General features: G+C 39.4%; 4 protein-coding genes across 8 annotated transcripts; 1 reads left to right on the forward strand and 3 right to left on the reverse strand.

Annotated features, from left to right (window-relative positions):
- Nucleotides 1-6,803: 6,803 nt before the first annotated feature.
- stk32a (serine/threonine kinase 32A) lies at nucleotides 6,804-48,065 on the forward strand. The gene is made up of 13 exons (XM_066717010.1): nucleotides 6,804-7,090; nucleotides 8,528-8,736; nucleotides 11,362-11,417; nucleotides 12,188-12,339; nucleotides 19,678-19,851; nucleotides 31,157-31,194; nucleotides 34,824-34,913; nucleotides 37,128-37,231; nucleotides 37,788-37,904; nucleotides 38,320-38,445; nucleotides 38,925-39,053; nucleotides 45,147-45,211; nucleotides 46,837-48,065. Exons 2-13 carry the CDS (start codon nucleotides 8,685-8,687, stop codon nucleotides 46,979-46,981), a joined length of 1,248 nt encoding a protein of 415 aa, XP_066573107.1. The 5' UTR covers nucleotides 6,804-7,090; nucleotides 8,528-8,684; the 3' UTR covers nucleotides 46,982-48,065.
- A 6,647-nt stretch (nucleotides 48,066-54,712) lies between these two features.
- dpysl3 (dihydropyrimidinase like 3) lies at nucleotides 54,713-84,822 on the reverse strand. 4 transcript variants are annotated; one of them, XM_066717013.1, is made up of 14 exons: nucleotides 84,435-84,822; nucleotides 69,839-69,927; nucleotides 69,198-69,382; nucleotides 68,134-68,298; nucleotides 66,899-66,960; nucleotides 66,372-66,452; nucleotides 65,986-66,054; nucleotides 65,621-65,741; nucleotides 65,046-65,202; nucleotides 64,473-64,614; nucleotides 63,753-63,923; nucleotides 61,197-61,376; nucleotides 58,872-59,034; nucleotides 54,713-57,181 (listed from the first exon to the last, which is right to left on the reverse strand). In XM_066717013.1, exons 1-14 carry the CDS (start codon nucleotides 84,783-84,785, stop codon nucleotides 57,090-57,092), a joined length of 2,028 nt encoding a protein of 675 aa, XP_066573110.1. In that variant the 5' UTR covers nucleotides 84,786-84,822; the 3' UTR covers nucleotides 54,713-57,089. The 4 variants fall into 4 exon arrangements, with proteins under 4 accessions (XP_066573110.1, XP_066573108.1, XP_066573112.1 ...); XM_066717011.1 differs by having other exon boundaries at nucleotides 58,854-59,034; nucleotides 84,435-84,815; XM_066717015.1 differs by lacking the exon at nucleotides 84,435-84,822 and adding an exon at nucleotides 76,764-76,995.
- Nucleotides 84,823-92,251: 7,429 nt separating this feature from the next.
- jakmip2 (janus kinase and microtubule interacting protein 2) lies at nucleotides 92,252-122,906 on the reverse strand. Its single transcript, XM_066717016.1, has 22 exons — nucleotides 122,759-122,906; nucleotides 107,603-107,858; nucleotides 106,926-107,423; nucleotides 106,065-106,274; nucleotides 104,415-104,513; nucleotides 103,721-103,867; nucleotides 103,413-103,553; nucleotides 103,042-103,098; nucleotides 102,075-102,197; nucleotides 101,612-101,740; nucleotides 101,111-101,194; nucleotides 100,303-100,365; nucleotides 100,084-100,182; nucleotides 99,175-99,276; nucleotides 98,870-98,923; nucleotides 98,559-98,624; nucleotides 98,201-98,269; nucleotides 97,654-97,731; nucleotides 97,156-97,359; nucleotides 96,636-96,701; nucleotides 96,039-96,113; nucleotides 92,252-95,728 (listed from the first exon to the last, which is right to left on the reverse strand). The coding sequence occupies exons 2-21, from the start codon at nucleotides 107,729-107,731 to the stop codon at nucleotides 96,063-96,065; spliced, it is 2,469 nt and encodes an 822-aa protein (XP_066573113.1). The 5' UTR covers nucleotides 107,732-107,858; nucleotides 122,759-122,906; the 3' UTR covers nucleotides 92,252-95,728; nucleotides 96,039-96,062.
- Nucleotides 122,907-127,962: 5,056 nt separating this feature from the next.
- LOC136763197 (sideroflexin-1) lies at nucleotides 127,963-138,687 on the reverse strand. 2 transcript variants are annotated; one of them, XM_066717017.1, is made up of 11 exons: nucleotides 138,610-138,687; nucleotides 131,289-131,458; nucleotides 130,985-131,155; nucleotides 130,758-130,856; nucleotides 130,501-130,576; nucleotides 130,096-130,181; nucleotides 129,687-129,814; nucleotides 129,033-129,082; nucleotides 128,778-128,827; nucleotides 128,336-128,383; nucleotides 127,963-128,197 (listed from the first exon to the last, which is right to left on the reverse strand). In XM_066717017.1, the coding sequence occupies exons 2-11, from the start codon at nucleotides 131,450-131,452 to the stop codon at nucleotides 128,101-128,103; spliced, it is 969 nt and encodes a 322-aa protein (XP_066573114.1). In that variant the 5' UTR covers nucleotides 131,453-131,458; nucleotides 138,610-138,687; the 3' UTR covers nucleotides 127,963-128,100. The 2 variants fall into 2 exon arrangements, with proteins under 2 accessions (XP_066573114.1, XP_066573115.1); XM_066717018.1 differs by lacking the exon at nucleotides 138,610-138,687 and adding an exon at nucleotides 138,475-138,595.
- Nucleotides 138,688-144,179: the final 5,492 nt, after the last annotated feature.

Below are 144,179 nucleotides of genomic sequence, written 5' to 3' on the forward strand. Positions count from 1 at the left end.
GGGAAATGATTGTAATCATGAGCCTAGGCACAATCTGGATGTAGGGTATATTGCAGCTACAGTTATCCAATGCATTCACCCATCTACATTAGGAATGTGTTTTTAAGCACACCTGTAGAAAAAGTAAATCAAATAGCTAGTTTAGGTATGTATTTTCCGGAAGGATATGCTACATTGTGTAACTTTAGAACAGTAGGCAAATATGCTTTTAATTGCTGGCCAGCAGTGGGTGCATATCTGTATCTGGGACCACTTGCCCGTGTTTAGCAAAGTTGGGGCCACTTGGCTCTGCTGTTCGCTGCTCTGTCTATGTCTATGGTAGTGGCCTGGTCCTCTCCCTTCTGTTGTGCTTACCTCTGTTCATTGCTCAGGGCTGCCTCTGCTCTGTAAATGATTTACCACCACACCCAACACGCTTCATAAAATCATTATACATAATGCAATAGTTAATTTTCCTCTGCCCTGCATCTAGCAACAATTATTGCCATCTGTCTAAATAGTCTGTCAGTCTCGCACTGAGAATACTGTTAATCTGATATTAATGTTAAAATTAATATACATTTCACAGTACCAACAGATTGATCGATGTTATTATTGGTGAGATTTAAATCAGTTAAAAAAATTTTTTTATAAAATACTATCAAAGTATTACTGAAATTACCATTATCTTATGTTACTTGGAGTACTACTGAATTCAAGGAGAATATAATAAAGTGCCATTTAGAATGTGTGGCTTATTTAATCATGACAAATTAAATTACTGGCAAATCACACAGTGAAATACAAATGTATTGAAGGAGAGAACATTAACAAATATGATTAACAATTAATTGTGCATTAGGCTGACATCAACTTTCTAAAATAATGTTAATACATACCCACACACACATACATGCAGAAGAAGCCATGGAAACTGGGGAAAAAATCCATCTGCATAAGCTTAAACAGCATATTATTATTATTATTATTATTATTATTATTATTATTATTATTATTATTATTATTATTATTTCTTGGCAGACGCCCTTATGCAGGGCGACTTACAACATAAGTGCAAACAAAGTGCAAAAATACAGAGAAGTACAAGGCATCAATTACAAATTCAATCTGGCTAAAACAGCAATTCAAAATATATGTTACAAATTCCAATTTACAATTTACACAAGTACAGTAAGTGACTTCCTACATCCTGGACGGTGAAAGCTAAGTGCTGTCAAGATGTAGGGTTACAGACAAGGGCTACGGGAAAGGGAGCAAGGAGGATTTTAAGTATTTTACTTTATTTTTGTGACCACTGTGGACAGTGACCATGTGGGTCCTGACTGCAATACTATGCATGAGCTGGTCTTGTGTAATCTGGAGCTCCTTGCCCAGCAGTCTATCCCAGCTGTGATTTTCTCTGTGTTTGTCTTCTGAAGGACAGAGGAGCTCACCCTGCTATCCTGCTTAATCAGCAACTTGGGTTCTGTCTCCAGGAGAGCCAGCAGAATAAAAAATGCATTAGCTTTCAGCAGCGGTGTGCTTTGACATCTTAACTAAATTGTTGCTTTTTTTTTAAATGTGAGACTTCAATCCCTGAAGAACATAATTGTATTTAAAAGGGGAAAATTGGATACTTAAGAATGTAATGATTGCTTCTTTATTGTGTTTACTGAGGAGATGGCATGACAAAGTGACATTCTTATCTTTTTGCCCAGCATGTAGTATCAATGAGATACTGTGCCCAGCTTGGATTGTATTTTTGTGATTTACGGCACCATTTTCAGGAACTAAAGATACTATCAGACCCATTTGTTTTGGATTGATTCATTGGAGCTTTCTAAAATAACTTCACATGATTTTTTTTCATATAGGGTTTATTAAAAAGCATGTCACAATACAAATATCACATGATACATCAGCAAAATTCCACTCAAATTTATTTTATACATTTCAATATATACAACTTGACAAAGAACTAAAACAAATAGACATGTAACTTATTAGCAATATAGATACTCCATATCAACATAATTGATTAGTTGAGCATAAGCTGTATATAGACACTAGGATTTATACTGACAGTTAAGCCTTAGTCTCTAATTCCACACAGTTATCGGTATTGATTATCAAGTCCTGTTAAAACAGATGGAGGGAGAGGGAGAGCACATAGTATTAGTCCTGTTGCAAACACTCACCTCAGAATAGGTGTCCCAGAAATAATTGGTTCTGAGTAAACAGATTTCTTTTTTCAAAATTGTTCTGTGGGAGATTAAAGAAAATTAATGACTTTTTGTAGGCAACATTTCTCCTTTGCTGTCATGACACATGTTCTGACACAGTTCTCGTGCTTTATTACCATCTTTAAGAATTACTAGTTCAATGCACCGCAAAGATGCCTGTAAGACAAGAAGTGTTCTCAAGAGCTCACACTTAAATGAAAACATCTGTAAAACCTAAAAACATTTTTGGAAATAAAGGAAAACCCATGTCTTGCAAATGTGTAGAGAAATTGTATATTGTTATAGTTATATAATGTGGATTCTCCTTAGCTTAAAATAAACATATTATTATTATTATTATTATTATTATTATTATTATTATTATTATTATTATTATTATAGAGAAAAAAAAAACGAAAAAAAAAAACAAAGGGGTATGAAAAAAACACAGAAAGTGTTTAGCCTTAAGGACATCCTTTGAGTTCTTTATGATTTCCCTTTATTATTATTGCATTGTAGTGTTCTATGTGCCGTGCAGTTATTTCCACTGAATGAGCAGCTTCTAGTGTAAATGAAACACCCGCGCCTACCCCGGGACATGAAGAGATACAGCTGGCAGAGAGGATCTGTTGCCGAACCTTCCTTCTTGTTAACAAGTCACGCAAGCTCACGAGCAAAGTCAGGTATGTGCGCATTGCTGGCATAGCACAGGAGAGAAACACAGAGAAAGAGAGAGAATATATTATATAGGAGTCCTCTCAGATAAAGGTATCAGCAACATGTATTATTATTATTATTGTTATTGCTATTATTATTATTATTATTATTATTATTATTATTATTAAAAGTAGTAGCAGTGGTAGTTAGTAGTAAGTTGGTAGGTAGTAAATTGGGTACTTACATGCACATCAATGTATAGATCTGGTAGAGCTGCAGTACACTGCTGTTACAAAAAGGAAAATGTTTATCAAATGTATGTACAAATGATTGGCAGAGATTACATGTTCAATATTTGTGTATTTTAAATATTGACTGGTAGCTCATATGGATATGGATCGCCTATCTCAGATGTAACACTTTGGTGTAACACCTTGGTGGATAAGAAAGAAGAACTGCCAAACAGGGTAATAGAATTGCAACAAGGCCATGACTGATACTGTTAAGTCTGGTCTGAGGAAAGGCACATTTGTATATTAATTAAATCATGCCCATCCAGTAAATGCTTGGGATTTGTGACTCACTGACAAGAAATGCTCCACATGCTTTTTTCATTTGGCTTTCATAAACATCTTATATTGCTAAATTGGTTGGACTGATGCAAGATGGCAATGCTGCAGTAGCTTACCAGAGCCCTTGTCTCATGGGTATTCAATACCATGCCTGCATTTCAGACTATGGTTACTGTCTGCTTGAAGCGGTAACAAAATAATAATCTTTGGAGCCATTTATGCTAGACTTTCTCATGGTTGTTTGGTGTTGTTTTCTTGTTTGAGTGTTTTTATAATCTTTGGAATTGTATGGGGTGGTTACAAACATGCCAGCTTTCAATTGTTGCTACAGTGTATGGAACTTGCCTTTTGAAAAGGCTGACTGAATGGAAGAGGAAGAGGAATCCGTTTACGGTTGATAAAAATAAAACAAACAAATAAAATATGTTCCAATCGAGGAAACAATTAACTAATTTCATTACTGACCAAATATCAATAATGTCCACCAAAAGTTTTTTTAGCAGTTCCAAGCCCCATAAAACAACATAATGTGAACACAGGTATCCTGCTGCTTATTATATCCAGGCACTGTCACCCTGCTGGAAGATGAAGTTACGAATAGCCATGACTTACCAGGCTGACCAGAGAGGTAACAGTGTGTGAATAGTAACATGGTCAATACTACTGAGCTACCAAGCCCCATATATACAGTGTTTTTGGGGGCAGTCAGTTATATGTTCCAGGAGTAATCAATAGTCCATTTAAACAGCCTTGAACTGTAAGCAGGTTTACAAAGAACACATAAGCAAAACTGATAAAGTGGAGTCAGGTAAAAGGTGATGTTTTGCCTTAAGTGCAATATCTCTCACTCTCTTTTTATTTTAAAGTGTTTGCACTTTTCCAAGTACTTCACGTGTATAGCCAAAGCTCATTACACTGAAAACTGTTTTCTTTTTAATCAAGTGAACAGATCCATTTTCAGTTTTAGTTGTAAATGTATTTTAGCATATCTTTGGAATATATTACATTTATTTAATGTGATCTGTACATAATGTTTGAGTTTCAAATTCTACCTCTCTCATCTTAGGGAAACAATTTACTTTTTGTGTGTATAATAACCAGATACAAAACACCCTGGAAATTGTAGAAAAGTTGAAAATGGCAATGGTAGAATCATTTGGATAGGTGGCAAAACATGGGTAAGTCAGTTTTAAGCAACCACACTTAATTTGTTTGCTAAATATCACTGGTTCCTGTCCAATGGAAAACACCCCCAAAACTAAATATAACCCCTTTAGTCAACCATTATTTCATTCAATGTCTAATGTGTACCTCTGCATAGATCATAAACAGAACTGCAGTATTTCATTGTGATCAACTAGTATTCCACTAGATGGCACTAGTTTTGTTTGTTTGTTTGTTTGAATTGTTTTTATAGTGTCATGTTATCCCTTTTAGTCATGCACAGAATACACAGTACACATCTCTGCATTTGGTTTGGGAATATATGTATATCTGAAGCAATTAATCCTAACAAATACGCCTAATTTTTCCTTTTGAAATGCTTCTCATGCATGATTATCTACCATTGAAAAACAGAACCCAAAAATAAAATAAAAGCAGTGTATATATATATATATATATACACACAGCTATGGAAAAAATTTAGAGACCACTGCAAAAATATCTGTTTCTCTGGTTTTATTATTTATAGGTATGTGTACCTAAACATTTCTCCCAAATTCCAAATAAAAATATGAATGGAATGGAATGGCTGCCTACATGTAAAGATGCTGATTTAAGAAAAAATTGCAGTTGTCTCTTAATTTTTTCCAGAGCTGTGTATATATATATAGAAATGTTTAGCTTCTGTATATATCTTATTATAGCTTAATAACTTATCAGTTAACATGAATACATATACAACTAAAGAAACTATCAATATTGTGTCAATAGACTCAGGGAGGGGCTTTTGAGGGCTGTTTGTTTCAATTCACAACACACACTTCCTGTTGCATTGAGGTCTGGAGATCGTATGATTGTGTTGCTTTGGGTCATCATCTGCCAGAAATGTATCGATCTCTTGCTAAGTAGAGATGTGTTTTTGAGAAGGGCACAATGACTGCCAGGACAGTTATTTTGGACATCAGTGCAGTGCCAGCAGGGATGGAAATGTATGGCGAGGAAACTTCTGTCAATTGGTTTACAGCAGTCACCTACACCCTTTGTAATGGATGATATTTTGAATAACCTTTCTCAGATATATAGCTGTGGTCCCATATACTTTTGGGATACAGTGCATATTTATACAAAAAAACATGCAGGTTAAGCATTTTCACAGGAATACAATTATGCTAATATGCTTTTAGAAAGCTTTGCTGTAGTATCCAGGACTTAAGTCATGTAGTATAATGCTCTTTAATCTATTTTATTTTAAGAGATAGACAGATAGTCTGATTGGAAAAAAAGTTATGTGTGGGTGGTGTGTGTGTCTGTTGGGGGGTGGGGGGGTATTTGAACTTATTGGAGTGCACACAGTTTTGCAGATAGATATCATACAGCTGAGGTTTACTGTATTTATCAGTTCATTCCCACAGGAGAGAAGCTGGAATTAGATCCAGGGATTGGGTGGAAAGCAGGCGGGGGGGGGGTGGGGGGGGAATTTCCTGCTGAGCTTCTTAAAGCAGTCAGGCCTGACCTCTCTGGAGTGATGGATAGGAGTAGAGTCATTTTGGCAGCTCCCACCTCAGTCAGGGAAAAGAAAATGATGCACTGTAAGCACAACTGAAGCTGGCATGATACAGTATTCAGGTACAACTGCCATGTGACCTTGACCTGCACAATTAAGAGCCGCAATGTAATCCTTAATGGATGCACTTGATGGCCAGCCATGCTTCTTCTCCAGATCTATTAAACACAGCCTGTCTTCCAATGCATTGTCATTATTCAGCAGTCCTACAATACATTTAAAGCTTTCGGTCTTTTGATTTAAACTTTTTAGGACTTTAATGTACCAATCTGTGTCACTTGGACTTCATCTGCATGCATTATGGATATACACTTATATTACTGAACGTTTCGCTGTTCTGAGATTCCTGCAAGCACCATTTCTGCTGTTTTGACACACTGGGTTTTAAAAAGACTTGAATAGTTGATTACAATTCCACTAATGGAACTATATAGTTCATACTGGGAAAGACTGTATCTCTGTTGCTTTTTGATGGACAACAGAGTGAAAACGCACACCTTTGGCAGGGCAGCACAGTGAAAACGATTTCATTGGCAACCCCCCCCCCCTCAAACACACACACACACACACACCACACACACACCAACCTCAGATCCCAGTATATGAGTACAACAGTAAGATATTGCTTTAACAGTGCTGAAGCCCTGCTGCATGGGACGCTATTGAGCGGAGACGTCAGCCGCTGAGCTCCACAGACGCATTCATTTCCACTTCTGAGTAGCCAGCATCGTCCTAAAGTGGAGAACTTACACTTCACTTGGGCAACAGTGACCGGCCAGACGTGCTCTCTGCCGGCGTGCTCACCCACTCTCGCCGGGGCTGGGCTCCCGTGCCCGGGATGCGCCTGTGACTGGCAGAGCTCAGCAGCGTCCCTCTCCGCTGCGCCCACTTTTTTTCCCCCCCGTCGGAGTCGTCCTTTCTGTGATTGTAAGGTATGTCTAACTCAATTTCACCATGTCATTGAGACAATATCCCCTTTTTTCTGTCTCTAATGGGTCTGACTGTTCTCTGCAAAGCAGCATTTTAGGCTAAGAGAGCGGCAGTCTGCGGCGCACTGGACACAATCAGCTGAACTCTGAAGTTAAGCAGTTTATTGCCAGGCGTTACATTTATCCAAGCGCAAGGTGGATGAATGCAGTACGGATTTAGCCTTTATTGTCATTTTTGTGTTTGTAATGTGAGATTGACGTTTTACATAAAGTTGATTGCGATACTGTTTGGCCAATGGGGTACAGCTGTGACAGGTCAGTATATTGTAATCGTATGTATGTAAAAAATAAAATACAAAAATATATGCATGTGGAATTACACGTTGAATCATGTATAGTATTCCGTGCATTGTAGTATAAGAGCCATGCATGTGCCTATGAATTAAATCTAAATCGTATAATGTTTATTAGCAGGAATAGCCCACTGCATACTAAGTAGCCTATATTATCGTTAAGCATGGCTAACCTCAATGTGATCTTGAGAAGTATGTACATAGTAGTAGAGGATCTGAAATAATACACAGAGCATAAATATATAAACTTGTAACAAGGAAACAAGCAAGACCACATTACAATCAATGAGCAAACACGTATTACTGACATTGGCTGACATTTCTGGGCTGTTTGATCATTTTGATGAGTTTGTTGAACCATTTCAATAAATAATTTGAGCCGTGTTGTGTTATTGCATTTATTTTAGAATAGCAAACTGTAAATCAACACTGGGTTGGAGGTTCCTGTCATTTCCTTAGATTTCATTTTCTTTGTAGACAAACACACTACCAAACAAATCAGAAACACTTCTGAGTAATTAATCATTTCTCTGCAGTGTTCTTTAAGGGGCAGGGATGGAAAGTTTTGAATGTGCATGCAGGAAGAAAGGCAAAAAGATTAATTGTGATCTGTGACAAATTGTTAAAAAAAATGACAACAACAACAAAACTACTAACATAATGCACCCAAAGAGACAGCCTCCTAAAATGCTTGTGCAACAGAACAAACAAAACAAAATGTTTGGGCGGAGGGGGGAGGGGACTGTGGGTTCAGAAGCATTTAGTAAGGGATTTTCACTTGCTAGGCTACACAGAAAATTGTAGGGTTGTGTGTATGTAGGCTTACAGCCCTAAGTATTGGCATACCAAACAATCACTCATTGAGGAAGTACATTAAATACTGTTTTTTAACTGTACTTATTTCTTAAAGATTATTGGACATTCTCATATGCTAGTGTTAGTTAAAACATTTTAGTCAATTAACTATTTTGAGACTGAGAATGCCAGTGCTTGTCCACAACTGTATGTGTGCATGTTCTTAACATACGGAGATTAATATCATTTATGTTTCTGCAATAAGATTCTAACAGGCTTTCTACTTTAACAGGCTTTCAAGTTGGATATCAAGTAACTGGATCTTCGGAAGGCTGCAGCAGCCTGTCGTATGAAAACACTTGACTTTAGCCCAGCTTCAGTTTAACGTAATATGTTCTCCTGGTGCCAGAGATGATTTGACTGAGCAGAGAGATCTGAAAAACATCAAAATGGGTGTCAGTCAGTCCAGCAAAGCTCCAGTAATTGACGATACTGAAGAGGGTAAGAATGCATGTTCTTTATATTATGCTGTCTGAGAGAAGTAGATCTCATTCTGGACTTTTTTGTGAGGTTGTATTGAGGATTATGTTTCTGATCCTCTTTGTTTTCCGATTTGACATTGAGCAGCAGCTTCATGCAAGTAGTGCCAAAGTAGTGTGTTTTGTTTTTAGAAGAGATGTTCTTTAAATTCCTCAAGCGGAAGGGCTATTTTTATTTTTAGGTGAATTTCATAACTTCTGTGCATCTTTCTGAGACCACAAGAAAGGAAGGCTTACTTTAAAAGATATTGCAGTACTTATGTAGGTAGGTGCAATATTTGTGCAAAATCTTGGCAGTATCTTAGTTTTGCCCTTCGTTTGTCCTTTGGGAAGTATTACCTTACATATTACAGTCAGTCAAATAAAGTACACAAGATTTTAGTCATCATGACACAGTCTCTCAAGTTTAAAAAAGAAAACATTCCCTTTTCATAGTCATTACCTTATGCAGTATCTTAATAATAAATTGTCTGTCATCAGACCATGTTTAACTTTGGACCGCATTAACAGAGGGATTTGATGTTCCTAGAATTCCTCTATTTTAAGACAAAGGCGTGCATACTAAATCAAGCTTTTGATGCCCTCTATCATGCTGGGCCCAAGGCAGTCAACTTTTGGAAAAGCTGCAACGTGTCATCCCTGTAAATGAATGTTCAGAGGTAAAAGCGCTGTACAGCTGAGACAAAGAAACATTCTCTGTGGATTTTTTTTTTTTTTTTTTTTTTTTTTAATGGACGCATAATTCTTTAAGTTGGAGAAATAAAAAGCTCATCACTTTTTCCAAACCCAGGCTTTGGAATGGTCTCTTTTTCAGCCTGTTAAGGGATGGATGCTGTACTTTGTCTGTGTATGAGAGAGAAGTACAGAAACATTGATGCAGTAGTGGAAATGGCTCCCTGCTCTCTACTCTATACAGAGAGTCTTATAATCTTAATAAACATACACTCCACACATCACTAACTACCTAAAGCTTTTTTCTTTTAGCTGTGCATTTAATACTTAGCGAAGACATTACAAATTACAGTTATTCAATGCAGGAAGATTGTATTTTATGTGTGTGATATTTCTATAGTGTCACTATAGGACCCCAATCTGTAGGCCCTCAGATTTATATTCCAGCTGTTTGTAAAATGCAATGAACTGGATTCCCTCTTATTTCTTTTCAGTCAGCTAGGTTCCCTCAAACAAGCTATGGTCATGAACCATTGTCAAAAATAATAAGCAAGACTGTTACTTGCCAAAATAAGTTTATGATATTTTATGCAGTCTTAAAATGAGTTTCTGTAAACAATTACATAAATAGCAACCCTGGAAGAGGCTAGGACAGATGAGTAACAGAGCATATCATTACCTGTCAGTTCCAATTAATCTCATTCGAAGTAAGGAGAGTTCTGTTCTTATCATAGATGCGAGTCTGTATAAAATGAGGACTAGGGCAAGTCAGCTATACAGTACCCTTGATCGGGTGTTCACTGTCTGAAGGAGAAGAAAATATAGAAGTCACAGCCCAAGTGACACTGCATTTAGTTGCTCACAGGGTTGGAACGGCCTGTAAATGGAGCCCACTGATGGTCAATCTGTTTTCATATTGGATGGCTGATCCTGTAAGGCAAGGAAATTGACCAATAAAGAATAAGAAAAGGACCCAAGAGAAATTGGGGGCATTTGGGTCTTCAAAAAGATGAGAATTTTGTTTCCATTTCACTATCCTATAACTGTATTCATATATTCTATCTATAGGATGTATTTGTTTCCCAGAACTTTGCATGAAGGATTTACACCCCAGTGTGTAGGATATAAGCATTTAAGGTGGACTATTTCTCTATCCAGGGTCATGTCTGGACTTTTCTTCCACTTGATAGGCTGTTATGTTTTTTTTGAAAATTATATTTAGGAGACAGGAATAATGGAACCTGAACATAGATGGATTTGCAACTCTTTACATACAGAAAGCATGTCGTGTGTCAGCTGTCTTTTAAATTAGGACTGACCTTCCCATCCTGTTTGATGTAACCCCGTTGAATAGCCACACTTTAGACATATGTTTATCTACATATATGAATTATGCATTGTGAATAATTTCCATAATGCAAGTTACAGTTGTAAGTCATGACGACTGAAATTAAAATAATACATAATTTATATATGCTTTGAGTGTAGGTTTGGGCCTTGTTTTGTTTTGTCAAGATTCACACTCAGTACACATGCAGTACAATGAGACTTTACTATCATAAATAAGGACTCTTTAAAATACTGTTTCATTTTCTGGATTGGGAATTCTTGCATTCAATATAAACAGACTACATCTGTGGTACGTATTGTACAGAATGCATTTATTTCTCTCACTGTAATGCAAAATTCTCATTGTGTCTATTAGTTGGCAATATGCAGTGCGATGCTGGGAACAGTCTGTATTTGGCCTGATTATAATATATAGACTTTCACAATGGAAATAAATTACTGTACTAAATTGTTTGTGCATTTTGCATCCTTTTGAATAGTTGCAATAGTGTATCTCACACGTGGACCTGGGTTACTTCAAAACTTCATTTATAGAAATGTAACTCAGTTTCTCTCTTTTTCACAGTCAACTTTGACCATTTTCAGATATTGAGAGCAATTGGAAAAGGCAGTTTTGGAAAGGTAAGGACAATTCTTAGCGTTATTCATATGTATTAGTTATATATGTACAAAATGCATGAAAGAAGACACCACGAGACACATTTACATCATATTTGAAATGTTAAAAAAAGATTAAACCTTTGTTCAAAAAAGAAACAGGATTGAAGTACATTTTAAGATTAGCTCTCATTGCTTAGCTGACCTGCAGACAGCTCTATTAGCACAAGTAACGGAGGGATAATTAACCAATTATCCTCCTGTATCACCAGGCCTCACCTATAACATTTTGCTAAGAGCTGATTCTTTCTTAATTAATCATTTACTTAATGGTGACAGACTGGAAAAATTAAAATGTGTGTCTTACTCAACATATGATTAGCTTATTTAAGTCTGAATTACATTAATATTTTAGAAAAAGTAAATGTTTCTGCAGTTTACAGGTTATTGTCTTTTCCAAGAAAAAGATTTTCTAAAGCTTATTGTCTTTACCAACTAAAACTACATGTTGCATAGCAACCAGGAGCCTGTGTTATATCAAGTAGCCTTATCTAAACCCCCAAGGTATCATAAGAACAAGAATGGCGCTCACAGAGGAAGTCGTAAGATCAAATCCTCGGTGTATAAATATTCAGCCCACGAATATATGCCCTAGTCTGTTGACATTGGAAAACAATACGAAAACAGTACTTTCTGAGCACCATAAACAAACCTACTTTTCAGTCCTGGCAGATAAAATATGTGACCTGCGAATCAATCAAATATTTTTTCACTGAAATCCATTGTTTCCACAGGTCTGCATCGTACAGAAAAAAGACACAAAGAAAATGTATGCCATGAAGTATATGAACAAATTGAAATGTGTGGAGCGCAACGAAGTCAGAAACGTCTTCAAAGAACTGCAGATAATGCAGAATTTGGAGCACCCCTTCTTGGTGAACTTTTGGTAAGCATTTACAAGTTTGCATTCTGTATGTTTGTATTAAGTGGACAATTGCTGAAAAAAATTGTCACATAGTTAGAAATCAACTTAATATATCTGTAAGTAATTAATTTAAACCTTTTCAACAATCACAGCTCTTCACCTTATTGCAGTTTGCTGAGACTAGTAGTGCGTCACATTACTGCCTTTTGTCATAAGCTTAAGTAGAAAGACAAAAACACTGACATTTCTTACTGAAAAAAGGCTAAAAAATACAAGTAATTATCAGCTGATGCTGTACCTGAAAGAGAGCCTATTTGCTGCTAGAAGAAGCATGTTGACTGTAGAGTGTCAAACGAGTAGCAGCAAATAACCCAAAGTTTCTGAACTAGACCAACTTTCATAGCCAGAAACCTACACAACAGAGCAATATCTTAGCGCTTGAAGCTACTGGGGAATATCAGCAACTGTAAGAGCCGATTATCTAACTTTGCCCTCTGCTGAAATGAAATGCCAGGGGCAGCATGACCCCAATAACGTGGTATTCTGCCCTGCAACCTATCTTGGATATCTATCTCTCTGGTGTTTTTGTTTTAATTATAATACTTGCATTCTCTGTTCAAGTTCCCTTTCAAATATCATGAGTATTTAATTCAAATCAACATGGCTTTCCTTAACAGGTATCAAAATATTAATATATATATTTTTAACTAATCTGCCTACAGTTTACTTCTCATTCTGGTTGGAGAGCAGTCCGTCTCACAGAGTGTGCTGGCAAGGGACTTTCTCAATTACTGAATTGATTTGAATGATTTAATTAAGTTTGGGAGAATAATCAGCAAAGCGTCCACGGCAGCACTGTGTCCAAAGAAGGACTGCAGAGCATAGGCAACCCATGTGGGCTCAGGAAGGGTCTGGCCATGTAGTAAATGACCCGTGTGCAGAGAAATTCAATAAAACCTTTAAAGTTAATGTTTTTGGCAGCAGCTTGACATTCTGAGCTAACTGCAGCTTCCTAAGAGATGTGCTGTAGTCAGCTGGCTGCTGTAGTCAAATGATTATGACAGCCGAAATAAAAAAGCTCAAGGTCAGAGATGGGAACAGAGCAAACTGACCCACTGAAGGGAAAAGACAGTTGCAAGTCCTCAGCGCCTCTCCTTTTTTCCACAGGCGCTGCTGTAATGGTCAGCCTTTGGTCACTTAAAGTCACAGTTGGGTGTTTTTGGCTGTCTAAATATAGCTGTAGCTAAAGTGGGGCAGTATAAATTTAGGCAATCAGTTGAAAATGTTGCTACTGGATTGACTTCACAGAGGCAAAGCCCAGGTAGCATTAGTGGGCTGGACCCCAGGAGGCTCTCTCCACGCCTCTAATAGAGCTCATGCCTGCGTGTACCTTCCCCTGTCCGTCGGCTGTACTGTGTACAGGGGACTCCGGCTGGCGTGGGATCTCTTCAGATTGCTCACATGCTGCGACAAGGGGAGCAGGCGATTTGAACTGAATTACTCGGTGGCACTACAGCTCAGCAGTAATGCACTCAGCAACAGCCTGAATTTTTCCTGAAACTGACAAATTACGTCTTGTAATTTGGGCTCCTTGTGATGCTACAACAGCTTTTCACTTTGATGTCATTATGTGTACACCTGTATGTTTTAGGCATGTGGCACGTTTATTACGGCTCTCCAGTATGTGCCTCTTAAAACAGTTTCAATTAAATTCAATGATTAATGGAAGGCAAAGTACTTTGCTGCTCAGTCAGATATGGAAAATGAACAGACGAAGGGGGCATCCAATAGAAATAAGAAGCCGGAAAGATGGAAAGTATAATAATCTTAGACAACAATTGAGAAGAGGTGGCCTTGCATTTGCAGGACATGTAACGTTTGGTACTTCTCCCTTATTCTCCCGCTCTCCTTTATTGCTTGTAATGATATAACCTTGGCTGCAGTGACAGCGATTCTCTGGAGATCACTTTATTAAAACACATTCCCTACACACAGGTGTTTGGCTTGTGTATCTGTAGGATAGTTTGTATTTTGGCAATAAATTCAATAGACTGACAGCTGTGTAGTTAGTTTGGTGCGGCTTCTGAAGTATTCTAGGAAGTGAGCAGGACTCCAGTTTATATAGCGCATGGGAAAAATCAGCTGTGTAGATGCTGGCATTGAAACGTCTTTTCCATTGTCACCTGTAATTTAGTTTTATTTCTGGCTATTGCTGATGTGGTGGTTGTTGAATTCCCCTTCTATTTTTACTTTGGCCAAATGAATATCTGAAACAAACTTAATTTCAGAATTACGTTTCAAAATGTATCAGTTAAATATGTTAGGACATATGTTAGGAAATATGTTCCTCTGCCTACCTACTCCTGTGGAAAGGAAAGGCATTATATTAACTGAAATAAGTTCAGTTCAATCGGTGAAGAATATTATTTCTACGGCCGCAAACCTATATTCTCACTTTGGGAAGACACACATAAAAGTGCAACCACGTATCTTTAAACTTGCATGCATGTCTCAAGAGTTGGCTTGCTGGCTACTGGTATGTTTCATGTACACATGCAGAGTTCAGTAAACTTAAATTATCAGTGCGGCAGGTTTATGTGTCAGTGCACTGCTAAGGATGGTGCTGTGCAGGATTGCAAGCAATGCACCTTGGGCCTCCATCTGACCAGGGTGAATCCGTTCTTGAGCACCGCAAAAAACAGCCAGAGCTGATGCTTCAAGACATTACCTGTTGACAGATGAAACTTTCAATCATTTGCCAATTGAAAATTGTTTTGACATATCAACTTTGAGTGACTAAAGGCTGTCCATTCGGTGAATCAAGATTTTTTTCTTTGCTCGCCTTTCTTGTTTTTACTTAAGTTTTCTGTTTTATAAAGCCACGGTTATAGTGTGTCACATCACAGTGAACTGAACGGTGCAAAGTGGCGCTTCATCACAGAAAGAATAGGCAAAGCTTACAGTTTATTAACCTAATTGCATCAGGTTATGCTGACCTGGATACATTTGGAATGTACAAGAAGCAGCGTGAGGGACTGGAAACACACTGAAAACACTGATCTGAAATGATGAGTGGTTTGTGGTACTTTTCAGATATTTCTCAGGCACTGTTGCAAAAGCTTTAAAAAATTCAAATGAAAGTAATTTTTAAAGTGCTGGATGATGACAGATAGGCTATGGTATGTAGTTTTCTGTGACGAGTGTTTTGCAAAGTTAATCAGCTGGTGATTACAGGGTAAAGTTTATTCCCCTGGAGGAACAGTGAAGAGAGATGGGAGATTATGGGACATATGCCTGATTTCCCTAGTCACGCAGTGCAAGGCACACAGCATTAATTGCCCTCACAAGCTGGATAACAAAAAAAAAACATCAACAACTGCTTATTTCAATTTCTGATTTTGCACAGAGGGAAACAAAAACAGATTTCTGTCCCTCCCCCACCCAACCTTCTCCACAGCCGTAAGAATTCGAGACCTAGGGAGAACATAAAATCATATGCACTGTAAAATTAAAGTAAAGGGATATGGTTTGAAAATCAATGTGTATCAATTTGACTCATTTGTAAGCTTATTTTAAAAGTTTAGTAATTTGAAACATGTTTACTCTTGTTTTTAAAAATATTTTAGTGCAGTGTTTATTGTGGTTGACTGAGGTGGAAACATTTTTTTCTGCTTTGTGTTTAGAACTCAAATGACCTGCAGCATGTAACACGCCACAGATGTGCCCAAGTTATTTTAGTCTAATTGTAACTGGATATTATTGACAGAGGCAGCAAACAGACGTGCCCAGTGTGAGATCATAACCCTACCGTACTTTTAAAAGGTCGATATTAAACTTGATGTCCAAACGTTTGGAAGTTTTGGTACATTTGTTATGTTTGTTTAGATCCTAGAGTTTTTGGTTTCGTCTGCTTTCCTGTCTAACCTAGTCTGCTGTGGGGGAAGCGATAAAACATGTATACTACTGTATAAAACGGATGTATAAAAAGCAGATTTTCTAGTAGATTAAACTTTCTCTTGTAAAGATTCCATATGGAGTGCTGGTTTCCTGCAGAAACTGCCATTGCCTCTTGAAACACCCAGAACAGCTTGATCCCTTCATGAATACTGTATTTATGGAACAGGGTTACAGTCCAGGTTAAAATACATAAATGAATACATGAATGTGTGCTCAGTTGGTTTACTTCAGCACACAGAAAGCATCTATCCTTCCTTCAGGGGCATCACAATTAAAAGACCTTTTCCTCTTAAATGTTTCTGACAGCTCATATAGGCTTGAACTTTACAAACTCTGCAAGGCAAAGGGTATATAAGACTCAAGTGCTGTCTGTGTATACAAAATAAACCTTGTATTGTGATAGGGCAAGAAGTCGAGGTATCATATAGAACATATGAAGTATTATTTATCCTTCTTCTTGAACATGTTTTACTTCTAGTGAAAGAAACAGCCCTGCACCCAAATGGGAAGGAGCCATATTCAGTAATATTCTGTGTCACTCCGACACAAAATTTTGCAGTGCCATTCTGCTACTGCTGGTGGAAAACAAGTTCAGTGAGAGATCATGTGAAGGTTTGCATGTATCTCTTTCATCCTCCAACTTGTTGACAATCAAGCATCACGGCCTCTCAGCAACACATTAGATATCTAGACACACTGGAGTCTACTCAATCGATCTACTATAATAAAGTAGCACCTCTGTTTAGTCAGGCCTTTGTGAGCTGTGGTTATCAAGAACAACCTTGTGTCTTTGCTTTAGTCTGTTTGTCCAGTTTCTGCTTCTAAAAATACTTGGTGAAAATAGTACCATTGAAGTAATAGTAACATTTACAGTGGGGGAAAAAAGTATTTGATCCCCTGCTGATTTTGTACGTTTGCCCACTGACAAAGAAATGATCAGTCTATAATTTTAATGGTAGCTGTATTTTAACAGTGAGAGACAGAATAACAACAAAAAAATCCAGAAAAATGCATTTCAAAAAAGTTATACATTGATTTGCATGTTAATGAGGGAAATAAGTATTTGACCCCTTCGACTTAGTACTTGGTGGCAAAACCCTTGTTGGCAATCACAGAGGTCAGACGTTTCTTGTAGTTGGCCACAAGGTTTGCACACATCTCAGGAGGGATTTTGTCTCACTCCTCTTTGCAGATCCTCTCCAAGTCATTAAGGTTTCGAGGCTGACGTTTGGCAACTCGAACCTTCAGCTCCCTCCACAGATTTTCTATGGGATTAAGGTCTGGAGACTGGCTAGGCCACTCCAGGACCTTAATGTGCTTCTTCTTGAGCCACTCCTTTGTTGCCTTGGCTGTGTGTTTTGGGTCATTGTCATGCTGGAATACCCATCCACGACCCATTTTCAATGCCCTGGCTGAGGGAAGGAGGTTCTCACCCAAGATTTGATGGTACATGGCCCCGTCCATCGTCCCTTTGATGCGGTGCAGTTGTCCTGTCCCCTTAGCAGAAAAACACCCCCAAAGCATAATGTTTCCACCTCCATGTTTGACGGTGGGGATGGTGTTCTTGGGGTCATTCTTCCTCCTCCAAACACGCCGAGTTGAGTTGATGCCAAAGAGCTTGATTTTGGTCTCATCTGAGACCACTTTCACCCAGTTCTCCTCTGAATCATTCAGATGTTCACTGGCAAACTTCAGACGGGCCTGTACATGTGCTTTCTTGAGCAGGGGGACCTTGCGGGCGCTGCAGGATTTCAGTCCTTCACGGCGTAGTGTGTTACCAATTGTTTTCTTGGTGACTATGGTCCCAGCTGCCTTGAGATCATTAACAAGATCCTCCCGTGTAGTTCTGGGCTGATTCCTCACCGTTCTCATGATCATTGAAACTCCACGAGGTGAGATCTTGCATGGAGTCCCAGACTAAGGGAGACTGACAGTTATTTTGTGTTTCTTCCATTTGCAAATAATCGCACCAACTGTTGTCACCTTCTCACCAAGCTGCTTGGCGATGGTCTTGTAGCCCATTCCAGCCTTGTGTAGGTCTACAATCTTGTCCCTGACATCCTTGGACAGCTCTTTGGTCTGGGCCATGGTGGAGAGTTTGGAATCTGATTGATTGATTGCTTCTGTGGACAGAAGTGGAAGAGAGTGCTCCTAATCTCAGCTCATTACCTGTATAAAAGACACCTGGGAGCCAGAAATCTTGCTGATTGATAGGGGATCAAATACTTATTTCCCTCATTAACATGCAAATCAATGTATAACTTTTTTGAAATGCGTTTTTCTGGATTTTGTTGTTGTTATTCTGTCTCTCACTGTTAAAATACACCTACCATTAAAATTATATACTGATCATTTCTTTGTCAGTGGGCAAACGTACAAAATCAGCAGGGGATCAAATACTTTTTTCCCTCACTGTAATTTAACTCCTAGCTTAATTCGGCAATGGAATAGAATATTGTGTTAAAAAAATCTGCGTCAATTATTATTGATGCACAAAGTGACTGAAAATCATCCTTGACTAACCAGGTAACTGTTAGAAAAAAGAGTGCTCTGATATGTTTAGAACTGATACACTAAAATCAATCAAAATTTCTGAGTTTTCAATTAAGCATCAAATGCAAAGCCTGCTGATAATGCCCCTGCAATTGTCTTGTGTTTCTTTGATACATTGAGAACCCAAGGACTTGCAAGCTCAGTTATTCAGTTGCGTGCAGGACTGACAAACTGTCTTTCGATAGACAGTAGTGTTGAGGATAAGCAGGCTCCTAGGTTTGATTCTAATGAATGAGTTTGAGGTAGGCTGCGGGCTGATTAATTTTCTAGATGTAATGAGATTCGCTGCAGGCCTGCTTTAATCTGTCTGGAGAAATCAGCCTTTAAAGATATGTGTGCATCTTACCGCGCTCCAAGACCAAACAGAGCTTTTCAGATCTAATATTGAGTTTTTTGGTTTGTTTATTTAAAGTCAGTTTGATCGCATTCAACCTGGTGTTCAAGCCTCATTAAAGTTAAGAGCCTAAAATACTACTTTATATTTGTTAATTTTTAGTTCATACTCGGGTGGTGGGTGATGTGGTCTGACTCTCAGTAAATTAAGATCCATTTCCCCAGAAGTATTATCATAATTGACCCTTAAACTGAGCTTGGACCCTCCTTTCAGGCAGCCTGTGGGGAACTGTGTCAGGTGAATGGGATTAAAAAGCGTGCGCAGGTGGGCGGGGTCGAAAGCAGCATGCCCCCTCAAATGCTTGGGTGGTGTGTGTTTGATGACCTACTAGATGTGATTCTTGGATTGCTCACTAGCTACCAAAGGAACACGAATGGCCCTCCTTTCATCCTTTCTTAAGTTATATTCTTACATATCAATGTCTATCTAAGGTCCCGGCTTGTTGCTCGTTTCAGGTACTCCTTCCAGGATGAGGAGGACATGTTCATGGTGGTGGATCTTCTGCTGGGGGGTGACCTGCGGTATCACCTGCAGCAGAACGTACACTTCTCCGAGAGCACTGTCAAGCTGTACGTCTGTGAGGTGGCCCTGGCCCTGGGCTACCTACGGAGTAAACACATCATTCACAGGTGAGCCCCGCAGCATAGCACAGATGGTTTGAGAGCATATCTTTGGCTGGGGGGGTGGGTTAGATAAAACAAACAAACTTTGATTTGCATTAACATTGCATCATCCTGGTTACCTGTGGTGAGGACAGTGGTTATTCAGGATGAAAGTGGGAAACTCCAGCAGACCACAATATGTGCACTAGGTTGTGATTTCCAATGCTGAGGTTGATCAGCAATGCCTGGGTGTGTTTTCTTTTGGCAAGTAGACGTGGACACCTGGACCTTTTCAACGTCAGGGGAAAAAATGCCATTAAAAAGTTAAAATAATAAATTAGATTTTTTGATGTGTAGGGCAGTCTTATTTATCTACTGTTTAATATATTCTTCCCATCACTTGTGAATCACGACTTCATTGCAATTCTTATTTTCTTTTTTTTAAATGCAACTCAGTTCCGTCTAGACACCAAACAGCAACATTATGCAAACTAAAGAATTACAGTGTCTAAATTTAACCTAATCTATATGTAAATTAAAACTAATTACTGTATTTAGAAATGGCAAATGCACTTTAATTATGCCTTTATTAAGCCATGGAAATTATGAATATAATGACAGAATTGAGTTAATGCCGAGCATCCTCCTGCAATATTTCTTATAGCAGGGATCCATCAATTCTGCAGGTTTGCTCTCTGACCCAAAGAAGTTTGTGTACCACCCAGGCACTGTAATAATGATGGGCTTTAGAGCAAATGCTAATGGATTCTGTATACGGCCCACCATGAATCTTGCCTAAATTTATAGCACATTTTAAGACCTTCGACTCCTCCGCAATCAGGATAATTTGTCTGCATCTTCAGCATTGAGTCACATCATTGTTTACCAGTATGAATTAACTTGGCTCTTGCGTATGTGGGCTTGAGGACTGTCTTGGTAAGCAGTCATTCAGAGTTAGTAGCATAAGTCGGTGGTTTAATGTTTTGCTAAATTTGACACTATAAATAGGGGCTACTTCTTAGGGCTCAGAGTGAATAAGCAAGAAGAATACACTTTTTTTTAGAATATGCAAATTTGCATTATACCAGCTCACCAAAATGAGAAACATTAATCAGGAATTGTGGGTCTAGATGTGTTCATCATAAACTACACAAGATGATGTCATGTACTGCAGATGATGAATACACATAGAATACTAAGTCCACTTTGGGGCATGGATGAGAAAGGACAAACACACAGGAGTCCTTACTTTCTGTCTCTGGTGTTTGCTTCACTGGCTCCGATTATTATCCCATTAGGAACAGCTGATGATTCTGGAAGATATTTTTTAAGATACTTCACTATCCATAAAATAGAAAAACCTCAAATATTTTATTTTAATTAATTAAAGCCAACAAGAAATGGATTGAGATGTACAGACTGCAAACACAGCGTTTGGGGCGGCGCTTCAGTGCAGCACAAAGCAGGCGTTTGATCTCTCTGCCTGTGTTTCGTGCCAGTTAAGGTAATAGATTTTCTGTGGTGAAAACCCATTATTTGTGTAGGCTCAGTGTGATGCAGCTGGCTTACAGCAACATAAAGACAAAAGTCACAGCTGCATGCCAATTAGAAAGGGAGATTCCGCCCCCCCCCCCAGAGGTAAACAACATAGACACATTAACAGTGTTTTAATAACTGAACATTAGCAGTCATCTATCTTAAATAATGAGCCTTCTTTTGTATATTTAATTTTTGCATTACTTTTGTTTTTTCCAGTGATAATATATGAAGCAAAGAAGTGACAATTTACTAAACCCCTTTTTAAAGAAAATTTAATTTATTTTACTGTATTTCTTTCAGACTAGAACTGAATTATTAAGTATAAGGTATGTTAAAGGCATTTTTTTCTATAGATTTTTTAAGTGTATTGCTTTCAATCAGGGGTTCTTAACTGAAAGACACGGCTTATTTATTTGTTTATAAACGACGCGTTTGTAAACGTGTCCTTCCCGCTCGGCAACTGCGAAATGGTGATGGGGGCGAGATTACCGCGGATCGCTACAGGGGGTGCAGACATGCAAAAAGGTTAAGAACCACTGCTTTAAATAATATTGCATCACAGATCATTTTATAGAGGCAGACATTGCAGAAGGATTGTATCATTCTGCTTGTGTTGTTGAGTTGTTGTCTTTGTACCTCTAGGGAATAAGAGCAGGTGAAAGCCTCAGTTTTCCACATTTAATAAAACTCAGTGACACCGGGGTGTTTTAGCTTTTTGCTGAAAAAGAAATCTTTAAGTGGTACCCTGTCTTACTCTGGTACCCTGTCTCACTCTGGTATGCTGTCTCACTCCAGTGATTTTGAAATTAAATTGTAAAATCATTAAAATATAAAATGTAAGCAAAACTGAAACGCAACACTCCCTTTGCATAGATAGATGGCATAGCTTTTCAGCTTTTTTTTGTGATGTCCAGTAATTTAAAGACATAATTATTCAAATCAATTGCTTAATTTTCACAGAGTCCTAGAACAGAACAGAAAATACCTAACCTGAAAACTATGATCTTACAATATTGAAAACCATAATAATAAAATAATTAAAAATAAATCAACTAAATCTACCCTTTTCCTTAGGTATGAATTAGACCTGTTTTTCTTTTTTTCAACCTCAGGTGTGTAAGGTGTGGCTCTTTTCCAATTTTGTTTCTCTCACAGGTATCCAAGTTTGCTTTCACAACTTGGCCAATCAGCACATACACAAAGCTGTCACGTGTGGTGTAAGAGTTTTCCTCTGGCTGTTGTTGAACATTTATCCTGTTTATATTTACAGATTTTTTTTAAACAGTTTTTTAAAAATAAGTAAAACACACAAAAAAAGGCTGTCATGTGATTATGATTATGTAAAATCATAAGAAAATGAGAACTGGGGGCCCCCCTTTGTCCTGCTTGGGGCTCTAAGCGATGGGTTGGTCTGCTTATGCCTAGCGGCTCACTCCTCTGAAAATCAGAAGAAGTGCATGCCTATGCTGAAACATTTCAGTGTTGTGAATTAACTCTGTACTGGGCACGCACGTCTCTAAAAATCTTGGCATCAGGACTTCATTTTGCATCATCACGTCGATTTCAGTTTACGCTTATTCTACAACAGCGTAATGCTTACATTTTGTATTTATTCATTTTTTTAATCTTAAATGATGGGGTGACTCAACTTATTAAGCAAAAGAAAGCTTTAGTCATTGCATTAAGTACATTAAAAATGCATAGAACACATCCTTTTAAGGGAGAAGTCTATAGTAATCACTCCTGTTACTCAAGAAAAGATTGGCTTGATTAATACTTGGGCAATTAGCTGATAACCGAGGATAATTTTTATAATAGATAATTGACGCTAACCACTTAGAAACAGCACAGTCTCAAAGGATAAAAGGTGAAGAGAGCCTCAATTTTTTTTCTTTTCAGATGTTTTGGTGTCTAGTGTAAGCCAGTGAAAAGATAAGATAAAGTTAATGCTCAATTCCTTTGATCTTGTATGTAACCTGCCACCAAATAAAACAATATGAAGTGCCAGTGAGCTCAGTTTTATCCTGCCATTAAGATATCGATGAGAGCAGTGGTTCTCAAACCTGTCCTGGAGTACCACCTGTCCTGCTGGTTTTTGTTCCAACGGAGCTCTCAATTACTTAATTGAACCCTTAATTTAAGTAATTTGATTACATTTGACTCTTTAAATTGTGTAACTGATAACAAGTTGGCTCCTTAATAATTTCCTTAAAAGTTATTAAAAGGCTCTGATTTAGGAAATTATTCGTTCAATTAAGGGTGTTATGGCATGGGCATGCAATATAGAGTTGGTCAGCCATACAATGTCACCGGCAGGTTTTCTCTGGAAGGGGAGTCAGAGCAATCTGTGGATCAGTCCTCTGTATATATATACAGTTTGTTGCATATGGGGCTGCGTAGCCGCAGACCAGTCAGGGTGCCCATGCTGACTCCTGTCCACTGCTGAAAGTGCCTACAATGGGCACGTGAGCATCAGAACTGGACCACGTAGCAATGGAAGAAGGTGGCCTGGTCTGATGAATCACGTTTTCTTTTACATCACGTGGATGGCCGGGTGCGTGTGGTCACTTACCTGGAGAACACATGGCACCAGGATGCACTATGGGAAGAAGGCAAGCTGGCGGAGGCAGTGTGATGCTTTGGGCAATGTTCTGCTGGGAAACCTTGGGTTCTGCCATTCATGTGGATGTTACTTTTACACGTACCATCTACCTAAGCATTGTTTCAGACCATGAACACCCTTTCATGGAAACGGTATTCCCTGATGGCATTGGCCTCTTTCAGCAGGATAATGCGCCCTGCCACAAAGCAAAAATGGTTTAGGAATGGTTTGAGGAACACAACAACGAGTTTAAGGTGTTGACTTGGACTCCAAATTCCCCAGATCTCAATCCAATCGAGCATCTGTGGGATGTGCTGGACAAACAAGTCCGATCCTTGGAGGCCCCACCTCGCAACTTACAGGACTTAAAGAATCTGCTAATAACGTCTTGGTGCCAGATACCACAGCACACCTTCAGAGGTCTAGTGGAGTCCATGCCTCGATGGGTCAGGGCTGTTTTGGCAGCAAAAGGGGGACCTACACAATATCAGGCAGGTGGTCATAATGTTATGGCTGATCGGTGTATGTCTGCCAAGGGAACTGGTTCCCTTGTATTTATTGATGATGTGGCTGCTGACAAAAGCAGCAGGATGAATTCTGATGTGTTTAGGGCTACATTATCTGCTCAGATTCAGCCAAATGCTTAAAAACTCATTGGAGTGCCTGAAGCATACTGTGAAAGCAACCCAAGACTTTTTTTAGGTGAAGAAGTGGAATGTTCAGCAATGGCCAAGTCAATCACCTGACCTGAATCCAACTGAGCAGCATTTCACTTGCTGAAGGCAAAACTGAAGGCAAAACATCCCAAAAACAAGCAGGAACTAAAGACAGCTGCAGTGCAGGCCTGGCAGAGCATCACCAGGGAAGAAACCCAGCATCTGGTGATGTCTATGGGTTCCAGACTTCAGGCAGTCATTGACTGCAAATTAAATGCAACCACGTATTGAAACTCGCAATTTAATTCATGATTATGTTAGTTTGTCCAAATACTTTTGAGCCCCTAAAATTGGGGGGACCACATATAAAAATGGGTGTAATTCCTACACTGTTCCCCCTCAAATTAAATATGAAAGTCTACACTTAAATAACATCTTGATTGTTTCTTTTAAATCCATTGTGGTGGCGTGCAGAGCCAAAATGATGACAATTGTATCACTGTCCAAATATTTATCTTTTTTTTTCATGTTCACTCCTTGCACAAGATTAATACATAGAGCTTTTGTGCTGGCCATACCAAGACAAAGCTTTCCTCTTTGGGTTGCAATCAGATCAAATAAAAAATATGGAACAAAGAGGCACTGCAGGGGGAAAAGAAAAAAGATTCATCTACAAAAATATTTGCATTCTTTGAATGACATGCATCTAATTTGAGAACTATGGAGGGCTTTATTATTATAACATCAATAAATGAATGGGATTTCATTTTTATATCATATATAATTCACATGGGGGTTATGTCAAAATGACAATGTGTACTTTAGGCTTGGCACCATATTTATTACTGTGGTGTCTTTTGAAGCCAGCTGTAATTGCCCCCTCAGGTAGCTAAATTGAAACTGATGGCTTAAAGCACCGATTTTTAAGGCACAGCCTCTTTCATGTGTAGCAAGTCTTAGTATTTCAATAATATATCAGCCATAATTGTGATTCTAGCGAATGCACCTTTAGAGATGTTTGTTCAAAGACCTTCCACCAGGAAATTCCAAGTGAAGTGATGATAAACTGAAAGATCTTTAGTCTTGTGATCAGCATTGTCTGATTTTAATTAATCCCAGAATTAGTTGCTGAGGGAATTCAATAGCGCAAAGGCTAGACCAGCAGAAAAGAGATATAGAAACTTTTTATTTTGCATAATGTTTTCAAACTTAAATTTAACACTTTACAAGAAATGTCTTTTCACAAATAATTGGAAATGATATGACTTGTGTGGATCATGACATGAATATAAGCCTACTTCACATGCGTTCTATATAAACTCTGTATTACATGTATAATTTAATAGCAACTAAGGCCACTATTATTATTATTATTATTATTATTATTATTATTATTATTATTATTATTATTAACATTACTACTGTACTACCACTGTAAATTCAGTTTTTACCCACACTACAGGTGCATCAGAATTTAGACACACTTCCACACAAGAGAATAAAGTCACTTCACTTTCACATCCACCACACTGTGTATGTCCACAGGATAACTGCGAGGCACGGCAGTAAGGAAGTCACGGCTTTGACAAAATCATTACTCGGAGGTGTCTTATCATCAGGACAGGTGCACAGCAGCGCTCGGGTTTAATCTAACCTGTACCTGGAGGCACACAAAAACTCCATTGTGTCCCTTGGAGGCATTCTCATCTGACCTGCAGCCACTTTTCCACTGCGGTGCCAGGACGATTTGGTTACACAAACCATGTCTCAGTTACGGGTCTCATTCTAATAAGTGATGTAATTAGGCCATTAGATCCAGGTAATAAGTTGTTAGACCAGTCGAGCACGATAAAGCCAGGCAGATCAGTTTCACCGTTTTTCTCTCCCCTCTCCAGAATCTGTAATTGGTTGGGGGGAGGATTTTTTATTTTGTATTGAAGAGACAACAGCAGTTTTATGGATGTGGTCTGCTCTGGAGTGAAAGCAAGGCCTCGGCCCTAGTCCTGCCTCTCTCAGCATTAAAAACATCAACAAGTCTTCAGTTGGGGATATATGCTGCTGCCAGATTGCATTCCCTGTGCTTACTCCCCAGAGAAATATGGTCTGATCCTATAGACTACAGTTACCATATTGCAAGGTTTTTATTTTCTGGGAATGCTGTCTTCTCCAAAGAATCTAATTCTATATCTTCATCTGTATCTATCTATATATTATATGCACCTACTACAAATAACAAAGATATATCTTTAAAAAAATCCAAGTCCAAGAGTCCAAGAAATCAGGTTCAATGTTTTTCAGAAGCTTCTAAATGAAAAACTGTAAGTGTTTACAGTTCACTGCCCATTCTTCGTATAAATAATAATCATTTCGTAGCAGACTGACCGTATTTATTTATACTGCTGATAGCCTGTGTGGGCTTTCTAATGAAGAATGAGTCCTGGAGCAAAGATATCATTACAGAAAATATCATGCTAACTTCAGGGCACAGATACAGGCAGGATAAACATTTATCTGTAATACAGTGTACTGAACAAGTCCTTCATAATATTACTTCCACAAAAGTGTAGCCTACTTGTTAACATCTATTTAGTATGGAACTGCATTATAAAGGTTATGCAGATAAATTAATAAACATGCATGTGTTCTGTGGTTTCAATACTGATGTACTTTGAAACAACTGCAGAGTACGCTGCTGACAAAGACTGGATTGGTGGTGATGTCAGACTCATTAAGCACAAAGTGTACAAGCACATATCTTAACACAGCACTACATAAATCAGGCACGATTTAGTCTGTTTTGGGACTGAGACAGATATTTCTAATTGAGGGGAAATAACATTTACATTTGCTAATTAATTTGAGGTGCTGAGCGTGTGCCAGCTGTGCCCTCTGCAAGGTAGAACTGTCAGATTTTTAAAGCCTAATATTTATAATTTATAGCAGAAAAACATATAAATTGAGAGAACAAAAGGTGAATATTTACTCCTGGTTTGTCAGCAAAGGCACAGGGAACCTAAGTATGACTGGGCTTGGGAAATCAATGTAAAATGCTGAAGGTAAAAAGCATCAGAGTAATGAAGTAGACAGTGAGACACCGAGTAAAATAAACCACTTTTTTTAAGGACCTGTGCTTCAAGAGATCAAGAAAATAAGCTAATGGATTTGAGCAGGAATCTGAACTTTAGGTTCAGACTTAATACACATAGGAGTTTATCTGATGAATGTGGGTTATTTCTTATTTATTTTTTATATGGTCCTTCAAGTTTCAAGGGTAATTGCTACTTAGAGAGACTGTAGGGAATCTTTGAAATGTTTTCTGTGTTTAGCTGTGGATGAGTCATAGGAGGAAATTCTGGTTTCAGTCAATCTATGATCAATTTGTTCTGTAACTTTAATTACAATATTATTTGATGTATTATTATAATTATGTTAATTGGGTATTTCATTTTCAGGGACAACCAAGAATGTGTTAGGGTCATTTGAATTGACTTAACCAAATGTTTTGGTTAAGCCTAACATGAAATCCATGCATTAAGTAGTAGTCACTGTGGTCAAACATTGATTCATCATTTCTAAGTATCAAAGATTGTGTTACATTTCACCAGCTGCTGCTTTATCAAATGCACTTTCCATTTCTAATGACAAAGATGAAGTTATTGGACACTGCATTTTAATCAGTCCAAAAGTGTTAATGATGTGGTGTGAGAGGAAAGCTTGAGCAGTTGTTATGGCCTGGGTGAATTGCAAATCATATTGGCTGGGTGACAACAAGGGCGCCTACAGTAAAAATAACCATTATGTTACCTCAAGAGGAAGTCCATCATGTGTGCATTTCCTTGCCCCTGCTGCTCCCAAACTGTTTAAATGTGATCATGCCCTTTAAAAAAAAACATGTTTTCACATATACCTCCTCAGAATGAAATGTCAGCTAATTAAATGCAACAACTCTGACCTTTTTCACCTACCTTCTTTTACCCCTACTCTGGTAGTGACATGCTCTGGGCTCAGCGAGGGGTTGAGCCCATTTCACGCGTCAGTCTCCGACAGGTTAATGATCCCGATCCCTTCCCCATTTGTCATGATGCAGCTAATAAAGCAAAATAATGTTTTATAAAATAATGTTTCAAATTCTGTGTTTATGGGACAGTTTCAGCAGTGACTTGAAAGGGATTGAGAAATGTAGTATGCATACCTCCTCCCTTTCTGCATCACTCTCTGGTTTCTGCTGTATTCTGTCCAGGGCTGGGCAAATGTAGGGAGCATTTGAATTAGCAAAAGTCAGGACGCAGAGAGAGAGGGAGAGAGGGAGAAAGCGAGACAGAGGTGCACTGCATATTCAATGGCAATGCACATTTTAACAAATAAAGGTCAAGCTCAGTGCACAGGGCTGCGTCTCTGTTTCTTGCTGTGAACACACTCTAGTGCGTGTCCTGACATGTCTGAATGAAGTCCCTTTCCCCTTGGAGTTTCATTTCATGCTGACTGCTCACTCACCTCTGCTTAGCACACTCTTGCTGTTGCAGAATCCAGCAGTACAGAAGAGACTTTCAAGTGTTAAGTCTTAACAGAAGAGGGTGAGATGCCTCTGAATGAAGGACAGAGCTTGCCTGCCCTTGACTGTTGGCTAATGCAATGTTTTTCTAATAGGGTTGTGTTATAAATCGAAAAATCACACTTCGTATTCCCTAGAAGTGGTTCCCTGCCTATAAATGGAAAGAACGCGGTGTCTGAGGAAATGTTTTACCCCCCACCCCCTTGTTGGGAGTATATAGTGCATTTGGATCTGCCTGCCAACCAAAAAGGACTGCAGAAATGGAATGGACAGAGTGGACCCTCAGGTGAATGTACTTAGGACTGACTGCAAAAGAAGCAGCAGCAGCCACTCTTGGGAGAACAGGGCACTAGGAGAGTCAAATTCACCATGCCAATATACTGTGCTGCAGGAAAGAAGAAGGGAAAAATAAATGAAGAAGATTTAATAGTGCTCAGATCAATTTCTCTCTGAACTGTCAGCCCCCATTAAGTGCACACACTTTTGTTTACAGCACGGATCGCTAATTATGGCTGTTCTCTTGCCAGGAGTGAATAACAGATCAGTAGAAACCTTCAAATCCTGTTGCATTCAGCCTGTCCCCATAAACACACACATACACACACCTCTGTATTACTTAGTGGGGATTATGAGTCTTCACAAACCAAATGGAGAATTTACCCCTGTGAAATGTTGTAGACATACATACATACATACAAGCAAGATGCCTGTGATTAAGATGATTACACTAACATATGCAAAATGATCATTAACACCTGCTGTTCTTTTTATGATGATAACACACAATGTTAATTTTATACAAATACAAATATTTTGGTAAAAAACTATTTTGTAGAAACAATCAATTACTACAACAGGGTTTCAAAAGAAAAACGGTAACACTTTACATTAAGTGTACGTAATTACTGTGTATTTACACAGTAATTACTTGTTACAGTGTAAATACAGTGTACATAGTCATAATTACATTGGTAGTTACCAAGTAAATACACAGTAATAAGGGACACTAAATGTAAAGTGTTACCCTAGCACAGTAAAAACATTGTAACCATGCACAATTACAGTATAAATTGGCATAATTACACTGGTAGTTACCAAATAATTACAGTGTAAATACACAGAAATTAGGGACACTTAATGTAAACTGTTACCAGAAAAAGAATATGGTGTGTGTGTGTGGGCCGGGGGGGGGGGGAGGGGGGGGTGCTGTTATTGTGACACTGAGCTGGGTTTAATAGTTTCTTAATACTGCAGTTATAATACTGTTGTGAAACATGTCTTTTACCAGTCCAAAGCTATTAGTCGGTCTTTGAAAATGTATGATTAATGGCCTACAAAATGTTGTTCAAATGACATTGTGCCTGTATATGTATAGCTATACATATACCTATACATATACAGCGATGTGGTTGAAGCAAAAATAGACTGGATAGGATCCTAGGATCACTTAGTTATTAATGGACACCAAACGAACATGATGGGTAGAATGACCTCCTCTCGTTTGTAAACTTTCTTATATATCATTACTTTGTGTTGCTCAATAGATTTCATGAAAGCAAAATTGAATAAAACAGTGAGAGGGGCTCCCATCTACTGTTATCGAAGATTAATTTGCCATCCTATCCACAGTTGGCACACTCAGAAAGGTTAATGGTTTTGGTTGCCAGAGGAGTAATTAGCCCGTGTAGCACTAACTTCATTTTTCAGGGAAACACAATAATCCCACTCTGGAGAACTGACTGAAAAGCAAACTTTTTTATCTGCACATTGGAACCCAATTACAGCCCTCATAAAGCAGGGTGATAATCTCAAACTTCATTTCTTTTCGCCTCTTATCACCATCTTGTAATAGTGAATTATTTTGACATGAGATAACCGAGCATTAGTGTAGCTTTGGTTCCCATTCCAGACGACAGTATTCAATTGACTGCAACACACTAATCAGATTTATCCAATTCTGTTTTTTTCTGCATTTCCTTTCAGAGACATAAAGCCAGACAACATTCTGCTTGATGAACATGGTAAGTGTTCCCCTGCAGATATTACGTTTTGCATGTTGTGATTTTTGCAGCAAAGCAATTGCAGTCATATTGTAAAGCAGCAACCTCCTTTGAATTCTTCTTATTGTTCGCCTTTAAAGTATGGACTAAAACTATTTAATCCCCACAATGTAATACACTTGCTTTGTGTAAACTTGCTACATACAGGATACCACCATTGGCCATTTTGTCTGCTCTGAGTTTTAGAAACCAGTTCCTGGTGCAATAGCATTCTGTGCTGGAGATATGCATCTTGCTGGGTTTTGTAACAATTATGACCACAGAGTGCATGCTGTCAACCAGGGAAGATGAGCATTTAATGTTCTGTCAGGAACCTGCAGATGTTGTCAAGGGAACAAAAGAATATCTGTCACCGCACAATATCAAATGTGGTAATCCTCCTTCAGCATGCAAATTACTCTTCCAAAGCTGTGAACTGTATGTCTCCAAACCACTGATTTAAATTACAAATAATCACTCCCCCAAAGTTTATCTGTCTGCATTCGCTGAGAGCTGAGTATGTGTGGCAGCAGGGTGGTGGAACATGAATTAGGAGGGATTTGTGGTCCACAAAGGTTTAGACCTCACTTAGGAACCTCCTCAAGCCTGCGGACTATTTTACAATTTTTCACTTTCAGTTAAGTCCTTAACTTCTGCCCTGATCTAGAAGTTTTTATTTGTATCATTCAAATGCACCCGCTACTGCCACTTAGCTCCCCATCTCTGCTATAGATATGCAGTACACACATCACACGTGTTCTGTTTCCACAGTAAAAAGGCTAAACTGCTTAAGCAGCATGCTTAATTGAAAATAAATTTAGACTAATCCCCCCCAGGCCGAAATATGTAGTGGCACTGTACAATGATTTTTAATAACCTCAATTTACATTGAAAACTGCACAAGTGGATGTACATAATTTGTTTAAAGAACTGCTGTAGGGAGTGATTTTCCCCATGATGAAAGCCAAACAAGTCAATTTTACAGGCGTTCTTCGTGCGAAAACTCTTCTGAAGATAGATATTTATTGTGTCAAATGGTTCAGTGACGTTAAGGACCTGGCAGCTTTGAAAATGTGTGTGTGTGTACTTTTCTGCTTAATGGCGCATAAGGTTCATAGAAGATTGAGACAAATGAAGAGCAGACCGTGTGAAGAAATAATAGTCAGTACCGGAGTAATTCATGGTTACTGAAGGTGTTCTCCACACTTTCCGGTTTTATGGCAACCCATACTTATTCACACTAAAAGATTAATTTAAAATGTAATGGATTTAAAGAGACTTTTAATTTTAATGGGGGATATTCATTCCAAAATGGACTCTCTTCACACATTGTATTACTAGAAAAGTGACGTAAAGCATAGCACAACCAGGCATTGTGACAGATTAAAATATGAACGTGTGAAGTGGGAAGAAACGGAAATGAGGCCCCTTCATGTTAAACTAGCTTGATCACAGTGCCAACAGGAAAACTGCATCCGCAATGTGTACGCACACTCATTCTTTGTTTTCTCTGCCTTGCCCCAGCTCACCCCTGCAAAACGTCAAACTTTACAGTGTCTTTGTGTAAATAAATGCTTTGCTCTTTGGAGAGACTGCTTTATATTCAGAACATGGCGCTAACTGAGAATTGATCAGGGACAACCACTTCAATGAGTTTTGCCTCCACAGCAAAAATTACTATGGGAAGCATTCACCATATAGAGCATTGGTAATAAAGTAGGCCAGTTTTATCCCCGTATCTTTAAGGCCACGGTACACCAAGGTGAACGAGTGACCTTGGAGAGGTTAGAGGGCTATTCCCAGGAGACTGTGCTACCATGTTGAATGCATTTGCTTACCTTGTGGCCACTGTGGAGGTGCATGTTAATGAGTGAAATAAGTATTTGACCCCTTCGACTTAGTACTTGGTGGCAAAACCCTTGTTGGCAATCACAGAGGTCAGACGTTTCTTGTAGTTGGCCACCAGGTTTACACACATCTCAGGAGGGATTTTGTCCCACTCCTCTTTGCAGATCCTCTGCAAGTCATTAAGGTTTCGAGGCTGACGTTTGGCAACTCGAACCTTCAGCTCCCTCCACAGACTTTCTATGGGATTAAGGTCTGGAGACTGGCTAGGCCACTCCAGGACCTTAATGTGCTTCTTCTTGAGCCACTCCTTTGTTGCCTTGGCTGTGTGTTTTGGGTCATTGTCATGCTGGAATACCCATCCACGACCCATTTTCAATGCCCTGGCTGAGGGAAGGAGGTTCTCACCCAAGATTTGACGGTACATGGCCCTGTCCATCATCCCTTTGATGCGGTGCAGTTGTCCTGTCCCCTTAGCAGAAAAACACCCCCAAAGCATAATGTTTCCACCTCCATGTTTGACGGTGGGGATGGTGTTCTTGGGGTCATTCCTCCTCCTCCAAACACGGCGAGTTGAGTTGATGCCAAAGAGCTCGATTTTGGTCTCATCTGACCACAACACTTTCACCCAGTTCTCCTCTGAATCATTCAGATGTTCATTGGCAAACTTCAGACGGGCCTGTACATGTGCTTTCTTGAGCAGGGGGACCTTGCGGGCGCTGCAGGATTTCAGTCCTTCACAGCGTAGTGTGTTACCAATCGTTTTCTTGGTGACTATGGTCCCAGCTGCCTTGAGATCATTAACAAGATCCTCCCGTGTAGTTCTGGGCTGATTCCTCACCGTTCTCATGATCATTGAAACTCCACAAGGTGAGATCTTGCATGGAGCCCCAGACCGAGGGAGACTGACAGTTATTTTGTGTTTCTTCCATTTGCAAATAATCACACCAACTGTTGTCACCTTCTCACCAAGCTGCTTGGCGATGGTCTTGTAGCCCATTCCAGCCTTGTGTAGGTCTACAATCTTGTCCCTGACATCCTTGGACAGCTCTTTGGTCTTGGCCATGGTGGAGAGTTTGGAATCTGATTGATTGATAACTTCTGTGGACAGGTGTCTTTTATACAGGTAACGAGCTGAGATTAGGAGCACTGCCTTTAAGAGAGTGCTCCTAATCTCAGCTCGTTACCTGTATAAAAGACACCTGGGAGCCAGAAATCTTGCTGATTGATAGGGGACCAAATACTTATTTCCCTCATTAACATGCAAATCAATTTATAACTTTTTTGAAATGCGTTTTTCTGGATTTTTTTGTTGTTATTCTGTCTCTCACTGTTAAAATACACCTACCATTAAAATTATAGACTGATCATTTCTTTGTCAGTGGGCAAACGTACAAAATCAGCAGGGGATCAAATACTTTTTTCCCTCACTGTATATACATATATGGTAACTCTTTACAATAATGGGCACCAATTCATAATGAATTAATGAATTAATAACACGTCTCATGCACTTCCATTAAGTTCTGATGTTGATCACATGCATAAACTCTAAGCCCGAACCTAGTCTGAAACACAAAAGTCAGATTTTGTAAATAGTTTCCCTTAGGGTTAAGTGGAGTTACAAGAGACTTTGCATGTGTTCATAAACCTGTGTAAACGCTTTCATAATTCATCCAGTTCTATAAAGTATTGTACACCACAGAGGATCAGTACAATTTGATCATCTGCAGATAAAAAATATGTTGTTCTGCTTGCTCCATCAGGCCATGTACACCTCACAGACTTCAATATTGCTGCAATTGTGAAGGAGGACATGAGGGCTACTTCAATCGCAGGGACAAAACCCTACATGGGTAGGTACTGTATTGGCCTGTTGCAGAACAGAACAGACTGTATATGGAACTGCTATATACACTCACCTAAAGGATTATTAGGAACACCTGTTCAATTTCTCATTAATGCAATTATCTAACCAACCAATCACATGGCAGTTGCTTCAATGCATTTAGGGGTGTGGTCCTGGTCAAGACAATCTCCTGAACTCCAAACTGAATGTCTGAATGGGAAAGAAAGGTGATTTAAGCAATTTTGAGCGTGGCATGGTTGTTGGTGCCAGACGGGCCGGTCTGAGTATTTCACAATCTGCTCAGTTACTGGGATTTTCACGCACAACCATTTCTAGGGTTTACAAAGAATGGTGTGAAAAGGGAAAAACATCCAGTATGCGGCAGTCCTGTGGGCGAAAATGCCTTGTTGATGCTAGAGGTCAGAGGAGAATGGGCCGACTGATTCAAGCTGATAGAAGAGCAACTTTGACTGAAATAACCACTCGTTACAACCGAGGTATGCAGCAAAGCATTTGTGAAGCCACAACACGTACAACCTTGAGGCGGATGGGCTACAACAGCAGAAGACCCCACCGGGTACCACTCATCTCCACTACAAATAGGAAAAAGAGGCTACAATTTGCACAAGCTCACCAAAATTGGACAGTTGAAGACTGGAAAAATGTTGCCTGGTCTGATGAGTCTCGATTTCTGTTGAGACATTCAGATGGTAGAGTCAGAATTTGGCGTAAACAGAATGAGAACATGGATCCATCATGCCTTGTTACCACTGTGCAGGCTGGTGGTGGTGGTGTAATGGTGTGGGGGATGTTTTCTTGGCACACTTTAGGCCCCTTAGTGCCAATTGGGCATCGTTTAAATGCCACGGCCTACCTGAGCATTGTTTCTGACCATGTCCATCCCTTTATGACCACCATGTACCCATCCTCTGATGGCTACTTCCAGCAGGATAATGCACCATGTCACAAAGGTCGAATCATTTCAAATTGGTTTCTTGAACATGACAATGAGTTCACTGTACTAAACTGGCCCCCACAGTCACCAGATCTCAACCCAATAGAGCATCTTTGGGATGTGGTGGAACGGGAGCTTCGTGCCCTGGATGTGCATCCCACAAATCTCCATCAACTGCAAGATGCTATCCTATCAATATGGGCCAACATTTCTAAAGAATGCTTTCAGCACCTTGTTGAATCAATGCCATGTAGAATTAAGGCAGTTCTGAAGGCGAAAGGGGGTCAAACACAGTATTAGTATGGTGTTCCTAATAATCCTTTAGGTGAGTGTAATTATCACTTATGTTTTTTTTTATTATTATTATAAAGGGAAAATAAATGGTTATGCTAAATCTTCTTCATTGCGAAACAGATTAGCAAAATAATGTCTTCCAAAGACAAGAGAAGAAGAAATCTTAATTAGGAAAATAAACGACAGGCTATTGGGCATGATATCATTTCCAAATTGACAAAAAGTTTTTGAAAATTACTCTGCTGCTTACTTTACAAAGATTTACAAAACAGCACAGACTTCTAATGTTTGAGTGGTTTGGAGTCAGGTATCCTACTCCACTGTCCTTGCAAGTGTGCTTTATTTCATCCTCAGGTATTGATTTTTCCTGATGTAATCCCTATTTTCTCAAATTGGTGAATAAGGCTGCTGTGTGTTATTATACTGCAGATAATGTATTAGGTCTACTTATAAATCTGAGGAATCAAATACAACTTAATCTAATTAGTTTTGGGTTTAAATTTCAAGCAGGTCACCCCCGACAGGAAACACGTCTGCTAGGACATGATTAAGTAAGATGACTGATACATTTTTTTAGTGCGGGTGACAGTGCAAAAGCAACAGTGAAACAATGAGGTTAAGGTTAAGTTTGTGTTAGCATTGGTTCACTGAGCCAAGACTGCAGAGGCGTAAAAAGGCCAGATGTAATGTAATCGAATTCTGAATGAACACAGATATTCTTCAGGTATATTAAATGAGACGACTGAATTACAAAATATATATTTTAAAATAAAATAATGATTCACTGTTGAACGGACGGATCCTAATCTCATTTAAGTACTTAGTAAGGTTTTGATTTGAATGTATGTTTTACTCGAGTTACTTAACTGTGGGCTCAAGTCACTGTATTGCCCATTAACGCCTCATAAACTTGTGGCAGCTTCATTCATGTTCTTTCTCCGACATACTAATGGGCTTGCCCTGTTGTTTCAGCCCCCGAGCTGTTTCAGCCCTTCGTGGGAACACACCCAGGGTACTCCTTCGCAGTGGACTGGTGGTCTTTGGGAATCACTGCATATGAGCTCCTGAGGGGACAGGTACTGTGGGCCACTTATGGATGTTCATTTCTCTTGAATGAAACAGAGTCCGCTTTGAGGAAAAACACCTATTTGAATGGGGGAAAAAAACAAGTAACAGTCCGCAGCCTCCAGTGTGTTAGTATTCATTGGAAATGTCAGGAGGAGACTCCTGCGAGGCACTGTGCCCCTTGCTTTACCTGTCTCTGAGCAGTGGTGGGGTCAGGACATCAGCAGGCATCTCTTCAGGGGACCCGCAGCTCAGGCCTGGCACTAAGGTATCGCTCTCCCAGGCAATCATATCAAAGGGAACTAGACTTGCGTCCTGTGCCATTAGACATCCATCACTGTCAAGGCTGGGCGGTGTGTGCCATCCAGACGGTGTGACAGAAGTTTGCCAGTGACGGTACAGTACCTACTGTGCAATCCTGACAAACACTGCTACCCTGCCAACAAGAAGGCATTCTTTTCTTATTCTTCCTCTGTATTGATTGATATCTAATTAATATGTTCAGGTCATTTAGACTAGAGATTTCCTATTATTCATCATCTGATGATTTGCATGTGTCTTTACCAGAGACCATACATCATGAGATCCAGCACACCTGCAAATGAGATCCTACAGGCCTTTCACAGCCACAATATCAACTACCCAGCAGCATGGTCTGAAGAGATCAAGTCTCTCCTGAGAAAGGTAAGTCGACTATGGTTACAGCTAGATGTCAGGTATTACGAGTTTTTCATATGCCACCGAGCAGCTGTAAGACGATAGTTAAGTTGACAGCATATGGAAGACCCTAGACCACATAATATCCCACTCAACACTTTATCAAATAAACAATGTGAGGTTTGTAAAACTGTGTGTAATCTTACTATACAGAGAGGAGCATGTTCTTTGCTTCTGCTGCTGTTGCTTAGGACCTGCTGTGTCTTATTGGGTTACAGTTACAGATATTTTAATCAATAAGCCATGCTTTTCACACAGTGTGAAGTGTTAAAATCCCATGTAATTTTACTACATTAATTTCTTTAATCTTTTATTGATTTAGTTATTTATTTGACATTGCTCTTTCCTAACAATTAACCGTTCTGTGTTTGGTTTCCCTCAGTTGCTGTGCATCGAGGCAGAGAACAGGATCTCTTGTCTGTCAGAGCTGCAGGACTTGGCCTACCTATGTGATGTGAATTGGGACGCAGTGCTACAGAAAGCAATACCTCCAGGGTTCCTTCCCAATGTGAGTTACACCCCCATTCTCACAGCATGGGAAGCTGCTGTTACAGACTGTGTTACCTGCGCCAGTAATATGCTGAGATCCCAGGCAGGAATAACTCCCCCATCAAAACTGACTTATGTATCAGCTCATGTGTTTCTTACTTCACCAAGGGTTGTTGTGCATGAACAGGACAGCTCAAAACAGCTGTAGAAGTAGTCCAAAGCTTGGGATTTGAAGCAAATACCATGAAGGTCAGTCAATCCTCACTAGGTACAAACTCCAGGGGGCATTAATTATAGTCACCCTTAATTTACTGCAAACTCTAGCGGCTATAATTCACTTAAGAGTCGTGTAGTTCTAGCTGCTAGTTCTCTAATAGCCGACATACTATTCCAGTTACAAGGATTTCCTAGGGCACATACAGTACAAAAGTAAATGCAGCATGGTGTTCAGAGCAGCACTTTACCGCATCTGTTCGCCGGGCTTTTGTGCTCCCCCAGAAACGGCGACTGAACTGCGACCCAACGTTTGAGCTGGAGGAAATGATTCTGGAGTCCAAGCCACTCCACAAGAAGAAGAAGCGACTGGCGAGGAAAATGAAGGAAAACAGTACGGACAGCTCCCCTCAGGTAAAACTGGCCCTGCCATTGCAGCCTATCTATAAAACATGATATAGTGCTGGTACTTTTGTTTGAAACTACCAGGATTTTAATTGAACACCACAGATTTAATATGTGTGTTACAGCATATGCTTCTGAAGGAATTTATTATAATGGGAATGTCAACTTGACTTATTTTAATAGTAAATGTACAGACGCTGGTACAACATAATGGATTTCAATGATAAGTTTTGAGTGCTTATTAGGCCTGATTGCAGCTCAAAGTGAATCTGTAGGTAAGATCTTTTAAAAAGTGAACTGTGCAATCATTGTGCTTGTTTTGCCACCAACACTCACACATCAGTCTTGTCCAAGAGATGTTTATGCCAGCAAAACGGCAAAGGTTAATTTGATATCACACCAAGAAAGCCTGATCAGGATAAAAAGCATGCCTTGTATTAAAGGAGAGAGCAGGAGAAGCTGGCATCAGTGATTTGATTAAGGCAGTTTTCAGTTGTGGTTATTTGTCAAAGGGACTCCTTCGGCTGTCATTTACTGGAGTCTGGTAGACTAACACACAGCACCAGGGAGACCATGAGACTTTATTTACTGGGTGGTTTACCGGCCCATTCAACGCACATTGACTCCTCTAACAAAAAAGGAAATTCGGTTTAATTTAGCAGACGCAATCTTTAAAATGCAGGTGCATCTGCAGGAAATTAGAATGCAGTTATGATCTAATACAAGATGCTATTAGGGGTGCTGATTTAACAGTTAACATCAGTGTTTCGGCAGTATAGTACTTCATACGTGTATGTAGAGAATCATGGTGTAACTTTGAATGCCTTTCTCTCCTGTGCAGGATGCACCAAAATTGTATTTATATATATATACATATGGAAAGGAATATGAATATTCATGTTAACTCATAGCTAGATTATGGTAGATTAATGTGATGCTCTCCAATGCTACAAACTGAAATAATATTAATATTTACATAGATAGAACAGTACCAAAACTTTCACATCCTACCCAAAAATTGATGGCAAGACCTAGAAAAATCTATGCAGCTTTTAACTGTTCAGAGTAATAGCTTACAGTTATATTCCTTTTTCACATCCATAACATCTAGAAATAAAGTATTTAGTAATCTGTTAATTAATTTCTGCTGTGTCTAATCATTGGGTTTTAATTACATCTCTGTAATTGTATGGTTCCAGTCACTTGCTTTAATAAGATCTCTGCTCATACTGTACACACTGACCCCCCCTGGTGGTCACATCTCTGTATATCCCAGCAAGTAATTTGTTCTACTTAAAACACTACGTAATTACTTAATAATTAAGTAGTATATGCCATTAGAAATGAATGCATATAGTTGCTAATTGCTTTACAGTATTGGAACCATATTCCATAGTTTATTTTTTAATGAGTATCAATAAATATAGTAGCCCATTAACCATATCAGGTACTATCCACCAGTGGCGCCAATTTGGCAAAACCTTGGGGGGGGGGCAAAGTTTAAAGATTTTCGTCTATCAGAATTAAAAACAGGAAATAGGACATCCCCACTCTGATTTCTGAGCTCGCAATGTAGCTGAAACAATGTAGTTTGTTTCCGCAATTGAAAAATTGCCTGAGAGCTTGATACATTGTAATGAATTAAGCACTAAATTAAATGTTTAGTTAAACAAATGCTACGAACAGCAGTTTTGTATTGATCTGGTTGGCATTTCTATTAATTGAAAAAATGTCAAGGTGCCATAATAATGTTTATTGTTGATATGAAGTTTTTAGGAGTGATTATCTGGTATAAAATGTAGTTCCACATCTGGGCTTTTCCTTTGTCCGGCTTTTACCCAGCCCCCTATTATATTTAACACCAAAAGCAATTACCTTATTGGGAATGATCGTGACCTTCGTACACAAAGCACCTGTTGGCTACATCAACACTTCACACACGAACTACAGAATGGCAACAAGAAAATCCCAACACACCCCACAAACACAGATGCTCAATAAAACAAGCAATAATCAATTCCATACTCACAAGTAAAATGCACAAGCAACAATTTCTGTGACATCATAACAAAGCTCAGTCCCATCCCCCCACCCCATTTGGCGATCCCAGTAAACTACCACCTGATCTGATTATTATTATTATTATTATTATTATTAGCCACCTCTCTGCCTGAATTGTTTATTAAGCATACTGCATTTTTGCCAGATTGGAGAAACGTTAAAGACTTTTTTCTATAGTCCTACCGACAAAGGTATTAGGAGTGTAGTGAGTCAGTGAAGTTGGATAGAGTGAGAGATAGACATTGAGTTAGTAATATAGCATTTATATTTTAGTTATCTATTATTATTAGGGCTGGGTATCAGCACGAATTTGATGCGATTTCGATTCAAAAGGTGCCGATTCGATTCGATTTAGATTACAATTCGATTTAATTTGAGAATAGTGATAATTACAATACCAATATTGCTTGTAAGAGAGATTCTCTGAGAATGAATGCTATGAACTGCACAGGGAACCCTCTAACTTATATAACATGGCTGATTACTAAAGATAAATGGTAAACATTGACGACCAGGCCCAAAACATTACATTTAATTGCTTTTTATTTAACAAATATAAATAACCAAAATAAATTGATTGTTTTTACAAAAAATAAATAGGGCCTAATCAAAATTAAAAAGTACCACAAAATAATGGAAAATTTACCAAACCAAGGCTCTGAGTTTTTTGTAATCTAATTAATAATAATAAAAAAATGTCACCACACGTATTAACTACACATACATACACACACACACACCTTAAATTTAGCAATTATCACTCAAGTCAACCATGTCTGGTTTGTTTTTTCCTGTGGGTTTTCTGGGGATTCTCTGTCCAGGTTTTGGGAGAGAATGTATCTCATTCTGTGCAGCTTTTCATTAAGCCCGAGATCTATATTACACAAACGGAGATGCTGTAATTTCTAGTGTCAGTTTTGCATTAACTCAATATTTATTTTTAAAGGAATTCTGATTAATTTAGGATTAGTGGAAAAGGGTTTCGGTTTCAGATGATCTCAGGTAGGGCTGGCTGGGCGATATGACCTAAAAATTATATCTCAATATTTTTAGAATGTTTGGGCGATGCACGAATATATATATATATATATATATATATATATATATTTCTTTTTTTCTTTTCTTTTTTCTGAACAAGCTACAGAATAAGACCAAGACATTATGATTCAAACAAGTCTTTCATTAAATCATTAATGTAATCATTAAATATGCACAATTAACAAATACCAATTGCCAGACTGTCATGGTAAATATGATTTTTGTTTTACATGACTTTACATTAATACATTAAATTAAAATAACAATGAACAAAATAACAAATGCTTGCTGTCAAGTACATTTTGACGAAATACACGCAAGCCTGCAGAATAGACTTCATGAAGCCCGCAGAATGCAACCCATTACAGTGCATGTGTTGCGTGATTATTATTAAGCTACTTGTGTTGTTGTTGTTATTAATGTGATATGCACACACACACACACACACACACTATTATTTACTATCACATAACAATGGCAACAAGACAATTACATTTACCACATCCATGTTTATAGTTTATCTGTTCTTAATAGATTTCTTCACTACGGTCGAGTTTCGATTTGAAATTCTGCTCACCGGATAATAGTGTTTTTATTATAATACCAAAAAAAAGGTTGTACCACTTCACCATTATTTTTCCCTTACATATGTTTGGCCAGGGGGGAACCCTGTATATAAATTCGTATTCACTTCTGTTTTTAGTTTCTAATTCAAACATTTCATTACAACTAGGTGACTATTATTTCGTTCATTCGCTTCCATTGCTTTTAAAAAATCTTAATGTGTAACATTCAAGATCATAATTCCACGAACCCGTCTAATTGTATAATAAATAAAATAAAAGCATTTGCATCTCCTTATTAAGGACCTCAAAACAACTAATTTACTAATATCAGCACAAATTATTTGATAGTAACACACCACCGACACACATTTGCTACCTCCTCTTAAGAATGAAAAATGAATGTTAATTGTCTTCTGCAAGTGATTGGCCACAAAGATTGACAAGCATTTCCTGCAAAGTGATTGTCTGCATAAAAAAATGAGTTACTCCTCCCACATTCCATGCTTTCTGGGTCTGCAGCTATACATGCACTAGCATAAAAATGACAAAAACTCGATACTTGCGATATAAGCATTTTGATTTCGCCCAAAATAATACATTGACTATATCGCAAAAACTCGATATATCGCCAAGCCCTACTATCAATGCTACCGAGCAATGAACCTGTCAGCTGTCTGTGTGCCATTCAGTGGGGAGTAGAACAAAGACTGCTTCCAGTCACAGTGCAGGAGAGATTGAACATGACTTGTAACTAATGGGCTCGCTTAAGAGTTTAATTTAAAAAACACAAAGTTGTCTTAAAATACATTTGAAGGCTGAGTGAGAGAAGTGAGGGTAAGTGAGAAGACACATCTCTCTCTAGTCCTTATCAAGCAGGTCTTGACAGCTTCTTTGCAACTATAGTCCCCTTTATTGGAAATTCTCCAATGTGCATTATACAGAGATATGAGCAACACTCTGTTAGCAAGGGCTTGGCATCTTTCAGAGACAGTTTTTTAAATTACAGGTTCATAGTCAGATTGTCTATATCTCTAACATCTCTCCCAACATTGGAATCCATCATTTTCTAAATCCTTTTCAATCCCCCCAGTTGAAGATTGTCAGTAATAAACAATTCAGCACCAGGAACTAGAAGGATTTTTCTTCCATTCTTTTTTCTTTTCTTTTTTAACAGCTTAGCACCCCCCACCCCCCCTTGCATGCAAGTTTCTCGAGTCCTAGACAATACTAGGATCCCCCTGAGACAACAGTACTAGCAGCACACAATTTTGTCACATTAACAGTGTGAAAAGCACTGACTGACACAGACAGGAAGCAGAAAACTTATTTGGTTATTAGCAGATTGGCACAGATTTGGAGGTTTATTGCCAGCCTAGGGATTTGAATGTACTGGATCTTTTTTTGAAAAATAGAGAATGCCCCAATGCAATGTAATGTGCTTGGGCACCCGAGAGCATGTCACTACAAGACTAGAATTTCATTACCCACGCCGCTGGGAGTTTTTGCATTTGTTGATCGATTAATTGTCATGCTGTAAAACTTTTGCCAACCATTAAGGAACTGTTTGACATCTTTCCCTTTCTCTTTAACCTATATTTATTGGAAGATCAAAGAGTGATATCAGGCAGATGCTTGGCTTTTTAAAGATTTTAATTATATTTCTTTATCCTCCTTTTCAAGAGCTTATTCTTATATATGTATTATGGAACATGCCTCCCTCTATCAGTAAAGGATTGCATCAGGGGTCAAATGCTGTACCGTGGGTGGATTTATGTTTAATGGCACTGTCACCAGGGGTGTATATGGCAGACCTGGGTCAAATACCATTACATATTTATATTTCTGTATTTTTATTTACTTCTAATACTGTTTCAATTTTCTATTTTCTTAAATTAGGAGAATTTAATTAATTTAAAAAATTTAAAAACGCTGCTCACTGTCAGATTAACAGTTTGAAACCCTCATGTTTTTATAATGTAATAATGCAACATTTTCATTCCAGTGATTTATCGATGTGAATGACTATCTGAATATTTTCATTAAAACATTATAAGGCCTATTATTGTGCAGGTTTGTTATTCACAGTTGAGCTACTGTGTGTACTGCTGGAAAAATATCTACCTTCACACATAACACAAATGTGGCCAAAACATGACAGAGAAGGTAGAGACGTTTTCAACTCAACATTTACTTTCAATTGGAGTCTTGATGTGTTGGTAATTTTTGTTGTTGTGCTGAGTTTGTTGTGAATATCACAGAATATCAAATGCTTGTGGAAATACATGCAAATACTTTTTAAAAGTATTTAATATACATTCAACTAGTAATTTATATTTTTTTAAATAAGATTTAGGAGGATTATTTGAAGTAATTGGAAATACAGAAAATACGTATTTGACATCATGTATTCTCATGTTTGTTCTTTTTACCACGGTAGAATGGGCAGCTACAGCAACGCCTGGAATCCGTTCAAAGAGATTTCATTGTCTTCAACAGAGAAAAGTAAGTCACCCCTTTCTGAGTTTAGCAACAACTGACCCTCTCCTTAAAAGTACTGTTACCATATCTATAATGATAAGTCAGACCTAAGATCCAGTCTATTGTGTCCGCCCAAGCCAGCAATTACACAAGGCATATACATGACAGGAAGATCATTAAATCAGCCTCTATCCAAAATAACACCCTACGCAAGACCTTTTCCTCAGAGTGCTTCACACGAACTCTGACCTCTGCAGAAATGTAACTGAAAGACAGGCATCCTGGCACTGAAATCATCCACAGCCCCGGAGCAGAGCAGCTGGACCATGGACTCAAAACAGCCACATTTCATGTGGAGACAATCTGCACAGTCCAAACAAGCAAAACCCCTGGCTGTTACAAACAGCTTTACACATGAGGCTTAACTCTGTAACCGGTGTTATCCATTACAGACCACACCGGGTCTCTGAAGAGCCCAGGTCATGCCTGACACTATTTTTGCACTTTTCTCAGGAGAGACAGGGTAGACAGAACCCAGGGATGGAGTGTGAGAAATCAACCTAAATTTGACACCTGCCGTAGAAAGTGTTTCTGCCAAAAAAGCAAAACAACAAGCCTTTCAGTGTGTGACATGAGATGCAAATCAGATATTAATAGCAATCCTTGTATTGAAATGCCATATATAATGTTCTGTATTTCTAGCATGCCATAGCAAACCTGTCACAGTGCATATTTCAGTAATGAATGCCACCGTCCTAGATCGTTTAAATATTAATACTGACCTTGCAAAAACAGAGCAGCTTGGACTGCCGCAGTTTAAGAAAATCACTTAGAATAAAACAAGCAAACTAGTAAAATGTGTGATATGCAGGGGAAACATGGCAAAAATGACCTTCCTTTCGCTGCAGTTATGCTGTAGGGCTTTGCACACCTGCAGTTAACCAGCTTGCTCTGCTCTCAGTGGGCAGCCCGAGGAGAAAAGAACTGTCCACTCAGCCTAATACAATTCTGCCAAGCTATTTACCGACATATATATGTGCTGCTGCTTAAGATAATTATTTCTACAGAACCCACCACACACTGCTGCAGTAAGATAACTTCCTTTTGTTCTGTTTGGGGGAAAATAACAAACAATTGGCCGGTGATTCGGCTGAAAATTGATTTGGGCTTTCTTTAAAAAGTTCTTTCTAAGTAAAATACCAACTTGGTGTAAATAATGGTGTGCAGAGTAATTACCATGTAGGAAGTAATTGATTTACTTTAACACATTAACAACATTTATCACCTGCAATTTGTTTCACGCCCCCTTTAATAACTGGTATGGGTTGAAGTCAAAGCACAGCATCTTATGTATTTCTTGACCTTTAAGCTGTAGTAACACCAAACACGACAAGATGTAGTTTTAGGTAAAAGCACTCACACCCTTCATTTTACAGTGTTATTCAGCGTTTTGTTTAATCAATATTGTTAATTAACCTATTGTTATTGCTCAGTTCAATAGTTTCAGAGTTTGCTGTAACACTGACTCAGCCTAGAGGAAACTGTAAAGAATGTAGCTGTAAGAACTGAGGTCTGACAGGGTGGTAGTGTAAACTATTGACTGCTTCTCTAGGGATTTCTGTGTGTAATTTTATTTTGTACAAAAAAAGGCTGAAGAAGGTAAAAGAAGACAAACAAGAAGAAGAAGAAAAAGAAGACACCAAGACAGACGTTCCAGAAGACAAAGAAAAATATGAGGAAATCGAAGATGGACAGAATAATAACGTAGTCCCGGCCACCTACATTTCGGCATAAATCCCTCTAAGCTCTGCCCCTTGCAGCTTCAGCTTCTAGAATGGCTGTTCCTCTGTGTCGTCAAGACTGCATGAGCACACAGCATCGGATAATGATTCGCTGAGCCACTGCTGCTAAGCGTACCCAACAGACCCCCTCTCACACCCAAGTGTAAATAATAAATCCCTGAGAAAGAGGTACGTCTCCCCGTTAAAACAGCTCCTAAAATGATCCAGGGAGGTCGTAGAAAAATAAATCAGGAGTTACAACAGGCTAAACTGTGGCTTTATTTACAGTAGCTTGGCCGCAATATTAGAAATATGAGTGATTGTTAGGAGACCTTGAGAGTGAGCAAGGCCTGCAGAATAGACCATGGACCCTCAATAGATGGAGGACGGGTAACAAATTATACTGTAACAACATAGCAGATAAGATCCAATAGCCTAAAACTGCAGATATCTAGCAGCCACCTTCTCATTCGATCAGATCTCATCTGTGGCAAAGAACAGAGACTTCAGAGCAGAAATGCAGTAACAGCTCCTGATTTTTTCCTTGCTGTATAGCACAGTGCAGTACAGCACAGTCAGCTTAGGAAACTGGATAACATAAGCTCAGGAATGTCATTTAAAATAAATAAATACAGACCACAAAGTCCTGTGTTCATTAGAACGAGATGTTGCACACACACTCTAATCCACTGCTGTCAGCTGGAGCACCTTTCAGAGCTACTGTGTTAAGTCTCAGAAAATATAGACTTTCTGGGCTGTAAATTATCTACATATATAAAGCAGAGGAGGAATAGCAGCTTTGAATCGTTGTATCTGTTATAGACACCCAGTCCTGTGAACTCTTCATGTAATAGATTGTATTTATATATGTATTAAAATGGACCGATATAGATCCCTAAAGGGTGGAATACATGCACTAGTTGTACAATGACTGAGTTTACAGGTTTTGTAAATAACTATTTGTACTTCTCCTCTGCACCTTTGTGAGAAAAGGAAAAGTGGATACAAAAATATGTATTAGTTAACCTGTGATGTTTCCACCACATTGTTAAAAAAAAGAACAATTAATTGATACCAGGTTAATAAAGTAAAATCATTTCAAATGGTTGTTTTTTTCCAAGTTCTTTCAGACCTTTATGGGGAGTTATAACATGATACTGCCACCTAGTGGTTTTAAACAGAAGAGCATGTGTAATTATCTCCTGGCACCAAGGGCATTTCAATTTCAACATGTGCCAGAAATCTACAAAACAATGAGATTTATTGGTATTCACAAATGGAAGTGTTAGATAAAATATGGCGTTCACGGGTTCATTTTCCTTACTTTTCAACAGCACATATCCCTATTCTTCATAATCCAATAATCTCTAATCAATAGAACATTTGATTAAAAATGTGATCAATTGGACCTTGGGTGTCAACGCTAAATTGGCTTTTTACTTATTTGTTTTAAAGAGTGTTCATTGTGTACTTCACACCAGACTAAACAGGACTTTTATACAGGAAATACGCCATGCCAAGGACATGGCAAGAGACATCAGACAGACATCAACAGAGCAGATCTGGCCTGAGGGGCACTATTTTGGGAGTGAATGAATCAATCTCCCGACGTTTTGGATGTCTGATTCCATTTAGATAAAAGATAAGCTCTAGCAGCAATAGTCTGTACATTTTATGATTTACAGGTTTGGAAAACAGAATTGTAGCAGGAGATGGTAGCCCTCATTAAATGTATATTACATTTATAAAATTAGTATTTAATGGTAGGATATATTTTCAATTATTATTCATATTACATTTCTGAGGAGACACCCACCTTCAGAATGGCTTACAATTGTTACAATAGGTCTAGCACATTATTTTTACATACAATGACCCATTTATACAGCTGGGTTTTTACTGGAGCAATCTAGGTGCAGTACCTTGCTCAAGGATGCAACAGCAGTGTCCCCCACCTGGGATTGATCCCACAAACCTCTGCTCCACAATCCAGAGCCCTGACAACACACACTGTTGCCGTGTTAGTTAGTATGTTTTATTATTATTATTATTATTATTATTATTATTATTATTATTATTATTATTATTACATTTTCTGAGTATACATTTTAGAAACTAAATGTACATCCAGGCTATATTTCTCAAGCAAAGAAAAGCCATTCACCACAGAGGTTCCTTGTAGACCTTTATAAAGTTCATCTTATGCCTTAAATGTATTTTACATTTTCAGCTTCAGACGCAAAACTTTAAAATAGCACCAACTCTGTGGTTAAAGATAGGGTGTAGCTTAAATGGAAAACAATTACATTGAGTAATGTCTCAGTAAACAAATAGACCACCTAAATATAGCACTTTTAATCCATTAAAGAAATCAATAGGGTCGCCTGAACAAGCCACTTGAAAACAGGAAACAGGTTTTGTTTTATTTATTTTAAAATTAGCTCAGTTTTTGGCTCAGTTTCCTTATCTTTTAACTGTCTACAAAAGTGAGCTTATAAAACTGGTCATAACAAAATAATTCAAGAACAATGTGCCCTACAGATTGCTGTATCATAGAAAATGTCTATGTACACATTTGGCTGACAAAAAATGTATTGCCCTCTTAGTAGTAGTAGTAGAAAATAGCATGGAATTATGTGTTGTGGCTAAAATGTAGATGTAATGTCCAATGACCAGGGAAGGTATTAATTTACACATAGCTGATTTGGAGTATGTGTGCTGGGAACTCACATACAATATCTAATTGTATTACTTACTAATTTACATGTTCATTAATGATTGGCATTGATTTAATATATATACAGTGAGGGAAAAAAGTATTTGATCCCCTGCTGATTTTGTGCATTTGCCCACTGACAAAGAAATGATCAGTCTATAATTTTAATGGTAGGTGTATTTTAACAGTGAGAGACAGAATAACAACAACAAAATCCAGAAAAACGCATTTAAAAAAAGTTATAAATTGATTTGCATGTTAATGAGGGAAATAAGTATTTGATCCCCTATCAATCAGCAAGATTTCTGGCTCCCAGGTGTCTTTTATACAGGTAACGAGCTGAGATTAAGAGCACTCTCTTAAAGGGAGTGCTCCTAATCTCAGATCGTTACCTGTATAAAAGACACCTGTCCACAGAAGCCATCAATCAATCAGATTCCAAACTCTCCACCATGGCCAAGACCAAAGAGCTGTCCAAGGATGTCAGGGACAAGATTGTAGACCTACACAAGGCTGGAATGGGCTACAAGACCATCGCCAAGCAGCTTGGTGAGAAGGTGACAACAGTTGGTGCGATTATTCGCAAATGGAAGAAACACAAAATAACTGCCAGTCTCCCTCGGTCTGGGGCTCCATGCAAGATCTCACCTCGTGGAGTTTCAATGATCATGAGAACGGTGAGGAATCAGCCCAGAACTACACGGGAGGATCTTGTTAATGATCTCAAGGCAGCTGGGACCATAGTCACCAAGAAAACAATTGGTAACACACTATACCGTGAAGGACTGAAATCCTGCAGCGCCCGCAAGGTCCCCCTGCTCAAGAAAGCACATGTACAGGCCCGTCTGAAGTTTGCCAATGAACATCTGAATGATTCAGAGGAGAACTGGGTGAAAGTGTTGTGGTCAGATGAGACCAAAATCGAGCTCTTTGGCATCAACTCAACTCGCCGTGTTTGGAGGAGGAGGAATGACCCCAAGAACACCATCCCCACCGTCAAACATGGAGGTGGAAACATTATGCTTTGGGGGTTTTTTTCTGCTAAGGGGACAGGACAACTGCACCGCATCAAAGGGACGATGGATGGGGCCATGTACCATCAAATCTTGGGTGAGAACCTCCTTCCCTCAGCCAGGGCATTGAAAATGGGTCGTGGATGGGTATTCCAGCATGACAATGACCCAAAACACACAGCCAAGGCAACAAAGGAGTGGCTCAAGAAGAAGCACATTAAGGTCCTGGAGTGGCCTAGCCAGTCTCCAGACCTTAATCCCATAGGAAATCTGTGGAGGGAGCTGAAGGTTCGAGTTGCCAAACGTCAGCCTCGAAACCTTAATGACTTGGAGAGGATCTGCAAAGAGGAGTGGGACAAAATCCCTCCTGAGATGTGTGCAAACCTGGTGGTCAACTACAAGAAATGTCTGACCTCTGTGATTGCCAACAAGGGTTTTGCCACCAAGTACTAAGTCGAAGGGGTCAAATACTTATTTCCCTCATTAACATGCATTCAATTTATAACTTTTTTGAAATGGGTTTTTCTGGATTTTTTTGCTGTTATTCTATCTCTCACTGTTAAAATACACCTACCATTAAAATTATAGACTGATAATTTATTTGTCAGTGGGCAAACGTACAAAATCAGCAGGGGATCAAATACTTTTTTCCCCCACTGTAATTGGAAATGCAAAGCCATCCATCCATCCATCCATTTTCAAAACCGATTATCCTGGTGAGGGTCGCGGGGAAGGCGCAAGGCAGTGTACACCCTGAATGGGACACCAGTCCTTCACAGGGCAGCACAAACACACACAAACAAACCACACTCACTTGTCTACAGGGAAATATTGAGTAGCCAGTCAACCTAAGCAGCATGTATCTGGGATGTGAAAGGCAACTGGGGCCCTGGAGAAAACCCACGTGGGCACGGGGACAACTTGCAAACTCCACACAGACTGACACGCAAGGCTGGACACTCGTGTCTCAGGAGCTGTGAGGCAGCAGTGCTATCCACTGCGCTTTTGCATCGCCAATTGGAAAGTCACTGGTATTAAATGAATTAGACTTTATAACGGTCACAGGGTAAGGTGTTTATATAATTAGTTGAGCATTTTTACCATTTGGTAATTATGGCAAAACAAAATATATTTATATTGTGCACTTATTGGTTTTGTAAGCCATTAATTTTCAATGAAACACCCACGGTGTGTTGTTCAAGTGCATGTGGTGCGCAAGGCGAGGGGGAAGCAGCACACGGTCTGGAGTAGCCAGCAGTGACCAATCAGGTGAAAGGGATTTGGCCAATCAGATGAAAGTGGGCTAGTATCAAGTTTCCTGTTTTTCAACCATCTTGAAATTGCTATTGAAAAAAACACATTAGAAGTATTAATTGTTGGATTAGTAATGTTTGCTAACTAGTTAGCTAATTTCAAACTCCGCATAAATATAATAAAAAATAACAATGTTAATATACCCACAGTGGTATTCACAGTATTCACAATATACACAGTGGGCAATTAATTTTAGTTTGTAGATTGCATTAAACTGACTGTATTTTTCCCTGTGTCAAAGCATGTAATGATAACCTGGGTTACAAACACAACCTATCTGAAAAATCACTGCCCAAAGGGGAGGGGTTAAGCTGGTTTCACTAGATACCTCATTGAAACATTTTTCTAATGAAACTGCCTGTAGGCCTGTGTGTCACACAAACTGTCCCTTCCTGTTTCTTGTTTGAATATATGGTGAAGCACACACCGGAACTTCCTCTTTCCCAGGAGACTAAACTCCCACATGACCTTTGGGCAGTGCTTTATTTTTCATATAACCAGGGTTGCATACACAACTTATCATTAATATTAAAGTCAAAAGCACTGCCCAAAGGGGTAGGAGTTACTGTATAACCAATCTATCTCAAGGAAGGAGAGCAGCGGACTGGTATGGAAGCCTGCCCCGAGGTTGTACCTGCTAGGGGGTCCTTGACTTGAACCAGCTCTGGCTAGAGACCACAGGGGACCCTCGGGGTCACATATGGGCTGCCCAGGAGCAAGAACAAGTCACGAGGCAAACGCTACCAGAAGAGGGGCCCGTCCTATATTGTAGGAAAAGACACCACACAGCCCCATGATGTGGAAACTGCACCCAGGCTGATCCACATAGCAACAGGAGCAGCCAGAGGCCTGCTACACTGACTTCTGTCAGGAGCAGCACATAAGTACTCTACTAGCTTATGACCAGGAGCAACAACACTAGCTCGACTGTGCTGGCTTGAACATTGCAATAATGAAGGACAGCAACATAGGAGCCCATCCAGTAATTCTGCAGGAGTGAGACAACAAGTCTACTGATAAGTTCACCCAGAACTACATACAAGCAGGACAACAGGATACAATCCTTTGATCATCCACATAACACAGGAGCAGACACCACCTGCTCAGCTAGTAGAGCTAGGAGTGGTGTGACCACATGCTCTACTGTGTGACACAATAGTACAAAACAATATGTACAAAACAGGGCAGCAGGGTGCCAGTCCCTGCACTCCTCCTCTTAACACAGGAGCAGACACCACCTGCTCAACCTTGAGCATAGATGGGGACCTTTCCTCATTCAACAGATACTGCAGAAATGGGGCAGGTGAGGTCCAAGGGCGCTGCTCAGTCTGGTCAGCAGCAGGCAGACTGGTGTGTCTCACTCTCTCTCTTCCACCTGGTCTTCTTCATCTTTGTTCTTCTTTTGTTCAGTGTACACATTTTATAATGTTCCTCTCAACCAATCCTATCACAACATCACTCTGCCATGAGCGGAGTACATGACAGTGAACTATAGTTCCCCAAACAATGTATATTTGTTTAGTCTGTAAGAATATACCTAAACAGGGGCCTCTGCCATTTGTCTAGGATCCAGTTAATGGTAAACTTAACTAAGTCCAGCTGTACATCGACCTATGCCATACATGACTAAGCCATGGCCCTGCAGGCCCCTAAGCTCAGAAGGGGAACAACTAGAGTTTGAAAAATATACTGAAAACTAGACCATCTTATACCAGAATACCACCATCTCTATACAGAACAGTGGGCACACAGCAGACGTTGGCACAGCCACCCCACATCTTCCCTACACAGTTCTTGTTGTTGGAGCACTGACAGCGAGAGGGGTAGGGAGGGTTTATATTTTATGGATAAATGCTCCAATAAGGTTAACTGTGTATGGAAGATGTTAGAAGCCATCAATGGAGTTCAGCAAACTCCATAGTTTTTATTACCAAGGGCCCAGGAGAGAAGTACCAGATTATGAGAGCAGTTCTCACAATACCAATACCTTCTCTGAGTTTTACATTGATACGCACACAGTATATATACAGTGGATATCCCCGACGCAACAAACTGCAAAATCTAACCGTCTGCTTTACAAGGAAGTAACAAAGCTAAAAGAGAAACGAGCGAGCCAAGTGAGCAACCTACGCATCGCAGGCTGATGAATGGTCTCGGATCCAGTTTTGCGTGTAAGTGTTACCCATCAAAAAGGGAAACATTGCATTGCTTGCTAAACATCAGCAAGTTGTGAGTGTAATGTTCCTCCAGCCCACAATAATGTTACGGTTCATGGATTTAAATTGATTGCATTTAAAAAAAATAAGAAATCTATACTTCAGTCAGTATAGAGTTTAGATAGCTGGCTGATGCAGCATTTTCATCACAAATGTAATTGGCATCCACTCTGGAATCCGTATTGTTGATGATTTATGGTGCAAAATTCGCCAAGATTCAGTCAATCTGCAGCATCACATCACAATAATAATAATACTAATAATAAAAACAATTGGTTTTTGGTTTTTAAAACATTGTGCCCTCAGCACAATTAGATTATAAAAATGTATCTACATCTGTGTACTGATTACTGCATTATCTTGGCAGCATGCTTCAGTGTGTTCCCTTCCCCAAAGTCACCCATCAAAACCTTAATGGTCTTTCAACATTCATCAACCAAGATCAGCTAAAAAGAAAACCTAAGTTACCAAAGAACAAGACAAGCTTTCCGATTGCAACTGACGTTTATTCAGGAAAAATTCATACAACCATGTAACATTTCATTGGTTTATGACCTGCTTGTTTCGGGAAGCTGAAACAACAGTAAAAAAAAAAAAAAAGAAAAAAAAAAAGGAGTAATAACTAATATAAATATAATAAGCACTTTTATGGTTCGTGAATGCAGCATTGTTGTGTTTTTGTTTTTTGTTTTGCTTTACTCACTATCTACTACCTTGCACTCTTTGCTCAATGTGATTGGGTTTCCAAAAAACTGCTTTGCAATTCAATTCAGTGACTCAAAATGCTTTGAATCACAGAAACATACAAAACTTTTGATCTATGTTCAAATGGAGCCTAAACAATACAGAATGCACAGGGTTTATGAGTTTAAATCTCCACACAACCCATTGTTTGTGACTGCAAGCCTTCATCACATGAAATATTATCAGTGATAAAAGCACTGTTCTGTGAGCTGTTGGATCCCTTCAGACCTTCCTGTGCTGTTCTATTTTCACTGAATTGTGAATCCCTTTCCTTACTTCATGAACTCCCACATGCTTCAAAGAGTTAAGTATTATACCATGTAATCCCCTCACTTTCTCACACAATTTTGTTGATTTTCTGGGAATCAAATTACTTTACCGTAGGAGAGGAGGGCATAAATAAAAGGCCGAATGCAATATGAATTTGGAGTTTTACCTTTTTAAAGCTACCCGATAGCAGTTGAACTGAGATTTTCATAATGCAGGAAAAACAACTTTTCAAATGCTTACTTTTTCACATTTCACACTATATGCTCAATGTAAGATTTGACAAGGTATTAGGTACAAGAGCGGGTAATAACAAGCCAATGCAAAAGACAAATGCCTACAATGAACACCCAGGTAAACAGCGTTTGGGAAAATAAATCAACTTTTCATAAAATAATGTGTTCTTGCATGTTTACAAAATCTGTATACCACAAACATGTTTCCCCCCCCCAGATTTTTCTTATTTTTATGTTTAATTCATTAAGCTACCAAATATTCCTGGTTAATTAGCCCAAGGATATATGCAACCACTGGTTTTTACAAAGCTACATTACATCTATGACTCACAGCGCCACCTATCTAGTATTGATGGTATTGTATGTTAACATTGCTATGGACTATTGCAAACTAGTAATTCTTAAAAGAAAAAAATGACACTGAAAGCTTAGTATCAAAAAGGTTCAAAGCAACATTCTTAAATATGCAGTATTCCTTTTAATAGAAAGCAAATCATCAGACAAGAAGGAAACAACCCGAATGCTGAAGAAAGTAATTGGTCTGTGCTCTCCTCATCACAGTGACTTGCAAATGACTAATGTGAATCATTTAGCATCAAAGCACCAGTTAAAATATAATTTGAAGCAGGATTTCAGTAATCAATTATTGAAAACCAAACACACACACACACACACACAAATAAACAGGCTGCCATTTTACATCATCAGGAGATAAAGATAGAAACACTCAGAAAACAGTCACTACAATTATCGCTAATTAGGCTCTACATCATCATGTTGTACAGCCTGGAGTCTTCCTGAACCCGTACACACACACACACACACACACACACACACACACACACACACACACACACACCTTGCTTCCCCTCATAGTTTGTAAACATCCATTTATATGCATGTAGTTGTAGCAAACGAAACATTAAGAACACACTTAAATTCAAAAATGCAAGAAATGTAAGTTTGTACTGACTGACTTCGTTTACTGGTTTTAGTGAAGCAACTGTCCAATCTGAACTTTTACTCAAAACAACCATCAAATTTTGTAAACTTCCAACGAGAAACAATCTTATAAGAAAAATGTACTGTTTTTATTTCAGTGTCTTTCAGGCTAAAATACGGGAAATAGGGATGCAGCTGTGGTTCACATTTTAAAATAATTTCTCGTGCACCCTAGTTTGTCTGTTGTTGTTTGGCCCCCAAAGTTGTTCTACCTCCCACCATTATTCACATAAAGCAGTTTCCCAAATTCTGATTTATGATTTTGTAAACTATACATTTGTATAGTCTGAAGAAAATAAATAACTAACATGCTATAGAGAAAGACACTGGTCTGGAAACCATAAAATCCTCTCTGGTGTGTTTGTGTGAGAAATACAGTTTGGTCCGAAGGATAGTAATGTTATGGATGGTTGAAGTTTTCCTGCGCGCAACGTTTAATGGTTTAATGTGTTATTTCCATCATTAGGCTGGGCCTTCTAAAGAAAAGGAATACTGCATTCTTAAAGCTATAGCAGGTAGCATTCGTGATTGGTAAGGCATGAGGCTTCTGTGTTTTGTTCAATTTCAACTTAAACCAATCATGTTTCCTTCCCAAGTAGCTCTGTTAATTGCTTTAGCTCAGAGATGTAATATTGGAGCGGCCACCAGGGGGCACCACAATGCGGCGCCCTGCAGGTCGGATTGGCACTTCTTCAGTGGGGATACCTGTAAAGAAGGCAGACAGGTAAGCACAGTGCACTCATTAAGAAGAGCAATAATAAAAACACATACATTAACCGATACTTAAATCTGTAAATAAACAAGCTATGTTCCATGCCACCCAGATGCACATCTTCCATGCATTCTGAAGCAAGGCTTTCATTCCACCCAAATCATTACATGTTCTGATTGGATGCTTTTCAAAAGTCGTTAACTAATTAGGGACCTGAAGGATGAAACTGACAATCTGGAATGCAGCTTGAGAGTCACATATTTCCTTCGAGATGTGGCTTATTTTTTAAATTAGAAATTATGTAAAGATTATGAATATGATTATTATGGATGTGGTGATTATAATTATTATGCATTTTCTTAGCAAATTCACGGTTGCAAAGTCATTCTACCACTAGGGTCAAGACTGAAGAGGCCTTGATAAATATGATGTGGCTTGTTTTACAGGCCATGAAGAGTTTAAAGAGGTGTCTTGTTACAGTAGAGTAAACACTGCTCCAGTCTGTATGGTCAGAGATACAGAAAAACTAACAAAAAATGTGGATTAAACAATGATCTAATTGCATCACTTGCCAATGTATGTAGAAAAATGGCTTCTCATTGAATTGTAAATCACTGTGACTTTGTGTACATAGCCGACCCCAATCCAAAATCCTTTAAAAGGAAATGTAATGATTTACAACTACAAATATTATTATTTTATATGTAAACCATTGTATTACACATTGCACTTAAAGAATACTATGCACAATATTCAATAATGAGTCTGGGATATTATTAAAAGGAAGGGCAGAACTGCGATCATCTTGTGACCGTCTACTGTATAAAATCAATACGGGACATTTATGCAGTTTGTGGTCCATACTCTTAGCTTTCACAAAAGCTCTAGTAGCAGCAGATCATTTCAATTTTATTGCTTTACAATAATGATCCGGGAGGAATGAATACTGGGCTGCCTGAAACACTCTGCCTTGCTGTGCTGTTGTCAGGAAGCAAGCTCTCAGTTTCTCAGTATGCCAGTTATCCAGCAATTAGGAACTTCAAAGTGACTGAAAACCACAGTTAAATTCTGTAATTGTCACTAATCTGGCATGACCATTCATAATATTAATACCAGCACTGTCTCAGCGTTTAGCAAAATAACAGAACACTAATAATACTCTGTTGCTATAAGGAACCAAATTTAGACAGACTGACAGACAGTGATTGACAATGACTGAATGTATTGATAGACTTTAAGTATAAAACATTTTGTATACAAATTGGTGAATGCTTAAAACACAAAAAAACAACCAATTAAAGCAATCGGAGCACTGTCAGAAGGTACCAGGACTAGACTCCCATCGGCCTACTGGCAAAACAAGGATCGTGCGTCTCAGATTGTAGGGGATTACATGGGGATTATGAACAAGACCAACAAACACAAAGCCATGTGTTTTTATTTAGAACTGTCGTACCAGTTAGCTGAACTCAGACGAGTCGCGAGTTTAATTTATGTTTGTTATTTTCTTGTTGACTTATTGTTTCCTTTTAAAAAAAAATAATAATTAACTAATTAATACATTTTTACATGGGATGGGAGTCATTGGGTCCCTGTACATTCTTGATCAGCTTCTGAGCACTGCAGCATGAACGTGGGAATGAATGAATAAACAGATGGGCTCACCGCGTTGTGCAGGGTTACCTGCTAGACTGAATCCAGACTGATGGAGGTTGCGGACGGGCACAGACTGTTTGGTAGGGGAGGTCCTGGCAGAAGCGGCAGGAGTCCCTCCCCGAGACATGGGCGTGAAATCAGACACCGGACCATCATACATTCCCCTGGGCACTGCCCTCAGTACTGCCAGCTAAGGAACAAAGAATAAACACAAAGAGGAGATTCCAATGTGGTCATGTGGTTAAAATCTCAAAACCGGACCGACCCCAAGAAGTACATCAACCGGTGCAATACAGAGCATACATCACTATTGGAGATTATGAAGATTAGGTGCTTTAAAGAGCAGGTTCCTTAGGGAAAACAAACACAAACGGACTGACATTCTGGAGTCAATAAATAAAGAAGAAAGATGGGCTGAATGAAATCCCTTGTGAGCCACTGGAATCCTACTAGAGCTACTATGAGGACACTGATCTAACAGTCATGTGTCTGAGCATCATTATTGACCTTTATATATACGAGACATATTTATTTAACCCAGTATTGTTTTGGGGAAAGTATTTCCAGATTTGTCAAAGGACATAAGTGGCCTCTCTGTACAGGCTTGAAAAACACTTATTATATCCCAGCGCCCTGCCCTTCTCAGTTTGAAGTCGTATGAAACGGAGGAGGCCCTGGGAGTCTGATGAACTCCGGCAAAGACAGACCTTTGAACAGAAGAAATAAACACGGGCCAAAACAAAAGATCACTGAGAACTACGTTTCTTTCAAACAAAATAAGCCTTGAGCTTTTGTTTGCACTATTTATTTCTCGCGTCTAATTTCCCTATAAATCTGAGACCTATCCAGAACTAGGCCAGACGTTTCCCAGACGTAATGCCGAAGTGTGGCCAGGCGGAGCGGCACAATATCATGTCAACAAAACTTCTCCATGCTGTCACATTGCTAGGAACCTCCTTTCAGAGAGGAAACTATGTCCAACACCAGCAAACACACTTAGCTTTTATGCGTTTGAGCTTCAGAAAGAATCTGAAGTCTGCAATTCCAGGCTCAGCATACATGGAATTATAATTAATATACATTAAAATAACACCTTATCCTGCACTATGTGTATGAATTAAGCAGGTACTCATGATATATAAATTCAGTATGTATCCACATTCATTCCCTAATTTGATATGTGTTATAATGGTGTATTCTGCATAGCTATGTTTTAGTCTTTAAAACAACCAGCAGGGGTTAAACTGGGTGTTTAATCTAACAGAGAGGGGGAAACTGCAGTGCATTGACCTGGGAATACACACACAGTGCAAACTTTCATCCAGACTGCAAGCTGCGATTCATTTCCCAGATGTAAAGAGAAGTAAAGAGATGCACATCTGCACAATAGCGAAATGAAATATTATTGCCCGAAATGTCCCGTGACATAAATCAGTTTTAGAAAAAGCGGTTTCAAACCCAGTTCTTTGGCAAAGTCTGAAGTAGTGATGGGCAGTAACTGTGCTATTTATTAATGGCTAGCCAATTTTCAAACACACTAAGATTTATATGCATCTGACAGTTAGCTAAACTTCATATTTCATATAAAAAAAGGAATTGTACATACGACACGATACAAATCACCCCTATATGAATAAATTTATTAAGAAGCCTCATACCTAATCAGCATACTTTATTGCTTTTTTGTGCAGGAAGTTGCTGGTTTTAATTATGCCACAGTTTATCTCTGCTTAATGGTGTGTTTGGCTTTGTAAAAGAATTCAAATAAATTATTGCAAATTTATAGTGGTTTCCATCCAGGCTCTGTGAGGCAGAAACTCCACCCAAAGGCAGGCACATAAATCAATACAGACTTAATGTTTATTGCCTAACCACCATTAATGGTCTGCAATAGCGATGAATTCTGTCCAAAAGCACTCTGACCCCACCGACCATGAAAACCACTCCAGAAAGCCACAGAGGTCCTCCAGAAGCACAGCTTGCTAGATTTGTCTACAGTGAAGGGCTGACCGGCTGTTAATGGCTCAGAAATGTTTCCCAAGGACACAGTCTCCCCTGCAGAGATCTATTTTTAACAGCTGCATCATGCTCAAAGTTTTGTTGTACATGAATACCATTGAAATGACTACCTTGTTGGCACATAAGTTTATCCTGGGTTACTGGGGTCAAGAGATAATGATATCCCAATATCACAAAGTCCAGGTGAGGCAGCATTCAGAGTCTTGCTTCTAAAGTGCAGACGTTTTTTATATTTTAATGCAGTGATGTACGTTTCTTTCTCTCCATTTAAAACAAAAACAATGGCTGCGTTACCCTGGCGTGCCTCTGTGCAGTCCCCCGTTCCCTCCTTACCTGTTTGCGGGCCTTCACTCTCTTGTAGGCGAAGTCAGGGAAGGGAGTGCAGGGAATGAATCGTCCTGTGCCTGAGGTGGCATGCAGGTTGCCATCCTCCAGCACAATTTTCCCCTGGCAGATCACCACCAGCGGGGCCCCGCGCAGCTCCATGCCCTCAAACACATTGTACTCCGCCGCCTGACAGGGACACAGAGACAGAGACAGAGAGACAAAGGGAGAGGAAGGGAAAGAGAAGAGAATAGAATATATATATATATATATATATACACACACACACACACACACACACACACACACACATACACACATACATCATTTCATTTTTAATCTGTATTGTCATAAAGTTTATTATTCATCTGACATTTTGAGATTAAACAGACCTACAAATATTTTCTGGACCAAGGAACTGCACCTAACAAAACAAAAATACAGAGAAGGCCGGATGTTCCCAAAAAGCCAATCATGTCTTTTAAAAACATCATAATTTATAAAACAATGTTCTATTCTTGGATTTTCTTATTGATTTATTTTTACAACTGTACAGAGCATTCTCCTGCCAGATGCTTTCCAGTAAATTACATTTAAATTGTAATTATTTAATGTGGCTGTTTGTGTATCAAGAGAGAGATATGATGCCCAAACTCTCCAGTGCCCTGACACACTTTAAGGAATGCCTCTCCCTGCTATAGGTGGAGTTTATACAGTTTAAAGAGGCGACTCCAACAACCAGTGTGTCATTATAAAATGAATTGGGCGCACACTAAAATAACTTTACGGGAAGATGATATGAAAAAATGAAAAGGGGTCTAATTTTTCTTTGTAAAGGTGTCTGATCATATTGATCCTGATCTTGATTACATTGGCAGTCAAACAATGGTGTACTTTTAAATTCACTTGATATAGAGACACCTTGTGCTAAAGTGAAGCTTTATCCACAGAGAAGTGTGCATTCAAGAGCGATGCCACTGGTTTAGATAAATTTGCAGCATGTGTGTGAACTCTGTACCAGAATGAGCACTGTAAGCCTGACTCTTTTCTCTTCTGGCATGTTTTCATATTCCTCTATTTGGCATATTAAAGATAAACAGCTGTAGAAGCACAGCTGGAACAAATAAGCCTTAAAAAAAAAACCACTCAAGTTAGCCAGTAACAAACTATTCTACCTCACCATTATTACAGTATCTGGGTCCATGAAGGAAATGTATTTGGATGTCCAAACTCAGACCAGAAACTGACTTAACAAGTGTCTGCCAAACATGATATCACTATGAAAGTCCAACGTGTTTTGGTGTTTTGAACAGATAACTGTTTTAGATTTGTTCAGTTTTATATATTCAGTTTACACTGATTATTTCAAAAAGATACAATGGGCACTTTCACACTGTGGTCATGTCTTTTATAAACTGATTTGTAAATAGGAAAAACATTTTTATAGGTGGAGCAGGATTGCTTTCAATGCCTATTTGTTTAGGTACACACACACGACATAAAACCATTAATTTTGTGTCGATGATTGAAATGGAATCCGATGGACTTGGAAGTTGCACTGAAAATGAAATGAAAAGGTGACATCATTCAGTAAGAGCCTGAGTCTCTGGGTCTTTTCCACATATGGGAAAGTCATTGTATCTCTCTCTCTCCCTCTCTCTCAGATATCCAGGAAATACACTAAGCCAGTCAAGCCCTGGTTTCCTGTTTTAATGTGTCCTGAGTTTTCTCTGTGCTCTAAGAATAATGGGCAGCTTCCTCTATGCTGGGCAATAAGAGAGAACAGTACTTAGTTCCTTTTAATGGCAGCGGCATTGATTTTCATGTCTTCAAGCGTGCCTTTCTAAAACCACATAGGAGATATACTTTAAAAGCTAGGTTAAGTTTGCAACACACTGCCTCAATTTACGGAAAGCTATTAAAGTAACAGGTTTTGTTTTATTTTGCTATCATAGTTCAACTACATTTGATGCTACAATTTTTAAGAAAAGCTTATGGTCTCTTTTAATACTTTTGTTAGGATTTCACTCAAGCTGTTAAAGGAGATGGGTCTCTACATTTAAATCAAGTGTGTATCAAAAGGGAATGTTTCTGAATTGCAGTGTGTTGGATGGAAGACCATATATTTCCTTTTTGCATTGGCATTTTGTCTCAAGGAAGAAAACTTGGCTTTTAACCTCCTCTCTCTATAAACATTTCTTCCTTCACCGATTGTCTTCATTGATAGAAATTCATAAGAAAACAACACAATGTCTGAGATCATCTAATGAAGTTACCCCATTAAGCATTAGAAGTCAGTTACTTTATTAGCTCCAAGTGTCCAAAGGGAATTCTCACTTCTTAGGAACAGTGGGTTCATTAGTTCATTGCTCCAGTCATTACCGCTACTAAAGCACTCTGCGCTGCTGTTCTGAAAGCATAATCTAAGAGCTGGAATAGAACAATAGGCCTCTGAAGTTGTGCTACACTGGCTGAGTTATGAATGTGCAGGTACAAGCCTTGCGAAGACGCCTGCACACCTCAGCACATGAAAGTCCCTGTCCACCCACTGCCCCTGCCTCTCACCGAATTGTGCGTCTTCGCCGTGATGGTCCTCACGGCGTCACAATCCCAGATAACCAGGTCACTGTCTGAGCCCACTGCTATCCTTCCTTTCCTAGGGTAGAGGTTCAGGATCTTAGCAGCATTGGTGCTCGTCACGGCGACAAACATGTTCTCGTCCATTTTGCCCGTGACCTGTGGGAGATGTGACAAACAAAGGGTTAAACAAATGCATAGTTACATACTGAGTAAAAGAGAATTAAACTATAATTTTGTGATAATATATATATCAATGCACATACACACACGTTTATATATATATATATATATATATATATATTTAACTTGCATTTGAGAAGTGCTCAGTCATGAGACATGAAACGGTAATTGTGTACAGCTTTCCACCGTAGCGTGGTTGATTTTTTATTATAGATTTGTTTGTTATAGACTGTCACCGCATGCAAACACAAGACCATTCATACATCATTATAATAAGCACCCCCCGCTCACCCCCAGGCGTCTTGCTCTCTTGTCACGAGACAGAAGAAAAAATGAAAAACGCAACTCTAGAGATATTTTTCTTGCCTATTGTCCTTAATAGAATCCTCATCTGCCCTTCATTAAAACTCCCAGGTCCTTTTCACAGTGTTTTATATTGATTTGAAAGGGATTACTGAAAGGCCAACATGCACCAGCCGTTCTGGATAGAAGGTCTGCTTTTCACTCCCTGTACCCTTGTCTTACCACGGCCTTGTCCCAGATGATGGCCATTCGTTCCTCCACGCCATTCACTCCTTCGGGAATCTGAGTGAAATCATCCTTCCCGATGGCCTTCTGAGCTGTGCTGAAGGTGCAGTGGGAGCTCCCAGTCACATTCAGATCTCCACTGTGTAAAGAGACAAAAAAACAAAAAGGTTTTTAATGTCTTTCCAATCCTTGGCACTTGGCATCATGGCCATTGTCCCACTTTTGTTACGTGTGTCCCCTGAAGCAAATTACATAGCAGAGTCCAGAACACAAGAATGCGAGACGTTAGGGAATGATTTTAGACCAATCAGGATGAAGCACTCTGTGTATGTGTGTGTAATAGCTACTATGACTCTTTATGGCAAACTGCATACATTGTGGAGGAGCACACTATAAAGGGCTGGGTAGAGGAGATATTTCCCCTTTCAAATTAGTCATGCAAGTTTTTTCAGTTAACATTTTAATTTTCCATACAGCAACAAAACAGAGTTCCCCTTGGGTCTTGAGGCCCAAATTTGCCTGGCATTTAGACACAGACAACAGATACACGAAAAAAAGAAAAGCTCTGACCTAGCCAGTAAAGAGTTCAGGTAGTCCGGAGTCGTGGGGTCTGGGCTGAGTGGAGGAGATGTCACGAAGGAAGCTGCTTTGGCCCAGTTCTTACTCCAGTAGTGTGTCCCGTCTGTCCCAAGGCTAGCAGAAATAGGCTCTCCGAACACCACGTTACCTGTAAACATAGACAACAGGCGTAAAAAAAAAAAAGAAATCTCTTCAGCAGCATTGCTCATTCTGTTTGGCAGTGGCATTAACATACAGAACCACCTGACATTTGAGAAACTGACATGAAAAGAAACCGACACAAATGAACAGTGCTTAACAGTGAGGCTCGGACTGAAGACGTCCTATTTGAGAAACACCTACTTTCTGTGTAATTGTACTGACTGTTTCACTGATTCAGAGACTAGGCCAATCACAGCACACAAAGGAATGCAGAGAGAGGAGGATTCGAATTCAATACGAAAAGAGAGAAAGACTAATTTCACGGAGAGGTTTTTGTCTATCCATCTGGAGCGTAACCTTCGAGAGAAAAAAAAAAAAAAGATATATATATGATTCTTCTTCCAGAACTTGAGCTTGATACAAACCTTTTTTCCTGGCCTGAGAAATGATGTCCGCTGCACTTTTGCTCATGACTTTGGTCACATACAGGGGACAGTTGGTTTGGCTTGCAATGGTGATGGCTCGAAACACTGCCTCCGCCTCAAGCTGAAAGATGGAGCGAAAATGTTTTAAATTGTATTCATGACAAGATTAATTCGACATAAAAAAAAAATGGGCTTGGTCAATATTAGCAGCAGAAACTGGAAGCCCTCAATCCCTGCTTGCCATGCGTGACTAAGAGTTTGTTAATGCTGAAATAATACTATGCAGGTTTTCAGCTTCTCAAAGACAATCTACAGAGGTGTTGTTGGCTGCCCCCACAGTTCCACAAAACAGAGATTATATTTACCTCCTCTGGCCTGCTGAGCACGTGACCCTCTGGACCAGTGATTCCCATCTCTAACATGCGAGCTTGTTCCTGAAAGACACATCACACTGCCTTACCTATCAGCCAATAACAATCCCAAAATACAATTCGAGACAAGTTGCTTAATAATGGGTAAACTGTAAAGTCACAAACAGAGAAATGTGATGTATTTTCACAATTAAATGAACTGACATTTCACCTAAGGACTTTTATCCTGTTGGTATGGTGATCGGTTTTTGAAAAACTGACAAAGCTTTTCTTTATTTAAATACAAACAAAACTTGAAAATCCTTGTCATCACTGCCTTAGATATAAGATACTACTTAGTTTGAAACCATTAAAAAGCAGCAAACCAAATCAGACAGTACCTGCGCAATGATTTCTCCATTCTCAGCATGGACCTGCACTACGGCACCAAGCTCTCCCAGAAAGGTGAATATATCATACAGCTGAAACGGCAAACATTCACATTCAGTACAATAGAAATAAACGTATAAAGTGACTCCTGATAATAACTGTAATAGTATATACATTAGCATTATAACTATCATAACTAGGCAAGTTAAGGTTAGCTATTGCAGAACATGGTATCATTCCTGATTAATGAAAAGACATTAAAAAATGCTTGTCTCATAGCCCTGAACTGCAAGGGGTTGAGGATACACAGCTAAAGCTTGACAGCCAAGTTCACGCAAAACACAACAGTGTTGAGAAGTGATTCTGGACTGCATTACTCGTTCCCAAATTAGCTGTCTGTCACGCGCGGCTCAACTAAATAATGCACACAAGGCTGTTTGGGGATGCTCCAGTTGCTGTGTGGAATCCCAGAGTCCCTCAGTCTCTGCTGCTGCCTGTGCACAACCTACAATCATTTCCAAAAGCAAAGCTGGCCTACCTCACTGTTCGTCATCTGAAACAGATCCTTGTACGCCATGTAGACCAGGAAAGAGTTGACTCCTGCAGAGGGACAAATAATAATAAACTACCATGGCTCAGGTCTTTTTTAAATTGTAATATTCACACTGATTTTGAGTGTGTTCTCTTGGCTTTTTTGTCAATTTGAGGAGCCACCCTCCGCACTCATCATGAACTGAACTGAACTTGGCTGAATTGTCATTTAAGCACAGTTGCTACCGGATGCTGGTGGCTTTAATTATTATGAAGATCTTTTGAAGAAAAAAAAAAAAATCTCCTTTTCTCCATACTCTCACTAACTGATCATAAATCTGCAATGCAGCCAGGACGCCACACCCTCTGACACATGTGTGGCTGGATTTTGGTTAGTCCCACAACTGGACCGCAAGTCTACTGTTTTTGAACTGTGTTCAGAACGCTGCATCAGAGGGATGTTCAAGATTAAGTCCGTCTTTTTACCATCACGCAGACCGCCTCCAATTCATTTTAGTATCTTGCACATAGGTTCAATGCCTTTGGTCAAGAGGCTTGTAGTTTGACGTAATTCTGTGGTATAAAAGGCAGGCTGTCGGACAAGAGCAGGGTTTAGCCTAGTTTGTTTTCTACAGGGAATTAGAGGGTGCTGGTTTTCCAAAATCAAGTACAGACAACTAAAAATAGCAATTAAAGGTTTCTTGCATGTATCTCAATTAAAACAGACCAACAATTGGGATAATTCAAATTTGAATAAGAACACACAGCTCACTAAAGCAACCTTCTGTATGTTCACAGATCATTCCATTCACAGAGAAATAATTGTGATTTGACAGAAGTGGGCTGAGGACAATCAAATTAACTCCCCTACTATGCTTGACCTCTTCATTTTCCAAACAGCTTAACATACTTAAGTTCTGCACTGTGGCTAATGTTTCAATGTTTCAGTTTTATAATACAAAAATGTGTCTTCTCGTCAGCTCATAAGACTAAACATACATAAAAAGGTTTAATTGTGCCTGTCGAACTCCCCTGATAATATGCTAATAGAGGCATAAACTCCAGCTGCAAAATATTTAGCGTACATAAAATGTAAGCTCAATTTATAAAAATAAAAAGGCGTCCACTGTCTCGGTTCGATGGTTGTTTTCTACAGAATTGTCAGGCAGGCATATATTAAGAAAACTTGCTCCCTTCCCACTCTGACACCACATGACTTCCAGGAAGTGGGGCAGGTCTTACCTTTCTCCTTGACCAGTGTTTCCACTTCCTGCTTGGCGCTGTCACTCCAGTGTGTGATGTCCACGTGTAGAGAGTAGTCACAGCACGCCTTGTCGTCGGCCCACTCCCTCCAGCGCTCGAATGCCTCGATCAGACTGGCCCCCGGGTCAGGGATCACATGGTCCACTGAAAATAGCCCGCACGGTTAATAAAGTACAAGATAAAGTAGCATTTCAAAGCCCTTAGTGAATTGTGAAATACTGTAAATCAGTAAGGTCCTCCCTAGAATGATTTAATGTAACTCGCTAACCATCATTTTATTCGTTTATATATTTATTTAGCATTTTCTTAATGTGACAAAATATGCTAGCAGTGCCTCGCCCTTATCAACAAACTCAGACACTCACATGACTCATGCAAAGGAATAAACTGAGGGATGGGCCTTCTAATACTGTGCAAGAGTAGGCTGCTGAGATGAATGAGTTAGAGAGAACACTAAAGCTGTGGTTTGACAGGCAGTCAGGTTGGAAAAACCTTGAGAAAGAAAACCCTCCTTTTCAGCCTTCCATTTTGCTCCTGGCATGGCTTTCCCTTTACAATTTTTTGTTCACACTTGAGGACCACAGATGCAAGCCAGCCAACCACAGACTAACAGCAGGAGCTCATCCTGGAGTCCATAAATCTCTCTCTCTCGCTCTCTCTCTCGCTCTCTCTCTCGCTCTCTCTCTCGCTCTCTCTCTCGCTCTCTCTCTGCATAGCATATACAAATTGCTTGCAAAGTGATTATGACATCATTTGCTTCCCTCTTGCTTTAACTTTTTTATTTACTTGGCACAGCAACACCTTGTAATGGCAGAATACGATATGGAATCTACTATTGCAAATTAAACATTTCAGTTTAGTGTAATAAAATCTAAAGTAACAGTGTGCCATTCACTGTGTTAGGTGTCATGTCAGGTTCGTGGACATCGGAAGAACTATGGGGTCTGCAGGATGGCTGGGTAGGTGGATGGACTGGCGAACTGGGAGGGAGGAATGGATGCAGTTGGGCCAGAGTGACAAGTTGAGTGACAGCTGGCTCTCACCAATCATGGTGGTGCCCCCTGCCAGCGCTGCCTTGGTGCCCTGAGAGAAGTCATCCACGGTGGTGGTTCCCCTGTAGGGCATCTGGAAATGGGTATGGATGTCAATGCCCCCAGGAATTACCATCTTCCCATTGGCTTCGATGATTTTCACCCCTCCTGGGACAATCAGGTTGTCTCCAATTTGCCTGTAAACCAGACAAGAAGCTTAGTTTTTTTACCATGTGTGTGAGTGTGTATGATAAAACAACATAATAACCTGACCTCAAAGCATCTAGTCTATTAATAATATTAATATTAAGATCATCATAGATATTTGGCACATACTTTGTAATTTAAATCGGATATGTTTTACAAAAAGCTGAAACATGGCAAAATGCATGGTCTGGAATGCAGTGGAAGTCTGGTAGTATTTTTTTTCCCCTGTAAATGTTACTTTCAATATCTTTTTTTAAGTCATCTCTCTGTTGTAAGCGCAGAAGACAATGGAGCTAATTCAAAAATGCAGAGCAGCATTGCAGGAACAGACTGGAATTTCAGAAGCCGCTTCAGGCCTGACACTCTGGCCAACATGAATAAAAAGAACAGGCTGACCAGAATAGAAGGGAGTTGAAAGCTGGCCAGGAATTGCACAAAATACATACTTAATGAGCCCATCTTCCATGTAAATGTCCGCATAAAAAGACTGGTCATCATTTACGATCCTTCCTCCCTTGATCAGCAGCCGATCGCTCTGTAGAACAGAAAAAGAAGAGACTCATATTAAAAATAAGCAACATATGTCGATGATACCCTGTAGAAGAATTTGCTTGGGTAAAAGCTATGCAAATATATTCCTTTGCAACAACTTAAATGAGGACTGCAAGAAAATATACAGTATTTTTTATTTCCACATAAAGAGTGATCTTAATGTTTGGATACTAGTATGACACTAACCAGCCATGTACCTTTAAAGAGAACTCCTCGGACAAATAAAATCAGACACACATCTTGGCACTTGGAATAAATAGTGTAGTGTCTCAGTACCCCGCATGAAAAGCAAAGAATAACGTTACTGACAAAGCTTAGTCGCTGCAGCACAGACAAGCAGAGCAGAGCTGGAAGGTTTGAAATGCACATCACGTATTTCTAGTTAAAGGACACCCCAAAGGCCAAGCAGTGAGCGACTGAAAAGCTAAAAATGGCAGTTTGGGCTCAGGAGAAGCTGAGGGGCGCTGGAAACATGTCAAGTTTGCTATGTGTGTCACAATGCCATTGAGATCCCTTTGTGGTCCTTGAAGCCAAGAATTTTCTTTTTAGACCAGAAAAAAAGATGTTCATAAATATTACTTCACGCTTATTATATAATTCAGTCTCTATGGAAGTCAACCATTACATATTTTTCTCATCAGCAGATGCTTGTGTGATGTATTGTGTAACTTGGCTGCCAAGTTCTTTTAATGGTCTGTTGTTATTGTTGTTGTTCTCAAAATTAAACCACATATATCCAGGAGGAGGGACGAAATGTAATGCTGAAATAAAAATCTGAGATTGTGTGGGTCTGAGATTTTTTAAGAAGTGCTGCGATCTTAAGATTGGAAGATCGTTACTTCCATTGCAAACAACTAGTATAAAATACTTTTAGTTATTTAATTTATATTTTCATTAATGCCTACAATAAAGTACCAGCCATGACTTCAGAATAAAGAACTAATTAAAGCTCTTCAGTTATCCGATGACAACGATGTAACAACTACTAGTTACTGCTGTAAAGTATTAGCACAATAAAAATGTTTATCGTGGGAAATACTGTTCAGAAACAGGACAGAATTAAATTATTGGGAATGGGGAAATGCAGTCAAAGCCATCTACACTGTCTTCACCGACCCATTAATGGATCTGTGACAGTTCAGAGGTGAAAACTGAGCACTTATTATTCATTGGATAATAATGAATCCACCCACTCCACTTCAGTGCTTTTCTCCTCTCGATACCGTTTGATATATTTCATGCCGTTTTTACTGCTTCTGAACTCATTGCAGACTGACCCCCCAATCTGGGGCTCGATCATTATGTGTTCATATGGCCTTCTTGTTTTAGAAATGGACACCGCATCTCGACACAGGCTCTCCCAGTACGGGGAAAGAGCCACTGTACTCTAGTGATCCTTATTAGAAGAGCCCATTAAAACTGAAACAACCATCACACAAAGGCATGCTACAGCGGCTCTTATTATGTAAATTCAGAGTAACAATAGGATGGATCTACCACTACTTCTCATTAAGCCGCTCCGAGAAATTCCCTGATCCAGAGAGAGAGAGAGAGAGAGAGACCCGGTCAGTAGATTAAGTACACTATAGTTTAATATTAGTTAATTAGTTAATCTTTTACCAGCTTTGGAAAATCAGGGCCTATGAGCATAAATATTAAAACAGATTTAAGACAGCTGTAACCTTCCTTACTATCAATCACGCCATAAACTCTGCCTCGTTGCCAGAGTCAAGCAGGGCAGCTAATCCCTGCACATCATACTCTGGAATAGCATTTTATTGAGCCTTAAAAAAAATCTTAAATATAATGAATAGTGTGTGTGTGTGTGTGTATATATGTGCATAAATTAAGCTGAGCATTTAAGTTGAAAGGGACCACGGTGGCAGGACTCCATGATACACACGAGTGGCAGGAACAGTGTCAATATTAAGAGCATAACATCATGTCTCCATTATAGCTTGTTAGTGTTGAAATTAATTTTCATTTGGTTAACACGTAGCTTCAGGCTAGGAAAAACTGAAGCATGAGGCAAAGCGTTTCCATTTCAGAAGAACCTCTCTCTCCTCTCTCCCTCTCTCTCCCTCTCTCTCTCTCTCCAACCAATCACTCCACACAGAGCACGGCTCGTCTACAATTAAATCACTGTTTGAAGATGTCTGATCCCACTGGCAAATGCCGTGCTCTCGTCATTTTTTTGACAATCTTTAATTATAACTGAAAACCGTACAGTGTGCAATACAATCAAGAACAGCAATGTTGATGCACCTCGTCTCGGAGAAACACTTCCTTCATTACCTAATTGTCCAGAACTGCGGGCTCAGAGAGTTCTGCTTGTTACTCAATCACATTTTTCTTATCCTTCTGGGCTTTTTCTGTGATTAGAAATCCAGGCATTAGCATCATGCAGAGTTTTTCTGGTTGTGTAAACAATTGTATTCCCCAAGATAAATGATCACAAAACACAGTCATTCCTTACAGCCTGCCATGCGAATCCACTCCTCTCCCTAATTTATCTACAGTGCGCGGCGCCCCTTGAGACAGACATGCAGGTCTGCTGTTAATGTACTCGTATAGATACTACATATAGGAAAAATAAGCGTTCTAATATTAACCATTGACACAGGGCTTTCAGAACATCTGACAAGTGAGAAAAATTATGCAAGTGGCAGTTTGTTTCCCGCTCATATTGAGTGCCTTCCTTACAAGCCACCTGTGTGACTCCCATTAAAAGTAGCCCTTTATAAAGGTGCAATGGACACAGCCACTGAAAACGTGCGTGTCTTTCCTGGGATGCCCGTATGACGCACAAGACACTCAGATCTCCGGAAGGTGGCGGCCAAAACCGACCACAACCAAAAGCGACACACGAAAAAAGAAACACAAGCAGAACGTTTTGTAAGCAGGATGGATCTATTCTAGTACCCAAACGTGTGTGGTAACTAATAAAATCCAGCATAGCCCAGTCTTCAGTGCCACGGTTTACGTTATTTTGGAACAAAACCAGATGGAAAGAAGAGGGATGAGATTTCCGTGGGAGAAATGTCCGGAGGGCCGCACACAGCAGGGCTATAACGTCACTCTCTCTACTTTACATTTTTACTGTATACTTACTGTAAGAGAGGGTTGTCATCTATAAACAGCACGGTAATGTGAAACATACAATTAGGACAGTGTATAAAACGGCTGTTATTTTATTTTTATTTTTTTAACACAAATTAAATCCCCACTGTGGTATTCTGTAATAGATGTATTATAAGCCCATAAACTTTTATCCCTTCCCCATAATTACAGAAGCAGGTTTTATTGAACTGCATGGATGCTACCGTGTTATTCTTCAAAGGCACTGGCCTATGAGCCATGTCGGTCATTTTTAGGCACAGTGCTGTCCACTGTGGATTTGGATTTGAATCAGTACAGCTACAGCTTGAGTGACCTTATTGGTCAGTTTAATTATTCACGCACTGGACAGTTCAATCAAAGCCAAATTTAGCATCATATAATATAGGTTCCATCATATTTGAAAACACAGGGGTATATAGATGTTTTTTTTAAACTGTAGAATATCCAATGCTTGTTTTAAATTAAATGTATCATGGATTTACAAATGGATTTGACTAGTTTTTCTGTCTGTAGAAACTGAATACATACATACATAAACAAAATAATGATCATATACAATAAAATCACTCCTCCTTTCTGTGTTTATATTTCATCTGCTTAAACATCAATACTGTAGGCCAATAAAAACATCAGGATACATTTATTTGTTGTAGTTACTATTAAACTATCTTACACCAAGCCAATTAGTGATAATGTATCTTTCTCTGTGCCTCTGTCATTCATCTATTCATTTTTGTTTAATTTGTATTTTATTACGATTAGATTAAAATAACTCAGGCTCTAAACAAAACAAGGATTTCAGATACCCTCGCACACTTTCATCTCTTCCCCTCAAGTCTGCTAAGCAGGATTATTTTATCTCAAAGGAAAGGGAGAGAATTTTCCACACTGACTGATACAGAAACAGGAAGTCCAGATCCTAGAGGAAATGGCCTACATTCAGACCGTCACAGCCTGCACCGTGCAGCCCCGCCGCCGACAGACCCAACTGACAGAGAATTAGCCCAGAGTGACGTTAAAGCGCTGAGCGGGAGCGCCGCGATCGAGAGCGGTGTTGAACTCTGACTGCAGTGTCGTCCGAGATGTGCACTAGACTGTGGGCTGACACTCCTTTATTCTATTGGAGATCTCGATCCATTAAACAGAGGCTACAGAAAGCAGGGAGGGAGGGTGGTACACACAGTACAGCATTTCTGAAGCCCTTCCTTCCACCGCAGCTTGAAAGACGGCAGTGTTGTCATGCCGTGTTACTCACAGGGAAAACAAGACAGCCAAAAAAGCATAGCCAAGAGGATATTACAGAAGAGCTCATTGCAGCAGAGGCCCCTATGTGCATGCTGTGTGAAGAGAGATGTGTGTAACTAGAATATAATCCAGGATGCAAGCCAGTACTTTGGCTTTAGCCCTGTTGCTTAGAAACAAAAATATTTACAATTGTATTTCATTGTTTTGAGGCCGAAAGAACATTAGGTGTTTTTTTAGTTTTTTTAACAGTCAAGACAATAAAACTTATCAATGAAATCATGCAGCTTAGCACATTTCAGAGAGGCTGATTCTAACACTGATAGGCACACATCCAAAGATGCATGAATGCTACCAACACCATTTGGTTCTGATTTGAGTCCTGGACCCAGCCCTGCTCACCCCGGCGATGCAGCGAGGGGAAGGGTGTGTTGTGTGTGTTCGTATTTGTGTCTCTGGGTTTGTCACCAAGGAGAATGAATGGCAGAGCCCAAGGCTGTGACTGGGGAATAGATTTTGCCTGCCATCTTGCAGACATTTTTATCAAAAATTCTGCAGGGGCGGCTCTCTGTTCTTGCTGTGGGAAGGGAAAACTGGGTCTCTCTCTCTTTCACGCACCTGTCAGTAACGCTCAAATGAGTCCAAACCAGCTGTAGGTGATTATTAATGACATCTACTCTACAACACTGGGCTACTGTGAGATGAAAACCGAGGCCACACCTAGAAATCGGAGGATATGTTTTCTGCTTTCCTACACCACAAAGAAGCGGCTGTGAGAGCGCAGCTCATTTCCCTCGCCATTAAAAATTACAATTCACAATTTCTGCTGAACCTTTTCATTCCCCCCTCACATGATGATGAGAAGTGCCATTTAAATCACTGTCTTCTACACAGCATCATTTGCAAGAGTTCATTTCATATTTTTGTATTGGTATTTGTAGAATTACACTACTGAATTTAGCACATCCTTTATCATACCTTTATAGTGTCTGTAATTATGTCATGGACTACCTGCTGCATGCATTATGTACAGGAAAAAAAAATGTAAAAGTGCTTTTGTTCATGTGCATTTTTTTTTTTTTTTGTGTGCACTGCAAATGAATCCCCCGACACGGAATATTTGATCACCCTAAATGCACCAATTCCCGTTAACTGCTCTAACGCCTGGCATTGTCCCTTGCAGAGCATCGCAGAGCTAATGAACCGTAAAGCCCTGCAGCCATGGGGTGGGTCTGCTGAGCACGGTTAGCAGGTGTCTTCTTCAATGGGCTCTTCAATGGGCTCTCCAAGCCCAGCCGACACCACAATCGCATGCACCCCAGCCACGATAATGGCTGATAATCCAGACAGACACACAAACTGCATTTAGACAATTAACAGTTCTGCACAAACGTACTACAGTCCTCTGGCTTTGGTGGTCTTATTGGCATGGCTCTTTGTACGGTCTGCTGCACAGCGTTTCTCCCAGGCGACCCCCCACCCCCTCCCCGTGTCTCTGGTTAATTCAGCGGAGACAAAGGGCGGCTCTCTGTCCCAAACACCACCCAGCACAGAAACAACACAGCCCTGCAGCAGCCCAGCACCCACCTCACCCCGGGGCAAGGAGATGCCCTTATCGATGCCCTGTGTAAATAATGCACAAACCAGACGCCCCAGTCAATCAGGCTGGGCTGTCTACTGGCATACATGAGTAATGATCGTTGGGAAGGGGGGGGGGGGCATTGCCTTTTTCTTCTGCAGTATTACGGACGGTGCTAAGCATGTATGTGCGTGTTATATATGCACATATAAAAACGAGAGAACAATATAGATCTTAGTGCTATATTCGTGTTCTAGAATGCATCTTTATTCGCAAGCGATGCAACGCCAGCAGAAACGTCTATCGCATCCTTGTCCCGGATTTCTTCCGAAATCCTCCTGCCAGATCAATTCCCTTCACGGATCTCGGTGTCCCGTGTGGCGCAGGCCCGTCTGTCCGTCCCGTTATTCACCCTCGGCTCAGCGCCGGTGCAGCGTCGGGAAATGACCTGACCGCGCCGTTCGTGCATTGCAAACACAAAGCATCTCAGCAACAGCACAGCAGTCCCAGGATGAACCGCAACCAGGACCAAAACGACGGCGCCGACTGCACAAGTGGCTGCGTATTGAAAAGCAAAGGGTGGATACAGCAGCGCTGTGCAAAAGGGCGTCAGTCCGAGAGCTGCACCGGTTCTCTTCCCATGCATTACTGTCGCCGCACAACAAAGAGCAGGCAAGTCACCTTTAAGAAAACGCCTTTCTCCAGAGCCCAGCCGCGCAGCCTGTCACAATGAAGCCAGTCTGTGAGCCGTGCACAAGTGACACATTTCACACACAAGCAGATAAACCCACTCGAGCCGAGCAACTGCTGGCACAAAGACATCCCTACATCCCCGTTATATATTCAGATGCATGACAATAAAAACACAATAGACTTACGGTGATCCTTGGGATATTCTTCTTGCCTTGGTAAGACATGTTTGCTGACGAGCACCCAAAAGCAACGCGGATAGGCGATGTGGATCTCTCTCTTTTCTGTCCTGGACGATGCTTTGCTGCTGGTGCGTGGATGGGAAATAAGGGAATGGTCGTCTTCCTTTCCTGCGCGATAGTAAATCCCCCCTCGCAGCGAGCCTGAGCGTCTATCCTCCACAACACCGCGCCTGAGCGCCCGGGCTCCTCCCTCGCCAGCCTGGGGTCGAGCTCTGCGCCGCTCCGCCAATGGGATCGGAGAGATTCTGCAGATCTGCGCACGACTGCGACAATCTGCGCTCCACGACTGGGACCTAGAGTCTATCGATCCGGGCTGCAACTCGCCGCGGTGCCACCAGAGGGCGCTGAAACCGCACTGAACGGACAGACAAAAGGCGCAGGGAAACCGCTCCTTTTCAAGCAAAGGAAAAAAGCAGACAACTTGCATTCAGTGCCTCTTCTTGATAACAGTGTTGTATTTATGGGCGGGGGAAAGGGAGATGGTCAGTTTAGATTGCAAAGATTGTTTTCCTTGCATCCTTTATTGCATGCATATTTCATCTCTGACTGGCCTTCAATCCATACAGACCCTCCATCCTTATCGTGTCCCACGAACAACCTAGTTTCCATCGAGCACTGAGTTCGAGTCCTTGCATCAACAAGGGGGGGTCATGCAATCGTGAAAACAGGTGATCTCATTGGATATGTGTGTTTATTTGGGTGTTTTCAATATGTAGGGCAGGATGCAGCAAATACTGAGCACTGTGCATGCATATTTCCCTCAGTTTTGCAAGTGACACATGAGCACTAGCTGCAGTGTGCACCGACCACAGCCTCTCATATTCTGCTGGACGTGCACGTTGTGGATGAACAGAAGCGATACCCGAAGTGACATTCAGTCTATCGGCAGATTGGGATAAATACGGGGCACCCCAGGACACGGTCATCTGGATTATCATGTGTTTAAAATATAATGCATGAGATAAAATCCTGCAGGAGAGCTATATGATTACATGGCACACGCCCTTTTCCCAGCACTGTCTGTACAGTGAGCTCCATTTGTGACCCGCAGGAAGAACAGAGCGTTTATAGCATCCTGTAAGGAATCTTCCAGAATCCCTTCAGCACAAAACAACGTCATTCTAGATAGGGCAAATATATATAACTGCATCTTTAATATCAGGTTTCAACACTTGTCAGCATTCGTGCATGAAATCAACTGTAATTCAACATTTTGCTCTGCAGTTTAACTGACTGTTGCATCATCACGGTGATGTGAAAAATCACGAATGAAAAAATATAGGTGTGGACAGTCAGGCTCAAGACTGGTCATTTATTTTTAAAGAGTAGAAACAAGAGCATGCATACATTATACCAGAACAAAACTACTTGAAATACAAAAACTGCATAATTCTGAACCCTATACAATAAAATAAATAGAAAACAAGAATATAATCCAAAGAATAAAAAGTCTGAGCAGCAGCCATGGGACAAACTACAGTGATGAGTATCCTACAGCATGCCATATTGTTCACACAGCAACGTGTTGTGTCTTGGTGAGTTACCGTGCAACACCAAACCACAGGGTATGCATGTGATGTTACATCAATAGTGAAGCGATAACCACTTCATAAGGAAATGTTAACAAGCAAGGAGTTTATATCCACGCTTTAGAATCACTGAATGGCTTAAAACCATATAGAGAGTGTATCAACTACACAGCATTTATGCATTCTAAGTTATATTACAAAATTAAGCCCTTATATGATAATCGGGTCATTATATTTACTACCTGTGGTCCTATTATATAATTGTGGTGTCTCTAAAGAGGGAATATTCTGGTGAGGAACAGATGTACTGCCCAGAGCGTTATCCAATCCCACCATGTGTTCCTATTGTGTCAGGGGGAACCCTCCTGTTCAAAGGCCAAGTAATCTGGTAATTATACCTTTGGTGTAGAGGGCACTGCAGCTCTGTTCGGTACCCAGGGCAGGTCTGGGAAAACAAGATGCTCCAAAAATAACCCTATGTAAGCAATTGTCCTCTCTGTGTGTCTGTAGTATAACGGGCCACATTGAAAAGGCCTGTCACTCTTAATGTAAGAGACACTGAAGATTTTACTACAGAAATTCATTCAAGTTAGTAAAATATAAAGTGCAATAATCTGCACTGAGAATTGAATGCTGTATCTGATGCATTGGAACTGGGAATTGATTATAATAATAGCCCATGCTTAATGCTTTAAAATGTTTCTTGTGTAAAATGTAAATTGCCATGGAGTAGGGCATCTGCTAATAAATAAATAAAGAATGAAATAAATAAATACAAATAATCAATCATCATCATAATAAAAATAATGATTCTGGTCATTTCTGTTCTGGGAATATTAACACTTGATTTAATCACAAAGGGTGGCAGTGTGAAGCAAAATATCTCTCTCATGTGATTTCCATTTAAACTGGGTACAGATTTAACAGTGCACTAATTTCCAAGGATCACCCCTTTACTAAACTCGCAGGATACCTAAAGAAAAGGCTTTTAAACAGGAGTCTGTTTTGTCTGCACAACAGCAGTGAACTTATTTGGACGCTCTGGTATAAACACCAAGGGGACCTGGGCTTAGACATCTCAAAATGTTATGCACACAGAGGTATTTAGTGCTGACTCACTGCAACCATCACCCCGTGCCATTGCCTTTCAGGGAAGGACAGAGAGCAGACAAACAGAAACCTCACAATTTCCATGCCATGGCAATGTATCACTATTGTGTTTACATAACTGAGCAAATAATTAAATTGCTTATGAGGTTTATTTTAATATTATTATTATTTATTTATTAGCAGACACCCTTGTCCAGGGCAACTTATACACTTATTATATTTATTGTTAGGATTATTAGTATTGCTAATATGATGATTATTTATGTACTATATATAACCTACATCATTATTTGTATTGTTTTACATAAACACACACACACATTTATACAGAGAGAGAGAGAGAGAGAGAGAGAGTAGCACATGAAACAAGAAAGCTGAGATTTTTAACAGAATGCTTTTTTTTTTTTTTTTTCACGAGACAGAGAGAGGCTCTTTCGGCTCCAGTCAGGGGATTAGCCAGCAGGCTGCCAGGCGTGTTTTTGATGCTGAAAGGACAGAGAGTGTGGAGACTGCTAACACACGACGAGCCTGCCAGCTGGGGCACAGCCTTATTGTGGGCTGGACAAAGAGAGTGCTCCTCAAGGTACCTCCCATTACAAGACCGGCCTGTAATGAAAAGCACTCGACTCGGGCACAGCTGCTGAATTAGCACTGCACGACAGCAATGCTTTTCCACAGGGCATTGATTCTAATCAATATTATTCCAGTTACATTTTTATTATTAATATTATTATCAGCAGCAGCAGCATAATACAGACATTCCAAACAAAAACAATGAAAAAGGCCCATTGCCATTCTTTCATAAAATTAGAATATTTGTTTGTTCTTTTGACTCCCCCATGACTCAATGACAGCTGGATTTATAAGTGCACCGTCAAGTAAACTTAAAGTTTCACCCGATACTTTCATATATATTATACACACACACATACAAATATATATAAATAAATGTATGATAGATAATACAAAATAATCATTAACAATATTGGAATGGAATGATTTGTCTGCAGTCTGTAGTGCAGATAATTAGATTTTGGTTCCAGCACAAATTACAAAGTAAAATCCACAAAGACCGCAGAATATTGTTCTGATCGAGTACAAACTGGCAGGAGACGGGATCATGAATGCCAAGGCTGACTGCAGGACATTTACTAACACAATTCTGATGCTTAACAGCTCATAGAACATGCTCCAAGATTGTTTTAATAAAAGACCCCGCTGAAAGCAGCCTTTCTGAACGAGGCGCAGAATAGCAAAGGAACTTCAGTCCGCACCAGAAAATGCTGTGCTTGAAAGAGACGTCACTCACAGATATACAGAACACCAAAATGAGGCCTTAGGACAGTTTTTAAGTATTTGCCAAATCTTCATTCCTGTCCTATTTGGTTCAGATGTTATGCTATATTAATGTTAATGTTCTGAGGGTTTCATTTATTTTAAATACCATTAACACCAAGAGGTTTTTAAGTCTTACAATACACATTTACACCCCTATCTTAATCAAGGTTTACAGGGTAATATGATTTAATGCTGAAAGAAATCAGTTTTTTCTTGACTAAAATATAAACATTACCTTATTACAGATTGACTACAATGCCATTTTATTTACTCATTTTGATTTAAAAATATTTAATTGCAATTATACCTTTTACCACAGGGGGGCTGTAAAAGGGAGATCTGTTAACGGTGGTGTATAGCAGACACACACAACCTGTGTAGCAGTTGTTTCTGGAACAATATAACCTGGACCTAATCCTAATCCTAAACTTAATAATCTCTACAATGTTGTTCCAGGAATAACAGCCACACACCATATTATACATCTATACACAGCTCTGGCCCTGCTCAGCTTCTCAACAACTCAAATCATACAATGCTAGTTCCTTCTTCACTCTGTTGTACTACACTGTACTCAGTTTATTGCACACTTGCATTGGAAATTAATAATCTGTTTATTCCCTTTGTACTCTAATTAATTCCCAGATTTCCTTTGAATTTCTCTAATTAATCATTGCACTTTATGAATGCTACATGGTGTCTCAAGCTGTCTTTACACTCACATTCTTGCCATCCACAACAGCAAATCAATCAATTTTTTTAAAGCTGTGAGGTTTTGCATTGCATGATGGATACTGCCTTGGAATAGTGCATTGTGTGGTCTCTGTTTCGTATTTTGCAGGTCTTGAGACAGCAAATTATCATTGTACAGCAGCTGAAGTGCAGCCAAACTAATTAGGGGATGAAGGAGATTTGTCAAATGCACACATCGCTTACCAACACAACAGAGACAGTTTTTGCAAAGGAGGATGTTTATGGTTCTTTTCACTATGGATACACTAAAACTACCAACAATTAATTTCATACTACTTGACTGAGCCATGAAAGATATCTACAATGCTGCCAAAAAACATTCATGGCCTTCCTTAAAAACAACAGACAAAAAAGAAAAGGAAAAGAAAACAATGTATTACTCATTCAACTTTTTGTACAGGTTGTACTTAAAAGAAGAATTTGAACATGCAAATAAAAACACCCAAAACGATAGACCATAGGTGCTGGTTGTGTAAAGTTATTTAAAAGTCATTATAAATATGCACTGGAACAGAAACCATCATAGCAATCAGCAGGCATGTGGTTTAGGTCTGGCATTCAAAGCTGAGAGAAAACATCTGGGAAAACAGGCCTATGTTTTTCACAGCTCTTTTCCTTCTTTTGTAAATCCCATGTTTACATTCAAAAGTCTAAAAAGTCCAATGTGGGGCAAATTCTGTCACGGCAAAACAATCCTCCTGGAACTCTGATTAGAACTGCAAATAAGACCAATGGCAAAGTATTGTAATGGTATGCTGTTGGGTTTGTTTGGTTCTTTGTGTGCTCTGCCATGTCTTCCCCTGAAACTGAACTTGAAATTGAATCTCTCCAGGAGGATCACTTTTTCCAGCAATCACACTGTTTTCTGACATTACTTTGCCACATGCCCTGTTCATTGGAAGAACACTACAGGAAGATATAATTAAAGTTTTCAAAGCAGGGCTCAGCTCTGGCAGACTCTGCCTGAACATTGCAGAACAGTTAGAATTTAGTGATATAAAGGGTAGAAAAACTATTCTCATTCGAAATTCAATGTAACACTCCCTATGGATAATTAAATCTCCATTGCCCCTGTATTATTTATGTTTAATGTAACTTTACTTTTTATCCTAAAGGAAAAGCTTTAAGGTTTCAAACCAATTTACAAGTGACATGGTTATTTTAAATACTCCTTAAATGGTTTATTTGTTTGTCTTTCATAAAGGAGGTGCCAGGTACTTCAATAAGGATGAATAATTGCAAGTCTGTATGCTGACTGGAAAACAAAATAAACATCATAAATTGTTTGGCTGCAGTCCTTAAAATCAGTCAGGCTTTGGAACACTTACTTCTGGTGTTCCGATGATAGAAATTTCTAGGTTACAATCATGTTCCACTAAGCATATTAATCCAACATCCTGACTTTTCTAAACTGAGTCTTTTAAAACTCCTTTATAGCAGCACTGCAAAATGGAATTCATGTCAAAATGTGGTGTAATAAGATGATCAACCTAAACATACATGCATGGACAGAGCTGCACACACAGATACACAGAGGTTTTCCAAATGTGTTGTACAGGTCCCAAAGAAGTGATATATTACACTCTTAAATTATAGTAACAGAACAAATGACTTATAGTCATATTTTCCTTTAATTCGGATCTTGAGATTTTGGGAATAAGCCAACATAAAATGGTTTGGTTTTCCATAAACATTAGTAAATCTAATGAATATGTACTCTGTAAAGCAGAGCCTCAGATAATTATGTTGAAATTTACCGGGCTCATTTAACAACAAACAAACAAACAAACAAATAAATAAATAAATAAACACAGTAGGCCTACCTACAATGACACAGAATGAATGAATGAATGAATGAATGAATGAATCAAGCTCATATAGTTGTATTTCATGCATTTGCTTATACACACATACATGTTTTATTTTATGTGTATTTCAATTGTACCATGATGATACTAAAAAAAAAACAGTTCCTAAACCCCCTACATAATTGCTTGCATGTCACGAATACCAATCTTAATTTCATTAGTGAACACAGAAATCCAAACAGCCTTACTTATATAACGGAATCATTTGGAATAATACTTTTTTGTGTGTAAAAGTTTACATAGGATCTCTACATATTACATTAAATTAATGCACTGTTCAGAGAAAGCTGGCATGTAAAACCGTTCCTATTTGGCAGGCCAAGAAAATCTGTATGTGAACTTTACTCAAAGGTAGATCTTACTTCACAGAGCATGCACAGCCATAGCAATGATGCAGTGCTGGTGATATCAGGGCAGTAGATGTCAGTATAATATGACAGAGTGGAAAGCAATCCTTCAGCAAAACTGTATCCCAAATTCTTTCTTCAGTTGTTAGGCTGATCGACTTAACAGCTGACTATGCGAGCTTCCTGCTTTTGTCTGAATTCAGGTAGAGCTCAATGTTACACGTTCCCAAATGCGTGCAGGATCCTTTCGTATCCTTTTCAAATTATATTTTCTGTGCAAAGTCTCTAATAGACTCACAATCAGATGCCGACCTGCCACGCCCCTCCCACACACCGCAGCTTTTCAAACTGAACCCGAATTAACAATGTCTATATGATAGGTCTCACTCCGTATATGTTCCCTGGGATTAGAGCACAACTTGCGTGATGTGCAAATATTGTACCCCTCCCAACTCACATATACCAAAGGACAACTTTGTCTATGCAGACTGTTGTTTCACCGGAGGAGGGGGAATTATAGGGTTAGTCCTTTTATAAACACATCGCAGACGACACCTTTTAAACAAAATGTGTAAAAAACAGCCTTGACTCCCTAAGGCAATGGCTCAAGCTCGCAGTTTGTGCCTTGTAAGTTTGCACTGAACAATTCACAGTGTACAAGAGGAAGCCTACCTTCAATTCATCCAGATTCTGCAGTATCTCCTTCCCCCCCGTAGTTTTGATGTCAATGCCGGAGTGCCCCTCTTCGTGCCCCCCAGTCCCCTTGTCTGTACAAATGCTGCCCGGCTCGCTATCGGTGCTCCTGCCGTCTTGGGATCCGTCCTGGATACTCTTCGGGCTCCTGGCACTTCTTTGCCCGACGCTCAGGGCATCGAAATCGATGGTTTTGCTCTCGTAGGCTCCTTCCACATTGCAAAACATGCCCCCGTATTTTTGCCGGGGGACCTGGTCTGTGGTCCCCGGCCTGGCCAGGTACACCGGCAGGTCATCTTCCTTGTCCCACGTCCGCTTGCGTTCAGCCATGATCCCCAAATGCGAGAGGAGTGTGGAAAATGTCCCGAGCAAAGTGCTCTGCTGTAGGAGTGGAGATTTTAAACCAGAGGTGGCAGTACTGCTTTGGATCCCATGACAGGGAAGTGATAACAGTAATGCACCGCACACACTTCACACACTTATGTTTCTTTCTTTCTATCTTTCTGTATTCACTCTTCACTTCCCAACCCCCCACCCAAACGATTGAAAAATGATAGGGGGTTTAATCTACCACCACCCCCTCTCAAAAGAAAAAGAGGTAGACGAGTTCTTACACTTTCAGAAAAACACAAAGACGCAAAATAATCTAAATATGTGTTTAATATAGAAATTAACTCTTACATAGCCTACATATATATTAAAAAACGATATAGACTACAGCGTATATAAATTAAAAACTTTGTTCTTAGTTCATTAGAAAATAAAACGGAAGCAATATATAGCAATTATATAATTAACCACAATGATACCGAGTACTACAACCAATAACAATTATTACTCTTATTATCATCATTATTTTATTTCTAGTTACACATAAATGAATGACATGCTTAATGCAGCGTAAAGCAAATACAACACTACTTGTTGACCGTCGGATGTAACACCTGCTCAGTCCCTGAAGCTGTCAATTTCGTTTAGGAAATCGCCCAATATCACATTCAGGGGGTTACAATATTAAACCTGATAGCAACTGGAAGAGGGAGCAATGTGAATTAATAATGCATAACTCTGTAAATTAATCATCTGTGTGGTGTTTTCTCCTGATTGACCAAGTACAAATGAAAACGTATAGGGCCTATTTAAGGACTCTGTTTTAATGTGGGCTTTTGGAGTTTTTAGTTGAAGTCCTGTTCGTTATTCGTCCTGCGCTGTTTCTGATTAACATTGTATTTGAGAAACGTCAGCACCTTTCATCACTGGGGCGGTATGCAGTCTAGATCTGCTTGGAAAAAAGGGAAAAGCGGGCCGGGCGACTTTTAAGATGATTCATTGATCCTAATCCCATTTGTCTGCTTAAACGTCCCCCCCCCCACACCTCCAAAAAAAAACAAACCTACATTGAATAGGGGCATTGGCAAAATCCGCTAGTCGCTCACTCTACTATTGAATTCACTGAGGAGAAGGACCTGCCTGCTGTTGAGATCATCTTCATCAGGCACTCAGTCGTGACCTGCGGGCTGCTGCGCTCTCCCAGGGGCTGCTGGCCATCTGCGCCCGTAGCCCGACAGGCGAGCAGGATGTCGCTGTCCATTCAGCACCATTCACGAAGACCAGCGTCGCAAGGGGGTTCCTGCATGTCAACACTGCCCTGTACTGCACACACTCGCTCCCAGCACATACAACTGTGCCTCATCACCCACATCACCATCATCACCACCAGAGTTAGTATTGGAAGTATCTTGTATGGCTACTCAGCTATTTGTCATATTGAATGTATATGTCTGTGCAGGAATGACTATGATTAGTCTGCATGTGAGAATAGACTCTTGTGCTCTTGCATGATCTTTATTAGTATAGTTATTATAGTGATTAGTGGTGGTTGTCGTTATTATTCTGTTCCAGCCATCACTATATCCTCCCACAGCATTTGCGTTGGGATACAGCAATTGAAAGCTCTGGGTCTCCTCCACCGGGGCTTTGAAAGAACATGTTTTTACCAGGATTTTACCATGTTTTTACCATACCCTTTCATGTATCGGATTTTGGTATCTCCTGCTTTTAAACTACAGCTGCACTATCACTGATGCATACTACTCCTAACCAGACTTTGGACTTTAATCAACAACTAGAGATAGAACTAGTCCAGGGGTCTGCATGGCCCGAAAGAACACAAGGTTGATGCCTGTCTAATATATCCTGTAGTATATGCTGCTCTACAATATATTCTGCAATATCACTTGTTTAATATGATGGTTTTTGCTCCTGTATGGCATTTTATGGTCAGATGTAACACTTTGTGGTTGCGTATGACACTTTTTTAATATATAATATTTCGTGTTCCCTTATGACACTTTTTGACTGACACTTTTCCTTATTGTTCTTGTATTTGCATATTATAAAGAGTCTATGATGTAAAAACAGCTTCATTCCTCTTGGGGGCTATTTCCATTGTATGATCAGTTATAATTATAATAAGAAGCATTTACTCTGTGATAAACCATTAAGGCAGTGACTGGGCAGATAGGCCACACTGCTTAGTCACTACACTGCAGACACATTTTAAGTAATCTAGACAGGGATGTGACTGGGTTTATGTGCTTGCTGTGCCTCATTCTGCATCACCGATTGAGGTCATACAGTCTCTGACCAAAGTCAGTTCATCGGGCTTTGATCTCTCTGGAATTCATCAGATTTTAGTGCAGGCCAGACACTGACTTTTACAGATATATTTAGGATTAAGAGTGATTTGATAACCTTTAATAATCTAATCTGCTTTACAAAGACAACATTAACCCTGTTATTCACCCCGGAAAGCTTTGTATTGTATTATAACAACCCAAAAAAATAGCTTCCAACCAGGTTTTGCTGTGGATTATATATTTGCGGCTAAACAATGGTGTATAAAACAAATTAACCAATGAGGAGGATCTGAAGCATTCCTGTAGTGAATTTAACACTTGTTAGTAATCACAGAGAGATTTTTCTGAAACAAATGTAAAATAAAATATAATCTGGACAATCATGGGATTGGTGTAAAAAATATAAATGTTTTGTGTGATGTGATAGTTTTAAAAAGATTGAAGTTAGTAGTGCCTCACATGGTTTCCAACAACTAGCTGCTCTATAGCCACATAAATCGGCCCTTAACTGGCATGTTGTTTCCAGTGAAGTGACAGATTGCAGCTCAGTACAAAAAGGGATTGACACAGACTATTTAAATCATAGAAGAAAAAAAACATCTGACATCTTATATTCATATGTATTCACATGTATTGTAAAACAACAGGCCACAAAAGTTAAACCATGAAAGATACCCCTTCATAAAATAATCCCTCCCCTCCAGAAATAAAAACAGTTCCTTCTCATTGAATTTTCAGATCTCCATCATTCGTTTTTTTAATAATACAAAAATAAATGTGCATTTTCACCTAGAGCACCATCTGAAATCAAACGCACCAATTCCATTGCATTTCCCTCAAGCTTTTCCTCATCTAAAGAATCCATTCTGCAATCCTGGAAAACAACCATGAGAAAAGGCCAGCTTTCAGCATTTCAGTGTTTACCAGTAAGAGGAAGCAGAACAACAAATCACATGAAAAAGATTACTGGCAGACTCAGAGGGTCAGCTTCAGAAGATGTAGGAACATGTTTTAATTGTCCTATCAACCACTGTGTAGGCCGCTCTATTTACTTACCAACTGAAATGATAGCTTCTGTGTTTGGATTGTAACTCTCATGCCTTCATTTGTGGGAAGAGCTCCACTTTTCCGTCCCCCACATTCAGGATACTAGATTCAGAGTGTTAAATATCTATAGTGTGAGGTCATATGAGAGAGCACGAGGCCGTCTGATTTTACATGATGTCATACTTTTACCAGTTCCAGACAATTAATTTTAAGGATAAGACTCAGTATGATACACATATAATGTTATAATAGAACAAAATATGGAGTGGATGTTACAATAATGCTGTTACTACTTTGACACTTCTAAGAAATATATATTCTGTACTGTTTTACACAGGGATTATGGCATTTTCTAATTATTTCTGGCGTCTAGCATTACATAGTTTTATCCCACATGAATTCACAACAATCCACAACAGAAAACGTACTATCCTTAATACATTTCACGCTGGGTTCTGATTTTGTTCAGAACAGCCATATGCAAAGAAACACTCTGCAAGCTGTATGGTCTTTTAAAACATGCTGTGAACTCAAACCTATTTTGATTAAATTTAACAAATGTATAATGTAGGGCTATTGTGCACATGCTGAACTGTACTGTTTGTAAAGCTAAAATTCAGATTCTAACCATAGGAATGTAGAAATTTCCTCGAAGCTTTGAAAGTCTTTTTATACAGTTGATGGGTTTTTAATGGTTCTGTTGCTGTGGGAACCAGACTCATGGTAAACACTGGTCACTGCAGTGCGGAGAATGAAGGTCTTATATTCCAAGTAACTGTTTTTCAGGAGAATTACTGTGAATCGCTGTAAACACTGGACTGTGCGGTTATCCTCTGAGCATTAATCATCTTTAGGAGAGATGTTTGCACTGCAGTGACATTTTCAAAACCCCCAGTGTTTGTAAGTGACCCTTTTCTATACAAAAACAAACTAAACAAAAACAAACACAAAAAAGCGAGACATGCCTAAATGTGCCTAAATTGAAACAACCCCCCCCACAAAACTCAAGGCTTATTATGATCAGCAGTTAGATGGCAGAGATAGCGGTCTTGGTTATTATGCACTAATACAACACATGACAGGGACTCATACTTGGGCTTTTGTAAATAAAGTTTTACATATACTTAAATCTAATACTTCCTCTAACAAATATTACAAACTGACCTCTTGTGTAGGTGTTCCCTACTAGAAAAACCTATAAATGTCCTTAAAATCTCTAAACTGCCAAGCTTGAGGGATATTTTAACATCACAGGGATTGATTTGTGCAGTGCTCGGAAGTGGTCTGTACAAAAAGTTCTCTAGTGAGATTTCTATTCAATTGAACTTTACTTTTAGTCAATACTTGTGAATTGGTTCAAACAGCTGGTAGCCACAAGAGCAGGGCCTTATATAGACACTAAAAACTTTGACCATACATCCACCATCACACTGTGGGGATTTAAACACGTCCAGCTCTGAAAGCTACAAAAATAAAGCGCTTCCAGAAGACTGGCATAAAAGTGCAAGGGCAAGCGTTATACAGAGCACCTATGCAATTTCTGTCTTAGGTACTTCAGGTAGTAGGAAAGATTGAGCCATCTGTCATGGTGTCATTAAAAATGAATGAAGACAACAATGAAGAGTCATCCTCTACTTTGAATGAAAGGGATTCTCATCTCAGCTGAATATGCAGACATCTGTGCACACACACACACACACACACACACATATCTGACCTGCTTTCCTGAAACCAAGCTTTTTCCAGTTCAAGGATAAGGTCATCTACTAAGCCCTCAAAGAGAGACTTTGATGGAGCCTCAGCCAGCCTTTTGATCTGTATTAATTTTGTAGATACCACAGACGTGTATCTACATGTATGTGCTGTTGGCATTCTACTTGTATTCAGGAACAACTGGCATTCAACCCTGCTGAGGGGGAGTGCTGGCATTTGTGACAGGTGATGTAATTCTCATAAAACCAAAAACACAGCACAAGCAAAACCTAGGCAATGGGCTTGAAATGGGCCAGAAAGCGAATAGGGCAGGATGGTATTTAAATGATAAATAAAATAAAATAATGATAATAAAAGAAACTCAGGCTAGCGCAGAGATACAGTCCAGAGAATCAGAGCAGGGGCCTGAAAAGATAAAATAAAATGTTGCAATCCATCTGTCTACATCTCACAGCAGCTGCTTCCGACCACAATGTTACATATGTCATATGGGTTGTACAACAATTAAGTTATTCACTTTAACAAAATCAAAACCTCTTTACCAGGGTTCTGGACTATGTCATGTAGCTACACGAGTTATGCCTGATTGGATGCTGTTTGGGTTAAACCTCCTGCTTTCCCATGTAGAACAGCCCTGGCTCCTCTAGGCTGCATTATGTCATTTTTTAGCTCTCATTTCCCTGGTGCTAAGCTAGTGGATATTAACCTTTTTATTTTTTTTGCCAACTGTACAGTGTCTAGCCTGACCAAGCCCATTTACTGTAAGTTATGATTATATTCTAGATAATAATTTTAAGTCAGAAACAAAAAGTCAGCATATGCTTCACAGAATGTATAAAATAAAGCAACAGCAACAAAACCCTTTAAAAACAACCCATACTCTGACAAGGGAAAAATGAACAGTGTGGAATTGGTCATTATTACAGTCTCTGTGGTGAAAGTTTTTTGGAATCTGTATGATTTCATTGCTAACTATTTCATGTTCTTATTTCTTTGTGAAATGTCTGTCTTTGTGTTCATGGGTATTGGAAGCAATTCAAATTTTAACAGACATATATATCCCCAATTTAATCCATAACCCAGTTTGAATTAGTACCTTAGCAACTAGATTTTGTCCATACAAATATGTTACATTTAAAGGTTTGTGGAAAACAGGGTTAACTCGATCTCAAAAAATACACAGAGCCGCTGAAAGTATAAATGAAACTTAATAGGAACAGCACTACACAGAGACTTAAAAGGTTTAAGGACATGATCACATAAACAAGTATAAACACAGCTGTGTATAAGATCCTTGAGACACTCGCCCTATTAGACCCTTCAGACAACGCAAAGAGCTAGAGATAAATTATTAGTTGTATCCAGGATCAGATGCATTTCCTATACTTCACAAAAACACAAAGTTAAAGTGAAATAATGGTGGATATTAACTGCGTGCTTTACTTTGCAACCAGCCTTCTGAGTGTTGAACAAGCTGGTGTACTGTAAAGGCATCAGCCAGAGACAGTGAGGTTCTCATATTTCACTGACGAATAGTTTTCATTCTTCTATTAGCAAGAGAGCTAGGGCCCCTAAGTCGAAAGTAAAGCTATCTGGGTTGCCAGGAAATGTTCTTTCCTTCATGTTGTGGTTCAGCAGTTCAGAACCGTCACGGAAGGTCTTAACTTACAACTGGAAATGATACCCGTGCTGTGCCAGCTCTTTAAGACTGAAAACCGGTGAAACAAAAACAAAATGTAACTGCAGTTTAATCACCACCAATAAAATGAAAACCATACCAAACAAACACAAAAACAAAGCTTTACAGTCCCAGGGAGTCAGTTTAATTTCCCCTGTGTTACTATGTAGCAACGGGTCAGATGAAATTGGGGATCAATTATCTAATTAACCTTGAACACACTGCACGCCAAGAACTCCATTCCCATGTACTGATGTCAGCCCTCCTATCCTCACATAAAGGGCTCTCACGTTGTGCTGGTCCGTAGCGGCCAGACCAGACCGGCGCTTCCTGCATAAGTCAAATAAAAACATGACCCACCCGCCATTTACCAATGACAGGACTTGATATCAGCTTCTTCATTGGTACCAAGATTTCATGCATATGTCATCAAGTACTGGCACTCTTAGCAACTGGCATGTGGGTCAATTTTTAGTTTTAACCTGGGTTTAATTACAGTAAGCTTTTAAGCCCACTGAAAACAAACTCCTTTGGAAGGATCTTTCATCATGAATTTTCAAATGCCTTATCTTCGGCGAGCCGCAGTCCAAGTTCTGATCCACAGCTGTACCCCCAGATACACTGTTTATGATGATTTCAATCAAATTTGAAAATACAATACAATACTAACCATAACAGAATACATTTGTATTTTAGAAAAAGTCAAGGTTTATTATTGATTATTGTTGTTATCACTATTATTGTATTTCTTTTTTTTTTTTTTTTTTTTTTTTTTAACAAAGTCAACTACAGAAAAAAAATATAATAATAATAAAAATTTTAGCATTCGTTTTCCTCTACAGATTGATGTATACAGGCAGGATAATTGCTACAAACATGTTCAGATGCACTTTCTTTATTGTAGTGACAGGGAAAGATGGAAACAAGTAAATTTCTAATCAATACTTACATGCAATGGTAGGTTTCTCAGAACCAGTGGCCACAATTGTAAAATGCTTCTCAGTTATTTTTAACAGGATATATATTAAAGTGCAATTAATAACCCTTGTCAAACTGAGACAGTAAGATGTATTAAAACTGATTCTGATATTTAAATGTATGATTGCAGAATTGCGGATTTAATATCTTTATCTTCAGACAAGTCCATTGTGCCACATGGCATGGCGACATCATGTAAATCAAAATAAATCTTACCATACACAGTCTCTTAAAGGCTCTCTCCCAGTTGAGTTACACTAGCATATTAAATCTCTAAGTTCAATTGTGTCATACTCTGAAAACAAAAGATACACCTCCAGTTTCCATAGTGATGTAAAAAAAAGTGCCTCTTTCATTAATTTACATTTCAATGGCACTATCGCCATGTCCATTTTCATTACCAAAAAAATAAAAAATCTGTCGGATTTAAGATTGAGTTCAAACGTGTGTCTTCTACAGCAGGCTGAGATGTTAATGGAAATATATACACGTCTTTATTTTCTAAAAATTGAGTGCTTTCCTGAAATCTGTTTTTATCTTTATTCTCCTCAAATACTGGTTCCCGTTTGGATAAGTAGCTGCAAGGAAATTAGAAAACAAGACAAATTAACTATACATTTTCTGTCAGACACTGTGTGGCGAGTTGTTTTTTTGGAACGCAGATGTTCAGAATCACCCAGTTCAACCGCTAACCATGTGGGCCTCCAAACAGACAGGAGACATGCAGCCAGCACTAACGAAGCAATATCAGTCTTCATTTGTACTGTGTCTATGACCAAGAACACCTCTCAGAAGTCCTTGTTCTGTTTATATACTGACTACAGGAGACTTTTTGCCATTGTTCTATTATCAGATAGATAAGAAAAAAAACCTCTGACACAATTATTTATTTTAAATAATTAAACAGGGATACTGAGAAATTAGGGTGACATCAATGTGGGACAAAAACTAAAAAGCAGAAATAGAAACTGCTGGAAAGTAAAAATATTCACATTTTGAATGTGTGACAGTCTGCAGCATCTGTAAATGCCCAGACCAAAATCCATTAGGCTCACTGGCTCTGATAACAATTGCACAGGAAGAAAGAAGCCCTCTTCATCTCAGATGGCACATATTCCACCACAATGGGTCAAATCTCTGCATGGTATATGCACAGAAATGGAAAGGTGAAGACACATAGATGTATTAGATCGTTGCCAAAGCACAACCATCCTCGAAAAATAAAGTACAATCTGAAAACTGAAGGCCATGAAGTTTATTGTCATATTTTTCCTAATTTTTTGTCCTTTATATATAACAAAGACGGAGAGATGAGCAGTTTGTAAAGTAAGTTTCTCTTGGAAGACAGAAGTAAAAAACAAAAGAAAAGATAAAGAAAGACAGCTAGAACAATCAAAATAAGTCAGATGAAATGAAAACCAGCCCAGATGTAAATAATACACTCAATATGTAAGTCATGCTATATAATTAAAAAGCAGTCGGGGGGAAAAAAAAGGACAGAGCATTTAAGGCAACTGCTATCAAAGTATACAAGTCAGCTCAGTCAAAGATAGGTCAGGTGAGTTTCTGTCATTCCCCTTTAACATAAGCTAAGAGTATGCAACAATAAATGTACAGGTTTCAATCCTTTAAGATCTTAATTAGCCAAAGCTTGTTAGCGACTTGCAGAAGCTGGAAAATGCATTTCGGTCTTTCAGTCTCTTTAATATTGCAAAGCAAATACATAGCCCTGGTGAAGGAAAAGACAATGCTTCCATATCAGTTACCCCGACTTTCTCTTCTTTCAACGGCTAGAGGTCAGTATAGTGTTCTGGCTTGCAAAGCTTGTGAGGTTTGGCATGACTAAGGTCAGTCTCTGATTAAATGTTTCCGGAGAAGTAGATAAAATATAGCCAATTCAATTAAAACAGAGCCAATTACAACAGTGCTCACAGAAATATGATATTCTTTGCAGACTCAGCAAGCTGTATTATGTCCAAAAAAATGCTTAACAAGCTAACAGCTGATAACTAGAGTAGGACCAATGCATTGGTGTGTTTCCTGCTGGTATAGAATATTTACTTTTCACAGTAAAAAATAAGAACAAAGAAAACAAATCTTCCAATTCGATACTTACATTTGAAAATAGTAAGGTTCATTTGCAGCTGTCACCACAATAACAGAACAATTTATACAGTAATAAAAACAGCAAGGGATTCTATTGTTCAAGCTGCAATTTGTTTAAAAAATAAATAAATCAATCCAAAGTATTCACAAATGGAAAGGAAAGCAGTTACAATTCATAAACATACACAGTCATGTACATATCAACAAAGGTATATTAATATACAGTATGTTAGAGGCCATTGTTTCAGGAAACATCTGGGGACAATGTGTCAAACAGGAAGTGTTTAAAAAAACACTAGAGGTGAGTGAGCAAATGCAGTCCTTTCGCTTTTAAAAGATACAGATGTAACAGGTTCAGGACATCTTATAATGACAGTGTTTAATTTTCAGCAGATTATGTAGTCAAACTGTGTGAAGTCTCTGTGAACCTAGGTGGTGTAGTTTTCATGCTGTCTGTTTGGGATGGGTCTGTTTCTCCTGCTCTATCTCTCTAGGAGATCCACTTACAGCTCATTTGTGGGATGCTTTTTGTCTTGCCCCTCCGGTGTGGCGTGTGTAGATACAGTATAGTGAGTCACCTTGATCACAGTTCCTGAGAGAGTTTCACCTAATCCCTGCCTGATAGCCGGCAGCTTTCCAACACTTTCCTGATGTGGTTTGTGGAAGAGAGAATCTGAAACATCCTTTCCCATAGAGGTCTTTTAGGTTTCCCCCCCACCCCCCTAACAAATCTCACTGTTCCTGCATTCCTTGCCAGTTACTAGTCTAGTTAAGTTATTCAGTTTTCCCCTGCACAGCAGAGATAGCATCTTCCCAACTTTGGTTTGATGTCAGAGACGTGTTTTGCTAGAGGAGTTCAGGTGAGCGTCTATGTCTTCTCACAAGGTAAAGGTTTAGTTGACTGGGTAACGCAGGATCAGTTCAATGCAGCATATAACGAAACTTCAGATTGGGTCTCAAGAACTGTCAAGCAACCAATCCAGCGAATGGCTTATTCAAAATAGGTCAGAGTAGCCGTTGCTACACAAATGTTAGCTGTAAACAAGGCTTGGTTCATTATAAAGACGGAAACCATTGTTGTTCTGTACAATTTGTCCACACTGCCATACAGTCTGTAAAAGGAAACACAGAAGAGAAAAGTGTACACACTGTAGGCTGGAAAGCACTGAGAAACAACCTCTTTAACTGCCTCCATAACTCAGACAGTGGTACAAACACACAAAGAAAGATGGAAATACTCCGAAACATGGTTAACTTATACAAGACAGGATATGACTATGGAAAGACAGGCTACAGATTGATTTTTAAATGTTTTGAGTCCAGCGCTAGCCTAAGCCTTAAATGTAATGCACATGCAAAATGGAGCTGGGGTTAGTTAGGTAGCCCTGGGAAACTGTGAGTACTTCCAAATAACCAACTCACCTCTGCTGGGAGATGTCTCGGACATCAAGGCCAAAGGATAAAGGCAAGAGAAAAGAATAAGAACAGAAACAAGAACTGCAGAGAGGAGGGAGAGAGAGAGAGAGAGAGAAGTGGGAGAAACAAAGATCTGTTAGTGAAAGGGTGAAGCAGGACCAGCTTAGAAGAAAAGCAAAGCTGAAAAATTAATTTACAGGAGGAGAAAAAGACCAGGGAACAGGTGGCAGTACTTCTCTGGACTGACATAAACTCCAGATCATTGCAACATCAACAGAGACTGCAGGAAAGATCCATTTAGAGCTGTAGCATTTGAAGCAGTCAGGTTTTATTAAAAAAAAACACACAAAAAAAACACAGGAAAGGCAGGTTTCTCTTCCCTTGTATTCTTTTTTTCCCTTTCAAATTAAGCTGCGATTAGAAACCAACCTTTGTGTCAAGTACGATGTACTGTAAGCTGCACGATTAACTGTGAGAACTTCATTAACAAATGTATGAACAGACAAAGATCGTGCTTTCGAAATCTGTGTATGATACCAAAGCCACGTTCTGATGGGCGCTTGAGAGAAGACATTCCACTTGTGCAAGAGAGGTCCACCTCACCTTTTCTTCAAGGTCTTTGATTTGTCTCTTCTGGACGTCTGTTTTATCCTCCAGATCTCGGATTCTCTGAAAAAAAAAAAAATGTTCAGTAAACATGTGGTTCTTTATATCAACAGCACAGCCAAGCATTTGACATATCCAGAATTAAACTGGGACAATTCAGGGCCGGGCTTTCGTTCAAATAATTATCTTACGGATTCCTACACAAGCTCTCCCTCTGGTGGATGCTTTGGGAAACAAGCAAGTCCACCTAAATCTCATTATGCCACGCACTGAAACTGTCAATCAAGCAGAACTGGTATTATACAGGGTGTTGTACAGAGAGAGAGATCGATACATTAGTTGAAACCATTCAAAAGAAACTGGTATACAGCATACTGGGAGATGAAGTATGCTTTAAAGATTCATCTAACTACTTAACATGATGTGAATTGGCACTATGAATGCAGCGAAGGTCTTTAATAGTAATAAATAAACAAACACAAACACATAAGACAGTGTTTTTTTGTGGGAAGACTACCTGATGGGCCTGGTGCAGCAGCTCCATTCTCTCCTGCAGGATCTGACAGTCGTACTCCCGGCTCTTCCGGAGCATCTGCCGGCGCAGCTTCTCCACGGCCGTGCGCAGCTCGTCCTTCTGCTTCTCGCTCAGGGACTCCCCGTACTTGATCACCGTGTCCTGCTGTAAGGCATTGTACAGGGTGGCCTCCAGCTCTTGGATGTGCTGCGGGGAAAAAAAAGGGACGTTGATTAGAAAACCATTAGAAAACCCTGCATTGGCCGGTCAGGCAAGCTTGCCGGACTTCTCTCATCCTGCGCCCATTTATCTTCATAATCTAGGTGACCGAAGCAACAAGGATGTACAGCTGAAGTACAGGGCCTTGTCGGGGGAGTGGATAGTGGAGTGGGCTATCGCTGCATAGGTCATGGTGTAGATAGACTGTAGACATCAAAGTAAAGTCATGTGAAAAGACAATACGAAAACAAGGACAGAGAGAATGGAGCTGTCTGGCTGTACCATGTAAGCTTGATCCAGAGCTTGCTTCCTGTAATCCAGTTCCTCTTCCAGATAGCCTTTCTGCTTGCAAAACATCTCCTGCAAAATCCATCACAAACACATTGACCTCAGTACCTTCAAATTCCCAGACACAGTAAAGGGCTGACAGACAACCCACATGGTTTTCATAGCTGCACTGTGAAGTAGCTGTGGTGTGGCTCATGTCTAACAATAAATTAATACATATACACATATTCACAAATTCATATTAAAAAAAAAAATAATAATAATAATAACTGCACTCTCTGCATATGATACCAGGCCATACTGCATTATTTATTATACTGTATAGATGGCTTAATGCATCACTATAGTTCAGTGTGTATTATTATGAAGCAACGTATTAGCTGCAGAAGAAGCATATTATTTTTTAAAGTGTGATACAATGGTACAGTGGTTTGCCCTTATCATTCTTAATACCTATCTATCTAGCTAGTTTTTAAGAGCAGCAGGACAAATTTATACACCTGAAAGTACCTCACCACATGATGTCATCACCACAACTCACCATTTCGAGCTCCAGATCGATCATTTTCTGATGCAGAGCCGCCTCCGTGCCCTCAATCTGCTGTATCCACTGGAGAAATGACAAGTGCACACAAACACAACACAACAATGAAGCATTCCTTCGAAAGACATTCAACTGAAGCATCACTTCAGTTTCCTAATAATTCTGCCATGCCTTTACTAACCTACAGACTGAAGGTAGAGTCTTACAAAAACTACACAAAAGTAAGAGAGAGTTAGCAAAAGCTTTATGTGCAGAACACTGGAGAGATCCCCTGGTTTAGGTTGTGTGTTTCTAAATCTGTGGATGATCACTGCTTTAGACTGATGAAGAGAGAAAACAATATTTTCTGAAATACCTTCTCTGCGAGTGATAAGACTGTGCTGGCTTGTATGATGGCCACCTGCTCTTCATTCCTTAGATTCTGCAGGAAACAAAATACAAATAAAGGTAACTAAACAATTTAAGAAGGCAAAGCAAGGAACACTATAACATTCTGCATGACAGTATAATTTCAATTTCCTACCTAACTGTACTTTTTTCCTTTCATGTAAATGACTTGTCTTAGTATGGAAATACAGACTGTTATGCTGGCTTTATGTAAAACACATGTAAGAGAAGTGATTTTAATCATACACAGCCCTGTAGCACATAGAAAACATAACTTACCCCGTTGTCTCCAAGAATATCCAGGAGCTTTATGAGATCAGGAATACATACATCCTGAAAAGAAGATAGGGTGCATTAGAAGCTGTATTACTCTGTAAACCTTCACGTCTGTGTCTTCGATTTGTGCAAACAAAGATTAGGAAGTTACGAACCAGAATAAAGTGCACAACTGCTCCTTGCTAGCATGGATTGATTTATGATGCATTATGATTTACAGTGTGTTGGCCATGGTAGTGTGTGTGTATGTGCTTGTGTGTGTGTGTGGCAGGCTGCTATGCAAGCCAGTCCTTAGGCCTCAACCCTACCTTCACCCCCTCCTTCATACAGTAGATCTGGAGAGCACTGACACCATCAGAGAAGGGCTGGTGGATCTGGAGATTAAAAGGTGGGGATCTTCTTTCACGCTCCTGCAAACAAACACACAAGAAAAGGCCTTTTCACTCCACTAGAATGGCTCACAGGCATTCTTCTCATGGAGTTGGGGGGGTGTATGCTTTAAAAAAAAATAGCCTAAAAAATAATATCTGCACTGTCAAGTTAAGCTGCAGTATTTTCCTATATTGAGCCTCCTTGGATATGCAGTACAGTACAGTAGAGTAGTTGCATGGCTGGTGCACCAGATGGCACCAAAACGTGTATGTGTTCTGCACGATGGTGGGTGTCAATCAAAAGCGGCCGCTACAGCTGGCTGGGCAATGCCCGTCCCTTTCCGAGTGGGTGAAGTAACCTGGCAATCAATTAGGGATGCAGCAGGAGTGGTGAACTGTGGGAACGGGTGTCTGCATTTCAATTCGTTCCATATACTCGGTCTACAGGCGGAGGAGACCGTGGGGGGGAGGGTTGCTCAGCTGGGAGGTTTTAATTTGGCATTTTATTATTCTACAGCAAACAGAAAAGTACCCTCAAAAAGACCTTCACTCTCATGCTTAGCTTAACACATATCAGATATCAGACTGATTTTCGTCTGTGGCAATGCAGTTGTTGCTGTTATTCGATACATACACACAAGTCTTGAAGAATTCAACACCAATACATTCAATTAGTTAAGTCCAAACCAATCAATTTTTCAGTCTCTATATACCAGTTGTGTATATGAATGCAACTACAGTGCAGATAAAGTCCTCAGCAAACTGTCAGAAGGCAACAATATGCATATTATGTTACAGTCAACAGAGACAGGTTTGGCGTTGTCTTAAATCAGAAAAGCGTCGCACCTCCAACTCTAAAATACGAAACTCTAGTAGCTCATTCTGGTCCCTGGAATCCTGTAATTCTTGTTGAAGCCGGTTTATGTCAGCTTCCAGTTTTTCCACCTATAAAAAAACACAAAAAAAACACAAATGAATTGCAGTTCCATTTGGACTTTGACTCAGATGTAGTTTCCGAGATAATTTCCACACAAGCAAGCATCTCATATATGAATTGCTTGGTACCTTATCGAGGAGTTCTTGATTTCTTCTAAGGAATAATTGCTTCTCTTCCACCCATTTAGAGTCCTGCAGTGACAAGGTTAGTCAACATGGACAACATTAGAATAGGAAAATCAATGACTTGTGCTGAAACAAAATACAAAAAAAACCTACACATATCAAGTAAATGTCAGCGTTTGTAAAACAAAACAGTTAGGGTTACTGAAAACAACTGTCTTTCAAAACAAACTGACTGAAATAACAACAGTCAAATAATCATTAATGTTCATTGATTCCCCCCCACCCCCAACAAAACGGTTATAGTATGTGGCAGTTGCACCCATGGTTTTGAATTGTAATTAACTTTTCACAGTCACTCTCTAAATGAAGACAGCATCATTCCTCTAGGCAGCCCTGTGGTAACTACTCCAGTATGTCATCCATTATTAGCGTTAAACTGGAGCTACTCTGCTGGTTACCTACGATTTGCTGTTACGAAATGTGGTTTATAATCAAATACCTTTATCTAATGTGCTTTGGATGATTTATTTTAGTCCATAGTCTCTGCATATGTCAGAAAATAATTTCCCCTCACACTTGCATACTCGGTATCAGAGTTGGTTCCTTATATGGCTGTCCATTTACGCATGCATTTTGAACGTTTATTTACGGATTAATTCACTCGTCCACCCACTTCAATTTTCTTCAGTGCATACACCACCAGATTATGGATTATGACCTCACATCCCTCTTCAGTCCATGAAATTAGGACACCCACTTTCACACACACACAGACAAACACACTCACATACAGGAATTACTATTGCCTTACCTGTCCTTTTTGGGCAATTTCTTTTTCAAGGTCTTCGATTTTAGCTTTATACCTGAGAACGTCGGCTTGAAGCTGTTCGTGAGCCTGTGTGAGAGAGCACTGCGGTCAGTTCTGCTGCCCGCCCCCCCACACACACACAGACACACAGCCCTGACCCAGGCATCAAGCTTGCACCATCAACAAAGCTGCTGTGCCACAATTACCTTTTATATCAGAAAGTGTAAATCATTCAAAGCACGTGGAAACCCATTCCAAATCTTTGACTTGCCTTGAAAATAATAAAAAAGCAGCCAATATCGGAGTCATTATATTTCCCCCCTTTTTCTTATCTGTCCTGAATGGTCAATTGTTACCTTTGAAGGTTTGGAACACATTATCGAAGGAAGGGTCAAAGCTTTGTTGGTGCTATACAGTGTTACAGATTTTCAAAGAGAGCGGTCAACTAGTAACTGAAAACGTCAGTCTGCAGTGGGATTCCTGCTTAGCAACCGAAGATCATACCTTGGCTTCCTTCTCTGCATCCAGGACCCCCCCTTTCTGTTCCTGCAGGAGGGCATAGGCTCGCTGGAGGGCCTGGTACTCCCGTGTCAGCTGGCGGAAGCGCAGCTCCGATTCCTCTGCCGCCAATCCCTGCAGCACAGCATGCAAATAGTCAGTGGAATAAACCAATAAACACTGGGGGAGCCCTGGGGGTCCTTAGACACAGTACAAAGGGTGCCCCCCCGAAAAGCCTGACAACAGACACATCAACCCAAGACCTAAAAAATGCAATTCATTAGTATAAAAGCTCTGACTGTGTTGATGGAGGAGGTACAGGTCTGAGGTACTTCCAACATACATTTGCTCCAAGCATATGACAATTAACAACCAATTTATTAATTTACTTGTATTTATTTTAGTCTAAGATATACAGTAATTCCCTGTAAAAATTTGATTTTTTTATGTTCAGTCCAGAAAGACTTACTTCATCCAGGTCTTCATCAGGAGTGGCTGGTGTTCGGTCTGTCCTGAAGGAAGCCACAGATGAGGTGTCAGAGTCCATCGATTCCTCGCCGTACCCAAAGAAGGTGTCCACTACTATGTGCCTCTGCAATAACATATAATTAATAAATCTTATAATCCAAACGGTGATGTTATGAGTGAAACAGGCTGGTTGACTCTCCGAAGGTTTAGGAGAAACATCCAGGGAGTGAACAGGCGTGGAACAAACATTTTCTAATCCCAAATGGTCACATTTTAGGTCCTTGTGCTGACAGCAGAAGAGGAGGATTTATTAGACTTGAGATGTTAACCTACTAGAAAGCTCAGCCAAGCCACAGTCCTGACCTCCAATATTTATTAAAGATCCACTTCCTGGTGTGGAGAGGCAGGAGGAGAGCCTGGGAGTTGTACAGCAGTGTTTGTGAGTACTGAGAGAGAAGAGTATTGACAAGAAGGATTGCTTTTGGATTAACGGGATTTTATGTTTTGAACATGACTACGGATCACGTACATTGTATCATTGATGTTCATCTTGTGTTGCTGTAACTGTTAGTTGTAGGTGTAGTTCAGGGATCTGTTTCTGTTTTTAGTTTAGGCTCGAGAGGTGCTAGGGTTTTGTACAATAAATCACCCTTCTTGCACCATAATCCATCCTTTGTGCTTCCTAAAACCTTGCCTGAGATCCAATCCCATCCCATCCCATCCCGGTACCACAATATATATACTATCTCCCTCTCTCTCCCTCTCCAGATTTCATCCAGCTACCCCATTCTATTCAATTTTGAAAATAAATCATTAATTTGCTTTTGATGCTTCACCTGCTCACACTTCTCTTACTATTCAAATGCATTTATTATCTTTTAAAAAGTGTATCTCAATTCCTGGACTAAACTACCAATTTCACGAGCAGTTAATGTTAATCCTACGACCGAGTTTCGTGAGCCTCTTACCTTAATGGGTTTGGAACTTCGTTTATGCCTTTTCCTTCTAATCAGTTTCTCTCTGTCCTGGAACAGCGAGAAGGTGGAACAAAACAGACAAACTGAAAATTACCCAAAGGCATAAATAAAATACAGTAATTCAAAAAGTAAATATAAATCAAAACAATAATGTGACAACAATGACAGTTTTATAAAAATTGCTTTAGGGATTTTGACTATCAAGTTATTACCAATTTATTACATGGTAATTACGTATACTGCTACTTATCTGAACGTGTTTTTGATGCAAAAAAAATAATGTATGATATCCAAATATCTCAACCCCTGGTTAAAAGGACACTGTGCCATACTGTGGCCTTTCTGACTGGAGGGAGACTTACCCTGGTTAAGTCATCAATCATGTTCTGTTGTTCGAGAACCTGTAGTTTTAAAAATTCTATTTCTTGTTCTTCGTGAGCTTGATCCAGGTCATTCAAGGACTTCAGTTTCTTCAGAGGAGCGTGAGAGCTCATCTTTTCCTTCTGCAGATAAAAATTATACATAATTGTATATTACATAAAAGGCTCTTCTTTTTGAATGTACAAGGTGGCCATACAAAATTAACACATACTTTGCATTTAACCATCCACATATTTGGAAAAACCTTTCTTTTTCTGGATCTTGTAATAAGGCAAGATCTCCCACTTACCATTTCAAGGTTTTCTTTCGTTAGTGCTTTCAGCTTGTCCTCTAAGCGCTGAAGAGACTGGGTGAGCTCATCGTTTCTCTTGCTGAGCAATTTGTTTCTATCCAGCAGTGGTTTACACTGTTTCTCAGATTCCCGCACACGTTTTACCTGTGGAAATACAAGATATACTGTCATGGTATGGCCTTTTCACTTATTTGGCAGCTCCATTTTCCTTTCCATTATTTCACTGATGGAATTTCCAGTTGAAGGCTATGAAGAAAAACTTCTATTGACTGGGAAAAAGGTCATCTAGCTTGATGGATACAATCCACCATCTAGAATTAAATTTAAAAAAGCATTGAAAAAATGTTCTTTACATCCAGTTTTATTTTTGGATGAGCAGTGCTACACATAAAAGGTGGAAGGGAACATATCAAATAATTACACAATCAAAACTGAAGACTCGAAGTGAATGTTTATAAAATACTGTATGAATGCTAAAGCTAAAAATAAGGTTTTACACAATGCTTATCAAGCACCCCTTAAATTAAGATAAAAAATCCTTAAATATAAACAATTAAACCAGCTGATTAAATTGGACAGGACAGGAACATTGGCACTTGCTTTAACTAGGAGACTCTACAATGCAGGCATGTGTTTGCATGAAAGGTTGCATTAAATATAAAGGACAGCATGAGGCCATGCCAATCCGCACCAGTTCATTCCTCTCGTGAACCAGCAGCGTATTTCTGTCTTCCAGCTTCCTGATGGTGGAGTTCAGTTCTGCCACCCTCCTCTGGTTCCTGCGCATGTCCTGCATCCAAAAACATGGGAGTGCTCGTAACTGTGGGTTCCTGTATCTTGCTGGCAATCACCCCAAACCAATTGGCACAGGCTTATTTTTAGTGTCTATTTAACACTTTGTGAATGACATGCATTAACTCTCTTCAACGTAGCATAAAGATAGGCACTGCCTGCCCACTGAGACTAAGGCAAAACAGAGAACAACAGAAATGGCAGACATGACATTTAGAGTTGATACAAATAATTAACATATAATCTGTTGATTCTTGGTCTCATGAAAACAGATAAAGACAACCCATGAGGGGCAAAATCTCTGTGCTGATCATTTAACAAGACTATGGTATGCAGACAAATGGCTGCACACTATATCTGATCTGAGAGCACCTGCTGAGATAAGAGAATTTGTAAATGCGAAGGATTAAATCAAACTCAGACTAGAGGAGTGGATCAGTGATCATCTTTTAATACTGTGTTTCACATCCATTTGCATTCTGCACCAACTAGAAACATGGATTTATTTCCATGTTACCGTGTATTCTATGACTCCAAATAGGTGATTTGGCAAAAAAAAAAAATAATAATCTTCATCATCATTATGCATTCCTTTCCTACTGCAGAAATGCTTCAAATCAGGTTTTAAGCTGAAGCATTCAGGTAGCTATCGGTTCAGTCCGGTTACAGGTGAGCAAGATTAGCCCTATTGTGGGGAGATATGAGTACCCAGCATTTCAACCTGCAAATTTATCTGTGTACATCAAGAAGGATTATCATTTCATTTCCTCACATGCAGTACAACAAAGTGACTTTTAGCATTCCACATTTGCAGCCCATTTCTGGAACTCTCCATTGCATGGAGCTACAATGTACTGTACAAATCTTGATAAGGCTTCCTACCTTAATGGAATTTAAAAAACAAAACCTTGACCCCCCACCCCCCAACATAGAATAGCAGAACTAGAGCAATGATATTCAAACGTGGTCATGGGAGCTTCTGGTTTTCCAGATTACTTGATTTCAGCTGAATCAAATTATTGTCTTCACTGGTCTGACTTACCATTGATTTTGCAGTGGAAGTTGTTCCAAAAACATTTAACACTGTGACCTTTTAGGGACAGCATTTACTGCACTAGAGCAGTGGTTTTCAAACTGGTCCTGGAGTACCCCCTGCCCTGCTGGTTTTTGTTCCAACTGAGGTCTTAATTGCTTAATTGAATCCTTAATTGACCTAACAAAGCAAATATAGCATTCAATTAAGTAATTAACAAAAACCAGCAGAGCAGGGGGTACTCCAGGACCGGTTTGAAAACCCCTGCAATAGAGGGTACAAAAGGGAGGACTAATACAGCTCCTACAGACAACACTGCTGGCTCACAGACCCTCAGATGACCACAGGGGTTGCTGTTGAGCTCAGGTAAAACCCAGGCTGACATCAAAGCCCACCCAGCCCTAGTCACAGTGTGCTGCCAGTGATACCAGATCTATAACCTTTAGTGCCATGCTGCTTGCTGTGCAAAGGGGAGGAAGAGATAAACCAGGCCTGCGACTACAGGCGTGACCTCACCGGGCTCCCGCAGTGCTCCGCCCCATCCCCTGCCCTGCCCGGGATCTCTCGCTTGGGACTGCCCAGGTTGCACTCAGCCTCCTTCACCAGGAACAGCTGCTCGTCCAGAGCGTCCTTCTGCAGTTGCAGTTTCTGCACGAACCCCGTCTGCGCCTCCAGCTCTTTCTCCAGTGAGAAGATGGTACGGTCTTTCGACTTGATCTCGTCCACCTATGAGGAGGCCCACCAGCAATCATCACAAAGAGGTCAGCCCCCAAGGACACATCACCCCACTTAAATGCCACCCGGGGTGAAATGAAGCCTGACAATAACTTGAATGTGTGGAACTGCAAGACGTGCTATAGATTGTTTTTACTGAGTGATGCACTATGGAGTACTGGAGGAACTTATAGATTATCACATCCACTCAAAGCAGTTTTGGTGACGCCCATACACAGAAATAAAGTTCAGCTCTTTCAAGTGACAACTTATGGAGCTCTTTAAAGCAATGGATAAACTATGATCAACACAGCCTCGTGTACTATATATATTTGGCATTTTAAAAACATGGCTATAAAGCAATTAATCAAAAACAACACTATAAAAATTTTGGCAATACAGTCATTTAAAATCATGGTACATTAACATGTAAGCGTTGGTACAAATTGTATATACGGAGCAGACTCAGTGTAGCATTAAATCATGGATGCTGTGGTTTAATAATTCACACAGATTATGTAATCAAACTGAATCAATTAAGTAATTATAAATAAGCTCTTTTGGTTTGTTAAGTTGTGTTTTCAAGTTTTGTGTTTATCTACTTTTTCTCTACTGCCTCTCTCACTGATATCAGTGTCTAATTCCAAGAACATTAATACTTACAAGCCTACGGATGTCCCTCTCACAGTCCCACTTAATCTTGGAGATCTGCTCCTGATGTAACTGGTGCTCGCTCCTCAGGTCCCCGGCTTTCATTTTGTCCGCCTGGATCACGTTGGTGAGCGCCTCGTCCGTTTGCTTCTTGGCCGACTTGAGCTCGGCGATCTCCTGTAGCAGCTTCAGCCGTTCAGAGTCGAAGAACTTCCGGGCCTCCTCCCTGGCCTCCAGCGTCATAGCTGTCCTCACTTTCTCGCTGCTGCCATCCCGCAGACCTGCGAGGGCCGTCTTGAGCCGCAGGTTCTCGGCGTCCTTGATCTTGACGGTGCGGGCCAGCTCCTGCTCGTGCTGCTTCACCAGGGTCTCCCTCAGTGCCTGCAGCTCCTTCATCTTGTCCTCGTGCAGCTTGGCCTTCAAATCTGTCAGCGTCACCGTGTGCTTGTGCTGTTCCTGCTCACGGATCCGCTTGCACTCCTGAACCTTCTCACGTTCAAGCTTACTTACCTGCAGGGGAAGGATCAGGGCAGGGGGTGAACATTTGTCAATAAATGAGTGGAGGAAACAAGGCAAAGCCAAGCACATTTTGAAAGCTTGACGTTATTTAGTAATCGAGTTTTGCCCCAATTTCATTTCCAATTTCTCAAACAGCATGTGTGCAACGGTCATGGTAGAAGCACACTTACCTTGCATTTCTCTTGATGTAGTTCTATTTGAATATCAGTCAGTTTAGACCGGAGATCTTCATTGGCTGCCTGTAAGGCAGATATAAGAGCTTCAGGCTTCTCGCCCTTGGAACGCCCTTTCTTTGCCATGTCCACAAATACTACAGCGCCTTGAATACTATCAATTAGGAATGTCCATCGCCTCAAAGAAATTCACTAAGGTCCTCCAGTGTTTCCTTTCTCGCCTCTTCCCCATTATCTCTAGGACTCGGAAGACCTGTTAAAACACACACACAAACACAATATATCTATAAATGCATTTATTCATATTATTCTCTCTGCTTGTTAGTCTGAGTATTTAAATCTATGCATTGATTGCTTTTTCTTTAATTAGCTTGCAGTTATTCAGTCTATCAGATTTACAAAAGTATGGCTTAAAAAGGATTGCATGCTTAATCAATACCACATTGTATATATATATATATATATATATATATATATATATATATATATATATATATATATACACAGTGAGGGAAAAAAGTATTTGATCCCCTGCTGATTTTGTATGTTTGCCCACTGACAAAGAAATGATCAGTCTATAATTTTAATGGTAGGTGCATTTTAGCAGTGAGAGACAGAATAACAACAACAAAATCCAGAAAAACACATTTCAAAAAAGTTATAAATTGATTTGCATGTTAATGAGGGAAATAAGTATTTGACCACTTCGATCAATACTTGGTGGCAAAACCCTTGTTGGCAATCACAGAGGTCAGAGGTTTCTTGTAGTTGGCCACCAGGTTTGCACACATCTCAGGAGGGATTTTGTCCCACTCCTCTTTGTAGATCCTCTCCAAGTCATTAAGGTTTCGAGGCTGACATTTGGCAACTCGAACCTTCAGCTCCCTCCACAGATTTTCTATGGGATTAAGGTCTGGAGACTGGCTAGGCCTCTCCAGGACCTTAATGTGCTTCTTCTTGAGCCACTCCTCTGTTGCCTTGGCTGTGTGTTTTGGGTCATTGTCATGCTGGAATACCCATCCACGACCCATTTTCAATGCCCTGGCTGAGGGAAGGAGGTTCTCACCCAAGATTTGACGGTACATGGCCCCGTCCATCGTCCCTTTGATGCGGTGCAGTTGTCCTGTCCCCTTAGCAGAAAAACACCCCCAAAGCATAATGTTTCCACCTCCATGTTTGACGGTGGGGATGGTGTTCTTGGGGTCATTCCTCCTCCTCCAAACACGGCGAGTTGAGTTGATGCCAAAGAGCTCAATTTTGGTCTCATCTGACCACAACACTTTCACCCAGTTCTCCTCTGAATCATTCAGATGTTCATTGGCAAACTTCAGACGGGCCTGTACATGTGCTTTCTTGAGCAGGGGGACCTTGCGGGCGCTGCAGGATTTCAGTCCTTCACGGTGTAGTGTGTTACCAATTGTTTTCTTGGTGACTATGGTCCCAGCTGCCTTGAGATCATTAACAAGATCCTCCCGTGTAGTTCTGGGCTGATTCCTCACCGTTCTCATGATCATTGAAACTCCATGAGGTGAGATCTTGCATGGAGCCCCAGACCGAGGGAGACTGACAGTTATTTTTTGTTTCTTCCATTTGCGAATAATCGCACCAGCTGTTGTCACCTTCTCACCAAGCTGCTTGGCGATGGTCTTGTAGCCCATTCCAGCCTTGTGTAGGTCTACAATCTTGTCCCTGACATCCTTGGACAGCTCTTTGGTCTTGGCCATGGTGGAGAGTTTGGAATCTGATTGATTGATTGCTTCTGTGGACAGGTGTCTTTTATACAGGTAACGAGCTGAGATTAGGAGCGCTCCCTTTAAGAGAGTGCTCCTAATTTCAGCTCGTTACCTGTATAAGAGACACCTGGGAGCCAGAAATCTTGCTGATTGATAGGGGATCAAATACTTATTTCACTCATTAACATGCAAATCAATTTATAACTTTTATGAAATGCGTTTTTCTGGATTTTTTTGTTGTTATTCTGTCTCTCACTGTTAAAATACACCTACCATTAAAATTATAGACTGATCATTTCTTTGTCAGTGGTCAAACTTACAAAATCAGCAGGGGATCAAATACTTTTTTCCCTCACTGTATATATATACATATATTTATTTATTTATTTATTTTTTAACTGTTGGTGTTTTAAAGAAATAAATCATAACAGGAGAATCATGGCTTTGTCAGCTGGGTCTACAGAAAACAGGTTACATTGACTGGAATTCTGTTCAACTATTAAGGCAAAAACAGCCATCAGTAAAGTGTACTTCCTTAATCACTACATTGAAATTCTTATTTTCTGGTGTCTGTTACAGAGTGTCCCTCCTATTAGACAGATCAATGGGAATAGGGATGGCTGTGGATACCATATGGAAGGGAAAAACATATCATTCCCTAGGGAATTTCTCACTGCAACACTCCTTGCTTTGTTACTGTGCTCAAAAAAAAAAAAAAAAGTTGATCTATTTTACTCTGTTTAATCTTAGTAGAGTTCATTATTGTAACAACACATTGAGCAGGACTTTGCCTTTATGCATCACATATGGTGAAGCTAAGCATTGTCCCGAGGAGAAAGGCTTAATCTAATTCAACCCAAATCAAGTTCAGCCTCATGCACTTATTTTAAACATGTCTGCTCGCTTTTGCACGTAACATGCATTAGATAATATCTCTGTGTTTCGCAGGAATCCTTCCTGCTATGGCATCACTTGCAAGAGGATCGTCAGCTGCACACCAGTGTTTAAAAAGGCATCTGTGCTCAGTGTAGCAGCAGCCCACTACCATGGCAGCTGTGAGAGAGGAAGAAGAGCTCCACATGAGGAGATATGACACTGGGAGATTGACTGTCTCCATTGGCTCATGCTAATACAGTGATGATGCAGGCTGGGTGATGCTCTGAAAAAGGCTGGCTGTACACCTACAGACCAACACAGCCCAGAGAGGCAGCTCCCTCACAGCGAATGTGGGCAAAACCATTGATGGATCAACCCTATTCTCAGTAGCTTCTCCATTCGCTAGCAAGCATGGGAGCCAGGATGTGTTATTTTAAGAAAGGATTACTGAGGGGGAAAAAACACAGGATTTTTTTTTTTTAACATTATGCAAACTATATGCAACCACTTTTCCCCCCCTTATATTTACAGTTCTTACATTTGTGATCAGGTACTCTATAATTAATGTAATTCATATGCTGAAGCTATTTTAAAACATAGATATCTAACTATGTTTCAAAATTTGTTTTGTTAATACTCTCATCTCCTAATGTTGGACCCTCACAAAGGCTATTGAAAAGGGATAATGATAATTATTCTTAAAAGATTACATCCCAGGTTTCTGATGACTGTCCACATTACAAGTTGTCTATGATGGCTGTGCTTTCCGTGGGGGCTGATCTTTTTACTGCACGTTGCGTAACACTTACTCGTCGGGCTTCCAACAACGGCAACACAAAATCCAACTAAAAAAAAACCACTGCATCTGTTCGTATTCTACTCATTTCCATTCCCATTGTACCACAACATATTTTTGGAAATGGGGATTTTAACAGTACAATCTATGTGCAATGTAAAACAATCACATGGCATCAATTTTAGACATACATATTTATTTTAGGCAACTCTATGTCCAATTTATAGCTTACAGTGTTCCAGAAAATCACCACAAATAATGAAATCTTATGAACACCTCTTCACACTTGGAGGAGATGACATTTAACTCGGATCAAGCACTATTAACCTGCCCATTGTTTTCAAGAACAAGGTGAAGGTTTGCAATACAACATTCTACAAAATCAATGGTGTAAAAAGCAAGTAATTATTTATAGCATTATGGATGGGGGAGTATCTATTTCAAGACTGCGTTCCACTGAGAGAAAGGAAGTCAGGAAGGAAAAAAAATAGCCCTGAGAGCGAAGCCATGTCTTACGATAGATGAGAGGACCAGGCTCTTGCACTCAAATCCTGCTGCAGTCCGCACTGTGTTCTGGCTTTTGCTCTAACCCAGATCCCATTTACTAAATTGGTTTGATTAGTGGAAAACCTGCCTGAATCCAATACTTGCGTACAAGCTGCAATGTTACAGCTGGAATATGTTGGATCAAAAGACTCTTTTAATCTATCAACAGCAGGCTTGAGTATGGCTTGGTGATGTTGATGCCATTTTTACGCATTTAAGGACCCAGGTTTTTGACAATTTCTTTGTCTTATTTGAACAGGTTCTTTTCAAAGCCATCTGGAAAACTCCTTCTCAAAATCAGACGAAAGCATGAGCTCCCTCACTAATTTCATATGCAGCGATACTTGGAAGAACTAAAGGAAGATACTATCATAATTAATACTTAGGACTTAACAAAATGTAATCACAGAAAGGGAACATAAAATAGGTTAGTTAGAGGCACTGCTAGGGAACAGAAAAGTAATTAACAGAATTTGAAACTAATAGGAAATTAACTGGGATAAAAAAAAGTGTAATTAACAGGGAAATATGGATACATTACAAGTACACAATGTGTTCTTATCTATTAGTGTCACTTGCAAAAAGAAGATGAAAAGATGCAAATGAATACCTCTTGAAGGCACTGATATTCTGCTGGATGGAAGTATAATACAGACCTTCTCCAACAGCCAAGACACCAGCTCTCTGGCTACGATTCTGTCAGCTATAAGCTATGTTAATACATAGCTTCAGCCTCAATATGATTTACATTCATTATAGAGCACACTATCACAAAGCTAAGAACCGGGCGAATTAGGAAAATAAAAAAAGGGCTTGAATACCAGTTAGCCTAACCTTTAAAACCCAGAATTATAATTGCTGAATACTATATGCACATAGTGACTACAGCAGTAGCATATGACTCAAGCACACACATATTTCCATTACAATTACTCAGCATAACAAAGAGGTAGTCTGTTTTAAAAAAACCTCCTTAACACAATGTGCATTTACACACAATACAACTACACTGCCACTTCTTGAATATTAAACTTGGCTATTCTTGTACAGTCATTCGACTCAAAACATAAAATCCGAGGTAGTAATGCCCTTTTAAATAGGACTAGAAGATTGAAGAAAAAAAAGAATCAGGATTAAAAAAACTGGCAATATTTAGATTACTAAATCGTATTCAGAATAGAATATGGTACATTCCAGCCATCATAATCTCTGGTGAATGACTTCTTTCTTCCTGGCAGTTGAGATGGGCATCCTCAATTTCGACATCCTCCTATGCATGGCAGGGGCTGCCACGTGCCCACTCTGGTTGTTAATTGTGATGTAAAATTGTGGCAATAATACCCTGCAGGCCTTACAGCATGTAATAAACCAGCAGCTAAAGACCAGTCTTTCTACTCCCTGCACAGGCTACAGTAGAAAATTAGTACAAGAATAGCAAGCGAGGACTCAGTCTGATGTGCACAAGCATATAGATCTCCCTAGGATCAATTTGGAATTTACGGTCTGAGATCAGATTAAAAATGGTGAATCTCAAGCTCCAGTCTAATAGCATGTTTGTATTTTTGAAACCCCACATCTGCACCTTTTTTGACCTTATGGGGTCATAATTTAGCGGCCGACCAATCTGCAGAGGCCCAGTAAACTGCCTTCATTTCCCAGAATGCACCAGTGCCTTTGTTTTCCCATGATCCCATCGCAAACAAGAGCTCCGCTGTGGTTTTCCATGAAAGGCTTGATGACACTGCATCAGGGTATGAAAAGGACGACTGAAAATGATTTCCAAGGTTTTATTTCTTATTTTATTTAACCTGCACAGACTTCAGCCCCCCTGGTTACCATCCACATGTCCAACCAGCTGGGCTCTGAGGCCAAGCTGCTGGAATGAAAGGCTCCCTACTCTTTGCTTTGTTTCAGTGTAATTGCTGAGACAGCAGTAAGTTCATTATTAACAGAATGGCTCACCGTCCTTCACTGTGTTCAATAGCGAGGGGCAACTAAATGCAGGCAGAAGTCAAACTGACCCCTTTAAAACACACACACATATGTTTTCCATTCATCAGTACTGAAATAAACTGGTGCTGGTGAAGTGCTGGTGACTAGCTTTTCCCTCTTAGATTCATCCTTATCTGCTGTGGAGTAAAAAAAGGAAATGCAGAAGGTGAGAGAAACAGAATCCCCCCAACAAACACAAAGGACACTGCTGTCTGTTCAGTCTTATCTTTCCCCAGTCAATGGCTGATTCTCAGTGAATGCATACTGCACCGTGATGGGCCTTCATTTTATTGATACTAAAATATCAACAAGCACCTGTCATTACAACGAGAATCTTCATGTCAGTATCCTGTAATGGTTACACATTTAAACTTGTTAATGACTGGGAATGAGTTACAGAAGAGTTTTTGTTAATACTGCTAAAAGAGGACTGGAAGGTAACTACAAATCCCTTTGCAGATGGCAGTCTCACAAAACAATTTAGTTAATTTTCTTTACAATTGAGGCAAATGGTCAAGAAAGAGCAACAAAACAATAGCTATTGGGAGCTATTGAAACATAATTAATGGGAAAATATAAATGGTCATAAGCCGACAATGAGTGTGCGACAACACGGAGAGATAATGTCCCAACAGAAGGACAAACAGCCATCCATTTCGTCAACATTACCAGAGATCCTTGCAGGTTGTGGACAGTTTAATCTGGAGACAGTAACACAAACATAATGACTTTATGTTTTTTCACATGCCATCACACTCCCATCAGCATCCATATCAGTGCCACCCAATTTAATTCTTGTCAAAACAGACAAACTAATGATTACAGCAATGAAGCATGCTTTACTTAATTTTTTTGTAACGATCATCAGAAAAGAGAACAAATAAATAAACAAAAAAACTTACTAGATTCCAGATTGTACACATTGCTCACAGAGTAGCTACCTTTCACCTTCCAGTGGAAACATTTGCAGCTGTCCTCCAGTATACAAAGTTACCATTTTATTTCTGCTAATGAGAAAGCCACGTCTGCCCGGCTTGACCGACGGCACACTGAGAGGAAAATATTGGCATTAAAATGCTGGTGCCACACGCATAGTTACTCTGGATTCTCACCAACTGATTAACACAGTTGCATAGAGCACCCTTAATATTTAATTAGACTAAGATTCACCAACAGAGCTGTTGTTATGTTAGACTGCACTGCAGACATATTTTATTAAGCACCACCCCCATGGCACACCATCCACCAATGGAAAGGTATAAAGTGATATAGCTAATACAGTACCATATTCCACTTAAATATGATAGAAAAAGCATGCAGTAATTAATGAAGTGTTAATTACTACATACTTGCCTGCCTGAGGCATGTCATGCAAACAGAGGCTTGATATAAATCTCACTTATGTTATTTTCTCTTCTTCACACCATATGTGGTACCCGGAAAAATTAAACATAACAAACAAACAAAACCAATAACTTTTAATTGGGGAAAAGAAAGAAAATATAATTTTGTTGCATATTGCTCCAAATTCTCCTCTTCAAGCTCTCTAATACTCCGTGTATCAGGCTATTTATAATAATAATAATGAAATTAACATTTCTCATTTATTATCATGCTTAAAAGGTTATGCTAATAAAACTACAGAGCACTGGCTTCAGGAACCTGTGGAGAGGGCAAGTGTGGGAAAGAGCAAAGCCTGCTGCACAGACCAAAACAGGCCAGCTCAATCACTGCTTATTATATTATTATAAATATCCCAATATGCAGAGTATTAGAGAGCTTGAAGAGGAGAATTTGGAGCAAATCAACAACAAAAGTCTTCCATAAACTTGGAAAAATATATTATTCAAATACAGATGCCACACATTCCATTTAAAAAGCAAAAAAAAAAAAGAAAGCATTGAAATCTGTTTTATAAAACATACACTATAGAACAAAATCAAGTTTACTCTTTTATTTCCTTAATCCATATTTTCATCCTTAAAAAACATGCTTTCCAAGTGCATAGACCCAAGGCACCAAAAATGAACTCTGAATGAATGTATTCTTTGACACTATTTAGTCATTTTGACTGCAAAAATCACTAATAGTAGGAATTTAGGGGTAAAATAAACCCCTGAGACTCCACTGCAGACACAGGAGATACCTGTGTACACTGCATATTGAAGGAAAATTAAAAACAGTCACAGCCCTTCCCTTTCATGTTTAATTGAAAAATGCTCTTTTTTACAAGAGCCGCGATTCTACAATACGCCACCCAAGAAGGAGTTCCCAGACAGGAATATAAAACAAAAACAGAGATACTATCAACTGCTTCAAGCTCGGTGCCCCACTTCTTTGTCCTGATCCTAAGTTTTGAATGTATTGCATTGACATCATGACCTAGATTTGTCTCCCGAGATGACTTTAGTTGATATGCATGTTCCTTAAAGTCTACACTGTTGAATGCACAAATTGTTTTCCACATTCAAAATGTTTCTCATATATATAAATAAATGACAGGTTTGAATACGTGTTTTCTTAAATATAACTAGTCTTTTCCAACTATCTATTCTAGCCCTAGGCCTATATAGTTGGTGACAGGTCTGTTTTAATCTGTTTCTATATTACCATTGCTGACAATGTCTATCAAGACTGAATACTGCATCAAACAGAATACTTCTTCAACTACTAAATTCATAGAGTTGCTTACTGCATCAAATAGAAATGTTTTTGTTCATTACTTATTCATAAGTCCTCTATACTCTAGAAGAGTGTTTTTCTCCCAGTGTGCCACGATCCATCAGGCATGATCTCGTATACCACAGAATTTTAGTGGGGGGGAGAAAAACATGAGAAAAACTACAATAATAATGAAATATATATTTCTCATTTATTATCATGAATACATTAAATTATACATTCAGTTCAGAGTCAAGATGATGAATATTATTTTGGTGTGATGCTAATAATAAGATTTGTACGTTTATGAAAAAGGTCACAATAAAAAACACATTAGAAAATGTGTCAACAGGCTTTAAAATTAGAGATAGAGATGAAGGTGAGAATAGTTTTACAGTTACATTTAGGTAGTACTTTTTAGAGTCTTGTTTTTAGTGTATTGAGTAACATTTGACACTAAAATGAAGCTTACAGAGGAAATTAAAAAGTTATGTTACTTCAAAATATAGTTAACAGAGACTTTAATATCCTGTAGTTGATTAGATTCCAGTACAGGCCAGCGTGGGACATCGCCTTCAAGGGTATACTCCCCAGGGCCAAGCAGTCAGACAGCCACCAACATCTGTCTGACTGTAATCCGCAAGCAGTCTCCTACTTAAACCCTGGAGCATTACCCTAAATTCATGAGGATTATGTTATTATAGACCTGAGGACGGAAATGCAGCTTTTGCTATTATGCAAGGAGCAGCGGTCACATTTCATCTTACTATGAAAGGGCTATCAGCAGCTGCTGGTGTGCAGACGTGCAGCATGGAGGCAAAACCATCTATATAATGAAATGGAAACATCAAAAAACACCAGCAGACTGTTAACGGCTGAGAAGGAGCAGGACGCTTCCGATTTAACCAAACGGACATGACATCACACAGATAAGGCCAATACAGTGCCTGGACTAGAGGGCCTCACCTCGATCCTGTTCAGAAGGCAGCCCACTGTTTGTTCCCATCACGTGTTCAATGCTTTTGGGGGCATTGGAACCAATCTGCCAGATGCACGGCTAAAGCAAACCATTAGTAAAGTCATGCCATGCGGTGCTGCAATGCAGGCCCATTTAATACCGTGAGTTGTTTAAACTATGCTCATGATTTATCCCACACGTTCCAGCAGTGGTTGCACCTTCACCAGATGAGCCCTCACCGAAGGCATCACATGCCCTTCAGGAGTCACTTAAGAGTACATTGCATTCTGAAACAGTGGCAACATATATAGAGGCTTAATGTGATAATTACACCTGCCATTTTATTGGATGCTCTAAAAGCATAATTTTAATATGTTCAACTACAATAAGCCTGTCTGTCCAATGGCGCTGCTTGAAGAACATAAGTATGTAAGCACAGTCTGTTTTTTCTTGTTTGTTTGGTGTGTATCTAATTAACGATGACTCGGTGCAGTGCATGTCATTTACATGTTTAACAGAGCACTATTTTCCCCATACTGCATATAGAAGCACGCAGAACTCGTCCTGATGCTCAAGGACAGACACACTCACACGTGCTGAAGACTGAAGTGGACAGAAGGAATCGCACGCTTGACTGCAGAAGGTTTGTTAAGTGAATATGACCAAATACAGTGTTAAAACATCCATGAGAAACGAAGCACAGTCTTTTCTGACTTCTAAAACTGATTTAAAAATGGATCTTGGAACAATTTAGTATAACCCTGTAATAGTCTATCACAATTCTGTCCTTGCACAGTGTGTACTTGAACCAGGCAACACAGGGAGTGGTGTAAGAAGCGCAGTTTTAAAATAGTATACTTTGCTGAAGGGATAATAACAATAATACAAAAGGGTATTATTTGTCACCATGCACTCTATGTTAATCTCACCAGGCATCCCACACCCTGAACACAATCATCACTACAGACCTATTTCCTATTGCTTCCTGAGGAGTGATTAATTCCTTTTTATTTATTTTTTCAAAGCTTTGCACCAGACAGGTCTTATTTTACATGCCGCTTAAAACGATCATTCCTTCCTAGTGGAAATTGCAGATATTTCAGAGGGGGAGAAAAAAATAAAAAATCAATATCATATTTTTGGACACTGGGAATGTAATAATCCAGGTTATGCAACCCACAAGCTGTGCCAGTGTGCGCTTCACAACTAGTAATGCCATTTCAGCTGGAGGCCCTCTTAAAATCAGAGATGACAGGCTTTGACCAGTCAGCTTGGTGTAGAGCACAACAAGGTCAGGTGACTCTTAAGTCTGATGACAGCAGTAGACATGGGATTAGTTTTGATGTAAAATGACATAACTTGCACTTACACACTTTGTTTTCTCATTTAAAAGTCTTATGATGCTGTAATCCAGAAATCATTAGAAGAAATAACATGAGTTCTCTTACATGCTACCCTATAAATGAGTTGACTATGTTTAAGGTTGTGGATGGAGCAGATGAACTGTATGTTGTTTGACAAATCTGTTACATGTGATTAGTGAGTGGACAACTGTGGACAAAATCTATTTCTTTTAATAGCCCAGTCTCTGTCCATTCTGTCAGTTGTCCTCAATCAAAGTAAACCACTGGCATAACTGGTGATACGTAATGGTGGGAAAAAATTAAACCAAGCTAAATTCTAGGGAAATATGAAGGTAACGTTCTAATAAAGTCTAAAGACATTTTTAACAAAAGGATTCATACACCAAATGGCTTCAGGATTCAAAAGGCTATACCATCATGAAAGGACGTTAAGCCACTCAATTGCAATCCAAACCATGTTTTTAATTATACATTGGAAAAAAGAAAAGTCTGGATATCAAAGTGCTTTCGGCAAGGTCTTCATCTCAATACATAGATAAATTGTCGGGATTTCAATTGCAAAGATCATCCATCTAATTTAAAAAGGCTTAAAGAGGCTTTCCTAACATTCTAATATAGAATCATAATCAGAATTCCTTTAACATCTTCATGTTCTTGCTATTTTGGTTTTCTTTCTAAATTATTACAAACAAGGGCACCTACAATGATGTTACAAAAATAAATAACATGGTTATGTAAAGACCTTCAGAAAGAAGGTATTTTATCCATGTTTAATTAAATTGCTAATGTTTATTTAAAGTGCTAATATTTCCTGTCAGAATACACAACGGGCAATGTGGTTCTTACACGCAAGACACTGTAAACCCAAACCCTTCAATCGTAATCGACACAAAACACAGACCTGAGCCAACATCGCTAACCTCTGGGGGGTTCAATTTCCCAGTGGTGCTCATTTCCATAGTTACAATTAACTATTTTGTACCAAGAGTGATGGGAAGAGAAGCCTTTAGTCTTGAGGTCTGCGCAGAGCAGGACCTGGGTACACAATGCAATCCAACCCCCACAGCTCCACAAATAGGCAGGATAAGGATTCAGAATGTGCCAAAAAGTCATTAAATCCTCTTTCCCGCTGGGGAACCATTATAGAATGAGTCACGTGTTGCAATGCAGTTTTAGGGAAGTGAAATGCAGTACAGCAACATAACTTTGAAGTTACATACAAATCCCTGTCTGTTGGAGTACAAAAACCCAGTACTAGGCATTATTAGTTTATTTGCAGGTATTGAACAGGGTGTACTGTGAAATGTTTAAATACAATTGCTTTTGTTTTTACTGTTTTAGTGCACAAAATAATAACACCAACAAAATCACTGTTTAATCCACAGCACTTGGGTCTCAAGCACTATTTCCAGTTAATTTCTCGGGAAACTCTTATACACAATAGTTCAACACTGTCATGTAGTTGGTGAATGGCAAAACAAAACTATAACAGCATCACTATAGAAACTGGAGAGATGGCGTAGGCTTGCTAAATGCATGAATCTAATAGACTTCAAAAACATATGACAGTTACCTTATAACTGCTGTAGAGAACTACACAATTTAATGTATACTTGTGTGTTATAAAATGCTACAATGAGTTCATATGAATACAGTGTATTTATTTGCCCATTCACGTTGATCATACAATTCGCCACATTTGCAATAATGGATTGGACTAAGTAGGCTGTAATGTTTAAAATAACTTTGCACAAGTTATGCAACCCGGGGTGTTTGCTTTAATTTACACTTGCTAACTCAACAAAGCCGAACAAGTGAAGTGATGATGTGCTTTTGCTTGAGAACAGGCGGGCGAACCTCTGAGGGGGAAGGAAGTGTCTCTAATTCACATGGACCCCAACGTCCTGCATTCCTGTTGCTAAGCCCCCTTCAATACAACTAGACGGGCTGACTCTTGGTCAAGACTGAAGGACAGAATCAACAAAAGAAGCCGAATTCAACTGGCCTCGTATCTCTTAACCACCGTCAAGATCCTGAAATGCTGAAGCACACTATAGACACTGGCAGCCAAAATATGAAAACAAGCCCCTGTAGCAGTTTTGCCATCAATACAAGGCTACATGACAGAAAAAGTCTGTTTCTTTTGAAAACTCCAGTCCAGTCATTCCTCTGGTCTATTTCCATCACTGTAAATGCCAGGTAGGATGTGTGGAGATAAACACCAATGCAGTAGCTTGCCTTATAGTTTATCACTGTTCTGCTGTTATGAAGATTAGCCTTGCATTGATGACGGTGATATGTTTTACAGCGTGTGGGTGATTTTAAATGCCACACTAGCTCATATCCTAAAAAACATGCACAGAAGGTATTTGCTAGGTGACTATATTAATTATTGTGATATTAATTTAATATTATTTTGTCACTTAACATCTTCAGGCAGCACGTTGACTACTGCTTGAATTATGAGACGATAACACCCAGAAAACCTAATATGTATTCATCAGAAGACAGCTACAATGTCCGGAGTAAATAAAATAAAAACTTCACCCACCAGCCAAATCAAATGTTTCAAAGCCCAGAAGCAAATGGTGGTTTGTGCAAACACATGGCTAACATCAAACAACAAAATCAGAATTTGCAACCTGGCAGGTGTGTCAGAGTTTGGATTCGATTCAGGTTTTATTTTGAAATAACGCAAACACAGTAAATGCAACAACCAGGAAAGCAGGAAGTCATTCACAGATTACCAGACCTCCACTGAAGATGCCTTCTCTGTTGATACAGTCTTGAGTTTAAAAATGAAAACTATGTTTGCTTGAATGATGAAAGTCAAAAGCAATGCCGCCTGACACAGGTACATAACATATTTGACAAAATACCTTTATGAATGCTTTTACAATGGCTTTATATTCATTTTAACACCTGATTTCAAAGTTGGCAAATTGAGCAAAATAAGTCAAGCACTGGCACTGAAACTTTACAACAAACACCTATTCATTAATTAAATGGGGGAGGGATACAAAATAAAGACAGAATATGTCATGAATACTGGTTCTGTTCATAAGTATTAATGAACTAACTAAGGGGAAATGTTATGTTTTGTGTAAAATTATATTGGAGTTAACTAAATGTATTATAACTGGTTATTAATCTAGCTTTAACTTAAGTGCTTATCTTCATCAGATAACACTGTGAACATATAAGCATTTTATTAATATTTTAAAAGTATTTACTAGGATGTCTCCCATTTATTTTGATTAATTAATATCCATATATAATATCCTATAATAATAATAATAATAATAATAATAATAATAATAATAAATGTATATAATCCAATTAAATTATTGAGATGTTAAAAAATAATATATGTGCTGTTTGAATTGCACTGGATAGTAAACATTATGTAAATGAAAATATTCATGAGCACCATCGTTTATGTAAAATCAAATAACAACAACAATAATCATCATAATAAAATAATAATAATACATAATAATAATCACGTCACTGGAAAGCAATGGCAGCAATTGCATTCCATCCAAATCCCTTAATGACAGGTTAATGTAACACAAATAGCACAATTCAAATCAATGTCGTTAAAATAGAGAGAACCGGCATCTCTCATCCAGCTGTTCCGAATGGAGCGACGCACATCTGGAGGGCCGGAATAAAAACAATGACATACCGGCACACAGAGGATTCTCCCAGAGGCATTTCCCCCAAATAAAGGTGTCTTTCTTGCTGGTGCACATGTGTCACTACCCACCGCTGTGGTAGACACATTATTTCAAAAGGCCTGATGTGATGTGAAGCCAGCAGCCACAACAGCCATCAGCGATGCACTTGTCATCTTCCGGAGCCTATCGCACAGGCCAAGCCTATATGAACACATGAGCGGCTCTTTCGCTTCCATCCCAATGACACTTGTGTATATTTTTCTAGATAACCACACAACTACATCTACACCCCCCCCCCCACCACACACACACACACACACACACACACACACACCAATCACGGATAACAACTCGATTGCACAACACATGCTAAAATCAAAAAACAAAGCCTGGTTCTCCGCTAATATAACAATGCAAATGCATACAATATATTGATTTATTTGAACCGGTGGCTACACCAAACGCCTCTCCATGTCCACGGCATTGGGATCTACGCCCTTCTTTTGGTTACACGGGCAGACCGACGCACAGACAATGCCATCCTTACCCTTTGATTAATCTCCAGAATGAATCGAGGCCCAGGACCCACAAATCTGCATCCATGGCTTTGATTTTTCCCCCTTGCAGCTGAACATCAGCAGCTGTACATGATGCTGGAAAACCCCGCCCTCCTCCCGCTGTCAGAATGAGCTCATTAAATGTGTCGAGAACTGCAGTCCTCCTCTGGCTTGCTTTTTTTTTTTTTTGCCTGTCTTTCTGGGTATCGTCTCTCTCTCTCTCTCTCTCTCTCTCTCTCTCTCTCTCTCTCTCTCCCACCTCCTATTCCTCCTCCTCCTCCCCCGCTCCCACAGTGCACATCCCTGTCACACAGCACTCAGACAAAGAGAAAACGCATAGACGCAGACAGGGTACCATTTATTTTTTCTCTCAAGCACCTGGTGTGTTTGGTAAATGCATTTATTGCGGGAGCATCCTGTGTACTGTTTGCACTTAAATTGCACTTAAATCTCAACACTAAAATAACACAAATGGACATCTTAATACATGCATGTGCAATTGCTGTAGTTATCATCATCATCATCATCATCATTAAATCATCACTTTTCCTAAAATGGACTGAATAAGAAGGAGGAAGCACAGTCACTGTTTAAAGGCTGATTTATTTATGTATGTTTCAGTACAGGCTGCTTGCTCTCTTGTACAAACTGTCTCACCTTTTTGTGTGCTGTGAGGCCAGGCGAGCGCGCTGGGTATTGGAGGAGAGCTCCCAAACTGAAACATGCATTGCAGCCAGCAATACCAGATCTGTTGATGTGTGTATGTTGTGTCATGCTGTTTTGTGCTATAATGAGTCTCAAGCCATAATCACATTATCACAAACCTGCTAGCTGGGGCACTGACTTCATTTGATTCTCTGATGATACTGACATTTTAATTGAATCCAGATACACAAACAGGCGGACAGGCAGTTAGCAGTAGATAGATAGATATATAGATAGATAGGTAGGTAACTGAAGGACACATTTATTCCTTTGATTTGATGTTGTTGTGAGAAAAGGTAATACTCACTATATAAACAGTACCAAGCACAATAAGATGGAGGGCAGACTACCAGTAATGGAGCAGGAGATGCTACAGAAAATGACAGATGCCTGGTGAGAGCAGGAGCATGGGGATGCCCCAAGCACAGATACCTCTTGCCTCAACTGCCTTTTATTACAGTAATACAATACAGGTTCCCATTGTATTGTGTGTGTGTGGCTTACATAACTCTTCTTATGACTGATACAAACCAGGCAGAAGAACATGCTGAAATAATGATTAATAGGAATATAGAGAGAGAGAGTATATTAATACCTCTACCTAAGAAAGTCCTGGATTCAGTAAAGAATAGCCTCGTTCACCGATCATGTATTCACCCTGACAGCACAGGAATTTCAACTGCAGTAAGCAGGCTCGTCTTTGAATTGTCAGTGACTGTGACTAACATGTACCGTTCATGTGAATTCATTTTTATTCAATGTTAAAATGCACACACGACAGAGGAACAGCTCCCTCTGATGGGCAAATAGGCAAGTATATATCTTCTTCCTCAGGGGATATTACAGAAGAGTCTGGAGCCATTTTGTACCGATTTTCACCTCACATCACATGACAGTATATTAAGGGATTATCGAATAAATGGGCACATTCTTGTCATTCTGTATTCAATTTCAAATTTAACTTGAATGTGTTTATTCTATATATTTGGAAAGTATTATTGTAGATGGATGAATAGTGTTTTCCAGAATGACTTAAAATAACCACACTACTCCAGTAAGAAGTACACAAATATGCTCTGGTTCTTGAGAAATGTTTTTGAAATTGCTACTCTGATTCTGCAGAAATAGAATACAATGTTTATATATTTAAATACAAATCTCCCAGGTACTCAGAGACTGTCATCTAGAGGCAAAATGTCTACATATTACATTGTTTCATCCATTTTACTGTATGTACCACACACACATTCAGACAAGCAGAGGCAGATACTTTAATCCCATTGTTACTGCAGTTAGCCGTCGATCTTTGTCCTTTGATGCAGCATGACCTCTGATTGGACTAGCCCCCACTTTTAACATTCAATACACATTAAAAAACTCTACTCCAGTTGATATTAAACACTTCACAGTAAATTACCATTGTATCACCGGAGTATTGTACCATTCCATGAATTGTATTGGAGTGATTCATCTGAAAGGTTATTCTGATTGACTGTTACCCGATGAATGTGGGTTTAAGAGGGCCAGAAACATACTACTATAGCGTTTACATCATAGTTGGTTACAGAAAACAATTACACCATATGCAATAATAATAATAATAAAACGCACCCACTTCAGATGGAATTTACATTTTATTTCTTCCAGTTAATCAACACAATACAACACCTCCATTTACCATGAAACACTGTCAAGACATTCCGTTATTAACAAGCCTTTTATTTAAATCTATATTTCACTTAAATTGTGTAAACGGTGTATTCCTAGAATAATTCATTTGGAAAAACATTTGTATCTATTATTGCACACCCTTTGCAAGTATAAAGTAGTCTCTTGAAATGTATTGTGCCGTTTGCTAGACCATGCTCTCCCCTTGCAGGTACGCCAACCTTTTGATCTTGAGAACGGTTTTGTTCTGTGCAGTTAAAACCATCTTTAGAAATGGGGCTGTTGGATACAGAGGGTCTGAAGCTTTGAGACTTTGTGTTAGAAAATATGCAAAAAGGAGAGTTTTTAAACCAGTACAGGTTACATACTACAATTAAACTTATTGAAATATTTTATGCAAATAAAACATTTAAAAATCTGCAGGTAACACTTGTATCTGCTATCTCAGTTTTGACAATTATTCTATGTAAATTAAAGGCGAGAGATGCCTCCAGCTTAAATGACACCGTGGGAACAGTCAGAATGCAGGTTAGTGTGGTTTCTTGTATGAATAATGAACGCTGTCTGCAATGATAGCTTCAGACCATCAGCACTGTACAGATCCCGATTGCATTTAAACATTTTTGACACTATTTGTTGGGAAGATCAGTCCGAATACACACTCACATAATACCGACAGCTATTTCAACACAATCTCTCAAAACACATATGCTTATTTTCTATCTATATATTTGTACAATCACCATAAACCTTGTATATATATATGTATGTATTTATATAGTTTTTTAACCGAGTCTCTGAATCTGATGAATATCGACAATGTTGTTGTCCACCCAATGAAATGTGCACAATAATGAAATCTTAAAATTAAGGAATTCAATTATTCTTTTTTCTTTTTTTCTAGATAAGAGAGTTCACATAAAACTATGGTCTATCATTGAAATTCTTCCTAGTATCAGAGTTAGTTTAATCTTTCTGCCAGTCTGTAGTAATTCAATCAGGCAGATATTGTAATCTTCTGCTAGATTAGAACAGCTGAAAATGTAAAATAAACAGGCTCATTCAGCAGTGTGTCTATAGCTCTCATCTTCACTGTATCTCCGTGTTAAAATCAATTATTAATTTAATCTGAGGTTGTCAGATTTAATAACCTTAATCTGACCTGCTGTCCTTCAGCACAGCTTGAATAGGTCTACAAACTGGTTACAGAAATATGCATATATAAACACATATACTATTTTTGAAAATCAAACCTGAGGTGTTAATACTCCATAGCATTGTAATAACTCCTCTGGAAGGAATTTACAAAGGTATATTTACTCATTAAAGTGTCCTTTATCTATTTTCAGTTACTTCAAAGAAAACTAAATAAACAAAAGATGCTTACTTTAAAATAATGCCGTTAAGGACACCTGTGAGTAAAATATATTTTTATCATCTAAAACCATAGTGATTTATTACATTTATAACAAGCAGTATCCCCTTGTGCTTGTATTTAAATATTTGCTGCAGTCCAGTTATCCATCAAACCCTTGTAATAGCATCTGTAATGCACTGTGCTTCTGCTCAAGATAGGAGTACTACTCATAATTTCAGAAAAAAAGGTGCAACTGGTCTCTCACAGCAGATGTTGGCATGTGACACAAAACAATATATGATTGGCAATATATCTGTTGCTTTAGTTCACAAAAATGCTGCCAAAACCAAATCTTTGGTGGCAGTACGATCTAGGTATCTGTAAGCAGCCATGACAGATGTTTAACTTTATTGCTGATTGTGACTTCGGGCTAGACCAAATCAAAAATTGTATCTATCCATAAACCACACATTACAAAGTTGTATCCTCTTGCATTTTGAATAATAAATATGTATAAAATGTCCGCTAACAATACATGAAACCGTGATACAGATTTGTACGTGGTGATCCATGGGAAGGTCAGTTTTGATTTAGTCAAGCCCTAAGATTCCTAAAAAACATGTTAACATTGTCTTCTCCCCATTTGGCTCTGCATTCTGCACGTTATTTGCATGATTTTCAGTAGGAGAAAAGGAAGTTGGTTGCAAACTGATTTTTAAATTCAGATTGATCTCACCCACTAACTTAAAGTTCTGTCGGCTACATGATTTGTTTCATATAAAACTTTTCAAAGTTGTTCATTAAGAAACTCCAATAAATTTAAGAAAATAGTTTGAGATCAACTTCTCATTTTATTCCTTTTAAAACTATCAGTTTAACATAAAATAATACAGTGATGCAAGTAATATTGTATTTATGCCATTTACTCTCAATCATGTATAACATTAAAGGGGTATAAAGTATTTATCCATCTTATTATTAAGGTGAGAACTGTTTAGTTTGCTAATAACAGAGTCATGAGTAAAGTTGATGTCAGCTACCAGACCTGTGCGATCTTTGAGTTTTTGGCGGAAAAACAGGTGCAGAGGCTGAAGTGCTCAGGTTCTTAAATTGCACTAGATAGAAAATGGCAAATTAGAAAGTTAAGCATTATGTGGTTGATAAATTCCACATCTTTTGGCAGCTTGTATGTTTTGGAGCAGTGATCAAGTAAAGGATTTACATTATGTTCTAAAACTGCCCCCGATGATAAACAAATATATAAATTTAAAAATAAAAACAGTAACAGAGGACTGGGCCCTTTTATCCAGCCCTGAAAAGGACACCTTAGTTCATCACACTTATTTTGGCAATGGTTTAAAAAAAGTAAACATAAAACCCCCAAACAATTCCATGAATAACTATACTGTGGGTAAGCACCTCCTTGTCACATGTGGGAAAGCAGCACAAGTGTGATGTGTACAAGGTTCCGAATGAAAACCCATTCAAAGGTTAGGATGACCTGGGAGACCATTAAGGACAAATAAACTTTGGCACACAAAATGAAAAAATCACACTGAGCTGCATCCCTGCGCAGTCGACTGAGATGAGATGGCTCTGTTTTCACAGTCCTTTGTTGAAGTAGACCCTCTGCACTCCTGGGCAGCTCTCTCTGATCTTTTCCTGGAGTTCGGGCTCTAGGCGACTCACGGACATGGAGCTACACAAAACCAGAAAGCACAGATTAGCACACTGCATGGCCGTCACTTCAGACCAGCTCAGTTTCTGCAGCTGCCGGCCTGTCAGATCCATTTCTGTGGTGCAGTGTACTGAAGCAAACGGCACCGACACTACAAACCTCTTTTGTGGAAACAATGCGCAGCACAGCGGAGTGGCAAACACCAAGCTGTAAATTAAAAAAATAAATAGACAAATATATATATATATATATATATATATATATATATATAAAATTGTACTGTAATGACATCCAAATACTGCATGTCAAATAACATTCCGTAAGACATGGAGCACAATTCTTAATTCAATTAAACTATTAAATTATGCTTCACTGAAGTATTAGGCAAACACACTCTGCATATACAGACAACCAGTGGAAAATAACACGAGTATAGAATATTCCAGAAAAAAAAAAAACTTCTTCTCAGGTCAGCAAATGAAATGCATTTTCAGTGGAATTACTTTTTTTAGTCTTTTGGAGCCAGAAGCCATTCCTTACATTAAGACCAGCTGTTTCAAGCACCTGCCACTGAAAGCTTTTTCATTCAAATTCTGCTTACCAGAATCCTACCAATCCAACCTGGATGGGAGCACTCAGCCACGGAAATCTCTATAAAGATGGAAAATCAAATTACTGCCGAGCTCTGGGGTCGGGGCCCTGCGGAGGCTGTGCTGTACTGACAGGAGTCAAAGAAGGCCACCATATCATTTTTATACTCTGTAAGGACACATTCGATTGGATAACAGAGGACATGTTAATCAAACTATCATTTGTTTATATTTAAAGTGTGTAAAAAATTGTGAAAAAGGATTACCTTTAAAAATGCTTTCTTTTCCAAACTGTTCATTAAAAAAGGTGGGATAGCTATGAAAAGGAAAAAATAAGTTACAGTTAAAGAAAAGTATTACATTTTAATTTGTATAGCGTCTTATTCCATGATTGTTCTAGCTTTATACTCTAAAACTTGTAGTACAGTAAGCATGCTCATGGGCAGACTGCTTTAGAACATAAATCAATTTTCAAATCCATGGGAAGGGATCAGTAAAATGCATCTTATGAAGAAATGTCGGCCCCATTCATCTTACTGAAGCGTTTCTTTATTCTCAGCAAACAGAATCAAAAAGCATCTGTGCCCCCTGGCAGCAATAAAGCTCAGTTCAATGCTACCCTGTAGTAGCGTTACAGTCCCAGCGGATTGATACCCTTTATGCCTCCTTCAGAATGGAGAGAAAAAACAATACAGTAACAAAAAACCTATTTAGGAAATATTTATAATATTTAGAAAACACAACTGCAGCACCGCGCATCTCTCACTCGGATACATCACCTAAGGAGCATCAGCCTGAGCCAAACCAGACATGCATGCCGACAGTCCCAGATGAGAGCAAGGTGCGGATTGTGACATCACACCGGGGACGGAAACGAGAGAGGTTCAGGAACACGACCCCATCGAGCCGCTGGTACTGACCCATTCCTGGTGCGGCCATGAGGATTCTGGAGATGACCACCTGTGTGATGGCCTGCTGGGCAGCTTTCGTTGACTCCCCCAACCTGTTGTCATTCTCGTCTGTAATGGGGATGCCATGCTTCAGCTCCCTGCCACAGAAAAGGACGTGTCGTTTTCCACATTATAATAATACTACATGCACTACAGTCGAAGATACAGGCACGTAACTCTCTTTCCCCAAAGTACCGCATCAGTATTTTTTTTAGCTGATATTTTTTGTTCCCCACTAGTGATATCTCATGTTGAAAAATGTGTATTATTAATCGCAACAAAAGTCATGGCTAGTTTGCGTGGCTTTCGGGAGACGAGACCTAGAGTGCACAGAATTTGTTCTGACAGGCGAAGGGCAATAACACCTTACACACCTTACCTTTGCCTCATTAGTGGAATATTGATACAGTTAGCAGCAGCTACAGCGGCAAAGGGAACGAATCGCCCTATAAGTGGCGAAACATGCTGTGTGAGAAAAGAAATGTAATCACTTACAGATACAAATACAAACACGGTGATGACAGCATTGGCAATCATAGGGAAACAAGAAACACTCATTCACAGTTTGGATCCAAGTAAAACATAAATTATACGCCTTCAGTTGAGAAGCATCTCTCATCATCTTTGAATTGTTAACATATTGGTTTCTTGGTCTGACAATGGTTCACTTAATACCATAGCGCACCTCATAAACATTACAAATGAAATGTAGACAACATCTTGTTATTGATGAACTCAACATATTAACCACAGACTGGTCTGGTGCAGTTACATGGATGAGTACCTTTGTTAGTGCATTAAGTCCTAAAGCTGTAGCAACGGCCCCCGTGGTGGCAGATACATAGGCTGTACCAAGCTGACTGGAAATGAAAGATTAAAATGAATTAATTTAGACATGCACACACACAGAGGGTAGATACTAGGGTTACAAGTTAAAACTACAGAAATGGGATACATCACCCCCCCGCCCCCCATCAAATCAAATCCATTCAGATATAAAGAAAAAGATAAATGGCATGCCAGTCTTCTGTTCAATCCTACCTCACAGTGAGGGGAGCATCCCCACTCCTGTTGGTGTAATTGACTATTGCGTTAAAGGACTGGTTAATCCACTGCCAGAAAATCACAGCAGGGGTTGTCCTGTAGAAGGGAGAAATGTTCAGATTAAAATACAAATACAATTCTTTCAGGTGCAGTTTTTGCTCAAGACCTTCTGATCTGGTGCGGCTTTTTGTGGTTTGCTTGAATTCCCTGGAACCAATGCTCACTTATAGAACGTCATCATACATCCTGTGATCGTCATGTTCATTGGGACCTGGGCGGACATCCGACCGATCAGGATCATCTTCTCTCCTGTGTCCGGGTGGAAGGCGGAGTCATAGACGTACTTGGCCCTCCAGAGCTCATCCTCCGTCAGGCCGGGAGACACTATTCCTTGCCTCAGAAAAAGAAAAGGAGACTAATAAATGCAAGCTCGCTAAAGGACTTTGAGCTGATGTTCACAGGACTGGAATGGCAGCAATCCCCGGTTCCCATGGTTCCATCTCCCCAGTTTGTTACATCACACAATACCTGTAATCGTGGATTATCTGCCTGGCACTTTCCAGTTGCTCATTGGACAAAAGGATGTTCCTGGGGTCGGTTACAGTGAAGAAATGTTTAGCTCTCCCAGAGAATGTTCCCTGATCCCATCGGGGCTCCTTTATATTGATGTTGGTGGGCAGTTCTGCAGTCATGTTAGCCTACAAGGAAAAAAGCATCAACCAATAAGCAAACCAATTAGTACATTGAAAGAGAGATTTGAAATTTTGGGTAAAGTAAATGACATGGAGGTATCATCACCACAATGCCAAGACCATTTACATACAATTACAAGTCCAATTACCAAAGATACGTCCTTGTAAAATGCCTCTATAACGATAAGACTGCAACCTTCTTAAAGTATATTACAACGATAGTTAAACCTGTTAACCGAACACCTCTTAATACAGAGGGAGAAGTCAATAGGATAATAGTGTTATGGCAAGCAGTAAGCGGCAGTAGGAAAGCAGGAAAATCAAAGCCACTTGTCCTCTTAGAGCATCTGTTGTATAGCACTAGAGGCCGGGTGGAATAAGACTCCCATCATTTATATGTCTTAACTCAATTTATTACCATAGTATGCACATTAACCAGGAAATCAAACATTAAATCGATCACCAAGTCCAAGATTGCATGAAAACTTTGACCCACTTGCAAATTATAAACCCAGTTCTTGGCAGGTTACTGCTGGCTAACATATAAAGCCAAGATTAAATTACAACTTTGACCCAACAATTGTCATCTTAAAAGTCACTATAACAAACTGGATTATAAAACCCTGCAAAGTTTGGATTTATTTTGTATTTCACAGAAAAAAATATGGTTAATTGAATTGGGCAACAGGCACATGGTTTTGGTCAGGCGACTAAGAAGTAATTTGCCCTATTTGTTTTTTTTTTACCACTTCCTGAAATCCCATAATTTGAACACATTCTGTGCATAATTCCTTTCATGCTGCATGGTGCAATTGCAGCACATTTATAGAACATATCATTACAACAGCTGACTTACACAGAGAGAGCTGTCCTCGTAGCACAATGCAGGGAGGGTAACTCTGGAAATGAAGGCTAATTAGCTGTAAAGCGCTGTAAAGAGTTTTTTGGATCAGTATTTCCAAGTTTACAGCATGAACTGGAGTAACCTTATCTGTTTGGGGACTATGTTTAAAAGACCAGCTACTAATTTGGCAAATTCTCTGCATACGCTTTAGAATGTTTAAAATATTCAATATGGCAACATTGATATCAGTTATTCATTAAATAATCCTTTCTTCCTTTGAAATCATACACCACAAAGCACATTGGAATGCAGTGTGGACTAGTGGTCATGGGTTCGGTCTCAGGTGGGGGACAATGCTGTTGTACCCTTGAGCAAGATACTGTATCTAGATTCCTCCAGTAAATTGGGTAATTGTATGAAAAAAGAATGTGATATCTTGCAACAATTGTAAGTTGCTCTTGATAAGGATGAATAAAATGTAATGAAAAGATTAATTAATCTCTCTCCTGTGGGCTGGTTGTCTTGTACCCAGTGTGTCTACAAGGTAGGCATTAATCTGGGACCAAAGGACCTGCAAAGACTATAAGACTGTTTAGGGCTTAAGAGGTTAATAGAGCTGTATGTAACAGATAGGCCATTGAGCCCCTTCTTCACATCTTTGTGTATTCTAATACAAGATCTTGCCTGGCTGTTCACATCCAACAGTTTTGGGAAATGTAAGGTCAAATGATACAATCCAGTTTGAACAGGAAGGATTTCTTATCAGCATCACCCTTGTGCTTAAGGGGAGGAAGAGATGCATTCCAACCAGACCACACCGCACTGGAGACCTACGATGATGGAAAATGTACTAATACTGCAGACACAGGAGTTCTGATACTGAAACAAGTATTTTAAAAGAAACACACAACCAGATTAAATGGATAATTATATCCGGACCAGGGCTTATCCATCTTTCAACAAAGACAAATGGTAAACAAACAAGCAATGTATCCCTTCCCCGGGTTCAAGCGGTGCTGACTTGGCAAATGGTTGCCAAAGCAACAGCTGAGCCACCCAGAAATCTTTACAACCCATAAATCAGCCCATCATCCACACCTCTCGCTGCCCAGGGAGCCCTCCCCCACTGCCACTGCTATTCTGAGCAGGCACACCAGCCCCAATTACCCTTCTGCTTTCTCACTGCTCTATTTCAGGAGTGCGCAGATTACCGTAATAATTTGTTTGTTCGGTCCTCTTGTTCTCCACTGACGAACTGCCCCGCCAGAAAACTTAATGGGTTGCGGGTGCTTTCCCCATTTACTGCCATTTCAGAACTTTCCCTATATTCCGTTTCTGGTGGAATGGTTTACTTTCGTGAGGCGAAGAACAATAAGTGCCCTGAATAAGAACAAATGAAATATGCGTTCGTTGAAGCAATTAAGCAACACATCCGTGACAGGCCTGCACTGTTATTTATGAAAAGGTATAGTCAGAAATACATCTGTGTTATAAGAAGTGGACTGAAAGCAAACACAGTCATCGTTTGGTTGAACCAGGTTTACTAAACTGCATGAATAATAAAATAAAGCAGGTGGTTGTAAAACCTGGTTATTAAGAAGACCCCATGTTTGTAAAATTCTAATTGAGATGATAGTCTTCATAGCACATTTGAAATTATTTTAGAAAGAAAATGCTTCCTGTAGAGCACAGAAGACTTGGGAATAATACAAATCAGCTGAAGCTAATAAACCTAAAACCTCTCCTCTTCTGGGATACAGGTCACACTTTCAGGTCTTCAGCAAATGTTGCAGTATCTTTTGGCAGATGTGGTAGGTTGTCTTACATTGGGTTAAATACAGGAGTGGGTAACGAGACCCATTTAGCACTTATCTGAAACATCCACCAATCATTTGCAATCATCTAGGCCACTCTGGAGCGGATGTTTTCATGGCTGAAGCTGAGGTGAATTCATTCACTTCTTTTCTGTATCAAAAATTGTTCTTTTATTTTATGGGTTGTGATTCAAAAGAAAAGCTGGAACCTTATCTGAAATGGACATTCAGGCATTGGAGTACTGCATTCTGACAATCTTTCAAATGACAATGATTGGGGATGTGATTGTGATTCGGTTGGTTGCGAAGTCAAATGAACAAGAAAACCCTACTGAGTGTCCTGTGATAGGGAGAAATGTACTTCCTCAATAGATAAGCGGACAAGGAACAGTCAGGGCCCAATTTAATTAGAATACCACAATAGGTTAATCAGCTAAAACAAAGCGTTCCGGAGATGGGACAGTTGGGAAGACTCTTACAGAACGTATTATCATACAGAAGTTTACTCCCTTTGGTTGTTGAGTAACTACATGACACCCCTTGGATGGCCTTGGATGAAAATGTTTTTCTAAAAATCTGCTACACAGAAACGACTGCACCTGGCCTCTCTGGAACGATACACAAAGCTTAAATTCATACATGGGTTACACAATTTTGCTGCAGCAATGGTGCAAATACAATATTTCTGCATCACCCATATGACACACATGGAATCACCCAAAACTATACTGGGTGAGACAGGGAGGTCCACAGCTTTCAGGCAGACTACATATACAGGATTATACACCAGAACGAAAGGGTATACATATCATTGTGTCCTTTATAGTCTGAAATTAAGCCATCTAATAAGACAAATTGCTTTCTAATGACATTCCTATGGCACTGGAAATACTGGTTTTAGTAACGGATTTACTGTAATAACATATTCACACTTTTCATACTGATAAACCACTGCAATTCAACCACCGCTTAATTCTTTTCTGAATACTTTTACTTCAGTAATGGGCCATCAATTCTTCCACATTTACTTAATCAGGAATACACTTACTGATGAAGTGGTACTGTAAATGAGGAACTGAAAAGGCATATTTGAAAAATTGTGTTTGAGTAAAAAGTTGGATTGAATGTGATTAAATTAGTCTTAAGTAGAAAGGGCAATAGAGAAATGAAAATCTTCAAAGGGCTGCTAGAGATTGCATTTCTACATTCATTAAATGTCTTCATCTTACAAGACACTAGCTGGGTGACATGCTTATACTCCATTTAAATGGTTCATATATAATCTAACTTGATAATATTGATTGGACCTGATACACAGTGCCCACAATGATCCTGAGAGTCAGAGCAGCTATGCAGTAAAGTCATTTTCTAAAATTGAAAAATCAGGACAGTATCTGAATAATATTATATATATATATATATATATATATATATATATATATATATATATATACACTCACCTAAAGGATTATTAGGAACACCATACTAATACTGTGTTTGACCCCCTTTCACCTTCAGAACTGCCTTAATTCTACGTGGCATTGATTCAACAAGGTACAGAAAGCATTCTTTAGAAATGTTGGCCCATATTGATAGGATAGCATCTTGCAGTTGATGGAGATTTGTGGGATGCACATCCAGGGCACGAAGCTCCCGTTCCACCACATCCCAAAGATGCTCTATTGGGTTGAGATCTGGTGACTGTGGGGGCCAGTTTAGTACAGTGAATTCATTGTCATGTTCAAGAAACCAATTTGAAATGATTTGACCTTTGTGACATGGTGCATTATCCTGCTGGAAGTAGCCATCAGAGGATGGGTACATGGTGGTCATAAAGGGATGGACATGGTCAGAAACAATGCTCAGGTAGGCCGTGGCATTTAAACGATGCCCAATTGGCACTAAGGGGCCTAAAGTGTGCCAAGAAAACATCCCCCACACCATTACACCACCACCACCAGCCTGCACAGTGGTAACAAGGCATGATGGATCCATGTTCTCATTCTGTTTACGCCAAATTCTGACTCTACCATCTGAATGTCTCAACAGAAATCGAGACTCTTCAGACCAGGCAACATTTTTCCAGTCTTCAACTGTCCAATTTTGGTGAGCTTGTGCAAATTGTAGCCTCTTTTTCCTATTTGTAGTGGAGATGAGTGGTACCCGGTGGGGTCTTCTGCTGTTGTAGCCCATCCGCCTCAAGGTTGTACGTGTTGTGGCTTCACAAATGCTTTGCTGCATACCTCGGTTGTAACGAGTGGTTATTTCAGTGAAAGTTGCTCTTCTATCAGCTTGAATCAGTCGGCCCATTCTCCTCTGACCTCTAGCATCAACAAGGCATTTTCGCCCACAGGACTGCCGCATACTGGATGTTTTTCCCTTTTCACACCATTCTTTGTAAACCCTAGAAATGGTTGTGCGTGAAAATCCCAGTAACTGAGCAGATTGTGAAATACTCAGACCGGCCCGTCTGGCACCAACAACCATGCCACGCTCAAAATTGCTTAAATCACCTTTCTTTCCCATTCAGACATTCAGTTTGGAGTTCAGGAGATTGTCTTGACCAGGACCACACCCCTAAATGCATTGAAGCAACTGCCATGTGATTGGTTGGTTAGATAATTGCATTAATGAGAAATTGAACAAGTGTTCCTAATAATCCTTTAGGTGAGTGTATATATATATATATATATATATATATATATATATATATATATATATATATATATATATATATAACGGTGGACCTATCAGCAAATGCAAATTAAATAAAAAGGAAGTGAAAAAATATATAGAATGTAATTCATAATTAAATAAAAATGTGCATCTTCATGTAGCTTTATATTCGTACAAATGATGACTCAATTGAATTGTTTTATTGATGCACCTCTATGTTCTCACTTCTGCAGTCGCATCAAGTTGCAGATTCCTCAGGACAAACACTTGCAGCTGGGAAAGGGTTCGCATATTATCACAGCCATCAGAGCAGACGCTTGTGTGGCCAGGTTTGTGTTCATGCAGCCATCTTTGCTGTAATTTAACTAGAGATTTCATCATCCTTCCTGCAGTCTCAGCGCTTTACGCGTGGAGGACAAGTGGCACATTTTCAACCGAGGGCATTTTCTTCGAAACCACAAGTCTATCGCCTGCCAACACATATTGCAAAATCGGCACAAGATGTAACTGTTATGCCTCTGTGCTCAGAACTCTGCACAGCCGAGTCGGGTTCTATAGCACTGGTCGTGTTCGTGTAGCGCACATTTCTGCAGGTCTGCGCGGATCTGCGCTGCTCCACCAATGGGAGCGGCGGGATTCTGCAGATCTGCGCAGAACTGCGGTAATCTGCGCTACACGAATGAGACCAGTGCCAGAGTAAGAGAGACGCGGCGGACGTGCTCCCTGTGCCCCACGATGATCGCACTGAACCAGACACACAAACGCAGGCATGGACCCGGCAACAACTGCCCGGCTCAAATTAATTACGGCGTTTGCATCATTTCCCGAAGCAGGTTGCCTTCAAGCGATGCCCATGCTGTCATTTGCAATGGCATACACCAACTCGCCAGGAAACCACACACACATCTGATATACTAACCAGGTACAACAGTCAAAGGCTAGGAGGGCAAATATCGTGTTCGGGGATATCAATCATTAATAAGAAATGGACTTTGAACACAGGTTGTATTCATTTCCATTGCACACCCGTCCGAAGACCCCCTTCTGGACCAAAGAATGGACGAGCGATACAATGTTATTAACCTTGAAACGGGTGTATTGTGATGCTGCGGCTCCTGCAATGAACACCGAGGACAGGAACTGCATAGTCCAATATTGCATTTAATTCAGTATTACGTAACCCCAACATCATAATGAAAACCTCAAAAAACACGATTATGATTTTCTATTACTATAAAGGATTTTGTATGCACGAAAATATCTCAAGCTTTATATATTTTAAATTATATATATATATATATATATATATATATATATATATATATATATATATATATATATATATATATATATAGGCAAAGGCTGTGCTTGCATTATGTAACAGACAGCATGTAAAATAAAATGATTGTACCTAGACCTGTACCTGAATTGATGGTGCAACAAATACTAAAAGTGCATGCAATTATCTCTCTCTCTCTCTCTCTCTCTCTCTCTCTCTCTCTCTCTCTCTCTCTCTCTCTATCCATATATATATATATGTATAGATATATAATTTATATATGAAACACAATTGCTAAATACATAATTGTATGAGTAACCTACAGAAAAGGAAATAATCTTCACGCATCTGCCCAGATGTTTCGCTAGCCCCATTCTCCCAAGTGCTGCCACATCTACACATAACTTACCCTGCTTGTCTCGGCTAGATCGCTGCTGTCTGGGCATGTACAGCTCAGATAACAGATCTGTTGTATCTTATTTACATAAAACAGAAACTAAAGAGGAGGGAGAGCCGGTTCGTGTGCGGTTTCAAAGATACTCACTGTATGTATCGTGCTTCTCCGTCCTTCCTCTGCCTCAATCTCAGCACTCCGCCAGAGATGCGAGTGAATGGAGTCTGCGCTCAGTTTCACCCGGAAGTGATTCTTCATGAGCGGCCAATCACATGCCTCACACTGAGCGAACCCCTTTCTCGTCTCCGCTGCGTAACTGTTGGGCGCCATCTTTGTGAAGGGCAGGTGTGCCAGAGAGAGATGAACATTTTTTTTAGGGCAACTATAATGTTACATTCATTTGTTGAGTTACTTAAGACCGGAACAACTTGATAAACCTCAGGTAATGTTATTCATTGTCATCTGCAGATTAATTTTCACTGTGTTGTTGTTACACTTGTTATATTGTGACCATGACTTCTTATCCCGAATAATGGCTCAACTGAGTACATAAGATGTCAGATGATTTATATTAAACACTGCTTCCCCCCATGCACGAATAATAATGATTTAAGCCGGGCCAGGCCGAGAGCATGTAAAAAAAAACCACTGCAATATCTACACTGTAAAATGGTTGATTGTATCACATTTCAATATATTGTCCCCATAATTAAGACAAGCAATGTAACGTTTAAGTGTGATTCTTAGAGGCTGGGTGTTCCAAAATAAAAAATATATATACAGGAAATAAAGGCACCTGGTGTCATACCTGTAAGAGATGGGGGGCAAAGCAGCTGAAAAATGGTATAATGAATGGTCTCACGATTTTCACCGGCGATAGGATTAACCCATTGCCAAAATGCAGTTAGAACTTCCTGTTACTCTCTGGGTGGGAGAATGGGTGGCTCACGCTCTTTGAGAACATTTTTAGATTATGCTTCAGAGACGAGAGAAGAGGAGACACACACACACACACACACACACACACACACACTCCATGTGCACAACATCCTGACTGTGGAGGTGACCCAGCACACACAGCAGGTCCGACAGGTAGGCCCAAGCCAGGTGGCAGGGGTGGAAGACAGTAGCGGCTCCTGACCATAAATTTAGGTGGGGCAGATTCTGGATCGTATTGTAGGCTATATTATTAACCTACAATTGATTGACAAATGACTGAACACATGCAGAACACTTTGGGCAGAGATCTAGTGTCCTTGCGTAATTCAGCTTGCGGGTGATGCTCTAATGTTGATTAGCAGGCTCGACATACATACATAGAATGTTATCTTAGAATGCACACATTAATGTTGTATTTATTGTGTTTGAATATTGATTTAAATGGTTACGAGGGGGAAAAAATCAGGAGACGAAAACAATGCCAATTCTCAGAACAATTATCAAGTAGCCTAACCATTAGCGCATGGGGATCTGGGCTATTTAACAAAACAAACACAAACAAACTATTTACAGGCTATTTTTTATCTATCTATCTTTTTTATTTTATTTTTTTTATTTTATTTTTTGTGATTGTTCTTTTGCAATTGTTTCCCTTCTGGAATGTAGAAATGTATTTATTTAATAACATATTTATTTACTGGCTATTTACAAGAGCACGTTTAAACTAATTGATTTATGCTTTCACTTATTTGATAGTGATTTATTTTTTGTATAAGAATTTGGCCCGCCGTTGCTTAATATTAGCACATTTTTCGATGATTGCTTTGTTGAACTTGGGGATCTCATGCATTAAACGTTTTTCAATTGAATGCATCACCAATGCATTAAGCCGTTCCTGGGACATAGTGTTTCTCAGAAATGTTTTAATTCGTTTAAGGGTGGAGAAACATCTCTCAGACACAGACTCATATACCCTTTGCTGACACGGAATGGTATAGCATTGTCCGGAACTACGTTCATGTAACATAAAAACAGGCGGGCCAGTCTCATATCTGCCCATATGTCTCTCTATTAGAGCACGCTGCATTTCCATTTTTCACCACAGATTTACATTGGAAAAATGTGGGGCGCTGTTGAGCTCGGGAGGGCTCAGAGACCAGCTGCCCCGCTTAGTGCAATCATTAATATAGTCACCCTGTCAACCAAAGCCATGTGCTAAATTTAAACATACCAATCCCACTTTATGACTTAAAATAGCCTAATGATGAAAGCGTTTATGAGTTAACAATTTTAGGATTTATAAAGTTTATATAGAGTTCTATGTTTTCAAGTGGCTGAATATTTTGGTGGGGCTCTGCTCTGCCCCACCTGCCCATACAGACGAGCCGCGGCTGGTGGAAGAGTACTGTAGCTCTCCAGGACCTGGGTTGGACAGAGCACATATATACACATCCTCTTTCTCTCTCTCACCTTGTTGTACTGAGATAACTCAGTGCATATTCAAAGAGGTCAAAGGTCAGGAGTTGTGGCTCAGATCAAAGATCAAAGAGACCATGTGACAGTGTGTTAATAAGTCAGTTTGTGAAGTTGCTATTAAGAGCTTTTTTCCTTTTCATTTTGTTAATTAATTGAAGTGAAACTCAGGTATAGTGTACAATCAAGCTATGTTAAATCTAACAGTCCATTATTCAGTGTATTGAGCATATAGTAAAAGTGGTATATTATTAAATAGGGAAATAAGTGTAGGCTACTGCGTATTTGGAAAATGTAGCAGAATTAGAAAAAGGCTACATAATGTGTGTGAGTTATTGGAAATTAAACAAACTTTTTTGGATTACCTAATGCATCCATACATTCCTCTGTAGTATCTCAAGGGGAATTATACAGACACTTGATACCACTCAGTAGTTCATTATTATATTATTTTAAAATTGTCTGCATCTGCCTTCCTCTCTGAGAAAGGAAACCGAGCTCTCCTGCTATTCAGTTCTTTTTTTAAAGTTTATTTCATAACAGCACACTGTGTAATTGAATGCATGCTGGCATGCCTTTTACAACCATCATAAATCAAAACAAGTGTCTCTTAAAAATAGGTTTAATCAAAGCCACAGACATGATTAATGATCTTGCAGTGTAGAGACCCAGTCAACTACTGTAGAATATTAATAATCAGCATAGTGCAGAACATTAAGACCTTATTAAAATAACAATATCAATGACCCTATGGCACCCCTGCCCAAACAAAGATAATGGTATTTGCAGGCTGTCCAGGATGTATTCGCTCTCGCTCTCAAATTCATAATCAAATTCAAAACGAGCTTTATTGGCATGCCATGTTCACATAGGTATTGCCAAAGCATGTACGATACAGGTGATACATAACAAAAATAAAAAATTAAAACAACACTTCAAGCAATGAGTATGATTAATTAAATATGTTTTAAAAATAATATATAATAAATAAATATAGTAATATTAAAAAGTAATAAAGAGAAATCCAGAAGAAGCAAAAATGTAGACGTCAATAAAACATTCATCATTCCCATTAAAGTCCTCGATCAGAAGGATGGGGATTTTTTTCTTTCTGGGGGAGGAGTGTGAATTCTCTGATATGGTTCAGAAATGGTCTGAGTCTGTACCTGGTCAATGTTTGCCTTTCTTTGGGGTTTTTGAACAATATTTTGAATATTATTCCTATTTAGAGCCTGATAACATTCAAGTTCTGGCGGCGTATTTATAAACAGAAACAATAAGGACACACAAAATAAATCGTAACCTGTACCACCATAGTAGAGTCAGACTTTACTTTACTCTGCATGTGCATTAATTTTCAACATGGCAGTTCTTTATAACCACTACACGTTACATTCACCAGTAATCCACAGCTGCAATTTTCAGTACCAGTCTCGCAAATACACACACGCTATGACATCAGTTTGGTGTGATAATACAAACTGCTGATATTCACCAGGAAAACAGAAACCAAATATGGTTACACATTTGAAATAAAAACAAACACAGTGAGAAAACAAAACACATTCAGAAAATCACCAATCACCCAAGTCCGATTCCCAGTATGAATGGGTTTTATGAGCTCAACTTCACTTGCATATGCTAATGTTCTTAAAGAGCCCTTAACAGTCATACATTTACACTCAGGATTGTATCATGCCATTCAGTTTGGTTTTTGGTGTGTGTGTCCTTTAGGTTTATGTCAGTTTATGTCAGTTGGGGCTCTCCGGTGTCTGTGCAGCTCGGGGTTGTGAGGAGAGCTGGTAATAAAGCAAGCAAAACATATTTACCTCTCTTTTTTGATTGTAAATATGGTCAGATGTGCAGTGGTTAGGTAGGAATCAAATTTTACTCCTATTCAGGACACTGCTGAGGGGAACTGGGGCATCCAGTTGAATTATTTAAATGTAATTATTTAAAAACATTCAGTGATGTTAGCCTGATCAGTATTTAGTGTTTCATCAACTGCATGGTATACATTTTCATTGCCAAAGGCTTTTCATTTTTTGAAGGTAGTTTTTTTAGAGTCTCCCAGAAAGAGCTTTGATCTGTTAAATTTACAATCTCTGATAATTGCTGGGACAGTCGTGCTTTTTCTTGCGCAGCAGGTGTCTGTAGCGTTGTGCAGCCTGGGCAGTAGCTGAGCTGCACCTCCTGGTTGGACAGCTGTCTGAGCTCTTTTCTGACAGCCGCACACTGCTTATCAAAGCACATTTTGTCTCGTTTGTTGGCGTCTCTATTTTTAGATTTTAGAGGCTTAAGTTTAGTTCTTTGAGCTTATATTTTCCCTGCAATATGTGTTCCCATTTTATTACTCTCATATTCTGTGTACTAAAAATACAGTGGCTCTCAAAATTATTCACCCCCCTTGGACTTCTCCACATTTCATTGTGTTACAACATGAAATCAGAATGGATTTAATCAGGAGATTTTGCCACTGATTAAAATATAATCTGCAAATTGTTCTAAATGAATTACAAATACAAAACAGAAAATAATTGAATGCATAAGTAATCACCCCCTTCAGTCAATATTTGAGTCTATGTGGATAAGTCTCTACCAGCTGTGCACATCTGGACAATTCTTGCCCATTCTTCTTTGCAAAATTGCTCAAGCTCCATCAAGTTGGATGGGGACCTTTGGTGAACAGCAATTTTCAACTCTTTCCACATATTCTCAATTGGATTGAGGTCCGGGCTTTGACTGGGCCACTCCAGGACATTGACCTTTTTGTTTTTAAGCCACTCCAGTGTGGCTTTGGCTGTATGTTTGGGGTCATTGTCCTGCTGGAAGATAAATCTTCTCCCAAGTTCCAGGTCTCTTGCAGACTTCAGCATCTTCCAGGATTTCTCTGTACTTTGCTGCATCCATTTTGCCCTCTATCTTTACAAGGTTTTCAGACCTTGATGCAGAGAAGCATCCCCATAGCATGATGCTGCCACAACCATGCTTCCCGGTAGGGATGATGTTCTCATGATGATGTGCAGTTTTAGGATTGCGCCAAATGTAGCACTTAGCGTTGAGACCAAAAAGCTTTTGTTTTGCCACTCTCCCATAAAGGCCACTTTTGTGAAGCACCCGGGCTATTTTGCAGTATGCCCAGTGTCTCCCAGCTCAGCCGTGGAAGACTAACTCCTTTAAAGTTGCCATAGGCCTCTTGGTGGCCTCCCTGACCCTGACTAGTGCCCTTGAGGATGGCCTGATCTACGCAGATTCACAGTTGTGCCATATTCTCTCCATTTCTTAATAATGGACTTTACTGTGCTCGG

This window comes from Amia ocellicauda, chromosome 11 (assembly GCF_036373705.1).
Source record: "Amia ocellicauda isolate fAmiCal2 chromosome 11, fAmiCal2.hap1, whole genome shotgun sequence".
NCBI lineage: Eukaryota > Metazoa > Chordata > Actinopteri > Amiiformes > Amiidae > Amia > Amia ocellicauda.

Bases quoted from the DNA above. Each gene is read 5' to 3' on its own strand.
- stk32a (XM_066717010.1), top strand. From the start codon at position 8,685: ATGGGTGTCAGTCAGTCCAGCAAAGCTCCAGTAATTGACGATACTGAA. The intron at 8,737-11,361 runs GTAAGAATGCAT...TCTTTTTCACAG, and splicing joins AATTGACGATACTGAAGAGG to TCAACTTTGACCATTTTCAG. The intron at 11,418-12,187 runs GTAAGGACAATT...TTGTTTCCACAG, and splicing joins GAAAAGGCAGTTTTGGAAAG to GTCTGCATCGTACAGAAAAA.
- dpysl3 (XM_066717011.1), bottom strand. From the start codon at position 84,785: ATGGCTGAACGCAAGCGGACGTGGGACAAGGAAGATGACCTGCCGGTG. The intron at 66,453-66,898 runs GTAGGCCAGCTT...TTGCCGTTTCAG, and splicing joins TTCAGATGACGAACAGTGAG to CTGTATGATATATTCACCTT. The intron at 65,742-65,985 runs GTAAATATAATC...TCCATCTTTCAG, and splicing joins TGCTCAGCAGGCCAGAGGAG to CTTGAGGCGGAGGCAGTGTT.
- jakmip2 (XM_066717016.1), bottom strand. From the start codon at position 107,731: ATGGCAAAGAAAGGGCGTTCCAAGGGCGAGAAGCCTGAAGCTCTTATA. The intron at 102,198-103,041 runs GTAAGAGGCTCA...ATGTTATTGCAG, and splicing joins GAAGTTCCAAACCCATTAAG to AGGCACATAGTAGTGGACAC. The intron at 96,702-97,155 runs GTAGTCTTCCCA...TTTTTTTTTCAG, and splicing joins TGCTGCACCAGGCCCATCAG to AGAATCCGAGATCTGGAGGA.
- LOC136763197 (XM_066717017.1), bottom strand. From the start codon at position 131,452: ATGACTGCAGAACTGCCCACCAACATCAATATAAAGGAGCCCCGATGG. The intron at 130,857-130,984 runs GTGAGCATTGGT...TCCCTTCTACAG, and splicing joins TGTATGATGACGTTCTATAA to GACAACCCCTGCTGTGATTT. The intron at 129,083-129,686 runs GTCAGTACCAGC...TCCTTTTCATAG, and splicing joins CATGGCCGCACCAGGAATGG to CTATCCCACCTTTTTTAATG.